This window comes from Aythya ferina, assembly GCF_964211825.1.
Source record: "Aythya ferina genome assembly, chromosome: 9".
Classification (NCBI taxonomy): Eukaryota; Metazoa; Chordata; class Aves; order Anseriformes; family Anatidae; genus Aythya; species Aythya ferina.
Window position 1 is genome coordinate 25,195,035 of NC_140305.1, and position 144,179 is coordinate 25,339,213.

Here is a 144,179-nt window from a genome sequence, read left to right on the forward strand (position 1 = left end):
TTTCTTCATGTTTATTTGAATGATAAATTCCTTCCCCTCCACACAGGGATGCCTGCACTATGATTTGAAGGGAAGCTGTTGTTCAAGTAAGTGGAGATTGATCTGAAAGATATAAATGTAAACAGGAAAGCATCACAAAATAACAGTATGATAGGATGGGGCAGAATCTTTTCAAAAGAAGAAAAAGCATCATGGATACAGTGAGAATGGGAATAGAAGTATCTAAAGCAATAGCAAAACTGAAGACAGATTTGGGTCTATCAGACCGTAGGAGAGGAAACAGTAGGACTGAAAAGAATATTTCAAATAGAAATTACATAGAAAATACTTCAGCAGTGGTTGGCTGGTTGCAGTTCCAGCACTTCTTTCTCAAGAAGGAACCTGGTTCATCAACCAGATAATGATGCTCACAAGTGCTGTTCAGTCAATTCACATCCTGTTCTGCACCTGAAAAAGTTAAGAATTGAGGTGTAAAACTGAAATATGTTAAGAATTTTGTCAGATGGGGTGAGAGCTTGAAAACACAGAGTCCATGATGTCAGGTGTCCTGTCCCACCCAGCAGCTAATAGTTGCATAAGTTTATAACCTAAACAACTATGAGGTGTTAGGTGTCCTGTATTGTATATTGTAGCCCAGTGGTTGAGCCATGCCCTAGGCAAATGTTGGGCTCCGATTCAAAGGATCCCTCCACCAAAGGAGGTTTAAGTTTAACCCCCAAATCCCAAAACATCCACAGCAACTAAATCCTATCCACACGCCACCTCACAGGCCCCCAGCCCCAGGACACCGTGGTTTTGGCCTCAGCAGCCTGATGGTGCTTTTTGAGCCACTTCCATGGGAGAACTGCCAGCAAATGACATCCACTGCCACCAGGTAATGGAAGACTGTCTTGGTCCTGCAGTGAGTTTATGCAGGTTTATGCGACAAGCTGCGTATACTGGAGTTGTTTTACCAGGCATAGAATCATAATTCTGGGTTCCTAGAAAACATAAAAAAGTGACACAGCAAATAAACAGTTTCTGTAAATAAGTGGTAACCAATGCATTTTGGGGTTAGCAACTTTTGATTTGAACTTCAATTCCATCTCAGCTCAGTTTTTCATATTGACTGGAATTACACTGGATTTTGTTTCACAGAATATGCATTGAGCCATTGAAGAATAGCATTCTGAAGATAAAAAACAGAAATATTGAGATTAACATCACCATAAAGAGAAGAGTTTCATGTGCTCTCTGCTTTGCCTTAATGGTCGGTGGATTAGAAGGCTACCCTTACGCTCAGAGCTGCTATCTTTGATGTGTATTTGCTCAATATGTATGAAACCAGACTGATCATTATGGAGCTCTGCTATTTCAGTCCAATTCATCCCCGTCTAGAAAAGTCTAAAAAATAACATGATATTGTGACTGTATTTCAGACACACACCCCCAGATATATAATTTGGAAGGAACTGAGGACAGCTAACTAGATTCCTGTATCAACCCTGCAAGTAAAACTATGAACTAAATTTTTGGCACTCCGTGAAGTTACAAAAATAATAAAGTAATCAGTTTGTATCTTATGTTTTATACTGCTATTTTAACATCGAAAATAGAATTTTATTATTCACTCACAGTGCACAAGAGTTACAAGGTTATATTTATGCCTGCACTTCTAAGCTTCAACAACAGTAAAACAGTAGTGAATTGTACTGTTGCACAAAGATAAAACCCCATGGTCACTTCGCTATATTAGCATTTTATTCTAAGGGTGGAATTAATTAATAGAGCATTAGAGATACACCAAACATATAAAAGGTTAAGTGGAAAGAATGGAGATTTCATTCAAAAATTCCAAAGCAGTTTAAAACCAGAGAAGTACAAAAGTGCATAAGCCCAGTGTTTTAACTGATACTGCACCACCGTGGGGCAATGACAGAAACACAGGACTGAGAGCCTGCAATTTTATTTTTCTTGCTTATTGTAGCTTTAATGGTAACATTCTTCAGATTTTTATAACACTGGCTATTTTTTATTTCCTGCGCAAAACACAGGTAGGCTTTAATCGTCATGATTATCCTGAAAAATGAATACTCACTCAAAGAAGAAAGCTATTATTACAGCTCGCTTGGTCAGCTGAGGTCACAGTGTGGGAGGATTCTGAGTCAAGGCAATTGCAAACGCTGCGAGCAGGGAGGGAGAGTCCACTGTGTATTGTGCAAGATTGAGTGCATCTGCCCTAAGCTTCTTGATCAACAATAGAATAAATAGAATAAGGGAATGAAATGTGGTCAACAGAACAAAAGTGGTCAATAGAACAATGTTGGGAAGTGTTATTCCAGAAATATCCAGGATCCTCCTTGGCTTTGAATTGTAAGGAAGCACTTTTACATTTCCAGAGCAAAAATAACTACTGAAATGTCAGAACTTCTGGTAGGACACAAAATCTAGATTTCGCTCTGATTGTTAAGGGTTATTTGTAGAAAAACTTTAGTTGTTGATGGGTAAGAAAACCCACACTAGTACTGACAGTGATACCAGTTTATACACATCTAGTCTCTTGCTAGTGGAGTCTATTAAAAATAGGTATGTTTTTTATTAGCTAAGAGATGATTAGTCTTTTTTTTTTTTTTTTTTTTTTTTAAGTCTTTCTATGTTGCTACTTTAAAATAACTACACAAATTTTTGTTAACAACACTTTGCACATATGGGATCATGTATTTACATAGCATAATGGCTGGTCACTGGAGCACAAGATCATTTCTTTATTTAGTTCATGCTCTATAGTACCGATTTCATTTTAATAAACAGTGTGTGTCCCTGAGCTACGATTAGTATGCGAATTTTCCAAGGTAAACTTTCCTATTTGAGGAGAATCACTTAATAGCTCTCTCCATTTTACTACACATTACCTTCTCTTTTTATGCCACTGCTCTCTCCTCTACCATGTGACATAAGCAATGGAAAAAAAAAAAAAAAGATTGCCATGGGATACCAAATGCACTTTGAAAGCTGTTAACTCTAAATGTGGATACTCACTCAAGTGACTTTGGGACTCAAGAACTTACATAGCCAAAATTTGGCTCTGTACATGCATTAAAAACCAAGTTATAAACACTTAGAAAGGCTATAAAGATTGCTATCTTAAAGTTTCAAAGTCATCAATACTGAGTCAGTGCAATACTGCCAAGAAGGGGATAGGAAATAAGCAAGTGGCATGAGTAGCAACTGGGTGAGGCAAACAAAATGCATATTGGAAGACATGGGGAGTTCAGTCTTTGATGTCAAAGGCAGTCATGTTCGAGGCACTTTATTCGTCTGCCAGATTATCTGACTGCCTGTATGTTGGGTGGTTTGAATACTTGAATGAAGCAGAGCTGACAAGCTATTTTGGTAGGTGTCTGGGGTTGTTACCACCACGAAGAAGTGCAGTATTATCACTGCTGAGTCTCTGATCAACTTGTTGCTTAAACTTTGAGTGATTTGTCATTTCTTTCTAGCATGGAGATGGAGACAATCTTCAAGAGAGTTAGCTGCTTGTCAAAACTGTGACTAATGAACAAAGGAGCCTGAAAAATGACTGAAAGAGGCTCTTCTCCTTGGCAGCTTTACTCCACATCGTGTGACGGTGGTGGCTGTGAGCTGCAGATGTGTCATGTTGTCTTCACTTCCTTTCTTTGCTGTGTAAAAATGAACAAGGACAGAACCAGGACAAAGTAAATGGGTGGGATACCCACATTAGGGTAGCACCACATAATCAAACTGCAGGGCCATTGGCTCTGTGTGTGTCTGGAAGCACTCAAGAAAAAGTATGCAAAGAAAAAGGAAAGAGAGACAATTCCACAGGCAGTACATTACCAGCTCACCCTTGAATATCCTGCCCAGGAACCTATGAGGATGTATGTGATCGAAAAGAAAGTTTCCAGTACAGAAGGTCAAAAGGCCCAGTAGTGATATGGTCACATGCATGGAGGTACCCCAGGCAGGCAGGAATGCAACTCTGTGCCACAGTGTAAATGGAAGAGCCTTCACTGGGGGCACAACAGCAGCATGATGGTTTGCTATTTCTCTAAAAATAAAACAAATTATTTCTGAACATAAATAGTTGTAGATTACTTTAGGGTAACTTCATAACAGAAGAAAACAAATATTTACATGACATTTATGGCATCATCCTAACTAAAAATTGCACCTTGAAGTACTGACTAGATGAGTGCTGTAAGGCAGATGGTTTTGATTTTGGGGCTAACAGTCCATATTCTCTAGACAAATATGGTGTAATAAGAATTGAATCTGACTAAAAAATCTTCTAGGAGAGAGATGGATAGAGTAGGTACAAAACCAATAAAAATTTTGGTACAAAGAATGAATGAATGAGCTCATTACACACAAAACCACAACAATGGAAAGAAAACTAAGCAAAATATACAGAAATCTTTCATTACTAGACAAATACGGTAGAAGTAACAACACAGATAAATTCACTGTATAGTAGACTACTCGTTATTCTGCTAAAAGCAGATTTACTCTGTTCATGAGATGATGAGTCAGTTTATTTTACAAAATTAATTGAAAATGCCAAGCAACTATTATTAAATACAGGCACTGTAAAATCAGAGTGGCAAAGTCCCGTTCCTTTGGTAAGTTTTAAACAAATGCAATTTATTATCACTATTCAATAACTAGCAAATTACTTGATTAGCAGAAGAAACATAGTGTTTTATCAATTTTTAAAGGGGATAAGCAGAACAACAAGGTAATTATACAATTATCATGATGATAGAGATTCCAGGTCAAATAAGGCAATGATTGATATAAAGCTTATCAAGCATAGAACTAAGAAAGCGTAGTTAATGCCAGTCAAACTCAAGTTTATAAAGAACTGATCATAGCCCAACTAACAAGGTCCTTCTTTGTAAGATTACAGGTTTATTAATAAAAGGTGAAAATAAAAGAAAAAGAAATATTTGGGGTCATAGTGCTTCATTTCAAGGAGGAAAGCTAGAAATGCACATTTCTAGCAAACAATGGAACGAGCTCTATTATCTATAAAAACTAGTGATTCCACATGGTCAGGCCGGAGATGATCATCCAGAGGTATGAAGTGTGTGGATCGCCACCACGTGGCAGTCAATTTGAACGAGCACATTGCACAATGCAACAGGAGCAGGAAGGGAACACACACACTGTGGTTATTGTGACCATGGTAGTGAGAGGTAATTTATTAAGCCACTATAAACTGACCATTTACATTGTTTGCCCATATTCATTAGCTCTCTATTTTTCCATCTCCCCTTCTCTTTCTAAGATCTGTATAGTTTATCTTTTACACCTGTCCCAGATCAATCATCTCCATTCAGTAAAGTTTTCCTATTTGTTCATTTCCAAATTGTTCATCCTTCAGTGCAGAACACTGCATTTCATGCTCTTAGGTTTTATACAGCCTCTACTATTTATTTGTCAAATGTCATCCACAAATTACCCTGTGATATTGCCACCCTCCTCTTTTTACAATATACATATATACATATATAATATATATATATATATATATTATTTTTTTTTCAGCCAATTTCATTAGCATACTTCCATTTTTCTCCAGAGGACTAGAGAAAACATCAAATAAGATCTGTTCTTGGATTGATTCTTCAGAAATTCTGTATTTGAGTCTCAGAGTTCCTTGCAGTGCAAATCAAAACAAACTTAAAAGCCTACCAGAAACTACATGGTGAACAAGATTGAAAATGTATTATTCAGGCCAGCAGACAGAGAAAAAATTCAATTCTTGGACACTGGTATATAAAAATATAGTTAAAAATAGAGATATTTTAAAAATAGTGACTAGAATTAACCATGATGCTTTACTGATTGTTTAAAGCTGAGAATTCTCTAATCCAGTCAATATTCCTAAATGTCATGAGTTAATTTAAACCAGGAAATTTAGTCATGGATGCTGGTCTAGATGATAACAGCATTTTTTCATGTTTTATTTAGAATCCCAGCTTGACTGAAGACAGGAGGAATTCCCAATGGACTGAGAATGCACCTACCCCTCCATATAATGCATGGAGCTCCACAAAGAAGCTCTTTTGCAGTCTGACCTTTAGTTGCCTCTATGTTTTCCATACAGTTACTTACAACTCACAGTAATTTTTTTATTTTAGATTTGCTTTCTAATATTCCCTCTGATGTTGCATGAAATGATCTAATGGTGTTAACTGCATATTGATCCACACCTATGGTCTTTTGGACTGTCCTAAGCAGAAACATCACTAATATATTAATATATTCTTTTTTCCTTTTTTTTTTTTTTTTTTTTTTTTTTTCTCTATGCAAGTTCTTTTTATACATCTGTGTAGAACCCAGTAAATTCTTTGCAGGAAAACTTTTGAAAAGGCTATGACTTCACTTCAGAGTTGTACATGAGCACCACCTTCAATAATTAAACCTTAGGATTTCTGCAGAACACATAATTCTCTGGTAAAATCAGCAACATTCATAAATCAGAACCTGAAGTGTGAAATTGTATGTAAAGTCTCTCATCTATCACCGTTTTACTCTACTTACTGTTTCATGATACAAAGTAATATTTTGTGAGAAATAATGCTTTGCTCTGGACAAGACATGTCATTAGCACACTTAGCTACCTGGTGCTGGGGATGTATCAGAGCCAGCACGTTTTCCCAAAGAACGGACCGTGCTGCAGGATGAAATACAAAGCAGAGACATACTGCAGAAAAAATAGCTCAGACACTGAGGAATTTGGATAAAGTAAGCTTTTGGCAGCTTTGCTCCACATTTGCTTTAAGGTGCCAAAAGCTCCCTCCAGACAGAGCCAGGTATTAGAGACAACTTGCAGACAACAAAGAGACAATTGCCAGAATCAAGTGCGAGATACGTATTTCATAAAGAAGTTCCTGTGATACTTCACATTTATTTTTCTGTTGAACTTTAAAATAGGATAAAAGGGGTTGTGGATACAGGTAGGCAATCCAGCACAGCGAGGACTGCAGCAGAAGACAGAATCCTCCTCGTTTTCTCTTTATTATGAAATAAAAATGGAGCTATGAATCACTGCAGCATAGACAAATCATCTGAGGCATCTTAAAACAGCCGCTTGACTGACTGCTGTAATATCACCTGTCATTCAATAAAAAGAACTGCAGCACATACTTACAAGTTGATAGAAATGTGCCTAAAGCCAAACTGAAACCCTTGGCTTCATAAAATGCCACGATTTTAGAAGCTCCTCAATTAAAGCACTTGAAGTCTCCTCAGAGCAGACACAGCAACCTCTGCGAAAGCCAGGTGGGCACCACCATGACTGACTGGGGCAGGCAGAGCAGACAGGGGCTGTGGCTAAACAACCACAAATGCATCTGGGAAGGAGCTGGAAAACAGACACAGATCTGCAAGGGCCCTGGGGCACCAGAGAAATTCTGTTCTGAACTGCTGCCAAGCTTAAAAAGTTCCAGTTGGAAACAAAATGGAAAAATAAAATTTTTTTGGCAACATCTGCTCCCCAGGCTTCCCAGCTCACACAGCCAGTGTGGACAAGGCATCAATACCACTCTGGAAGCCCACCTTGAATTTCTGGGCACTCCCTTTCTTGCTTGTACCACTGTCCCAGCAGGAGCAGCATCACTGTAAAGCCCTTCCCACAAATGTATCTCACCCTCTGAAAAAGCACAAATTGTGAGAAAAGTCAGGATACTCCAATGCAATCATACTCACTTTTTTTCCTGACGTCAATGTCTTTATCTTCAGAAAGTTGTCTATCTGCAAAAATACGCCTTTTGCCAGAGGAGAACGTGCTGCAAGAAGTTTAGATCACATTACTACCTCCTTCCTTCATGTTAGAGTTCTTACTCTGAAGACTAAAAATCCACAAAAGATTTTTTTTTTCCCTGTAAGGCTGCCAGTACACACCTCCCAGAGAAATTACACTTAATACAAAAAAAAAAAAAAAAAAACAAAAACAAGAAAACAAGAGATCTTGCCATCAATGTTAGCTCTACGTGTGGCACTTTCTGGGGTTTTGTGATGACAGAAGACAATTTCTATGACAACATTACAAAATATATATTTTTTTCGGTTCACTTAAGTAGGTACTCTTTGCCAAATTCAGCAGGTGATGCTTGCAACTGTGAAGCCCAATGCATATTGAAGTCAAATGGGATTTTAACTGTACTCAGATTTAGGATGAGATGCTTAAATGATTTTCAGGGTTGCAAGGAACGCTAGCCAAGAAATCTGTAACTCTCTCCTAGTTCATAACTTAGTCAAATATAAGAGATAAAAATACAGGATAGCATGAATTCTTTTGTATCCATAAAGACTTCTGGCATGTATTTGTGGATTAAGATACTAGACATGGCTCTTCTGTTTATTTCAAGGCTTTTACAAATATTCAATTGTGAATTTAGTTACAAATACTTTTGTGTAAAGGACCTTTCAGAGGAAGAATATCAGTCTAATCAAAATTGCTAAATAATTTTATCATCTTACACTGGTATTACATGTTTGTCATCATAGGTTTATCCTATGAGGCCCAACCCTTTTCTACAATGTGTGGCAGAGCCCTCAAGACTGTATGCAAATAACTGGTTCTTACAGGGAAGACACAATTACGGACCATAACTTGCAAAGCTGCAATATATCTTACAGTAATAGTCACCTTATTAGAAGTTTAAAAATTAAGCAAAAATTTTGGATTACATTTTTTAATAAATAAAATTATTGAATAAGTCTATTTTAAGTTTGAAAGACAAAAACTAAACAAAAGAACAGAGAATGAACCTATGAATCCCCAGTATTCAAGCACTTTACGTTAAAGTATTAAACATTTATACAAAAAACACCCTTTGACAGCAATTTCAAAAATGAGGTCACCATTACCCTAAAAAATGAATTTTTCTGCCCAGCATAGCCCAAACCTGAAATCTGCGAAGTTTGCCATCTGTTTCCCATTGAATCACGTGCTGAGTCTAACTTCCAAAGCCTTGGGAGTTTCTTTTGGCAGATGATGCACAGCAGTGGGGGAAAAGCCTTTCTGAATCATTGTCAACAATTACTTTGAATTATGTTCTTTTTCAAGGATAAGTCATATTTATAATATATGTGTTATGATATTTGCCATGAACTATTTATTAATGTTTCACTGAGAAAGATTTTGACAGAGCTATCACCTAAACTCCAGCTGAAGACAACATTTCAAAACAGCTATGAAAACTAAAGACCATGAATTATTTGCAGCAAAAGGAACTTTGCATTCTTCTACTCTCTGACAAGGCTTCTGACGGCAGAGCTGCCCACCAGTCCTCTGGAGCTGGACAAGCGCAGTGCTGGAGCACAGCGCACTTCTCACCAAGCCACAGGAGGAGTGAGGAGAGCATCGGGAATGCTCACAGCAGCACTGGAGTACCTCTGGCTGCCTGAACATCCCTTCCCTCCCAGACATCATATGGTGGAGCTGCCAGCTACAGTTCCTGCATGCAGAAGGCTGGAGCAGATGGAGGCTCCCCATGCTAGCTGCACAGTGCCCCAGTTTGACCTCAGGTCTCTGAGGATGGTTACACTTAAAGCAGCTTCTAGGACATGGTAACCACAGCTTCTTTTCTATTTTCAGCAACTCAGAGAAGTCACATAAGCCTTCCTCAATAAAATGGGAGGGCACCTTTCAGTGGCACCCAAGGATGCCCAGTCAATCCCAGAACCCCCCCAAAAATGGTTCCACCCAACCTCCATCACCTTCCTCATCCTGTTAAAAAACCTTCACCTCATTGTTGCATTTCCCTAACATTTTCAGCCAAAATGAGGCCCCTAGAACTACTGCTGGTAGAAGATGGTGCCTTTTTTTCATACAGCATCCATTGGCTTTATTCTCTCTTTTGTTCTTCATCTGCTTGTTTTTCTCACACTGCTGCTCTAGCTGTTTGAGTCTGTGCTAGTGCTGGGCAGAACCACAATTTCTGGAAGTTATAGTTAGCTGGGAGTACAGCCAATTTTTCCCCTTTCTATTTCTTTATTTCTTATGACTATTTGCCTTTGTAATAGAAAGAATTCACAGCGTGAAGGGCATGGTTGTTGATATGTTTCTAGCTTTGTAATTGCAGTGGAAACATGAACAAACTTTGCTTTTCAGGGTGACTGCATTGCCCTGAATGCTCAGCGCCTATGATGGGGGCCAGTTTTAATAGCCGAGCCCTCGCAGAGCCACTTCTCTTCTGCAAAGAAGGAATTTATAATATCTTGCCTGTAATCAGACTGAGTACAGGGCTGAGAAATGCAGTCTTTATATGCCACCTCTGCTTGTGTCAGTCAAAACCTATTAAGCTCACCTGTCACTTAGCATGTGATCTAATTCAGCTCTCGTAATTCCAGCACAGCCAGTTTCAGCATTGGCACAAGCTTTCAGTGTCAGATAATGATATTCTGAGACATTTAATTTCAACCCTTATAAAACCGCTTAACTGCACGTATCGTTCTCAGCTCTTGAGATACCTAAACGAACGCTCGTTTGAAACCCAGAAGAATTAAATTCCCTCAACCCAGAGCACTGCACCTAGAGCCTTCCACCTCATGGCTTCGCAGGGGCCCAGGACACCTGGACACATGCTAACACCGAGATCTTCTGCCCAAGTTGCCTGCTGCCGAGGGGTTTCAGTTCCTACTCTGCAAGAGCAGACACTGAGAGATGCCCATGCAGGTGGCCCCAGACCTTGCTAGCATGGGTTCAGCCATGGGGTGCTTTCACAGCATAATCAGAGCCCCTGGGGCAGAGTCAGATACTGAAACATGCTGGGAGGGAAGGGAAGGACAACATGAATTCTTCCTAAGAAGCATTGTTTATATATTTACACATTTTGTTACAAGATCTTCATTCTTCTGCCTCCGCTCGGGCTGCTGTGATTGATGGGGCTCGGGAGGCTGTTACAACCAGTCAGGGAGCATGCTATGTCTTCATTTAAACTTTAATAGCTTGAATGCCAAGGTCCTTATGCACATTCATTTTTTTTAAAGCCCACCACCTCAACAACAACCAACCAACACAATTTAATCAACAGAACAAGAAATGTGACAGATGTGAGACAGTAGGATAGATAGATATATACCCATCGCTCACCTTGCAAGACTTTCATGGAATGGGATGGCCTACACTGCTATATTTACCTGCCGGTGCCTATGTTCAGGGCACAAACATAAGATTCATTAAATTACTAGAATTATTTGATATATATAATATCCCTATATATTCATATATCTACCCATATGTGCAGTCAAAGTTTTAGAAAGGCACTCATTAGTACTGAGAGAGACTCTTTGCACCATCACTTCTGGCCTTAAAATGGATCAAGGGAGGAAAAAAAAAAAAAAAAAAAAAACAGTTTTATTTTGAAGTAAAAAGGTCTTGGAAGCTAGTATACAAAAGCTATCAAAATCCCTAATTAAAACCCCAGAGACCCCAGAGAACTCTAAAAAGCACTTATCTTCTCAGAAGGTAGATCTTTGTTCCCAGTATATCTGTGCTCATAAACTGAAAATAGGCGAATGCACTTTAGGCTGTATAAATTATTGTCTCAAATCCTATGCAACATGTACAGATATATTTCATTATAAAGGTATTTTTCCAAATGCAACAAACATTTCCTGACTTTATGTGGTATCTTCTTTACATGCCTAAATACTTTCTGGATGCAAGATGTTTAGTGGTTGCAAAATATATCAAAAATTTTTCACCTTTTCTTCTACACTTTCTTCAAAACCAAATGGGTTGCAAATTCAATAAGTTACAGGTATGAAGGCAAAGAAAAAAGAGAACTCCTTTAAATAAAAGGAAAAATCACAGCCTCTTATTTTCTGTGGAGATGCTAATACCCCTCTACATCATAAGGACTTTTGAACTACATTTCTATGGATGCTGGTGGGAAGTCAGTTTATTTCTCCCGTGTATTAAAGAGAATAATTTATCTTGCAGGAAAAAAAAAAAAAATGCATATGCAAATATCTTTTCCAAATAAAACATTCTATTAAAATTCATATTTGCGAATAAGGTAAATGTTGTGTAGCACTCGGTTGACAGCATTTATATAAGCAAAATGCAGAATAACATATTCCAAATGATCATTACATTAATTCCATTTTGCCTTTGCTAGATAGTGGCACACAGAAATTAGGTATTTTTCTCAAATACGTGTATTTTACCATTATTTCATGTACTGACACTTCAGGCAGTACCAATTTCACCATCTGTTTGTTTCTTCAGAATTTCAGAAACTAGATTTAATGAATTTACTTATGCAAAATCCTGCTCGTTTCCCTTTCACTAGATTCCTTCAAAGGCCACAGATGTTAGCTTGAATAGAAAGAGAAAATACAAATTAATTCAGACACTTGTGTTTCGGTTTCTGATTTTTAGGGGCTAGCTAATGTAGAAATTCAGCTTGGCAACTCATCTCCACCCTTGCAGTTCTCAAGATTTAACAAGACAAGGGCACAGCTGACCTGATCTGGTGGTGGTTGGAGCCGTGGTCAGGCGGTGGGATGGAGCAGCTGAGGGAGAGGTCTCTTTCAGTCAGCATCTCCATAAGCTACCTTAACTTTAAGATTTGTAATGTTTTATTTGTGATAAAATTGGTAATGCAAACCTTGAATTTCTACACTTCATACTGTAAAGTCTAGATTGGCATTTTTACAGCTGCACAATTAAAATGAAGAGCCAGTCCTTACTGACCACAATTCTGGGCATTCTGAGAGGGTTTTTGAAGTCAGATTTAATTAACAGCACATGACTTCAGAGCCCATGCCCACAACAAGCACTTACCATGTTAGTGAAGTCTAATTATTCCCTGGTGCCCCAGGCATGGGATGACCCATTCCTAAACTGGGCGGCTGTGTGGCAGCTGTGAGGCCAGAGTAATCCTTATCAGAGGGCCGCAGCTGGGCTGGGGGACTTCTGGGTTACAGGAAATTAGTTTGTTTAGAGTACAAAATTAGCATCAAAAAAAGTACAAAACCACAGTCATACGGCTGCCTAATGGCATGTTACTTTCCTAACTGGAGGCTGGCTACATTTATACTGCTGGACTGGAAAAAATGGTCAAGATATGTGTTGACTATATAATATTATATTAGCATTCCTCTTGATTGTATCTACTGGAAGTGTTCGTTCAGAGAGAAGCCACAACACATATACAAGAGCAGATCTGAGGTGAATACGCAATTGCTGATGTTTGTGAGGCAGAATTTTAAATGCTGGTGCAGGTGCATGTGGATGCAGTACTTGCTGTGCCGCACCTAAAGACACAAACTGCCAGTGGGACTGCACTCAAATAGGCCCCTGAGTGCGGGGCATTGAAGGAACCAAAGACGGAGACATTTAGGAGCTGAGGTGGTTTGTGTCATCTGATTCATGCCTACCTAAACAGCAATCCTTAATGCAAATTATGAAGGATATCAACACTAGCTGAAGTTCACAATATGTAGTCAAGATGTATTAAAAAGCCCAGAGTTAGGAAAGCAATGTTGAAGCCAAAAGACAAACTCAATTAAATACTGAAAATCCATCCAGTGCTACACATGTAATCATACGGGTATGAGATCTGCACATCTATGTACAGTAATATGCAACTTCTACAAACTGTAGACAGAGCCTGAATCTTCATTCTGTGAATTACTTTTTCACATAAAATTGGAAATAAAATTTCAAACAAATAATGACAGTCCATTTAAACTCCTAGTTTCAGTTGGATAACGCTACTCTTACTAATACGCTTTTGGTAAATTATTGTTTTTGTTACCATGGGAAATCATAATATTTACATCACTCAAAAAGTGAGACAGTTATCAGGATTATTAAGGATTTCCCTTCAGCCAAACTTAAGAATTGTCACTGAACTTTTATTTTCCATGAAATCTAAGTAACTAAAAGAACTGTGCACTTTCTAAGATGCTCAAAATCTAATTTTACACTTGTCTTAATCACTGCAAATCAGTTCATCACATGTACGAACTGCCATCTGCTCATCCATTTATCAAATTTCCAAACAAACTCATTTCGCTACTTATGCTCAGACGGAGTGCTGTGTGTAAGGGATTCACACACAACTCCACCAGTATGCAAGCCACTTCAAGATAAACCAGCCACTGCAGATGTACTGGGACATCACATGTATCACAAAAAAAAACCACAACTGTGACCTGTCCACAGTGACATCACAAACTACACAGACAGCAATGTCATACAACACCTTGGTTACCCCTTTTTTACCCTTTTTTTTTTTTTTTTAATCTATCACTCATCAGCCTCACAAAACAAGGCCACAGATTGAAATACCTGGCACTTAAATTTATACCAAGTTATCTTTTTCATATGTAGTCAGAAATATTCATGGAAAGGAATGAACTGATGCACTGAAAATTAGGCAAGATGTTCAGGGTGTAAGAAAGTATGTTGGGAGATCAGATAAGGGATGCATTTATGCTAATTCATCCAAAACTTATTTTATAAGCAACCAATTTCTAAGCATGGGAAAGTTCCATTAGAACTATCAGACAGTTGTTGAAATTTTAGCACAATTCCATTCATGAGACAGAAAATCTTAAAATATGACTTCTTAAATATATATATGTATATATTACTGTTGAAATGAGCCCCTTTACACACTTATCATCATAGTTCTTTAGCAGAGGAAAGAAAACAAAAGTAACGGGCTATTTTATCTCCTGTATCTGCTTTGTCACTAGATATTGAACCATCAGTGCCATTAATCATTTCATAATATCTGCCGTCATGTGTTGTCTTTGTGTATAAATCCAATTATCCTTGCCAGGTCAGTTTCTGGTTTAGGATTAAGAAACATTCTACTCTCATTGTAAAAGTCTGAAACAATTAAATAAAAAATTCATTTCATAACACTGTTAATTTTAAAATTATTTAAATTATATAAATTAAGCACTCACCATTAAAATTAAGAAGGAAAATAAGATTTCTTAATGAAGCATCTGCATAAAGTAATAGGATCATGCACATTTTTTTCTGTGTTTTAATTTCATAAAATAATTTTTCTACTATCAGTCTTGCTAATGGAATGAAGTGCTACCTGTGTGAGGACATACATCTTGGCACCCATGCTAATTTAGTTTCCTAAAATAATACTGTAATTAAGATTTTGTTTCTTTAAAAAAAAAAAATAAAAATATCCAAAATCTTCTTTGCATACTAGATACAAAATTAAAATGACTGACTAGAATGGGATGCTAGCTAAAAATAATCAGCTAATCCATATGTTAATATTATCAGTGTTACACTCATCCCAACTGCTGTATTTGTAGGAACAATATATTTTACATTACATTTGCTGTTTTAGTGTTACTCCTTGGCTCTTGACATATATGCTATTTTCAAAGATTTAAAAAATGGGAACTGTGAGGAAAAAAATTAATGATTATAGATGCTCACTAGCTGGAATAGAAGTATATTGGCATATGTGATTCAAATACTCTTACCTTAAGGAAGGATGAAGCTAAAAATACAGATCAGCCTTTACAAGCAGCTGCTGAAAGCCACTGTTGACTTCAATTTGCCTCAAACAGTAGTAACTAACTACAAGGTTCACAAATGCACAACAAATATCATGGGAGTTGAGTTGTGTGACCATACACTATGGCTCGTCAAGTCAGACAACCATATTACTACAGCAGTCTTCCCACTGACCTAGAAAATATATTGAAATTAAACCTTTTATCAAAAGAAAAAGGAGATACAGTAGGGGCAATATTGAATATTTCCACTTTTACTATTCCATTTAATATTATCAGCTTACAGCTGATAAATGAAAAAGGCAACAGGCTCATAATGCCATGGAATGTCTGTGTGATGACCTGTTTGGAAGAACCAGTACTTTGATCCGAAGTTATTTCTTTAAAATATTTAGAGAAGGCATTTTGTCAGGTGGCCTGACATGGACAACTGAGCTGCTCTGTCCTATGGTTCAGATCATTTTCAGAATGCATTTGTCAGAAGGAAAACTCTGTTGAGTTACCTGGATTTTAAATTTAGTAATAAGAAATTATAAAATAAATAAATACAGAAATAAATACAGAAATAAAAACTTGACCACCAAAAGAAAAACAACTGTCCGGATGATTTTCAGCCCAGTAACAAACTCAAAGCCAGAGATTCGCTCTCAGAGGAACCCCATTAAAACCCTGCTGAAACAAATCTGAATTTAATTCAACTCAGTGGGTAACAATGTTGTCTGCTTTCCTCTTTACTGCTACACTATAAAAAAACAGGAATGAGATTTAGGGCTAGCCACCTGCTTTCACAACAGACTGCCAAAAACGGAAAGTATTCTCTTTACTTTTTTTATTATCCTTTTTCAGGCTTATTATTGTTGTAGATATAATTTCATGAAACTTTGTTGCTTTGCTGATAGGCAAAGAATAGTAATAGGCAAAATACTACATGCATTTTTATTCAACCACATGAAAATCTCAGAGTTCTCCTCCTCCCATTTATCGGCCCCATGCCATTTAGCTGGTGAAGATGAAAGGCTGTAAGAATGAACAACGTATGTCCTGCATTATTAGTGAGATTAGCATGTAAGGAGGCAGTGGCAACTGGACTCAAAGAAATTTTGCAGGGTATTTGCATTTTCCCTACTTAGTCAGTGGGTTCCTACACCAGCTAGTGCTGTTTCATCTAAATCCCTGTGCTCTGCACTGCTCTCTGCTTGTGCCACGATCAGCTGCTAACCACACTGCCCCTAAAGCACACCTGAAGCAGGTGAAAGTCATTCCTTTTGCTGAGTGTAGCTTTTGCAAAAGCTGTAATTAGCTCTACCAAGACAATTTTAGCATAAAAGAAGGATGACAGATTAATGCACCAAATAATTCAGCTTTACAGCTCTTACCACCATTGTCATAGTAAATTTTCTTTGGAAACCTCCATGAGTCTAAAGCCCTCCTTTTATGCCTCTCTATTCATTACTATCACAAAATAATCATAAGTTTTGTAAAGCAATTTGATGATATTGAGATTAAAGACACTCTATAACATTTCAAATGTGGTAACAAAAAGCCACTGTGTGCCTGTTTACTGGTAATTGCAAAGCTTTTAACGACGCTGCAACTTGATGCCCCAAAGCATAACCTGTAATGGAAGTGCCCAGACACCTGGTGACTGCCCCTCTGTAGAGCTACAAAACTGCTAAAGAGCACAGTTGCTAGAAGGGAGAATGCTGACGATTTTCAGAGCAAATCAAATTTTAGAAGACATTTTACAACACAAATATATTCTCAAACACCAAAAGGACAGGAATACAAAATATAGAATGCTTTAAAAATAATTATCCTTCATTTTTAAAAACAACATTGAACAAACCTCACCCTAACCTCAGTTTCTGATCCTATTCAATTATGACATCATCCCAGAAAGGTGTGTATAAGGCCTGAGAGTGAACCATGATACAAACACTACTAAACACACATGAAAAAAATAGGGTCTGGTAAGCATCTAAAATGATGACCTAATGAATTACTGAATGTGCTTTAAGGAATTAAAATTAAAAATTATACAAAGGAATTAAAAAAAAAAAAAAAAAGAACCCCAAAGTCATAGCTCCATATGGGATCTGGTTATTTCAGAACTGTTCTGGTGAAGGGAGCTGGTTGTCGTCTTTGCCTGGCCACAAGTGCAGCTCAGTGGGCTCTCATTTCAGGAAATATTTTATTGCCTTCATATCTTCAGAGGGATACAAGGACAGGAACAGGAATGCCAACAATAACCTCCAAATCTAGCCTAACACAGATTTCTCTCCTCCTCAAATCTAAAGTATTTAGCAATTTTTGTCAGAGTATCTGCAGACTTTTTAAACAACCTTTTATAGAGGGAGATAAAGGTACTTTTCTTCTCTGGTAATTTTCTCTGCTGGTTATCCAGCAGATAACCACTGGCATTAGATGACCAGTTTCCACCCCCTCCCCCCCCCCCCCTCTAAATGAACAGCCTGTACTAAAGGAAGGCTGTTAAACTACAAAACAGCAAACAAATGGTTTGGTTTGGCTGTGAAACTCTTTCAACACTTTCTACTCAGATAAAAAGCTGCATTTCCATCATGGCTACCTCTACTCTGATTTGTATTGAACTAAAATTTGGCTCAGAATTGTGAGCAAGCCCTATTTGCAGGCAGGCAGGCAGAATTCATGCAAACAAATTTGAAATGATAATTGAGGGAGAGTTTTTGAATAAATGGTGTATTTGTCCTAGTCAATACCCCTCTGTGGTTCCAATCCTCCTTGTCAAAAGGAAGGATTATTTCCTGAACCTTTCGATTATGCTGAATGTGAATACTCACACACGCACATACACAGAGAATCCCTCACCAGGAATTGTTTCTCTTTATTACAGACTATGCAGAGTCAAAATGTGATTCTAAAAATGCTCGTCACGAGAACCCAGATTGTTTGTACAGGCCATGCAAAACTACTCGCAGTCAGCAGCAATACTGGCTCCCTCCAGACCACTTGCAGAGCCGCTCAAAGTGGGAAGGCACCAGCAGAGCTGCAGCAAAATTCCATGCCCTGACTCTACGCAGCACACGGGGATGCACAACCCCAGCCCATGCTCCCAGTGCATGACCAAAATGTAAATGTATGCAAAGTCTCTTTTTAAAGCATCCTGAATTGCAAATGACACTCCACGGTACATTTCTGTGAATTTACATTAGCAATGCTAGGGTGCAGTTTGTGGCTGGCATACAGGGGAACAGTACCTGTGTCGTCTCACCACAATGCAACAAAAGCAATGTTCATCCTTCCCTCCAAAAGAATGATGAGATGTGGATAGAAATCAGGTATGGATATAAAATTAGTCCACATAAATCTTAATGGTTCCAAAATTAAAGTGGATATCATGGGGTATCCGGTTCTGTTTCCTTATTTCACATCAACCAAAAGAGGTTTTACCTCTTTACCAAGCTCTGTGATTTTTTAAGAATTGGGGTCCATGTACAGCTGCTAAATGGAGCACTCCCAGTATCTACCAGCCCAGGTCTGACTCTTCTGGGTTTCAGTTTAGCAGTCCAGAGGAATGCAATGAAGTAAAACACAGTGCCAAAACACAATCATTGTCTTCCTTACATTGTCTGTTGCATTTCTGTGATGGAGAATTTAAAACAGTGTTGTCTATCATTAGCAAGGTGCCAGCAACCTCAGGAAAAATGAAATCAAAATAAAATGTAGCTGCCAAAATGGAGTCACTCTCTGAATCTGGTCTTGTATTGGTTTCAGTGCGTTTCTCTTTATGCTTGCAATGACTCATAATGGTAGAGGTACCTTCTGCTGCCAAAAGCTTCTGGCTCCCAAAGAGTTTGAGTATGTTCTTAGTTTGTTCCTAGTACATACTATAAAATAAGTTTAAATAAGTTTTAGCTGCCATTTAACACGAGGCAGGACAAGGAGGGAGGTGGCATTTCAATCTCTGCAAACCAAACCTAGAACAAACCATGCACAGATCTCTTTTCCATAAAGCTGGACAGAGCTGGACACAGGTAACAAGATGAGAGAGGAGCAAGGTCTCAGCACCAGGGACTCAAGGCGCACCAAGAGGTTTGAGCCTTCAGCACAGCTCAGCCTCGGCACCTGGGCTCATGCAGGCAGCTGGGAATGAGTGATTCTGTCATTTTTGCTGCATTGCCATTTTCTTCCATCCTTGTCATGCTCACAGCACTGCCTCTCTCCTCACGTCCTGCATGAAATAGTTTTTTTTTTTTTCTGCTGGGCTCATGCTGAAGGATGAAGGAATCTGGCACGCCTTCCTTCTCCAAGCAGAAGAACAAGCTGTGCTTACAGAGATGTCATTTTATATACAGAAACGTGCACACCTCCTCCCAAAGGTGAACTCAGCGCTCACACTTAGACTAGCATGAAGGTCAGTATTTTGAAAATGTACTTGATAGCAGGGTATGAAAATAAGTTTCTTAATGCTGTGGCCACTACCTTCTGTAGCCACCAACTGCAGCCATGAAAGGTGCTGTGGGATTCTTCTGAAGGAGTTTTGCAAGAGAAATAATCATCATGCAAAATCTCTGTATTACCTGACCTGTTACCTCTAACGTTGTTTAAATACAGTTACAGAATATTAGAGTTTTTTCTAGAAGTTTTCTTCATATTCTGGGCTTACAGGATTCTGTATCTGCAGAAGACAACTTTTTAATCTCAAAAAGCTGTACAACATATGCCAAGCCAGAAGTCCTGGAAGAGCCTCATGCAGTGCTGTCATACGTTGACATTAGCCCAAGTCCCAGGGATGTGCAGACGTGGGAAAAAGAAGCCCAGCAACAGAAATTGAACTTGTGAAGTCTCAAAATATTGATAGAGCTCTGAGCTGGTTCCTAAGGTATCTCAGTAACTTCATCCACACTACTTTGAAAGTTGGGGGATAAACTAAAAAATCATTCTTGCTTACAAGTCTCAGAGAGAAAGCAAGCTCCCACAAGACTGGGAATGTGCAAATCTCCAATTTCAGGTAGCAGGAGAGAGCGTATTGCTGAACACTTTTGGAAAGCTAAATTTTCCAGTCTAAAATAAATTAAAGACTAATCCTTTAGTCTCATCTTTAGGCTAAGAATTAAAGACCTAGTTTCACCTCAATATGCTTTCAGTGAGTAAACAGGGAAGCAAAATATATTCTGTCCTAAAGATTATCACGTGTATTTAGGCATTTAATGTCTCAACACTGCAAACATTTAAACAGGGAATCCACAAACTACAAGCAGCTCCTAATTTAACATACTCTATAGTCTCTGCAAGACTGGGACATTATTCAGGAAAATAATGGGGCCAGAAGTGTTAAATATGCATTAAAATATACAAGCAAGTTCATCTTTTTAGCTGTTTTTTAAGAGCAGCAGTGCTCCCGAAAACCATCAGACCCTTCTGTGATTAGATAAACAAATCACAGCAGGTCACTTGGAGGCATAAGAGATGTGCAATCACAATTAAACAAACCCAGTAAGAAATGGAGAGAGCCTGTTGACTAGGTAGCATCAAGCAATATAAAATACTTGAACACATAAGTTAATGCATCACCTTTTAAATCAAGGGAATACAGGGACAAGATGCAAGTGAAAATCCTGGGAAATCTCTCATGGAAAGCAATATCTGATCCATTTATCTTACAATCAAGGGTGGCAAAATCTTTTACTTCATTCTGAGACAAAAAGCGTTAGCTGAGGTTTGTAAGAGCTTCTTAGCTGGAAATCTGACCAGTCTTGAAGAGGCTGTTAAATGAAGATTACCGTAAACTGTGCTTCAAACTGTGTGAAATCATAGGAGGCAATCAAAGCACGGCTCGCAACAGAAAGTAATTCCACAGGGATGCTAACAGGGAGTGCAGGGAGAAGAAGCCAGATTTGTCCCATGGCCAGGAAGCAAAGCACTGATTCCCAAACAGCTGCTCCAACCCAAACACCCAGGCAGCAGGGCTCACCAAGGGCTTTTCTGTGGGTGTTTGGACCATCCAGCAGGGATTTTGGTGTTCTGAATAAGTAACCATGAGGGTGACATGCCCTCACATATATGAATACTGTAGATACAGTAATAACAATTTTTTTTTTGTTTTTTATGCAGGTGATTTTGAATGATTCCAAAATCATTAGCTTCTGATCCTGTCTCACTGTCGCTAAATGGATGTCACGCCCTGCACACAGCTGGACCCTGCTGAGTTTCTGCAGAGCAATGGTACCCCTCAGGGAGATCAAGTGGCATTTCTGTGCTGCAGAAGGTGGTGCAGGACAGCACTGTGCTGGGCGGTGGGGGCACAGAAATGAACATTGCTGACAGCAGCTGACATCACTCAGTACTTCCCATGCTAAAGCAAAACTGGATTAGCTGGGGAGTGAGGGGGCTAAGAGGGAAGAGAGAGAAAAAATCTGTTCCCACAATCTTCCAATGCCCTCCTGATATCATATCCAAAAGGTGACGTTATCATTTTCTCTATCACTGATACTACTTTTGTGAAATATTGGAATGATATTACCTGTCATTATGAATATAACGCACTCAGAACTAGTCCTAGTATTGGGAAAGAAATGTGCCTCTCAAGTTTATTCCTCTTACCACAGGATTCACAGGTATCTTTCCATTTACTCAAAAAAAAAAAAAAAATCAGAACAAACTTAGTATCTGTAATAGCAATCTCAAAAAAAATCTAACCAGGAGAATGAACACTGAAATTATAGAGCACAAAAATCTTTCAAGAGAAATTACAGTGCAGGAAAATAGCAGAATAATGTTATTGAACACAAGCTTTTATTTTAAACCGTAAATAACAATGTTTGTGTTGGGATTGTTTTTTAATTATAAGCCTAGTACAGTCGCATAATTTGTTATGTATTTAGCCTCCAGTATGAATTGTAGATAATTGCTAGATTGGACTAAATGAAAAACTCGGTAACACTCTGCACTACTGGGCAGTCCACTAGTCTTCAATCTCCAATAGCAAAATTCAAATGAAAAAGCTCTAATTATTCTATGATTAACACTGAAACATAACTTTTTGGCTCTTGGAGATAATCTTAATGCTGAAGTAGTTAATTAATTCAAGCTATATGCTAAATCAACTAGACCAAGCATTAAAATGGACAGTAAATGTAAGAACTGACATGAAACAACATGAAACACTCCACAAATGGACCCTCATGCTGTGTCACATAATGGAGTTGTAACTTGCCAGTTACAGCAAATACTCATGCATCTGCAATGAAATTTACGCCTTAACAGTTCTAATTTATTTTTATTATCTGGTAACAATAAATTCTGTCATTTAATGATAAGTTTTTCTATTTTTGAACTGGTAATAGAGAGCACTTTTTTTTTTTTTTTTTTTTTTTTCTTTCCCCCATATGCAGTAAGTGCTGTGAGTTTTCTTTCTGACATTTAACATGGTCTCTTTATCAGTTTGATGTCTTTTCTACTTGCTTTCGGCAATGCATGTTAGGCTCTTCACTGCAGGGCTTAGGATGATGTATAACATTTTACTTCAAGGAAACACAATATCTTTATATAAAGGCCAGGTTTTCAAATCGGTCTTTCATATTACACTATCTCAATTATATGCAGAATGTGAAGTTATTTCTATGTAAAAGATATGTTACCTATTCTTTCTGCCCTTGAGCCTCTTTGAGGGAACTCAGGTAAAATGTTTGCCACCTTAGGATTTTTCTAATACCCTCCTCCAAAATTTCTTATCAGATTTTGGAATAATTGCCTTGTGTCCATGCATAAAGATTGTTGCTACTTCATCTGAACTGAAATTTTGAAATTGAAATTTTTCCCACATATATATGATCACATATATCACAGGTTACCAATACAGATATAAATGGTTATTAATTTTTTCTGTTCCCATGCTGCTATCTTTTAATGCCGTACCTCATACAGAACTGTATGGAAAACAATAAACAAGGAACCTTCTTTAATAAAAATTCCTGACATCAAATGATAGCTTACCACTCTGAAATTTGATCTTGTATGAAAATTGCTTCTCACCCCAGTATTTGAAGTGGTTGAGCCTAAGGATATCAGCATCCTAACTAGTGTCTGAATGTCAACATATTGTAGAAAATAAATAAAATGTGAATCATCACTTAGTATGCATAGGCTATTTGACATACTTAGCATACTGATTTAAAAGTAATGGTGCCTCTCCAGTTTTTATTCTGCCCACCTCAGGCATAGATTTTCTGAGGGGAAAAAAAAGAAATTGAATATATTTCACGTGCACTAAATCAGGAGAACTGCAGTTGGAGCTACTTGTACGCCAAGAGAATGACGTTCTTTCCTACAAAAAGTTACACGATGCATTGCAAAGCATCATCTCTTTGCTAGCTTATATTTTTAGCATTAAGCAGAGACAAGCAGATTTGGCTATAGAAATTACATATTTCATGGGTCTTTTGGGGTCAGGGCTGGGGAATGATTATCAATTGGTGTACTTACACCAAAGACATCCTTCTGAATTCTCATGCAAATCATCTGGTTTTATTTTTACCCCCAGAGATAATCTTGCCCACTTGCTTCTCTCAGAACTGAGCTTCCAAGAGAAACGGCACTCTCCTGTACACCTCCTTTTGCTCCCCTTCCCAGCAAGCACTCACCTACATTTTCTTCTTCTTAAATCTAAGTATCTAAACCTATCAGACTATTCATATCCTAATTGCTCAAAATTAATCTTCTGCATCTCTTAAAAGATGCTGATAGCAGTCTGAATCTCTTTGGATTTCAAAGAAACTGGAGTAATTTCTATTGCATTTAATAACGTTTACATTCACTGACCTTCGCCTGCTCCTGGGGAAATTACCAGCAGGAGAATCAATCATTTCGCTGGTTTGGAAAAATGAAGGGCCTACCTGAGCTCCTGAGAATTACCTAGGAATTCCTAGCTGCATGTTCCCAGCACTCAGGAGCACCTTCCCACTCTGCTGCAGGCACCTGCTGCTGCTCCCACTGCTCGCTACCACCAGGAGAGGACCCCTAATGAGGGCAGGGGCAAAAGGAAAGAGCCTGACCTGAAGTGAAAGCTGCATGTACGAGCTGCCATTGTTGACAGTAAAAGCCCTCTTATCAGGCTCTACAAAACACTCCAATGTTTGTGCTCATCATGCAATCGATCTCTTATTTCCATCAAAATGATAGACAGAACAATCAAAATAAGAAGAATGTGCTGCATTGTACAGCGCTGTTTAATCATAAGGTTGGTTTCAGGCAACATGGAAAGCAAAGGAGAAAAGAAATGTTGAGATCTGGGGTTTTCTTCATAAAATACTTTGTGCTATGGCAGTTACATATGCACACCTTATCTTTACCCTTAAAATGAATTAGAAAGAATTAGAAAGACAAGTGTGCTGACACAGCATGTGAGGCACAAATCCTCAATTATCCTGCTTCACTTGCAAGAAGAATCTCCTCCAAGTATGAAAATGTTCACACTGCTTCCTTGGGATTAGTCAAAGCATTCAGGTGGCAGCTAATGAGTTTGATGAAAGAAATGATTTGGGTAAAAGTCTAATCCAGGTGCTCATGACACTTGAGAATTGAAAAGATCATGTTAGTTAGCCTCCAGGACTGAGGGGCTAGGGCTGCATCACTGTTCTAAGCTATAACTGCACACTTTAAAAGGAAATAATACAGACAGTGTAATAACTCCTGTTAAGAGCCAGACTAACTTACCTCTAGTTAGGCTTTTTGGAGGAGAAAAAAATAAATAAAGTACAAGCCTTCCTTTTACTGAAAAAATGGGTGCTTTAGCTGTTGACAGTGACAAAACCTTGAAGAATAATCCAGCAGAAAAAGAAAAGGGATGTGCTGATGTTGTGCCCATTCATATGCAAAGTACGTCTAGAACATCCTTTTCCTTTTGTGTATAGCACATTTAAAATTAAGAAATATGGAAAACAAATGCGTAGGTGGAGGAAATCCAACCCTGCACTCAGGTATGTGATAAAGAGTAAGAATAAAAATTATATATATATGCTCTCTTTGGTTTTCTCTGATATGGGGCAAGAAAGAGTTGAAAAGGACGGAAAACAGGACTACCCTGATACTCAGCCATGGATGGATTTGCCTTGTGAATTGGGAAGGAAATTAATAGTAGGAAAATTGTTTGAGTAATTATGGCACTGGTTGACCCACTTCCTCACAACAGGACAGGTTTTCAGAATCTCCCCTGACAGAGACTACCCAATCTCTCCTTGAACCTTGGTGTAAAAGTCCTGCCCCACACTGTTCATACTCCCAGGCAATTGCTTTCATCAAAAAGCGAGAACAGTAACAACTGCAAAGTACTTTAGCTAGTCCCATCTAGAGAGCAGATATGCTTACAATTTAGTACAAGAACAAGGGCTGCAGTCCCCTTCTGCTCCTCCTAGGGTGCATGGAGCGAGTCCTGGTGGCGTGGTGCATTTGGCCTGGGGGTGCTGGTTGACATGCGGCAAGCAAGGAGTGACCGTAACAACATGTCGCGGGCGGAAATCATTCAGAGAGCTGCCAAGGGGAAAGTGAAAAAGGAAAAAAAATTACCCAAATGGCACCAAGGTGGGAATGGAAAAGTAGCAGCATGCTTTTATTCCTACTTAATACTTCAGGATTATTAATGAAGGCTTCAGCCACATACAGCCTCCACCCTGCCTACCTTGTCAGCTTATTTAATGCAGCTTGGTGCAGGTTGCCCTGCCCGAGGCTATAGGTTAGGTGCTGCACCTTACTCAAGTTCTGATTATTTCTTTGGTTTTATTGCAAATGCCACTTTACAAGATGAAACATTGGTGGCAGTAATATATTTAATCAGGCTGCGACATAACTGTACAGTGAGGGAAAGGACAAAGGCGATGTTAGCTTACTGCGAGCCACCAATCGCACCATTTCCTTGGGTATGAAAGTCGTGGTCTGTCACTATTCTCAACTAAGGCTGCCTTTCCACTGTCAAATGCATGAACACCTCAGTCTACATACTAGAAACATATACAGCATCAGATTAGCAATAATGAACACCCCAAACTTCCTACTTCACACCCTAATACCATATCTCCCCAGCAAGAACATAACCGAAGCTTCCCAGTGCCTCTGCTGCTGCAGACACCTCCAACACTTCATTTCCCCAAGACTACCTGGCAGCTAACCAGACACAAGGTATCAGTACATCCTTCATCCTCCCCTCCACTTCTTTTATGTTTTTCTTCCCATCAAAATATGGTTTCCATATTTATGCCTAGAATTTTCCTTGACGTTTGTAACTGACTGAGGCTGAGGTGTGGCAGTGAGCACAGTGATGCACAAATAAAAGAGAAATCCTGCTGTGTGGATACAGGACCTAATTCTTCCCAAGCCATAGACTCCATATCTCTCCCTAAAAAGCTATTTTCATTAAAGAGTAATGCAGACCATGAACACTTTTGTTTGCTTGCCTTTTTTTTTTTTTTTTTTTTTTTAATGCATTAGCCATTTTCTTCACTTTTAAAATCCTATTTTGTATAGATAATATAATTTAAGTGCTGCTACAGTTCCGAGTCACATTCCCTTCACTATGCTTTTCTGCATTAGGAAGGAAGAGATAAATTTTTAATCTTTTATTTTTAATGAAGATTAAAGAACAAGTTCTGCTTGGCTTGCCTTGGCACACCATACATTTTAATGTATATTGATTTGTATAAATGTCTCATTTAGAACATATTTTTGTTAGTATTAATGGTTCTTGGACAGATAAGATGAGTCCTCCTGCAATAGTGCCAATCTCATTGGTCAAAGTTGAAGAACACATTACTTTGTTCTGAGATGAAAAAGGACGACAAAGAGACAGCTACTGAGACTGGAATATCAAAGGATCGATGTCCTCAGTAGGAACAGACAGCTATGGTCTGCAGGAGCCATTGCAAAACTCTTCCTTATATTGAGTAGAAGCGGGAACTTCATTCTTATTCTTATAAATCATTTTAGGGTTTGATCAGGAAAGAGATTTAAGAAACACTTTTGAAGGTGAACTGGAATCCATTAGAACTTCACTGCTAGCTAGATACCTGCATTTTTTTTTGTTTGTTTTGGTTATGTTGTACTATATGCATACATATATGCTTATGTATAGGAAGAAAACAGGAATTCTCATTTTCAAAGCCAGTTTTAAAAATACTTCTTAAACCACTCTCCTAATACAATAACAAAAATGCCACACATTTGATGAGCTTTTTTTGTTTGTTTGTAACCTACTGTGGGCCATTCAGACTTTAATGCTTGATAAAATCTCATATATAGAGTTCTAAACTATGTGGATATATAATCTGTCATGTCTTCCAAAAAATAATGCAGAAACTTGCTATAAGTAACACCATACACCTTCCCTACAGTTTAGTGACATGGTAAGAAAAGAAAAAAAATAAAAAGAAAAGAAAGAAAGAAAAAAAAAAAGAAAGAAATAACACCCAACAAACAAACAAAAAGAAAGAAAAAAAAAAACCTCTAACCCAGATATAACTTCCGCCCATCTGGCTACTCAGTAGATGCCATCTTAGACAAGTTCCTGCTTTCTTTTTCCTCTCTCGAGCCACCATCTTTTCACTTATGATATCAGATAAACACAACAATGGCTTAATAGTTACAAAATCCTGTCTGTCATGCATATAATACTCCAATAAATTGACAGTGTTGAAAAATGTGTTTACAGCTGCCATCAGAGCAGAAGGTTTTCCTTGCTGAGCATGAAGCATCTTGACTTTTCGTTTCTGACTGAAATCCTCAACATATGATGAGGTATCAGATGCTGAGGACTGGTGCAAATATCTTACAAACTATGTGAACACTACATAAATCCTGTTCCTTTCTCCAGTAGATGAAAAACAGGAGCTCTTCAGCTTCATCTGAACTCCTCTAAAGACATTGATACTTGCAAATGAAACCCATCAAACTCTACTTTCGAAAGCTGTCCTTCACACAGCCATCCTCTTCTACGATAAAAATTCTTATTTGAAAACATTAAAGTTGTAGCAAATACATCCTGAACCACTTAGTCCTATCCGTGCCTGTTACCACAGTGAAATTGTTTCAGGAACAAATTGGCTATTTGCAATATGATCCATGTCTTCTGTTTCATTTTCCACCCATACAATACAATTAGAAATCAATTTTTTTTTTTTTTTTTTGAACCTCACTCCTTTTAAAATGGATTTGCTATACTTAGTGACTCTTGAAAGGCACTATTCTTTCCTTTACAACAATAGATGCAGAGCAGGATCATGGGGTGTGGAACTACAAATGGAGGACAAGCTTTTAATACAATGTTCTGGAAAGAGGGAAAAGCAGGGATACTGAGGTATAGCAACACCACACTTTTCAAAGCAAAAGTCAGTATTAGAACCTCAGAACACCCCTGAGTTGGAAGGGACACACAAGGATCAAGGATCAAGTCCAACTCCTGGCTCCACACAGGACCACCCAAAAATTGGACCACATGCCTGAGAGCGTTGGTCAAGCACTCCTTGAGTGTTGCCAGGCTCTGACCATGTTCCTGGGAGCTGCAGGCCACCATGAGGCCTCCCCTTGGCCTGATCTGCTCTGGGCAGAACAAATCAAGGGACTCTCCTCATATGTCTTCCCCTCTAGACCCTTCACATTTTTTATTGTTCTCCTTTGGACACTCTCTAATGGTTTTATGTCCTGTTTATACTACCATGGCACCCCAGTGCTTGAGGTGATGCCGCACCAGCGCAGAGCAAGAAGGGGCAGTCCCTTCAGACAGTCAGGACAGGAATGATTCCCTTGACTGGCTAGCCATGCTGTGCCTGGGAGACCCCAGCTGGCCCTCCTGGCTGCCAGGGCAACAAAGATACACATATTGATGTAATCATAAATAGTTGAAAGAAATACCTTGACTTGTTTCATGAACTTGTCTCTTAACTCGATGTTTCTCTGGGTGTACAAGGACAATCCCCAATCCTTCCACCCTCCCTGCTGCACTGTACAGATCCAGCTATGCACCTGCACATGATGCCTCTTGGCATCAACATCCATAGTGAGTTGAAAACCTGAAGTCAATACCAACATTACATTTGGTAGGGTAATTTCCCCATGTTGGGAACAATAACTTTTATAGGGTAGCAATACCATGCACAGAAAAATAATTTACTTTTAGAAAAAGACATTTTTCAAAAACAGTTAAGTGCTTTGCAAAACGTAGCAGATTTTGTTTTACATCCTCACTGAAAGCTTCAAATTAAATCCTACACAATGATTTCAGTGGCATTGGGTATTTACTTTTGGGGAAGGACTTAGTATGAGTCTTTGTGAACACAGAGGAAACCTCTGCCCCAGAAGAAAAGCAGACACAGCCCTTATATCCTTCTTTTTGTGCCCAGCCCAATTCTCTGAAAGGGCTGTCTGTGTTCAGGAAACCTCGGGCCAGTGCTTTGCCATAGATAATACCTCTCACCATCAACATTTTGACATTTCTCTTTTTCACACTACATGGATACCCTCATTATTCTATGTTTTTATTCATGGCAAAATTCAACAGACAGGACAGGAATGATTCCAGTTTGTAGACACACTGGTCGTTCTGCCCAGAGAAGCATTGTCACTCAGTGAGCAGATGTCAGAGTAGGCACCATGTGGCCACCAGGCTGAGCTTCCAAGATACAAAAAGTAAAATTCACAATTATGGTGTTTTTTTTACACTTCGTTTTACATAGTATGATATAGTAAACCCATAGATTTTTCTACCAGATATGTGCCACTTTACCCTGGTGTTGGGTCATTGGTTTCCTCCAGCTCCACTGCTTCTGAATTTATCAGCTCCACACCAGCACAGCCATACTGCTGCAGGTTGTGAAGCCAGTTTATTTAGCTCTAGCTAAAGCAACAGCCTCCACAGTATTGTGCCATGAGACAAATAATTAAATGCCTGTCCTGCTCCAGTGCACTTCTCCAATGGGTTTCTGCCACCGACTTCTGCAGAAGCAGAACCCGCTGAAGGACTGAAAAATGTGTATTAAATTGACCACAGACTTCAGGCCTGCATTTTTAACCTATGATTCTAAAAGGCTTACTCCTGGTATCTTTTGAAATACTGTAAATCAAAAATCAGAAATTAAAATAATGTGAAGGAAAAAAATCTGGAGATGCAAAGACCAGCATGAAAAGAAGATAATGAGTGAGATTTTTCTGATGGATTATGGAAAAGGTACATCAATATTTTAATGTATTTAATACAAGGGAAAAAGGTTTAGAAAACTTTACCCTCTATCAACAGGCACTTATGATATACTGGCTTGTCTCTCAAGACTGATAATGCATAACTATAATGCATAGCTCATTAATTTGATTGCCACCTGGATAGTCTAAAGATGAAAGAGAAGCAAGGTTTTAGGAAAACTGTTCACTTAGTTACATTGTATGCTGTAACAAAGGACATGATCTCCTCCTTGAAATCTAGACATTTAATTTTGGGGTGAAATAAAGGAATTTCTTATTTTTAATCTCTTGTGATAAGAAACACAAGTTCACTGCTATAAACGACATACATAGAGGTCAGCTAGGGTTTGGGGAATAGTGGTTCAGTCGAGCAAAGCATTGGAACATATGCCTAATTCTAAGTATAATTGACTAAAGTGGTTAAAATTGAGCACCTGCTTAAGTGCTTTCGTGGCTTGATGCCTAATGAAATATTAATCACAAATGGCAGAGAGCCATTATACCAAGAAGGCCTTATTTATATTGAATTAAATTATATAATAATTAAGGTATATATAATCAGCCTTCATAGTAAGTCTGTCAGTGTTCTCAACTGAATCAGCACATTTTAAGAGTGCTAAACCTACAATTAAATATTCCTGTTTGTAATTAACCTTGCTAGCGGTTTTATTTTGAAAATAAACTTGCAAAGCACATGAATTGGTCACTGTGACTGCCACACAACAGCAGCAGCAGACTAGTGAGACTAATCCACCCCCTTCTCTCACAGTGCTACAGTGAATAATGGGCTGTAGGATAAGCAATATATTAATAAATGATAAATAGGTATAACTTAAAAAACTCGCAATGATAAAAATAGTAATTATGCTGTTCATGGGACTGATAGCAAACATACACATTATACCAGTTCCTTACCCTATTTCATCCTTCTAGTTCTTGATGAAATTCAGGAATTACAACAACAGTTTTCAAGTCTAATTTATACTGGTTCTCTAACCGCACTGAAATGATTTGTTAAATTGACAAGTGCCACGTTAGACTTCTTTTAATTCTGTTTGATCTTCCTATTACTCTGCTGAAGAGACAGAAGACAGAAGAATTTGTTTTTTAAATTTTGAGACTTCTCAAAATATAATTCATCCAAAAGGATGTGGATTCAGTTTTCTGAAAATTGTAAAGTTCTAGCTTTTCTTTATACCTCTTTTTCAAGGAAAAAGAGAAGAGTGGTATTTGGTCAAGACTTTGCCTGTACATATTTTTAAATGGTATATAAAACAACGTCAACGCATTAACTGCTTTCTTAAATACAAGTGAATTATCACAATGATGAGCAGTAGCAAAACAAAAATAACATTTTTATGAAAATATCAGTTTCACAAAATGAGGATATAGTTATTACTATTATTATTATTATTTTTTAAAATACTGAAATATATAACAATGAAAATTTTGAAGGAAATTATTTTGCTTGCATTTCCTGGAAACAATTTAAATACAGAAAATATCATAAAACCAAACAGATCAGAACAGCAAGTGGACTTGCATTTTTGTTTTAGTATTTTTTAAATTGGTATTATGGCAATTACTGCTCCAACAGATTCAGAATAAAATTGGGCCAATTACACAGGATTCTTGGTTTATCAGATCACAATTAAAGGAGTCTGATATTTTCCATGAGATTTTAATAAGTCCAAAATATTTTTAATTAGGTCTGAGCATCTTGCAAATAAAATATTGCACTACAATGAGATGAAAACAAATTAATGTTTGTCAAATGCCGTTTGGCATTTCCAACCAAATGGGGACAGTTTTGCTCCGTATGCTTTTAGATGCATGTAAGCACTGTCTGCCAAAGTAAAGACTGATGAGAACTTGTGCGTGTGTTGTATTTTGAATAATCTACTCATTCATCTCATTCTGACAGAGCATTTAAATTTAAAAAGATGAGAATTTGGTCAATACAAACTTATTATAATAAGCTTTCACTTCACTGTAATAGCAACAAAAAAAGTCTTGCATAAGGATAATTGTTGATGTTACCATTTTCAAATGTTGATCTTCTCAGAAAACAAAACAATTCAGGACTGGTACCTGCTTGTAATCACATTCCAAGAGTAAACAACAACTTAGGGCAGAAGTGGCTGCATTTACATAATGTGATACAGGTGCCCTGGGCGCTCTGTACAATAAATCCACCCTGCACAGACAACGATGTGAATCTGATGACCCAGCTGTCAAGCAATGACCATACTCAACCGTGACACTGGGGGTGGACTGGGTATGGTGGGACCAGGCACAGAATACCAATGTGCAAGGCACTGCCCAAATACTGAATGGAAAATCTCCAGTTGGACTCTATGGTGATTCATGACAGATGAGGCAAATCCAAGAAACACCTGTTAGCTTTGAGAAGAAGAAAAAAATTGGCACCATAATGCTTCACCAAATGAGTCATCAGAATGGAGAGGAAGAAACGGCATTAAAGGGAAAGAATGAATTTCACTTTCAGATCTGCAAGCTACATAAGAACATTTAATATTTCTTGCATCTTATCTAGTGGGACAGTGACTCATTTGGATCAGGATTCTTTCATAATTTGACTTCAAGTAAATTACAAAAGCAGCTCTCAAACAAAGAACACATAAAAGATAAGTTTAAAGAAGACAATGCTTTAAAGGCACACTCAGCTGTGCATGCTCCCTCAGACAATGTCAGTCTCTGTATAAATATAGCTTATAATGAGGTGTTACTGGTGCATTTTCATCAGCTGGAATTGAGAACGCCTCTGAGTTTAAAGGAGCCTCTTCCAGACATAGAAGTGGCTCCTCAACATGGACTACAAAGCCAGCAGAGCTTGCCCAGTAAAGCTCAGCAGACCCTGCTGAGGCAGGATGGTGACTGTTCCCACATTGGAGAAAGAGCAAGCAGCTGAGGAAGCAAGCAAGGACGCGAGGGTGAGGTGGAAAAGGTCCTCACAGTGGCTGTTGGACTGCTACGGGCTGCGAGTACGCCTGGAAGGAGTTTTTATTTAGTACATTTTCTTTATCCTGCCTATAATTATCACATTTCAAGCTCAGGGAAGGCTTGTAAGTTGAAGTACCTAGTGAATCTTATTTCTACCTACCCAAGCAATTTGAACCATAAATACTAATGCTGGTTAAACCCAAACAATCTTCAAAATCTGCAACAATTCAAAGCTGTGAGTCAGTCTTAGTTTCTGACGCAGAAATAATTTGTTACTCAAAGTTAAAATATTTGCTTTACAAATGGTGATAGCATCCAGACTTTGTGTTACTAGAAGAGTAACACAAATTACAGTTTAGACATGCAGCTGTGGGGAGGAAAAGCAGCTACTGAACTACCTTACATCATATCCATCATGTTTTAGAGCTTTCAAGTATCATCCGGAATGAAGCAGGTCATAAATACATGGTCTGGGAAACATTTAAGATTGCTGCAAAATCAATTGAGCATGAATGAGAAGCCTTTTGCAGCATCCCACAGTGCTGAGGTAGAATTCCTGCTTTGATTCAAAACAGTGATGATGAACCAGAAAACCTACTCGCACAAGCAGGTTCATGAAGACCATCAATGTAGGGGTCAAAACACCCTGTGCTCCTTTTGGCAGAGATCCTGAAAAGGTTAATGAACAAAACAGAAGTGGAAATCCACCTCTGACCTACCATATGTCTGCTACATTTCTGATCTTCTTCTGCAACATCTGTGTTTAGAGAGAACAAGTCCCCACGTGCACTGGTACATCACTTTGGAGAACCTAGTTTAGATAATGATATTAGCAGCAAAGGGGGAAACAGGCTTAATAATTATGTCATGTAGGTCATCAAATTGCCTTGGTCTTCTGAATATTGGCACAGATCCCTGACAAGAAAAGCTAACATGGATTATTTTAGGAACCCAATGAACTGTGGACAACTTATGTCTGTAGAAATTATGTTATTACAGGATTTAAAATGTTAGTGCCTCAGAAAAATTCGATACACTAAAACACTGGATGGGCAGAACAGCATGCACAGTAAGTCAATACCAGTAATACTGTCACCATACAGTTCCCATTGAACCACATCTCATCTGATGGTGAAAATTAATCTGGTTCTCAAAGATGAATTATATTTATTTATTACACGTTGCTGCAGGAATGCTGTGATAACAACTGTATATGATAACAACAGTCAGTTTGCTCTAAATTCATTTTCACCCAATCTTAAAACCTCTATTCTTTGGCTCAGTTGGGGTAAAATGAGTACAAAAATGCATGTAATTTTCACATCACCTCATCACAGTGTAATCTCCTTCAGGAGAAGATGAAACAACCATATTTACCCAAATGAAATGAAAAATTATTGAAGGGTTACTCCCTACCTCAGACATTTTCCTCCTCCCCGTGTTAGTTTGTGGTTTGCCGGTGCAGTTTGCCTTAGGTTTTATACACCTCATCTCACTGTCACTGTCTTCAGCAGGAGCTGCAGTCCCGCATTCCCTTTATACTCCTCACTCCATCCAATGCAACTACAGACGTTTCCATTATCCATATAAATGTCTAATCCTTTTCTGAACCCCACTAAGCTCTTGGCTTCACTGAACTCTTGTGGGAATTAATTCCACAGGTTAATTATGCATTTGTGTAAATACTTATTTTCTTTAATGGTTTTAATTTTGCTGCCTTTCAGTTTCATTATAAGTCCCCTGGTTCTTGTATTATAAGAAAGGATAAGTGAAAGCACCAGATTTACTTTCTGTATAGGCAATTCATTATTTGTATATCTCCATCATGTGCCCTCTTTATGTCCCCTCTCCACACTAAACCGTCCCAGAGTTTTAATTCTTTCCTCACACAGAAGCCATTCAAGCCATTTGCCATAATTAAAACAATTAATTTCAAGAAAAATCCAGACTGTTATACAGAGAATTAGGAGAGGAATGAGGAATAAAGTTGAAAGAATGACTAAGCTTTCTCCATCTACTGGGATTTTTGCAATCCTTATACAGCACACATTTTCATACAGAAGCCCTATGCTCTTAGGCTATCTAGCTAATAATATTTAATTGTTTTAATTTCACTATACCAGATTATTAATGTTTTTAATTTATTAGGCAGCAATGCTGGGTTTAAATTCACAATTACAAGAATTTCAGTTCATGATTGAAATTCAACGAGCACTAACTTTCTTCCTAAATTTATAAGCCTGCTTTCCTTCTGAGCAGAAAGTTGAGAAGAAGAAAGTAAAGTAAAAATAACAAAAAATTCCTTCTCCCCATAAAGCTTTGGGATACATACAGCACCAAAAAAGAACAAACAAACAAAAAAACATAGTTACTTATATTGATACTGAGAAACAGACTTTTTCTAATTGAATTTTAGCCTATTCATATTTTAAAAGCATCAACATCTAATTAAGATTTCAGTAGAGGTGACCTTTCGAAAAATTAGATATGGGTGTATATATATATATTTGGCAGATGATAAGATAGTAGGGATGGCATAGCTCCTTCTTTCTAGAGAGAGTTAACAAGAAGGAAAATTCTTATGCCTTGTGCTTTGGTGGGATGAGTCCCTTACTAGATTGCAAACCACTGAGGTAGGAAATACATTACATGTCAGTAAGCCCATTCTCTTCTTCTATCAAGGAAACTTTGGGAGTAAACTGAGTTTCTGCAAATGTATTTTACACCTGAATTTCCTCAATGCATTTGTTGCTATGTGTACATTATAACTCTGGATTCATCACAACCAGTTCAGTAAAGGCAAAGCTATTACACAGTCTGCTCTAGAAGTAGATGGGTCACCATGACTGATTATTTATGTTGCCCACTACAACAAGAAGTGGGAGTTACTGCAGCATTACCCACAAACTGAGGGTGATATCAGTCAGCAGGTCTAATAAATGTTGTTTTTAACAACACGGTACATGGTGTTTTAGGCATACTGGTATGGAAATGTATTGTATTTCAGTGGAATATAGCTTCCAGATGTACGCACGTGTTTGGACAGTTATCACCCTGTGAGAGGCTTGTAAAATATTCATTAACGTTTTGCCTCCTGTCGGCAAGGTGATTCACACCCCTCCAAACACACGCACACAACCAAACACAAGCTGAACATAGGCAGCCACCCACCTTGTTGAACACGTAAATGCACTCAAAACCAGACTGCATTGGTTATAAAGTACAAAGTCTTGTTTGCTGTAAGTGCTAAATGTAGATGCTTAGACCAAACTGGCATTCAGTATGTCACAGTCAGCCATAAACTGGAATGCTTGGCGTAGCTATCATGATAGCATCTACTGTCAAAGTCCATCATGTAAAATATGGCCCTTCTTGACAACCGACTCGTACAATTTTTCTTTTGATCTCAGAGGAAGCAAGGCGGGAGCACACACCATGGCTGCCCAGTTCTATGAGCAAGGAGCACTCCTGGCAGGTCAGTTATCAATCCTTTTCCTGCTATGAGGATGTCTTCCTCACTCTTTCTGTGTTCTTAAGAACAGACGTATTTCTGAAGATATGTTCATGTAACTATTTGTTTGTAAACTGTACGGAACAGTGTTTGGCAAGATTAGTGAAAATAAACAGCAGATTACTGGGGGGGGAGGGGGCGTAACAGAGGGGTGAGAGACTTTACATCCTCACACACAGATGGAGACAGACAACGCAAAGCAGAACATATGTAATTTACATCTCACTCAATTCAATAGGTAAAAAGCCCCAAAATAAAACAACAGAAAACCCTGTGCTGATCTTCCTTGATAAATACAAGCAGCAAAGTCTAAAGTCGTGATACAAAGAGTTCTACTCTGGTTAATTAGTCTGGCAGCCAGGGGAAATCCCCAGAAGAACCCTTTGATACCTTCCTTTTATTACACTGAAAGGAAAGCAGGATGTTATTCTGTAAGGGACATCTAAAGGATAAGTAATACATGTTTATCAGGCTCGGAGCCACCTACTACTGTGATACTGATGACTACCCTTATGATTCGTTTTATTGAACTAAACTCTTAACTAAAGTTCTGCAGAGGGGTCAGACATATCCTTCAAGTTCATGACAAGTCCTGAAGCTACTGAACAAAGATATTTTTCAGCTGAACAATATATTTATTTCTCTCACTGTGTGTATATATATATATATTATTTTTTTTCCGCCAAAGTCTTTGCCTTACCCCTTGTTTAGATCAACTATCCTTTACCATACCCTGAAAATAAATAAGGATCTTTCATGAACACATGTTCTGTTGCACAAGGGCAACAGAACTACACACTGACTTGACAAGCATCATCTTGAATTGTTTAACATTTAAAAAAAAAAAAAAGTGGCTGCGCTCCATTATTCACTTATTTTATGCCCAGCTGCACTAAATCATCACTGGGGAGAACTGTCTCTTTTGGTAGGCAGCAAGCAACAGTCTTAGGGAAGGCATTCAGAAGGTGTGAGCCAGTTCAAAGTGTTGAGTTTTATTGAATTTTCTTTAAAAGACACATTTTTGGTATAGAAAAAAAAAAAAAAAAAAGAAAAAAAAAAAAAGAAAAAAAAGTCTCCAAAGGGAAATCTGCATAATTTATGTGGTATCTAAGGTTTCTATCACTGAAGTCAAATAAGAAGTGAAGAGTCTACATTTCGTAAAAAGGATGTGATTTAATTGCATGCAGAATTCATGTTCCTTTCCCCCTTTTCCTGGCTTTTTTTTTTGTTTTGTTTTGTTTTTGTTTTTGTAGAATGCAGGAAAATTGAATGAAATATTTTATGTGACAGAGGAATAATTATATACCGTGTCTGCATTTTGTCTTGTCATTTCAGGCTCTATCCCAGTTGTGAGCATAAGTTTTTACCTTCACTTAAGGTGGGACTGGGAGCACCATCTCTGACAGGAAGCCAGCCTGAAAAATCCCACCAGGATGTCAGCATTTCGTCTTGTGATTTGCTAAACAGCAAACTTTTCTCCCCTATGTTTTGATGACAATTGTTGTTCAGTTGTCCAGCCTCTCAATTCAAGCTATAACAACCTTCTGGACAAAATGTTTAATACTGTTGCTCTTGCCAAAAATTTAATTGCATCCATTGATGCATCAGAAACAAAAGTGTTACCTAATGAATTTTTCCTTAACAGTGGCTTTATCTTTCCTTCTCCACTAATTTCTCAAGGTTATTGGACTATAAGATCCTTCTGCCTGCTATATCAGCACCTGGCTTTCAAGTAAGTAATGCCTTGGCTATTCTTTTTGAGTATCAGAGCTCCAGAGCTAGGCAGTAATACGATTCTCCCAGTTGGTTTCTAACTTTTTGGATGATTACAAAATGTTTGAGATGGTTGACACAAAGATGGATACCTGCCCAAGTGTCAGATGAACTGAAGAAAAGAAACCAGCCTACAGCTTCATAGCAAAGAGATCTACAGCAAGATAGGTATATGCTTTCTTGGAAGAGTAAAACCTAGGAATTGTAATAACGCTGATGGCAACTCTGGGGACTGATAAGCAAAGTACTTGGGCATCTGCCCAAACTTAACAAAGTCAGCCTGACTAAAGTTAGAATTGCACTTAACTATCTTGTTAAATTGCCTTTTTTTTTTTTTTTTTTTAATAACAAATTAAGTACCAGTGTGCTTTGTTGGTTTGCTGGCTCTTGTGAACATATCTCTAAATTTTTGTTGTACCAAATATATTCTTCCTGGTTTTCTTGCACAATTTAGGTTTCACAGTAAAATTTGGCACGTGTTTTTTTTTTGGTTTTTTTTTTTTTTTTTTTTTTGTTTTTTGTAACCTAGCTGGCCTGGCTCTCAGCAAAGCTTCCTCAGTTTGTCATTACTGATGAAGAAAAGAAAACTGATGGAAGTGCAAACCAGAGATTTCTAAGGAATTTAGGTGTGTTCATAAAGAAAAACAAATAATTAGCATGATAATTTAGTTGATGTACTTCACAATTAAGGTTTTGAGACCACAGTTACTTGTATGTGGCTATTTGAATCATGTTGAGCATCTGAGCTGTGAGACTGACTTCAAGCTTGCACTTTGTGAGGTCATACAAGAAATAGCTGAGAACCTGACCTTCCATGAACCAGCAAAGACTAAAGACACGGCTATGACATTTAAGTAGATGAAATATGTCTCTGCTGTAAGCAAGAATTTTCCATTTATCCAGCATATGCTGTCATAATTCTGAAGTGTCAAGGTCCGATCTGGATCATTCTCTGCCTGATGACAGATGAGCAACTCCCTGAGCAGCACGCAGTACATGGGCACTCTACAACTCATGCTTGGAACAGTCTGCTTGCCACTTACTTGAATAGGATAAAATCCATAGAGGCCAGCTGTGTGTAAAACAACGCGACATCTCCACAACAAACCTGAAAATAACATTGTCATTTCTACCTGCACCAAGAGTGGTGTCAGGCCACTGACCTTTTCTGAATATTACCTTGGAGCTCTCCAGTAGAGGACTACGGGACTACAATTTACAATGGCAGTTAAGAACTCTTCAGCAGCACAAGTCTACCTCTAACTCCCAATGACAACTATTTTTGTTTTTCAGCATAATACTTATATATATTTTTTTAATATCAGAGTAATTTCTGGACTCAGAACAATGTCACTAAGGAGAGCCTTTTCCTACTCACCTCCCTCTCTGATGAGCTCAGAATGAGCACAGGCAAAGTGCCTTCTGTTCCTGCCCACAAATCAATATTTACTGCAATAGGGGAGGGAAGGAAAAGAGGAACAGAGGATGAGATGAGGGACTGGAACACAGAAGGAAAAGAAAAAAAAGCTTCTAATGGCATTTCTCCTTCCTCACCCCTATTCTTTCAGGTGCTATTAAAAGCAAGTGAATAACCACCAATGTCTTCACTCTGTTGCCATAAGACCTTCAGCAAACTAAACATTGCTATTTGCTATTCAGTTCACCTATATAATCAGTCCCTCTGCTTTTCTACAATTCATGAGCATGGACTTGCAGAGATCTCAAACAACATTTCAGCCATACAGTATAATCAGTAGAGGAAGCATATTTATCATTGCTTTTATAATTGCTTTTTACTCCTTTACAGTAAATGTAAAGGAGTAAAATTCACCTCAGTTAGAAACTCACTTCTTCTTCCTGGAAAGATATTACATGAAAGTACATTCACTGGTCTAGATTCTAAGTTAAACGCGATGCTCAGAACTACATCGGTGTACTGGAGCTGAAATTGTAGTCCACAAAACATCCCTAAATGAAGCTGTAAGGCCTCAGGTCTGTCACCTGCTCTATCAATCAGGAGAGATTATGTTGTTCGTAGGATCTGGTCTGCACCTGGTTAATGGAAGCATTGATACTGGTGATAATGACCTTAACTAGAATAATTTTCCACTTTAGCAGTCTCAACAGTGGAATTTAAAATGATGATAAAGTTTTATTTATTGTGAATGGATGTCCCACTGTTTATGAGCACTGATTATTCAATTGAATTGTCTTGGAATTGAAGTTGTGTTGTCTTCTGAACCATCTTGTTATTCCTTCCTAGCACTTTTTCCTTTGGTCTTGATGGAAATTAATGGGATTTGTCCCATAAGTGTATAACCCACAGATGATTTTCAAGCCATGAAATCTCATTGCTACTCTATAAAAACATATCGCTGTAGTCAAGGCACTGGAACGTTTGTGGACATTGTCCATTTTATTTATTTTGCTGAACCTTTGCTATATGCTACTTAAATTCCCATATTCTTTGAAACAATTCAGCATATTCATCCTGAAACAGTAAATCCTATTTTCATATAAGAATCCAAAAGAAATACATATTTTCTCAGTTTAATAGACCACTCAGTCTACTCATTGGTTTTTAAATAATTAACCTTTTAAACCTTTTACTTTTTTTTTTTTTTTCCTGATTCAGACTAATAGAAATTCCCAGTCTCACTTTCTATAATCTGGATTATTTAAAATTGATGGTTGTTATTTTATATTTCTCAATATAATTATTCAAATGACCGTCTAACTCTCTTTATCTTCCACTGTTGTTCTAGAATCAGTCTTGTCAGCATTATCAGTGCCAGTAATAATTACATTAGTCTTTCAGAGAGTGCCCTTGAACCCAGACAAGCCAGACATGAACCCAGACATTAGAAACCACAGTAAGCCAGTTCTGAGTACCCCCCTTTTTCCTGTCCAGTTACTTAAAATACTGTTATCATCTCCGTTTTGTGCTTTAATAAATTGCAATCTATTTACACATTCCATTCACATGTTAGAAAAGCTTATCAGGAAAAAGCGATAAAATTTTGCCTTTTACATTTATGCCAATAACAGATACCTACTGGTTCAACTCCTGCACTACCCACTTTTTTTCTCTTATCACTGTTTCTAAGTTCTTCCTCACTAAACACCATAATCCCAAACACATGCATGCAGGCACATACACTCACGCAATGGGATGCAGGTAGAGAAGAATGCCATTACCATATTTTTCATATTTACCTATGTGTAGGCTCCTAGGCAGAATTTTACATTTAAGATCACAGACCTCCACCTTCATCTTTTGCATTTTCTACATAAAAGCACTATGATCTCAGCAATTTATGTTCTTTCAGCACATGCTTGTTTTATTCTGACACTGGCACTGGCAGGTTTAACTTCTGAGCACTAGCCAGTGCTCAGAGGGCAAAGGACCTTCATTACAAATGGAGAAAAGAAAAAAAATAAGACTCCTTAAAGCAAGAAAAAAAAAATTTGTAAGGATGTCTCAAGTATTAAGTGGTAATTCATATTCTGCATGAGGTAATTAGCTTGTCTAAAATATTTCATCCCTACCCAGAGAATCTCCTTCTTGGCCTTTCTAGAGCCTACCATGGCAGTACAGCGATTTAGTACAGCTTCAGGTCTCTTGTGACCTCCAGAACTGAGAAGTGTGGCTTCCTGCCCTTGCCGCCTAGCACTTGAAAGTCTTGCTAACCTCGTGGTTTCAAAATTGAGGATTAACCTTCATTACTCCTTTCTTCTTTCATTTCCATCTTTAACAAATATATCATGTAGCCAGTAAGTCAGTCAAAGCTGTACTCATAAAAGTGTACACACAGAAGGAGAAAACCAGTTTTTGCCTGCTCCTGCTTCCATCGCACCTGTCTCAGTTACATCACTGTTCCCACCTCTGCAGATTAGCAGGGAGATCTGAAATGCTGGTGTTTGTTTTTCCTTTTCTGGAAGATAAACAAACAAACCACACATTAATTTTAATGAGTACCTCTAGGTTCTTCTATAAAAGAACTCTCAAGAATATTTAATAGCTGAGATAAACACTCAATTAAAATAAGAAAGTTCTCACTATTTGGATTTCTTGAACTCTGTCCTTATGGGTATCATACTGATTATTAAAAAATGCAACACATGGAAAAGAAAGGAAATGAGTAGAACTGACAATGGAGACACTGGGGGGGGAAATGTAAGCATGCAGGGGCACTGAGGACAGGGCAGAGCTTTGTCCCAGGCACAAGAGGAAAATCCATCTTTTATTTGAGATGCTCCAGCTTACGTTGTTCCACATTGAAAATAAATAAATAAATAATAAGGGAACTGTAAGCAATTTTTTTAACTTGGTCTCTACAGGACTTAATAGAGCTGCTTCTTTGGTGTAATCAATTATTGCTGCCAAATCCATCAATGTTTCTGGCATTAATACAGTGGCTACACTAAGAAAATCTAACACTCAAGTCAACACATTAAATGAAGTTTTACAAATCTCAGAGATTTGTGCAATATTCAAGGCAGCCGGTGGTGCAGAAAAGCCCTCACTTCATGACCAGGACCTTCTTATCATACACAATGACACCACACACGGAGACTGCCATGACAGAAATAATCACCATCACTTTCCAGATCAAGGCTCTGACTCAGCAAAACATTTAAGTGGTTTAAGTGGTTGCTTCACTGTAAATACATGATCAGTCCCACCAGTTTCAGTGAGACTTCCACATATTTAAACGCTTTGAGGGGTTGGTCCCAAAACATGGCAGGGTTCGTTAACATGACCTAATGCACATGTACACTGCCTCCAGGTACCTTGTAACAAACCATCTGAGAAGTCTAAAGGAGCAAGAGTTTTTTCTGAAGACACAACAAATGCAATCAAACGTTCTCTAAGTTGACACCAAGCATGAACTATGACAGGATGAAGAGAACCTATGCTTTTTTCCCCTACCTTAAGTCTTAAATTGGTAACGTAAGTTAACTAACTGGCATAGAAGGCAACCATGTCCATACTAAACTGAATGAGATGTGTTGAGAAAAAAAGTATTTTTAGGCAACACATTCTTATCACAGTCCATTTAGGACAAGTGGCTTTAACAGAAGGAGAAAAAGCATAAGCCAAAATATTAATTTCATCAGGAATTCCAGAGAGAGTCCAACACTTTTGAACCAACTCTTAACTCTGTATCTTTACTTCTTTAGGTCAACTTTCACTTTGAAGGTTGTTCATTTTCCTACACAGGATAAACCATACATCATTAAAAGGAGTTTTAAAAGTTACGAACTTTCAGAAATGCCTCATTTTATATTATATGCAATGATGCAAAAGTGGGGCAAAATGCCAGAGCAAGAATGAAATAGAAATGGCCAACTGTTTAATCTACAGAGCCTTTTATCTACATTACCAGCTGAACCATCTGTTCTGCAGTTGTTTGGGTCTGCAAAAATAAAAGCCTATAAACTAAAACTTGTTCTGTCTTTTAAAGCTTAGACAATCTGCTGGGCAAAGGAGTTTCTTTCTATATTTAAAAGTAATAATCAATATTTGGCGTTCAGCAATGTAGCCAAAATAAGCCTGCAGTACGAACTGTAGATGAAGATAAAAGATCCTGAGACTAAATACAGCTTCAAAGAAAGTCTGGTCTTTCTTCAGCCCAGAACATGTTGCAGAAAGAACGTGCTATTTATCGTGGACTGTACACACAGCCATCTGCATGAGTCCCTTGCTGGGTCCTCACAGACACTGGCCCTTCCTGCACACATACCCCTTGCTGGAGAGGAAAAATAGAGCAGTGATTGCAGTGCTAATCTTGCGTTTTGAGATATTGTTTTTTTGCACTTCCCCAACAGAAACCTCCTAGGCTATCTTCAGGAAGCCATTTACTCCTTCTGTGCCTTGCTATCTACAGACAGAGAGAGATAAATGCGGTGCTGAGAGGATAAAACCACTGAAGACTGCAAGCACTCAGCCACAGTGCAGATGACAACCATAAAAGTACCTTTGATAGAGAGGCAGATGATCTCTGCTGGGACTACGCAGATGAGTAAAATGTTCACTAGGCTGAATAAAGCCACATTCACTCTCAAAATAATCCTTTTACTAGATCAATAGAACCACTTTACGGGCCTAGGTACTGTTCAGCCACGTGTCCCACCCAGCCATTAGTCGGTGCGGTGCCAGGGCAATGCGGAGACATAGCACTACGCATTCCAGGGCTAGGAATGGATTGTACCTGAACACAAAAAGCTACACATCTCAGCCTATGCTGTTGTTCATTGGACTTCATACAGATCCACTCGCATGAAGTTCTCGTGGGATTTTAAGCAGTGCAGCAGGACCAGCTGCCATGGTCTCCAGTGGAAGTAAAGCGTTTGTGTTTTGAAAAATTGCTTTGCATACTTACTGCTGCCCTTAGGCTTCTGAACACCAGGCCAAATCTGGCCCTCGAGATTTCCCATTCAACATTCCTGCTGACATCACTGGGACTTATTTACAAGAATGGACTATTCAATAAAAATATTTCAGTTTCGGCAAACCATCAAGACACGTTAGGCTTATTCTATACAGCATATCTGATAATGTTTTAAAATAACGTAAAATGGGTTAAGAAGTGTAACAGGTTTTAAGAAATGGGCTCAGTGACCTGAAACCAAGAGATTCTGTGACATAAAATACATCTAATTTATTTTCTTGACCTAACATTTGACATAGATTATAGTTCCAACAGCCTTGTTGAAGCTCTTGGGTTATGTACTCTACTGTTTCAAAGATGACATAAATAGGACATTTGTGCATGTTTGTTTCTGCTTTACGACTAAAGCCAAAGACACATCCCTAAACCACAGGGAAAATGCAAAAGCTTTTTTGGAACAAAAGAACAAATTAATGAAGGATGAAGCCCAACTGGTACAACACTTTACCCTTCAATTTTTTTAAATTAACTTCCATCATTTCTATTTTCCTGTATCTTGTCATAAAATAAAATAAAAATACTGCTGCCCACCCTGAACAGAATAAACAGTTGAGTTTTGCATCAATTTCACAAGCTAAGTGTTTGACAATGCTCACTCTTTTTCTTTCCCTTCTTTCCTCTTTTCAGCAGAATATGTCCTTGATCGCATAGGAAACAGTTGGTACAGGAACAACTGAACCCAGCATTTTCCATTTCTGACCTGCCCTCACTGAGACACAAGCAGTAACTTCCACTGAGACACAGCAGCTTTCAAACAGGACTTTGAGATTCTTGAAGATTCTTTGAGATTCTTGATATATTCATGAATATATCTATTCATGATATATGATTTCACTTTGTCCATTGATTATTCAGTGAGTCTGAAAAAGACAGCCACTCCCCAATTCCTAAAAATTATCTTTCTTGGGATTTCATTTAATACAAATAATATACATTAACAATGCATATTTTGCTTTTCTAGTGGGATGATGCTCCATAACTCATTCATTATTTATGTTATTTTAATATGCTGCAGACAGCTGCTGTGCATATACTAGCTTCACCACTCTAAAATCTCTTCAAAAGAAATGCTGAAACCTTTCATTTCCCTTTAAGGGATTTGGAGTAATATTAATAATACACATTAATAATTCAATTTTTTTCTTTTTGCCTGTTGGTGGATGAGCAGTTTTCACAGTAGCTGAACAGTTTTCACACAGTATTACTGATCTGCATTAATAATGCCTTTTTTTTTTTTTTTTTTTTTTTTTTGTCTTTCTAGCTGGTTGATGGGCAGATTGCTTATGAAGTAATGTACTTTGATAATAGCGAGTTTTGCTTTGCCATGAATCAAAAATAGGAGACACTCACAGGGTAAATATTCACTAAAGCTAACATCTATCAGCATGGACTTGTTAAGAGGAGCACTGGAGGTATACACCTCCTCAGTACTTCCTTCTCTGCTTCAGTACTGTTTGAAGAAACACTGGAAATGTTGATTCCCACTACTAAGCAGTGGTGGGAATTGCTACCTCCACCTGCTGGTAAGAATACAATTTTAAATCCTTTCACATTCATGAGAGAGAAAAGGAGAAAAGTGATTATTATCAGTGATAATCACTACATCACTCTTATTTAACATCTTGAGAGGATCTAAGGATATGTTATACAGACCAACAGGTCCTGGGGACCTAGTGGAGTAACTCCCATGGGAGTTACATTCAACTCAAGGACACTCCAAGCACTAAAATTCTTTCCTTGTAATTCCATGATAACCCATTTCCATCATTCTTCTGCCTGACCCCCTTTCTGGTTTACAAGAAACCTGGTTAAAAGCATTTCCTGTACTTAATGGTTTCCTGACTATTTTTTTCCAGCAGCATAGGGCAGCATATTGTTACAAAAGCATATCGTTATGTGATAGATTTAGGTATTGATTCTCGTTAAAGCTGGTTTATCAGATGGAAGACAGATTTTCATTTCCCAGTCACCTCAGGGCCAGGAGCTCTTTTAGTGCATTAACAATTATGAGTTCAAACCTGTCCACCTAAAGAAGATATCAATATATCATACTGTGTTTATAAAGTAAAATGAGTTTAAATGCCGCTTAATTGCATAATGTTTACAGTTGCTGGAAATGTTCAAAATATTTGAATGCAAAAATGTAGTCATTCCAAAAGGACAAAACAAGAATAAGCAAGAAAGAGAAAGTAGTTTTATCTGCCTCTACAGTTTAACTAGAATTTATTTTTAGTTAATGATAACAGACTCAAAAAAAAAAAAAATCCAAGCACTGAGCAATACCAGAAGTGTCATTTGGAACAGAGTTAAACACACTTTCGCTATCATTAATCATGGCAAAAGTGACAGAAGAAAAATGAGCTGGCTTGGTATATCTAATATATTAATTCTCCCTGCAGATTGGCTCAATGCATGAGCAAATAAAAACAGGTAAACCTTTGGAAAAAGAAGGGAATGTCAGTCTAAGATTTTCTGTTAATAAGAAATAGTATGATATTTTGATTTCTCCTTAAAGAAACTAGAAATGTTTGAAAAAAAAATCTGAAGACTCTGTTTTTCAAAATGGTTGAATAATTACAATAATAAAAACAAACAAACAAACAAAAAACAACTATGCTAGAGCAGCTTAACCACATTTTCACAGTGGCTGAGCACAGATTTTCCTTCCAAAGATCCTTGCAAAGGATCATTTCCTTTGCCAGACATTTGGATAACTTTCTCCCTTACAGCTATCCCAAAGTTGAGTTTCTTTTCCAAAATTATTTCATTTTATTTTTACTTCTTAATTACATTTATAAAAAGAAATTTCATCTGTTGTTTTTTCCCAGTTTCAGCAAAATTATGGCCATTCAAGATACTCTCTGTCTAATGGTGAAACACACACAAGGTAAGAGGAGGAAAGGATGGGTAAAGGAAACTTTTTTATTTCAGGCAAAATACAAAGGCTATGATTTTAGATCTGAATTTACTCTTTATTTTATTTTCTGATATGTTCTAGCAGTTATGCTGCACATATGGAGCCCTTTCTAAAAATACCAAATGGAGACCTACTTACAAAACTGGTGACTTTGTTGACATGATGAAGAAACACTACTGTGCAACTACAGGAATCCAAAAATAGTGAATTAAAATCTTTACCATTAAGTTCAAAGTTGATCCAAAGGCACAGGAAGAAAACCAAACCAAAAAAGTTATCACAGTCTACAGATTACATCCTGTCTGTTGGAAACAGAGAAAGCTCTTACTCACTTCATCAAAATTTCTATATACAGTTATTTTACTCTAACTGATCATCAAATGAGGAGCTCCTGGCAAAATGAGGAGCTGGAAAACTCCGTACAACTCACAGACTGTTCTGTCCCAAGTTATTCATGTAATCCATCTGCAGCTTGCTTCTTCCTTTCCTTGCCTGTTTTTTTGACTGAAAGTTATAGAAAGTATTTTACTGCTGCATAAAGAGCTAAAAATAGGGTGACAAAAGTAAGGGCAGTAATGTATTACAAATTGAAAAATAACAATAAAACACTAAATTTGGTAAAACCAAAAGTTAGGGAACAGCTCCAGTGGAATCTTCAGATTTTTTTGTCCTGGGTTATACTGGTACTGTCATCTTTTGGCATTATGAAATATGAGGCAATTTACTGATTTAGTTGGGATATCATCTGTTTGCAACTGAGGCATGGCAATGTGAACAATGCACTGGGGGCAAAAGGTAGGATCACAAGAACTTCAGATAAAGGTAGCAGGTAATGACTACATCCAGGCAGTGCAATGGAAGCAGTGACAGGAATGTACTGAGTGAAATAGTTCACAAAGAGCATAGGACCACATTTTCAGTTTCCAAGAAAGCAAAATTAAGTCACACTGAAATTACAAACAGTGACATGAAAAAATAACAATGAAATGACTGTAAAAACCAAAAGATGCATCATGGACTCCCTATGATTCCAGTCGCACCTTTCATTTTACAACCCAACGTGTTAAGAGACAGCTACTTTAAGGTTGATTTACAGCAAGCCTACAGCCCATCTGCTTTTGGGAGCCAAGACACTAGATATGATTTTAAAATTAAACAGAAAGATAAACATTGATCAAGGACAATTTTTTTTCTTTTAACCTGATGAAATTTTCTTTGCATCCCATCTGCTAAATGGTAGATGAAATAAAGAAAATTAAAAGAATTGCATAATTTAGTTCAAAAATTATGTAAGCTATCAATCGTTTTTATGAAGAAAAAATCAGTTTCACCAGAAGTAATTTCATTCAACTGGGGCAAACTATACAGTGGTTCTCCAGGTGAGAAAAGAACATGGCCCATTACATTAGCAGCTGCACTTTGGTTTTATGAGAAGACCTACAGCAGTGCTTAATTACCCTGTCCTCAGGGATATCTTCTTAAGAACCAGTATGCCTCAAAGACATCTCTCTGAGTCATAATTTTCTTTCTGTTCACCTGCAACTGGGGGAAAACATTAATAAATCTGGAGTCAGGATATTTTTTGTTTCTACAAATCATTTTAGTCTGAAAATGCTGATGCTACCAAGCCAAAACTTTCTGCAAGACAGACAGTTCTGACAAATTTCCCAGACTATTTCTGGAAAACATTTTAATTTGGGAATCACACTAATTATAGCAGCCATAAGATTGTTGAAAGTGAATGGCAGTGTTCTTTGTCAACTGAAGCAAGACACTCATATGACTTGAGAAGATTCATTTATTTTTCATTCTCCCTTTTTTTTTTTTTTTTTTTTTCCCCCTGAGATTTCAGGCTTTCATTCTGACTTGAGGAATTGTTTGAGTATACGTTCACTACTGAATTGTACGTCCCAGAGGAGATAATTGCAGGAAATTCAAGGAAAACATAACATAAGGAATGAGCAAAGGAGGTTTACTTAAAGCACACTCTTATTGCAAGGAGCTGGAGCATATTTTTCAGGCATATTTTTCTTTATTTCCTGTGTAATGGGAAGGACTGTGTCAGTTGCACAGGACATACATACAAACTGGTTTAAAGCTCAGGATTGTTTTCTGTGGTTAAACTACAAGTAAAAATTGACAGCAGCTTTTAAAGCCTAACCTTCAATTTAACCACAGAAACTTTTTCTTTCCTTTCTAATTCTTCTGGAATAAAAAAATTACCTGAAAATGCAGACTGACCTCACAAAAGTAGGTAAACTTGTATGTTTTTAATCAGCAGCAGAACCCAATTTATTTTAGATGTCACCTTTCTGGATAAAATATTAGTTATAAATCCTTAAAAATAGAAAAGATGCATAATTCTAAACCATTGTCCACTTCAATATGATTTTATAGGCAGATGGATCACTGTAATTTAGTTCTGGACCTGACCTTCCCTGTCTGTGAGAAGGCTGCTGTGTGAATCACGAACACTGGTTCAGGTTCATCTAGTGAAGAACTCACATATGAAAACTTGTTTGAACAAAATTACAGTTCTCTCTCCTAAATACCTGTAACATACCACCACAACGTCTAGTGACAGTAAAATAAATATGCATATACAGTTAATTATTTTTTTCTCTCTCTTATTTAATGTTATGTGGGTCAAAATATGGTGTGAAAGGTCATTTCATGCTTTTCAAACTGATGAGAGACCAAACTCTCAAACTCTATAGCATCTTTCCCAAATTATGAACCTTGATGGTTTGTATATCGCTGAATATGTGAACACGAAGGCAACTACTGGTGGTCTTGGAAAGGAGCCAGCTCCCAAAAGGAGCACTGCGCTGCAAAATGCTTAATAACAAGAAATACTTATAAATCTTCATTCACAGTTATCAAACCACTGTTGGCTTAAAAAATCCCAAAGAAATATTAATCTAACCTTTTGGCACTTCACAAATATTTATCTTCGTTGGTATTCCATGTTTCACCTCTTATTCACTAGCTATAACCCAACATAGAAAAAAAAAAAAAAGTATCTTTGCCAATTAATAATTGTATTTGAAAAACTGCTCACTGGAAAAGACTTCTTCCTAAAATGAGATTAGTCATGTACTAAGTTATTTATTTCCTTACATAACCACAGAGGAGTAATTATTTGATTGTCAGTCTTGTTTATATGGAAGAATGGAAGGAAAGCACTTTGTTTTAATAAGGTCATGATGCTTATTAAATAATTTGCATAGTGAAGGTTAAATTCTTATCTCTATACAGCAAAAAAGTATTTTTATCTATCCTTGAAAATTGGAAAAAAAATACGAAGGTTTCAAGAAAACAAACACATATTTTGCGTACTTTTTGACACCTGTAATTGTTCCCCCATACTGCACATTCTCACCCACTCAACATGAGGTAATGACTGCTTAAATTAAGCTCCATTTATCCTTTTCGATTTACTTCTAATAGACACATCTATAGGTATAGAAATTACCTAGATAAGGTAACAAAGCTGAGCCACAGTTTAAAATTGTAATCATCAGCACAGGATGTTAATTAGAGAGAGGGGGGACAGAAGATGACAGTGCATTAAGATTGATTCTATTCAAAAATCACTTAAATAGAAAACCAAGAGGATCACTAAGCAGTCTGATGCAGATTTCAAGCCTAATTCCTGCAAGGATTCTGCATGAAAGCCACCCAACACCCGAGATAGGCTGGCAAAACCTCATCTTTAGGCTTTGAGGGACCTCTCTCTGCCCTTTTCCCTAGCTAAGTAAAGATGGATCCTTTTTTCCCCTTCTTACCATTATTTCTTTTTGTATCTATTTATGTCAAAAACTTGTGACTTCACAAGGCACGTGGTATGCAGATTTTCACATACAGAAAGATGATAACATGAGAACAGGAGCTGTCAATATCTCTTCTATTTACAATGCATTTATGGGCAACTTTTAAAATAAGATTTTGGAGTTTGACTTTTCAAAATATTTTCCTACTAACAATTGTTATTGACTAATATATCAAAGAATACAGTTCCCCTAATGATGCATCAATGCGATACATCATTACAAACGCACTACCATCTTGATGATATATTACTCAATAACATAGTAGCAGCTGGCAAGAACTTCCATCAAATCTTATGATGCAAGTTTTATCATGTTTTTTTAATTTACACCAATAGAAGTAAAGAAGAAGAGATGCTGATAGACAAAAGAATGTTCACATGAATATATATATATATATATATAATTATATATATATATAAATTGCCTTAAAAGAATTTGACAACTGTGATATGTTTGTCTGGAAAGACAGATGCTACATTCCAACTTTCCAAGAGTTTCTAGAAAAACCCATGTATCATAGCTCCGTACCGTTCTTCTTTCTGATTTACTATTACAATTCAAGGAGTTCACAGGTATTTTAGCACCTCCAACACAGCTGCAAGGAGTAAGCAAGCTCCTGTGCTTCCCACTGCCATTTGCAACTCTCAGTCCAGACAGGGCCAGTGTGCCCAGTAACTCATTACTGGGAACTCATGGGTTTACCTATCCTAAACCTAATCCTTGGCTGCAGCTCCTTATCTCAGTACCACCAACTGCAACTGCTCTCCAGCACCTTCCTCTCCTGCCAGACCACAGTGCTTACCATACAAAAGAAAGGATAAAGCACAAAAAAATGTTGTTCTTGTCATTTGCATTTTTTGTTTGTCTTTTTCTTTTTACATAAGAGTAATTTCTCCTGGCATGAGAGACTTGATTAGTTTTGTTCAAAGACTTAGCAACACCGCTGTGCTGGGAGAAGCAGCGTGTCCTTTAAGTAGCTCGTACCACTCCACCAGCCTGCTGCTGGCTCTTCATTCATCTCTATTTCCTTTGCAAGGCCCAAGGTCTTTTAACAGTTTCTTTACTCTTTTGATCCTCATCTCAGCAAAGATTAAACCACCAACTTTACCCGGTGAGAGCCCAGCAAAGTCTTTCTGTTCAACAGCTTTTCCCATTCTGCCCTCATCCCTGCCAAGGCTTTCTGCTCTCCTGTTCCTCAGCTACATTTACCGTAGCGGCACTATTTGATTTAACTTCATGAAGTCAGCAAATGTAATATAAACTGAAAAATAAATCTTATTTTCACATAATGATTACTCTTCCTGTTAGTTTTGAGGAAAGTTTAGATAACTGGAATTAGTGTTTAATCTCAAGGCAAAGCAGCTCTGTCTGGATGCTGTGGTACGTTTTACAATTGGAAAAAAGGCATCTGCACAGCCACACACTGTTAGGTTCGATCACAATGTACCACTTGAATTATACTGTATTTTTGAAAAGAGAACTTGATTGCATCAGTTTCGAAACAAACAAAAAAAAAATAAATAAAATTAAAAAAAGAAAAAAGAAAAAAGAGAGAGAGAGAGAGGAGAAGCAAAGGAATAAAAGGCTGATAAATAAAGAGGTTGATAAAAAAGAGGTTTGTGGTTTAGGCAGAAGAGGAATTGTGAAAGGCTACTGAAATTTTCCAAGGAGTTTGCATGTTCATGGAGAAGGCTGAATATTAAACAAATATCAAAAGAGAATGGAGAGGATGGATAATTTGGAGAGACCATGGATGTTACAGTGAAACACCTTTATCAGTGATCAGCTGATAAAAACAGACATCAGAGACAGCTGAAGTTTCCAAATAAGAGCAGTGAAAAAATGATATAAAGATAGGTAAGATTTGAAGATTCTGAAAGACTTCTTATTGAGGCACTTAACAGGTAAAAGAGCTTCTGATAGCAACGGAGAAACAAAAGGTTAGGCACCATTACAACAGCTCTTTTCAAAGAGATTGTTTTGAAGTGATCCAGACATGACTACACAGGATGATGTTTATAGAAAAAATCCATTTGTAACAGCAATAGCTTCATGGTTGAATGAATGAAAAGGTATTTTCTGTACTAAATGAAACCGGGATGTAATACAATGTAACAGGGAAACTGAGTTCTGCAAATGCTTTTATAATAGAAAAAGAGAAGAAATAAAAGCAACACAAGGGGTAACCTTTGCCTGTAAGAGTCTTTTTGATTTCTGGATTTTCATTTTTGCTTACTGCTATGGAAAATAATTCTGTGCCAAATTTTATAGCTGTGGTATCCATGAATCAGAAATGTAGGCTTATTGGAAACTGTCAAATGCAGAACAGAAGACTTGGAGTTCATTCAAATAGCAATCTAATCACGGTGCTCAGATAAAAAGCCAAAAACATGAGATCAAAAAACAGGCATGTCCAATGATGAACACAAGTTATCTGGGTGTTTTGAATGAGCATAAAGACCTGTGACCATAATCTGGAGTTAGAAATGGAGTGGGCCAGAAATACTTCACAAACTATCCGCTCCACTCAGGAAAAATAAATAAATAAATAACAATCAACAAACAAACAAGAAAACAAACTGAAGTCAGTTAAGACATACCTCAAGCTGCATCTTGAGCACATCAACTTCAGATGGTGTGAAGTCCCACATCTTTGTATTCTGCTGAATGCACACTTGTTCAGAAGCCCATGCCACAACCTAAGATTGGAGACAGCATGACTACAGACTGTGAGCATGTCTCAGAGAGAAAAAAAGCTAAAACACAGATGCCTGGTGTCATCACACAACACTCTTCGTATTTCTGCTTGGTTGTTCCACCACTCTATGCTAATGAATCATACTAAACATGGTCAGAGTGGGACAGAAATACCAGCATCACAGTCCTGAAACAAGAGCTATGTCTCAGTGCTTTATTTCTGATGCTGAAAAAAGTTTGGTCTGCAAGCGTCTTATATCACAGGACCCCACGAGGCAACTGAAGCCTAGAAGTTTGCATTGCTCTTCCCTTATCCAGCCCCCACATTTCTTTTTAGTCTTTCCTTCCCACTTTCCTGTATGAATTAAAGTTCTTTCAAATTTTTAAGATATATTGGGGTACTAATTGAAACTGTATATCTATGAAATAAATCCCAAAATTCAATCTCAGGTTGAGAAACAAGCACTGGCCTTTAGTGAGGCTAAATCTATCTGTTGATGAAGGACAGTAATTCTGGGGGAATACTTTGAGCAGTGATTTATTCAAGTCATTGCAAATGCTCATGAAATAAAGACTGCAGTATAACAGAATGAGATTGGAGGCCCTTAGCACAAAACTAAGCATATAAAGTAAAGAAACAAACAGAAGATTTATTCAATTTCTTTGATTATTTTCAGTGATAGGGAGCTTGGATGGCAATTCTATACCTTTCTCAATTACTAGTCATTTCAAGTTTACATTTAAAACAACTTCTGGCCTTTCTATTGTTGAAAGAGTTTGATTTACAGGGGTTTCTTCTAGAAGACAAGATGATTGGTGGTTAACTGCTCTTCAAGCATAAGTCACTTCCACTCCACGCAGAAGACAACGGTACATGGAATGAGGTGACAGTGTTAATCAGATCTAGAAAATCTTTATTTGTGAGTATATGAGGACTTGTAAATACTGCTAGTAGATAATTTTCAGAGGACTTAGAGGACCAAGCAGGTTATAGATATGTTTATCTGATAAATCACAGAGACTGCAGGGGAGCTACTATCCTACTCAGTATGTGGGTCAGCATAGCTGCAAAAATAGTCTACCTGGGTACCAGAAAGAGCACGGTTACAATTTGCCCTGGCTAAAAATGTTTTGCAACTGAGGTATAACTAAATCACATTTAAACCATGTTACTTAATCATTCCTATTTTTATGTCTAAAATGTAACTTGACTTAGGGGCAGAGTTATAACACGGTACCATCGACGCTAATAGACTAAATCACATTATCCATTTCAAGTGATGATAATGCTCTAACTGGATTTTGTAGTACAGAAGAACCCCTAATATTGAGAAACTGGTATTAAAAGACAAATGTTCATGTGAACACAAATATAGAACCACGTCACCTGATGAACAGCACAGATTTACCAAAGAAAAAAAAATTTGTTCATCTGAACAGTATATTATTCTGATGGAAAATAGGGTGGTGGGTCAGATGAGTGTTATCTGTACCGTAAAAAAAGCCGTATATGCTTTGAGAGCATGAAGCAGAAAAATACGAATTTCCATGGATAAATTAAAATATTCTTCCATTTAGGCAAGGCCAGAGGTGCTGGCAAACAGCAAAATGTTAGAGAGAAAATAAGCATTGAAAGGAAAGCTGCTGGGTCAGCATGTTGGAATTAACTGGTATAAAAATGAGGCAGAGAAGTGTTCAGTTTCCAGAATGACTATGTTTAACGATAGCACAAAAATAGTAAAAAACCAGCAGAACAGCCAGATACACAGTGATTGAGTAGATTTGGTTTATGGGTGGATACAGACGGCCCAGTGCTGGCAAAAGCAAGGCAATAATCTGGGTACCAAAAATAAACATGGAAATCATTGCTGAATACAGAAATCAGAAGGGAGATCCTGTGGTGATTGCAAATAATAAAACCATCTGTCCAGTAGCAAGAAGCACTACACTGGGCAAACAAGAGAATGAAACATAAATGACGGAAAGGCACCCTGGCAATGGGAAAGATGCTCCTGAAGGCTCATCTGGAAAATCATGTGCAATTCTGATTACCACATAAAGACATTGCAGAAATCAAGCAGGTGCAGGCCAGAGCTATCAATTCCCACAGAATCTGGGGTAGTTTTAGCTAGGAAGACAGATTCACCAGACTTGGCCTCTCAGTCTTAGAATCTACGAGGAGTTTTTGGCTAACATTTATGAGATCTTGATACCAGCATGAATTTTAAAAGCAACAAATTAAACCTATGCATCCCAGGACAAGAACAGAAGGGAATAGCATTCACGGAAATTAATAGGTGTCCTTAGACAAAGGTTGATCTTACCCAGTATAGAGAGAGCTTTCTCTCTTTTTATTTAGGCTCCTGTTATGTTTCTAGCAGTATTCTCATACCACAAACATATGGGTCTATACGTAGAGATAGTCATATACTGAGGGGGATTACCAGAGACAAACAGCTTTCCATGGACCGAACCTCCTTTGATGTTTCTGTTTTGTGTTTTCTAAACACAGTTTATACAGACCAGATGCCACACACTCTTCCTGGTCTGGGTAACCTGCTCTGTGGCAGGGCCCACGTCCCCCAAACCCACCTTCTGACTGGCCAGTGGCAAGTAAAGATGGAAGCACAGTGACCAAGACCAGCATGCTTTCTGGTTTACTGAGCGGGCTAACAGATGATAGGAGCGAGCTGAGTTTTGACAGAGATAAGGTTTACAGCATCTGCATCCTGAACAGGATGTATTTTATATAAGATCTGCTCCAAATCTTCTTAAGCTTTAACAAAAAAGAAAAAAATAAACTAACATGAACATATTATTGCTGGAAGAGTATTCTCAGAGTTTCTGCAAGTTTAGGGTTTAATCACTGGTTTCCTTCAATTTATTGCTGCATTCTATTTCCAGCAAGGGTTGTGGTCTTGAAAGAGTTGGAGACCTTGGAACCCATTATCTCTGTAAGAACACTTAATCAATTTTACCCATCACATTTGAAATTTAGTTTCAGCCACATGTTTAGTGATGGCTTCACAGTTTCAATAATACATACAAAATAAGAAGTAGGATGAAAAACTTTATAAAGGAACCGCAAAATAAATTGGGTAAAAAGATAAGTAAAGCTGCCTATTCTTTCTTTTGTATTTATATTTGACTTAGATGATGGCAGTGACTACTGGGAATACGGAATGGCTGAAAGTATTTTACAGGAGCTAGCTGATAACGGAAAGAAAGATCCATCTTTTCATCCATCTTCTTTATTTCTGCTAGTCTTTTTTCTATTAACAATACTATCATCATAAAAGCACACAGATGATACTGACAGCACTAAAAAAAAATCTAATCATTGTGCTATGACAAATGTTTTTTTAAACCTGCATTTTTAAGTAGAATATGAAATAATAATATACATGTATAATCTTCTTATTATACCTAACCAAATTGCAATGTTTTGACAAAGAATAAATCTGTTGTCTCAGAAGTCAGTAACAGCTTCTCTGATGACTTTAAATGGAGCATGGGTAGGCCAATGTGGCTTTTGAAAACTAGTTTTTCTACTACAAACTGATATTATTAGGAGCTCAAAAGAACCTAAAAACATCTATCCTTCCATATGTAAATTTTTATCTTTGAAAGATAATGTATCAGTAGCAGTGTATTAAGTTAAACATAGAGTTTTGTTACACAAACCCTTAATGGCCATCTTTTGTCCTCTTTCCCTTGCAGTACGTCTTATAAGAAGTTACATTATCATCTTTAATATTGCTAGACTCAACCCAGCACTTAAATTTTGTACCTTTCTTTTTAAAAAGAGGTTGAATGCTTGAAAACTAATTCAGTATATAAGTACAAATGCATCAAATTTGCATTATAGAGAAAAAAAAAATCAAGAACTTGACTCCATAATCTTAACATAAGGAGTATGCACTAGTATGCACTAGCCACTAATGCTAGTAGATGTCATTTCCTATGTTCTCTCCTACAATGCTGCACATACACATATACCAATGTTTTTTTTCTTTTATCAAACTTTTTCTAACACAGTAAACATCAGTTTGCATAGGTTAATACCAAATAACAGTATTGAAAGATATGTTTCTAACTCAGGTCATGTCGTCTTGACTTTGAAAATTTTAGCACTAATATAGTTATTTTTTAATGATTCCAGATAATTCATACATTATTTAGGAAGTGAAATCACTTTTAAACTTCATTTAATCTGCAAACGGCTTCACTGTGCCTATTCATTTCACAGTGAAGTATGAAGCTTTGAAAGTTTCCATCTCGCCTGCATTTAAGTTTATGTGTGAACAATTCTGGGTAAGATTTACAAGTCTGTCAACTATCACAAAGAGCGACCTGGAAATTGGATCTTTCAGAGAAGTTCACAAGATTTATGCTCTGCAGGGAAAAAAAAAAAAAAAAAAAAAAAAAAAAGTGGGAATCAGCTTGCCTCACAGGCACAGCTTCAAAATACGAATACATCAGTGTTTAGAGAAAAGTTCATAACATAATCATGTTACTTTCAAGAAAAACATTTCTCGGTATTTCTTGATTATGAAGTACTAGAACCTCATGACAATCCCTCTCAGAATGACACACAAGAGTGACTGAATATTCCCAGAGTAGAGGGCATCAAGTAAATTCACTGCTTTGGAGTGCATGAGAAGATGAGAAGTGGGTAAAGTCTGTTTTGCTCGAGTTAGAAGAGGGTGTCTGTTCTCCAGGGATAGATATGAACTCCATGGGACACCTCTGTAGTCTAGCTGGTAGTAAGAGATGCATAACTGCTGATTACATTGTAGTATAAAAAAAAATGGTGAAAAAAAAGTAAGTAACCTACCTACTATTTTTCAACAGTAGGAAATACAGAACAACTATACCTCTTCTCCTTAAGAGAGTCATTTTCAATTTCAAAAGGGTACATAACTCCTTTGCTCTCATTCTGCAGTATTCTTCAAAACAGTTTGACTAAAGAAAATTTACATATTTCAGGGAAGTAAGCATCTAGACTTCAACAGTTTGCCAAAGTAAGCAAAAATCAAGTGAGAACACACTCTAAGCTACAAACTACAATCTGTAAAGTAACAGGAACCCATAAAGACGAAACCCCTTAAATGATGCACAGAGCCAAATTCAGAGTTCAAGCTGCATCCGCAGCCATATAATTTTTCAAAAATTATGAACTTTCATTCTCTGCACAAATTCAGCATACAGTGACTTTCTTATTTGTACTCACAAGGCAATGTCTTCAGAGCAGATGCTGTCTATCTGGGCAGAGTTATGTCAAAAAAATCTTGGCACACTAGGATTCTCATTACAGCCGAGTCTGTGGACTTACTGCAAGACAAAATAGTTGAAAATATACCAAAAATTTTAGAAATGGCTACTGACATTTCATATTACTTTAAAAGTTGCTTTAAAGGGAATCATACTGATGACAGGTGCAAAGTCAATGAAATAACACAACCGTGCCATAACAAGCTTGAGAATTTTACTCCACAGTTAGGTAACCTCAAACAGCAAATTATCAGTGAGACATACTGACATTTACAGTCTCTGTTAGGAAATGATGAGGGTAGATATAGAAGGAAAAAGAACAGACTGTTTTAGGGAGGCAAATATGTCAAAGAAAATGCTAGAATGTACTTGACCCAGACAACTCAGGCATCCTGAAGATGTTAAATCAGAGCTGCTAAAGAAAAGCTTGCAAATTTAGAAAATTTAGTGTATTGATACTAACGTACTACAGCATGAACATTGCAAGTGTAGTGTCAGCACTTATTTTTCATCTGCCTATTCTCCTTTTTCTTTGTAACGTCAGGAATGTTTCTAGGGATGGTCTTTCTGAGGGCACACTCCCCAAGCACTCCTAAATTCAGGATTTGTTTAGTACCTCTCCAATCCTCCATTTCTCTCCAAAGAACAAGGTGGACTTAACTGAGACAGCAAGATTGAAGAGAATGAAGATCTAAATCTGGTTCCTCATCAATCCTTTAAAATCATTAAAAAATAACAACTATGAAACCAAATGCTAACTTTGTACTGTATGACCTCTTCAGCTGTGCATGTTAGCCATAGCATAACCTTGCATTAATAATGAAATCAGACAGTTTCATACCTTTTTAATAATGTATGCCAAATATATTTGGGTTTAGGAAAGATAGTATTCATTTATTGATCACGATGCATTATCTCCACTCTGGAAACTTCTAAGAAGCTTTCATCTCCTGTGTGATTCTAAATAATTCAGAATGTAATTTCAGTTGGGTTATTTTGTTTTTATTTTTTTCTTATTAAAATTGTATTTTTTAATCAAAAGAAAAGCTGACAGACCTATAGCAAAGGGTCAAATGTCCATCACAAATTACTCAAAAAGTGCCAGTGAAATCATCTTGAAAAGTCCCATAAGCAAGGGTATTCCAGTCTAATTTGTATCTTTTAGAACACCAACCTTTGCACTCACTGTATTTGTGTAGTTAGATCTATATTTAATAATGATTATAATCACAGTAGCAAATAACTTTGAGTTCTTGTTAAAAGGACACATTCACATTATAATTTCTTAAAAGTTATTTGTTCATTTTGCATTAAGATTGGAATGGTTCATCCCTGACAATTCTCAGCATGAAAACAGAGATTTCGTTAAGGTTTCTAAGTTGAAAAGTAAATTTAAATATGCAAGAAGTGATTACTAATTTGTACTGAAGATCTGCATTCACTCGAAAGGTGAATTATTTTGTAAGGAACTGACAAACTATCCGGCTTGGAGATTTACAGGCTTATCTAGGGAATATTTTAATATTAATGAATTTCCTGCAAGGTTAGATTTCTGTTTTCCCTATCTATAATTAGCAGGGCAGGGGGGAAAGGATGAGAACAAACAGATGCCACGGTGACAATGAAAAGTAAGAAAGAAAAAGACCAATGAAATAAACAGTGTCTCAGACAAGTTAATTAAGAGCGTTCTGTAATTCCTAAGGCCTTTGAATGGTCAGTTCAAGAGATAATATTATCATAAAGGGATTACTGTAGGATTCTACAGATCAGAGGTCAAGGATTACATCAGATTTTAGGGTGACAAGTTGCGCTACAAGAAACAAATTATGAAAAGTACATTTTCATCATTACAATCAGTGAAGGAACAGGGACAAATTCCAAAGTCATACATCAGCAGATGCAAATAAATCACTTTACAATAACTCCACAAATCCTTTATAACTTCTCAGATCATCAACTAAAGTGATATTTGGAGTGCAGTAAGAAAAAAAAAAAGTCAAAAAAAATAATCCAAGGAATTATCAGATTGTGACTCCTACCAGCAATCTGAAAGCCTCTACACGCTTCCATGGCTGCTGGGAGCATTGGACACCTTAGATCACCTTGAGAATAAGCTCTCAAGGCTCTGTGACTGGCCGTTGCATTTCTACGGTAAGAAAAAAAAAAAAAAAAAAAAAAAAAAAAAAAAAAAAAACCTACAAATATTCAACTGCTTCCCCAGGCATCCAAGTGAGCTGTAAACTCAGATACAAATGTATGGATATTCCAAAAAGAGAGTGTGACTCTCTGGAGAGGGATGATCTACGGTACAATTTAGCCTATCTCAGATAGGAGCCAAGAGACCGGCTAAAGCCAAGCTCTCTGATTTCTTTCTTAATAAAGACAAACCCCAAATGATCACATTTTGAATGTAATAACCTAGTTTTGTTGGGGAACTGCGTGAAGGCTCAAAATAAAAGGAAAAAGTGAAGACCCCTTGCTATTATCCACATTACCCCTGCACATACAGAAACTTGCAACTGCTTTGCAACAGTATTTTGAGAGGAATCAAAACTGTGCGATGGTTCAGTAGGAGTCTTGTTTGCCAGCTGTACACATCCACACAGCCCCAACTGCACTCAAATTTAATTGCTGCGTGTTGGGTTTCACAAGGTGGTACCTTAGTCATATGCTGTAAAGAAATTAGATAGAAACAGTTGAAAGCATTCTTGTTCTGTTCTTGATTGTGTCTGAAAGCTCCAGCACATCAGTGAAGGCATATTAACGCAGTTTCTATTCTGGAAATTCAATTTTCTGCCCTGCTTCCATGTTCTACAGGCAAAGCCTGTTTACAGGACATGTCAGAGCCAAGCAAATCTCTGCAGAGCCTAAACCACCCTTAACCTCCCAGCAGTGAAGCGCAGTGCCATGCCGAGGGCCCCAGTAACTCCCTGCTGACACCAAGGATGCAAGAGTGCTGCCTACAGCTTTGAGCTAGGCCCACAGAAGACCCCGCAGACAGAGCAGCATTTCCAGAACAATGCTTATGACACCATCCCCTTCCACTCCTCCTCTCTAAAACAATGCAACCTTCTCATTATTGCATGCATGGGAGATGCACATTGGTGGCACCAGCATCCCTCGGGATGGAGAAGCTGTGTACAATGCAAAGCCTTTCACGTACACAGTGGTGCAAGGAAAACTTCAGAGAAGTACCCATTTCATTTCATTTTATTTCATCATTATGGCAATGGACATCAATTTAGCCACACGCCATTCAAGTCCTGTTCCTGGGACTTACTGTCACTGGGCTTAATGCTTAGAGAATGGAAACAATGATGATCTCTGATTTTCTACCTGCAGTCTGCTTTTCCAGCAAGTATCAGAGGAAGTTTGATCCTACAAGACATAAATCTTGGCAGATAACATCCAGTTGTACTTTTAATGAAAACATTACTTATTGTCTTGAGTGACTCTACAAAACCATTGTTGCAATTTTTCTGGTTTCATAAGACAAGGAAGTAACTTATATTGCTTCCCCCCCACTATATAATGCTTGAGTAGGGTAATGCACAAGTCTTTCCTCAATATGATGTAGCACTCACATAAATAAGGTGAAATATTAGCTCTGAACACTGCACAGTGGGTTTAAATTTCCTCTCCAGAATTGATTTTGCATGGTTTTATTATGTTTAAATGAGCAAAGCCAAACTCAGAACCCTGCTTTAGGTTAAACAACATTTAATAATGTAAAATCTACGTGCAAAAATTTGTGCAAGAACTTTTCACAATTGCATTGATTTCAGAAGGTACTTCTGAAGGCAGAGAACTTAAAGTCAGGTGCACTGCAACACGTTTGCTGTCTCAGAAAATAATACATGTATCAAAATTCAGAATGGCTACACCTGATGAAAAGAGAAGAAATGGCGAGCAAAGAAATGGAGGTGTGAGCTATGAAACAAACAGATTTATCATGGCACAGATAAATAAGTAGTAGACAAAACTAGTGAATAATAACATTAATGCATGTTCAGTCAATGTAAGACCTTTTCCCAGGACAAGAAGAAACCGGTGGGACATGGCAGGAGTATGTCAATGCCCAGGGCCAGGAACCACCCTTGCAACTGTCTTTGGATTTTTCTTGTGGATATGGTTGATGGCTTCCTTACCCACAAATATTTGAAGTTTGTCTGGATTTTTGCAACTTCAGTTTCCCCCTGATTCTCTGTTCTTTGCCTTCAAACAACAGAGAAGATGGGAAAGAAAGCTGTGCAGTTCTTTTGGGGGGAGTGCAGGGTGCAGAGGAGGAAAATAAAAGGAAAAGAAAAATGCTGGGGTATGAAGTCTGGCAGGTGTAAGTACACAGTAGATTTCAGTGACTATTTTGCAACAGTACAACACAAAAGAAAGCAATCATAATGTGCAATGCTGCTGCATAATAAAATACAATAATCAGGAAGACTTGCTTTAATAGAAAGGCATGGTGATTTGCGATATACTGAACTAAGCAGAACATCCTCAGATGTAATCATCTTTTAAGACGTTATTTCTTCAGAAGAAACTATGCAATTATTTACAAAGAATCATAAGCACACAATAAAAGTCAGACTTTAAACTGCCCAAGCATATGCCATCTGTCAAAATAATTTTTCAAAACAAGTCAAAGTTTGTAAATTTATTTCACCACTGATAGCATATGCGAGAAGGCTGGGATCAGCGTGGTGAAGCCCTGTATACATAAACACATTCAAATCCAATTTCTCCATCAGTGCCTGACCCTCACAGACTAAATATAAATGAAGTAATCTTCCTTAAAGAGCTCTGCTTTCTAAAAGAAAATAATTTAAAGAACCCAAAGTAGCAGTTACAACAATTAAAATATCCTATCCTATTGTCTCACTATGAAAAATGCTGGTATCCCTGGTTGACACACATTCCAAAGGACCAATAACGCACGGGGCCTCCATCTTGAGAACAGTACTCACTGTACGTTAGGCTGTCATTTTGATATTAAGATGGACAAACTAATACTAATTCTCTTGGGATATTTACTATCCATGAAGCTGGCTGTAACACAGCCCAGCAGAGCCCTCTTCTGACAGGGCTGTGGGACAGGTAAGGAGATTATGTGCATGCTACCAAGGCAGAAAATTATAATAGCAAAAGGTATTTAGCAATGGGAATGCCAGTGTTCTTCTGTCTCTCATCCTAACTGTATCTGCAAGAAACTGTCTTTCATCTCCATGGAGTTTCATCACTACTAAAAGTTATTTTCATTTTTCCATGCCTCGGCTAATATACACTGAAATTCACACAGGTGATGACAATCCCCAAACAAGCAAACGTAACAGCCAAAAATGCATAAAGGAATGTTCCAGTAGGACCCACGGATGCTGAAACATCCTCCATTAAAGTCATAAATGGGCACAATAACCTGTAAGATATATTGCTCCACTCATTATTAAAAGCTGCAAAGTAAAGCAACTGGGAATTTCTTCCTCACCAGTAACACGGAGTGGCTCTGCTTTGCATTCAAACATGCAAGGTACCATGGCAAGGCTGATGATGCTACCTGTGGAGATGCTACTTGAATTTGGCCTTTAATGCCCACCATGAAAATACATAGTCAAAATGCAATTAAAATACAGAATTTCAGCCTGTTTGAAGTTCCCTCTCTAGGTCATAAATCAGTTTAGCTGCTGCATTGAGAAGTACTATTTTCATTGCTGGTATGTCAGAACAGGCTTTCAGCTAGCTTTAAAAGACCCAATGCCAGACTTTTTTTTTAAATTAAAAATGTATGAATTTAAAAGAGTACTGAAATAGGATCAAGCAGGAGGTGCGGTTATTTCTATGAACTGATTATGACACTAATTTCTCTTGTGAATTTCATTCCAAACTTTCTGTTAATTAATAGAAACAGGTCACTACATACAAAAATACAACTCAGGCATGGATGACAAATTAGAGAGAGCACTGAACAATGAACAATTAGGAGCAAAATCTCAGACCATTTCATGCCAATGGAAATTTTGTTCCTGAACTCAAAGCAACAGCACCCACGTGTAGCAACTGCAGGTTGCACTCTTAGGTGCACCTTGCTTAGCTTCAATGAAAAGAGGAAAGAAAGGGAACTGCCAAAAATATAAACATTCATTTGCTATTTTCCCATGTGAGCAGAGGAGAGCATTAAAAAAAAGCATCTGTCACAGGTCACTTGAAAGGCAGCTCTGTGCAATCATGCAATCAGAGAGCAGAAAGCCCACATTTTGTTCTTGACAAAGTGATATTTAAGTTCCTTAGAGTCCTCATTCATCTCTTAAATAAATTATTTTTTGTAACCAGATGAAAACACACCTAACTCCAGAATCAAGCCCTTTAATTCAGATTATAAGATTTTAATTCAGATTAAAATTCAGGTCACAAGAGAACACTGCAGAATCTGTATATATTTCTAATCAAAAGAAACTACAAAAATTCTTTTCCAAACATTTAACAGACCCATGTTCTCAAATGAGAAGCGTGCCGATGGCTTGTACAGTGCATCCATCAGCACCCAGCACCCTGTAGGTTTGGGTGCTGTACTCCAGGTACCGCTCAGTGGGTCTGGGAGCTTTGTCTCTGCAGCTGTGCGGGAGAGGAGGCATAAAGCTGCCGCTCACCTGCAGCACAGTGCCAGCCTACTTTATGGGCTGATGTTATGCTATTCTAGAAGCAGTATATATAATTTTTCTTTATATATTCACTCTGTGTTTCTCTGAAGGTTTCATTAGAAATTCCATTGCGTTTAAAATATATATATTTTTCCAAACTATTTGAATAAGTAATGAATAAAAGAAAATTCATCTATCTTTATTAATGAGGTCATAAATCAGGAGATTAAGTTAAGAAGAGCTTGTACTTATTGATGATGTTGCATTACAGGCATGGTGGAAACTACTAAGCAGTTTCCTCCTCCTGCCAATAATCTAAATAATTCAGAAAGTAATCTCAGGTTAACTTTTCATCTAGGCATCTCCCCTTTTAAATATATATATTTATATAATTTTATCATTGTAAAATTAGCAAATCTATGCAGGAGTTTTCTCATATTATCAGCTCATATTCCCAAATCATTGAAGGAAAATTTTATTATGATTTGGGAAAGTTTTGGTATGCTGTACCCCTTAAAATATATGTTAAACAGGGGCATCTCAGTTACATTGGGAACTATAACTTTCCTCTGTGACACCTTTATGATTCTCCTCCCCATAACTCTCCTTTGGTGAGGGTTAAGGAGACATTTCTTGTTCTTGATGAACAACTTTATAGTTGAACTTTTAACTTATAGTTCTTGAAGTTTTCCCTTAATGATTTTTTTTTTTTTTGTGCCCACTGCAGATGATGTGTAGAGAAGAACTTAACCCTGCCTCACTTCAGCTGCTCTCAATCTCCATAACAGCAATTTCCTCACCAACATAAACCCAGCACAGACATGTTCTTGAAATGCTAAACAGATAGTCAGGTAATGCAAAATTTTACATACAAAATTTGTTAGGACTTGGTTAGATTTGTTTAAACATATGGACAAGAACAAACTAGGTGGGGATTTTTTTGATATTAAAGTAGAAGCATTGCTCTGGAGACAGAAAACACAAAGATCCTTGCAATAATTAAACATCACTGTTCAGTATAATTATTTATTAATGAAGACAAAGTGTGCTATCGCCAGGACCTTGAAAATCTGTTTTATGATTATGACCTAGCTGATCTCTCCTTGTACCAGCTAAAGGTGATCTGTCTCCTTCAGCTCCGAGCAACATTTACCACCCTCCCCCAGAAAACACCAACAGGAACCCTGCAGCCCAGAGCGCTGGTTTCACCACGACTCCTTCCCCGTTTGCCACTAACATCAGAAAGGATGAGGGTAAAGGAGCTAGACCTGTAAATGCAGACTGAGCTGAGGAACAGCAGAAGCGATTCAGCAGCACTTCAGGAACATGGGGATGCACACAACTCTGCTGGAGCAGCCGGGTATGGAGTGAGCCACGGGCTGTGCCAGCAGAGCGGGTCTCGGCACTTCAGAAGAGAGTGGATTAAGGTTAATTCCCTACTGCTCAGGGTTTGGAGACTAATTAAAGTGCAGGGAGATCATCCAAAACCTCCAGCACACAACCTGCAGAAAACGTTGCCCGGCTTTGCTGAGGAAGAGAGAAACTTGCTCCTGGGGGATGGCAGTGCTTACCGCAAAGTGGGAAATGCTACAGGCGAACGGGCTCCATGAGCGCTTTGCATTTCCGACCTGTTTTCTTTGATGTTTGATGTATTTCAGTGCCAGAAATGATACGGATCTGTTCCTTATTTCTACACAACGCTAGTACAACACTAATGGATGCTTAATGGAATTATTTACAGAAATACATTATTTTTACATTTCAGGCTTTACTTACTAGTTAGACAGTATTATATCTGCTCATGTTTTCATTATTTAATGTTAATTGTAAGGGAATCCATATGTATACACTACCTAACAGTAAATTAAACACATTCATTTTCAAATCTCAAACGTTTTATAACACCCAAATACGTTAAAATATTTTCTGGCAGATTTTTTCAGTTCATATTTCTTGTTAATTAGAATCAGTTTGTTCTTTTTTTTTTTTTTTTCAAGAGAGATAATCATTATGAGCTGAGCAGAACTGATGCATACACTCCAGTTAAGTGTATTAGCAGAAATATATAATAATACTTTTAAGTATTTCTTTTGTGGGTAATTTTTAGCTTTAATTGCCAAATATTTCCCCATGATATAATGAACCAATATTCTCTTCTTGGGGCAAGGGAATGGAGATCCCTTTGATCTTTGTGACTGATGGTGTTCAGCACATGCCCAGCTCCAATGAACAGTGTTCAGCTCCCTGATTGAGGACACCAGAGGCACCCATGGCTCTTGCTGTCTGCTCCTGAAAGCCAACTGTCACACTGGACATTGTCTTTGGAAGACACACAGCTATGGCTGCTGTGAGTCTCTCCCTACATCTCAACTGCCTGAAGGGGTAGTTTCAACATGGCCATTTTACAACCCACTGATCTGCCCAGTTTCAACGTTTTGAAAAATGTGACTTAACATCTCTATCCACTTATAGTTGATTAAGATGTTCAAGATGAGCCAAAGGATAGCCTCAAAGACCGGGCTGAAATTAGAAGGAAACAAGTCCAGGAGTAAAGAATTCTCTGAATAACCCGCTAGACCTTGCCTTACGTTCCCTGTCCCATGATCATTGTGCAAGCACCAGAATGGGGAGAACCAGGAACGAAATCTTTTGCAACTGGAACTCCACACCACAGTCACCCATCAAGCGTCACTGCACACGGCAGTGCTCCCCGCACCCCTTATCATGTCTTCATTTGGGGAAAAAAACATTTTGGTTACACACCTGACCTTGGGCTATTTTATGTTCTTAGTGCAAAAGCAGTTAACATCCATGGTGCTTTACAATGCCTGCTGTCACTAAATCATGCTACTCAACAGTAATACTTCTTCCATCCCTTCAGACATAGCACTCTTCTCTCAGGTTCACGTAGCGCACTTGGAAAAAGAGACATCTTTCTTTGGGTTATATTATCTGGACCTGACAGCAACAGCAGTAAAGTGACATAGCTTCTCCCTGCTGATTTCCATGGGGACAAGATTGAGATTTCTAACTTGCCCATACTACTCAGAGAAATCATTTATTACATTTTGGTAAACACTATTCCTATTTCCTTCAGAGTATAAGCCTAACACATACCTTTCCTTCATAAAAGCTTGTTGCCTCTAATTTTATTTTATGCTTTTATGGAAACTCTAGGCTTCCTATTAAATGGAAGTTACTCTTCAGCGTTGTTTTGAAAAGTACTGCAACATCAGTTATTAGCAAACAGCTAAATGCACTACTGACATCTGTTTGATATCTCTGTCTCTGAGGAAAACATGAGTCTATAGACAAAAAGCCTGCTGCTCAGCTTTGCTGTCAACTTATCATCAAAGAGTTGTCACTTACCACATAATGACTATATAGTAGGTATTATCTATAAATTGTAAAATACAGCACTGCATCCCTGCCTGAAATGAGGAAATGCAGAAGTAACTAAGATTCAAAACACCTCTGTGGCACAAACTCTCTATTTACCTGCGCATGCATCAAATGGGTGCTGAATAGCCATTAATGAAATCACAGCCTTTTAATGAAACTGGCAGACCTTTTTCTGTAGTTTGGAACTATTGAAATGAGCCCTCTGAGTCTTCCCATCTATTGTATATTCTCTTATTTTTAGCACAGACAATTAGTTGTATGCTTATTTGTGACTAAGCACTTACGCTCGCTTCCAAACTTGCACTAGCACTGAAACCTGCATATTTTAAACTCTCCAGCATGGTAAAACATAGCCTCTGGGAATACACAACACAGACAGTAGGAAATCAAGCAAACGTAGCTGTGTAAGCAGTATCAATAATTTTCTCTGAGTCACTGGCTCATTTTATGCAGACGAGATCCAGAAAACACAGGTTCATTCCAGTACATTGGAGACATCCCAATAGCTTTAGGTGAACAGAAATAGGCAGCTGCATATGCCTTGGAATTCTCCAGCATCCTATATCGCATATGAATGAGCTTAAACAAAACAAAAAAAGTTTTTGCCTGATCCCCTGTGACAAACAGTAATTTTGAAATGCCTGCTGCGTTGCATTAAGCTAGCCTAAAAGTCCACTGAGAAAGACAGTTTTACTTTTTAAATGATGGCATCAAAGCTGGTTATAGTCACAACTATTAAAAGTTGATCTTTACAAATCTCAGCAACAAGCATGTCTTATTGGTTCCCATCTCAGAACCCTCATTTCATCCTGGATTTTATAATATCAGTTGAAAGGTTTAGGACCTAGCATAAAGAAAAGAAATGCAAGAGACCAAAGATGAATTATACATGGAAAAGTTAGAGATCAGCCTGAAATTTTTATGAAAGTTTCCAGTGTGACCTTCTCGGGAAATGGATTAGTAGCCCTAATAAATCTGAGATAATTCTTCTCCCTTTCTCTCAGGGATTCACCAGATTGACTTCCTTATATAAAATGTTGTGTATACTAAACACCAAAGGCTCAGTGGTTTGTGTTGTGGTTTTCTTGCAAACTCTCTTGAAACTGTTTAACATGACCCACATAGAACAATGCATCCCAGTATTATTTTACTTGAGAAATTAAAGTCATCCAATTATTTCACTTCTAGTCACTTAAACGTTAATTTTTTTTTTCCTACAGACATTCGTAAGAATCTATATTTTATTACAAATGCTACAGTAAATGATATCATCAGATCTACTGGCTTTAAAAAATATAGAAATAGCAATAGTAACGTGGATTTCATTGCTGTCTTAACTCCTGCTTCTTTATTGTTTGTGCATGATGTACATTTTCAGATATTTGCCAGCCATAAAAAGTGATTTACTGAACCAAGGGAAAGAAAAAAGGAAAAGACAATCGTTCAAGAACTTAAGCTTGTTTCATCTAGTTACTTTTCTAGGAGCTTTCACTTACAGCTTTCAGCTTGTTCATCTGCAATTTTTAAAAAGTGTATATTTAGTCCTAGTATATAAAGTGAAATTTTGCAAACAAATCTTTTATTTAAGTTTTTCTAAGTCAATTATATTAATTATTAGAAAAATCTGGAGCAAAGCAGTCATTCATAACAAACAAACAAACAAACCCTACTACTTCAGGACTTCAACAGGAGATTTTTTTAAATGTATTTTTTTTTGCAGTTGTTAACAGACATTTTTATAGAATTGGCTGAGAAAAATAAAGCCTCCATGCCCAAAGTGCACAAAGCAATGGCTGACCAGGCATTAATTTAACATTTGGGATTCATGCTGATATCTACAGATACAGTCCAAATTTGGTGGGGAAAGTGTGTGTGTATAAACTTTAAATCACTTTAACTGAAAAATTTGTTGAGAAGAGAAAGGAGCTGATTTTTTTTATTTTTTTATTTTTTAAAGTTTATTTAATACATCAGAGATTTAATATCTTCATTTCAGGCAAGCACCTGTGAGCTCAGAGTTTTTGCATATGATAGAATTGCATCAAAAATTATCAAATCAGATATATATAGCAGATTTGCTATTTATTTTGGTAAATTAATAAATGATGCATCTGTTACTCTAAAGGGGAAGAATAATTTAAGTACGTCCTACAAAATAAGTATAAAAGCACCATTTTAAAGTAAACTGAATGGTACTTGAACACTTTTGCATGGCAGAAAAAAAAATAATAATTTGAAAGGCTTGGTAAGTGAACTATGGGAGAAACTTAAACCCACGTGATTGACTTAGAAGCTGGCATACTAATCTCTTATTATTTAAAAGGAGAAACAACCCGGTACAGAAGATAATCTACTTGTCTTATATTCTACATCTCCTGCAATAATTTTCTTGCTGCTCATGCATAGATAGGGTCTTATCTAGTCCTTACTGAAGTCAATAGCAGGTTGCTTGTTTGTTTTTTAAATAGCAGCTGCATTGGGTATCTACAGGGAATGAAAAAGTGAAAGGATTACAATTTTGACCTGTTAAAATTGATCTATAAGAGGGATTTTTTTCTCCTCTTATGTCCAAGTGATAAATTGGTCTTTCAGTTAAGGCTGTGTGAAAAACTGATTTGTCGATTGTAGTCTGAACAAAAAATTGGAAAATTACCCACTTCATTTAAAATATGCCATGATTTTGGTGGTTTGTCCTTTCTTCGTTGACTTGAAAAAGATGTTTTCCTGGAATGTCTACTGATGGGAAGCAATGGAATGGGAAGACTGAAGGTGGCGGAGAGGACCTCCAGGGTCCTGGATGGCACCAGTGGCCTCGCAGCACTGCTGAAATCAGTGTGGTGTCACACCTCTTCTGCTTTCCATCTCCTGCTGAAATACTTCACTAAAGGAAAGCAGTAACTAACATCACCGTGGACACTGAATTGGGTGGGCATTCACACCTATTATGGCAGGAACTTGAAGCCAAAACCAAACAGGCCTAACCTTCGTGAGAAGTAGAAGGAGCCAAAAGCCAAGAACTGATGCCTGCATCTCAAAATATATATTAAAATAAATAACTTGTTGCCAACAGCAGTACTTCCCCACAATTCTATAACCCTGGAAGATCACAGAAGTTTCAGGAAGCAATGAAGCACTCAAAATTTAAGATGCTGAAAGACAGGATTTGAGAGAATATTTTCTGAGATCCAGAGCTACTGATCAACGTGTCTCTCAAAGGTCCTGTTGCTCAAAGAAAACAAATTACATAGTCAGATCAGGTAGTGTTTACATGCACTGGTAATGAGAATTCAACGGGCAAACATGTTAACATTTCATACAAATTCAAACTTCAGCTGAAGCCCTTGGATCCAGCTGCGGCCTTGCAGCTAGGCCAGGCAAGCTTAAAGCAGGCATTAACCTCCTCCACTGGAAATTCGGCCTACTGCTTCAGCTGAAGCTTGCAGTACCCTATTTCCTAGGGTCCTTTTTCTTTCTATTGTGGGTTAGAGGAACGGTTTTGCTCCCCGTCAGAGGTCAGAAAACCTGTAAGAATCAGGTCATGGTCTAGAAGGAGCCCCAGGATGCACAAGAACCCAGCAAATGGCTAGTGACGGGCCTGTGTGCTGTGAGTGCCACACTGTCAGGGGCACACATCTACCTAGGCACATTCCTTCTGAAAGACCAGTGTGTAAGTGCAATACAATGATAATAGCAAATCAAACAACCTCCTTTAAAGAGCTAGAACTTATTTAACAGCTGAACAGCTCAGAATACCCCTTTACTTTAGCTAAGAATATCACCCTGTGAGATTCGTATCTATGCAGTCTGCTAATAGGAAGTCACTTGAAGTATTCCCACCCAACCCTCTCAACCCTTTCCAACCCATGATGAGCTGTCACCAGTGAGACATGCCTGCAAATGGCTCCTGTGTCCAGGGGACCACGAAATCCTAGCACTCCCTCCCCCCTCCCCACCCTCCCCCCTTGGGCTTGTTAGCAAATACCCGTTGCTTGTAACAAGCCAAATAATGGTCTTGCTTTCTCTAAATGATGAATAATAAGAAATGTGAGGACAAACAAAGATTATGTGGTAACAGCTCTTATATCATACCAAAAATAATAAAAATAAAAATAAATAAAAATAAAAATAAAAATAAATAAAAATAAAAATAAAAATAAAAATAAAAATAAAAATAAAAATAAAAATAAAAAAGCACTGTCTGGTGTCCTGCCCAGCTCCACACACCAGCCAGCCCCAGCCTTGCCACCACCAGCTCTGCACCAGGGGCAGCAAAGGGCCGGCCACTTGCTCCACGCTGATAAACCCTCTGAAACCACTTCAGCCTTCTGTGCAGCTTTGAGTTCATTAAAAGTGGGATCTCAGTCACTGTATTTTCCTTTTTCTTCTGATGTATTTCATTTCAATAAATATGAATAATCTGAAATTAGTTCTCTCATCTTTAACAACAACAACTACTTAGAGGCGCGCTGAGAGGATTAATTCTGAAGTACTCTGAAAATGTCAAGTGCTTATTAATTATAAGTTAATTGGAGTAAGAATTACAGTTTGGTAAATAATAATAAATTAACATAGCTGATGGGCAAGAAGGAAGAAGCAGAGTGAACAGTATTGTTAGGGTTTACGTTTTTAACAAGCCTTTTGAAGAAAAATTCTGACTGATGATGTCCAGTAAATTGACTTCTACAGATAATTTTAATATATGCGGAGAATTTAAAGTTATTTCTTTTAAGTTGTCACCTCTGATTCACTGTTGGTTTCCTCTGATCTGTGGCATGGAGTAAAAGGCCTCCATGACTTTTAGAAGTACATGCTTTAGCATCCATTTATCTCAGCTGAGAGGCGTTTAAAGATGGCCAGATTGCTCATGGAGTATAAAGTAGATATGGGCACTGCCTATATCCTGTGATGGGAGCAATAATAGCTTTAGCATCTGTGAGGGTAGATGGGTGTATAATCCAATGTAGTGGTCAGAGGTAACTGGCATTGAAAGAGAGGAGTTGAAATTTTTCCTCTGCAACCAAATTCCTGTCTTGAACTTCGTCTACTTAAAGGCTTCAGTAAGGAGAGTCAGCTACTTGCTCAAAATAACATGCAATTAATGAGTTTGTACTGAGGCTCTTCCAGGAGTTTTATCACCGAAGAGGGGCTAAAATCCTGGGCCAAGGTAGCTACCTGTCTGCCAAAGAAACCCAGAGGTTCTCCATACTGGGGGAACCTCCAGCTCTTCCAGCCCCAGCTTAGCTCCTGAGGGTGCTGAGATATTTCCCTGACCTGAGCCTTAACATTACTTCAGGGAAATTCTATTGAGAGATTAAATAATTTCAATTCTACCTTGCCATTTTAGCTCGAGCTTTAAGCATGTAGACGTATTAGAGATCCATTCTTCCCTTAATATGCTAACATAATTGGCAATAATAAGACTCAAATCATGTACTTTCATGTCAACGCTGGAATAAGAAACCTTTATGATTTTACTACATTTTTTTTTCTCCCCAAAAATGATAGCACAAAGTGTTAGGTTTCACATCTATCACAAATTGGGATTTGACTGTTTTACAATTCCATGTAGATGTCAAGAAGGATTATACATTTATCATTTGCTGGTAATGCAGACTGAGTTTATTTTTCCTACTAAGTGAGCTCATGGGAAATTATTTCAGACAATGGGCTACCATCATTCTGGAGAAACTGACTTTTTAAGTCCCTTCTGGCTTTTAAAATCATACAAGACTTTTTATATAGCCTTTGTTACCAGAAGTTTTTATCTTAAGAGGCTTAATTACTGGTATGTTTAACAGAAATAATAATAAAAACTTTTAAATTTAAAGGTTTTTAGCATTAATATTCTAAAATCACATTTTAGACCACATGAACTTTTTAAGTAAATGTGCTGATTTAGCCCAATAACAAATTTAAATACAATATTAAGGAAAGATATACTGTTCCTATATGTTATAAACTGCTACTGTTTTGTAAAGATATTCTGAATGAGGCCTTAAGTGACTTAAAATTTCTTTTTTTTTTTTTTAATAGAATGTTACCAATAATACTTAATGATTTTATTTACCTTTTGTTTAATTTATGACTGCAAAAGAAAGAGCTTTTCATTCTAATTCTTTCAGTCGCTGAATTGATCCCTTTATTTCTAAAACATCACCAGCTGAATCCTCAGTGCTCTGCCAAGGGCCAAGCAGTCCTAACTCAAAAGGGATCGACAGGATCTGTCCACAGGATCAGAGCCATAGCCCTCACTCCCCAGGTCCTCCTGCCAGCCATGTGCTTTTCCCTAGAGATTTTCGTGGTTTCTGCCATGTATGCACCGTACTTCCACTGCTACAGCTCTAAAGGCCTATGGTCAAAGCTTTAAATTATAGTTTCCTCAGTGCTGAAGAAAACAAAGTAATCTCTCAACAGTTAACACTGATTTCCTTGATAAAGATCTGCTTTCTTTTCTAGGCATCCAGTTTAAAATCCGTGCCTGCTTGGTGTAATTCATGATCTTATCAGAGAAGTAACATAACACAAAAGCCTATTTCCTTTGTGCCATATATAAATTGTCTTGTGATTTTGCAAAATATAAATGCAATGGTTTACCAAAGCATGAGCGACATCGTAGATTAATGCGTCACTACTAATGCATGATGCCTTCACCCCAGTAGTGTGAAATCAAATGCAACTCAACAGAAATTACCAAAAGCTATTTAATGTGAAGGCTCTAGGTATTGTCTTCTAAAACAATGGATATATTAAAACTTAATAATGTTCTTTGAAAAGCATACTCTGTAACCTGAGAGAAAATGTACCGACTCTTCATAGCAGAGACAAGTAGTTCCAGGCTACTTTAAAAAAAATCTGAACATCAGAGCACCCTCAGAGTACACAAGCTTTTTAGGTTTTTGCCTTGTGGGATTACACTCCACCTGCAGCTTGCATTTCCCAGCTGGGTATACAACCAAGAGCAAACCTGAAACAAATACTAACACATGCACCACTGAACCAAAAGGAAATTTTTAGAAGCAGAAGAGCCAACAAAGCCAGTAAAATGAGAAGTCGTTCTAAAACAGAATCACTGAAGATTTTGTTTAAGATGCTGAAATCCATGCATGAAGACATTGTTCTGGAAGTTAAATCTTAATAAAGTAGCAAAGCTTTAGTTCTGGATACCAAGTCCTCCAAACTCAGACATGACTGACATTTTTGAAGTGTTCTGTGACACAGACTGAGCTTGGCTTTCACCCATTAGAGGTTAACCAGTATCTGATCACTACCTTCTGTAAGATAAATCACAAAAGGAGGAATTTTAAGGAAAAGATGTATTTTAAGTAGATAGGTCTCATCCTTTTGATTAAAAAACTTCTCAAAGAAAAAACGCGATGTTCCAAAAGAGACAACAGGAAATCCCCTGTGGCCCCTATTTGGCCACGTACTTACAGTACTGACTACATTCAGATGCAGCTGAGGTGTAACTGCTGATTTGGGATGCAGACAGTTTCACAGATTGGTCTTCCACTTGGAATTGTACTACTGAAGCTCTACAGGTTCAGAAAGCATGTGGAAAAATTAGACATCTAAATTCATTTTGGAAATTATTTGGGGAATATCGTACTTCCAGTTTAAAGTAGCACAAAATTTGGCCACGTGCTATAATACTTTGTAGTTTTCTAAGGCTACAGAATGTAAAAGCAAAGTTCAGCAAAGTTCTAAGCACAGGAAAGTTCACCAGCTTGTCTTTGTACTTAGACTCAAACTTAACACACATTTTTGTAAGGCAGTAAGAATCACTTTTTCCCCCGTTGTGTTAAAGAAAAATTACAAAAAACACAACTGTTCTTACAGTTTTGAGACATAAGAAACTGAAGGCGTAAGTCCTAGTCTAGATATATTTTTTCCTATTTTTAACCAGACTTCACTAGGCTTGGAAAACTCTCTCCATCTTCACAGGCATTCTACAAAAAAATTAGTATCACACCAGCTCCCAAATCTTAAAAGCAGCAACAAAAATCAATACTACTCAACCAAACCCTCTCAGTAAAACAACTCTGCAACACTCCTGAAACACCACAGAAATGTTATTAAACTCAACAAGAGCCTCACTCCACAAAACGAAGGCAATGGGGAGCAGCAGCATCCTGGGGTCAGCAGGCAGGGCTCGGCTGTTGGATGTCCAAGTTTCTAGGAATGAGGTTGTTCTGCCATTTAGAAAGGGGAAGAGTACGAGGATGCTTTGGTTCAGATTATACAGCAGAAATTGATGAAGGATAGGTAGGTGGAATAAGAAAGCCTAAAGGAAAATACATCATTCAGAGGAAGAAATTCATTTTGAAGAATACAGATTATGCTGAACTCTCAGACTCCATAAGAAGTAGAAAATATAGTCTGTTACAAAATCAGTCTGATGTCTTTGGAATGAGCAAAGAGAAAAAAAGACAAAAACAAAACAAAACAAACAAACAAACAAAACAAAAAAAAAACCCCACACATATGGACCCAGGAGATCCTGTCTCTCTCTGACATACTGTGAGAACACCAGGATCCCCTCAGCATTACTGCAATCACCGTTTCTTTTCAGTGTTCTCTCAAGCAAAATTACAGCATTGGTTTGTTCTTCCTGAGCTGACACCACTGAATTCTACAACTGGTGGGGTTACATTCATGCCTGTGAAAAAATGCTTCACTCATTAGTGCTTTTTGTTTTAAGTGACGAATCCTATTCATCCTTCCCATCTGCCTGAGGATTTATATGAGCACAGGAACAAGCGAGTACATCACACTGCCTGAGTGGTCAGAGGTTTGATAGCAGGGCTGCAGGAACTTCTCATGTGCCCTTTGAAGGGAGGGGTAAGAGCCATTGCAAGGTAGTCCCGTATAACTCTGGGCTTTAACAAACCTTAGAAAGCAGCAACATCTCAGCATCACAGTTGAAACTTCTGCAGGTTGTAGAATTATGTGGTGAAACAAGGATGTTCTTCCAAAATCTATTTGCCAGTTACACCATGGAAATAAACATCTGTAGGGTACAACTCCCTGTACAAACTGATCATGGGGCCAGAAAAGCACTTAAAACCAAACAAACCTTCCATTTAAAATTCCATATTTTTAATCCAGATACCCAAAACTATTCTTACAATAATATTCCATTATGCCACCTCAATAAATAAATAAATAAATTTCCAATACCTATTTGCTTCCAGAACCATAAAGCCTCAAATATTCTTTACATTTCTTTACACATTTATGTCCCAAAACAGTCTTATGGTTACCTGAACAGCACAATCAGTGCCTACTTTTGTCTTTTTAACTCCTTCTTGAATCAATTGCAACTTTTAACAAACCCTAACGACTTGTTCCATATATATTTATTTGTAGCATCGCAGCAGTTGCATGGAATTAGAAAATAATAACTAGTAGGGAAGATGATATAGCCTTTTAGATTAACAGGAAAAAAATGCTGGTTTTGTTGTTGTTGTTTTTTGTTTGTTTTATACTGGCAGAAAAAGTTTCTTGAGGTCATTGCATCACAATTGCCATTTCTAATGGCAAAGTATCTCCATCCCCAGAGCTTATCTGCTTGGGACATGGAGCTTGAGAAAGGGTTTTGTTTCCTTTTTTTTTTTTTCTTTTTTTTTTTTTTTTTTTTGAGAATTAAATGCACTTCACTGTTATATTTTTCAGTTAAAAATAGCTTCAATACTCCACTCCAGCACACCACATTGCTGCACGGAGCTAAAAGCTCTGCGTGGTTTTGTTTCTTCTGCCCCCTGCTCCTCCCTGCAGCACTGCCCTCTGCTTTCCCACCGCTCTCCTCCTCCACAACTGCAGTTCATCACAGTGGGAAGGAAGAGGAGGAGAGCAGAAAGCAAACAGCATGCGAACCCTCACCTGCTGTCCACCTCACCACACCTTTCAGTTAAGGAAAAAGAATTGAAAACAACAAAGCATTTGCATCAACTTTTCTTAAATAAAAAGTAAAATTTGGTGGTGAATAGGATATTAATGGAATTCATTTCTATGCATTCTTTTCACTTCTGTTCTGTGCCTCAACACATACCACATAATGAAATAATAGTTTTGTTACTGGTAAAGCAACATTTTACAGTCCCCATTTCAACATTCTCCAGTTGTTTTTGGAGTTCTGGGTTGTGCTGTTTCAAGCCTCTCTCTGTAACTGCAGCACCTGTTAAGCCTGAGTGGATTTACCAACTTCAGCCGAAGTACTCATCTGTTCAGGTTTGAGGATGTGCCTCAGTCTTCCTTTGAACTGGAGTCTCATTATATTTTAGGTTTGACAAACATGCTTTTTACTCTCTTTCGAAATCTACTAAAAAGATAGCTTCAGGACTTCTCAGTACTACCTGAACATTTTTATTGTGACTAAGTTACTGAAGAACTTTAAGGTGTTTGCTAAAAGTAATTTCTTGTGACTACCGAGTAGTTCCCTTGATGAGTATAACAACTTTCATGGTAAAGTATTTATCCAAACAGAGGAGATTTGCTTTGCTTCTCTCTGCATATTTGAGATTTGAATCTCTGCAGATTTGAGAGAGCACTGATTCTGCAGTTCCTCTGAACTGTGGATAGCTCTCAAACAGCATTTAAGATACCACACCATGGGATAGTCTAGAAGATGCTGGAAGAGCCCAGAAGGCTCAGCTGCACAGAATGCCTGGTTTCATTCAAATGGTAGTGAAGGCAGAACAATTTTCTTCCTCGGGTAAGAACAGGACTAAAATTATGGAATAGTACAAAGAAAATGAGTTCAAGCATTTTGTTTTATATTTAGGAATGGCAAGAAAAATAGTAAGCAAAAGATCCCATACAAAACTTGTTCCTACATGGTGTGACAGGCACATTTACAAATCATTAATAATCCCCTGTCAGAAAGAAACCTAGAGACATGATGAGATACTAGCATCAGGCACGCTACAAGATGCATACAAGTGATCCTAGGCACAAACACGCTGGTGACTGTCAGCATGCAGGTGAAAAGTTGTGAGTGAATGACAGTAAATATGAGCAAAATTAATTTTGATTAAATAAAATAAAATCCTGCATTGAGTTTTGCTGTTCAAATTTCCTTTAGTAGGATTCACCAATAAATTAGCCTAAGAGGGGAAAAAAAGAAAAAAAAAAAAAAGAGAGATTTTTTATCATTTGACCCTAGAACACACTTGATAGAAGGTAAAACCCAACTTACAGTTCACAAAATGCTGGAGGTGTGCCAGGTGACCTGCCAATTTCCAAATGCCTCTTTCTTGACACCAGGCCTTTGCCACATGGAGAATGATTTACACATTAAGTGGGCAAGTCCTCTAAATTTCCCCGATTCTCTTCCTTTCTAAAATCACTTCTATAAACAAGGTGAAATATGTCCAACAGTGTCTGGGGAGGACAAAATAGTGGGGTTTGGGATGTTTAGAAACAGTCAAGGAGAGTGATCTTCAAGTGAAGTGCTCACATCAGGATGAGCAGTTGAGTGAACATTTATGTATTCAGTGATCTGAAACCTGCATCAAGGCATGGGGAAAAAAAATAGATTGAGGTGCAATTCAGAGGCATGAGTTTAATACTCTGGTGATTTAAGCACTTATCCACACACACCTTTGCCCCAGCGTGCAATGATCTTCAGTCAGGGCACTGGCAGTGACCCCATCACTGCCAAACTTCCACTTGTTACTGGGAAACTAGGGAATTTAGCCATGGCTTCTGCATTTGGGGGACAGCTTCTCCATCCCACTTGAATAATTCAAATTGTTTCTGAAATAGCAGCTAAGAAAGTTGCGTGTGGAAGTCTGAGTAAATGGGATTTATCTATTCAACAGGAAAACCTGCTTTTCCAGCTATACAAATTTAGCAGAAGACATTGAGTTCATTTGGCTAATATGAATAAAAGAAAGCAATATCTGAAAAGAGACAGGAATTTCAGGGAGCTGGGGGTTTGGAATATGAAGGTCAAACTGAAAATAGGCAACTGCTCTACATACACAGTCCTTAAAGTCAATAAAAAAATCTGGATGGGGGGACAAATTACCTAAAATGCTACTAAAATAGCTATAAAAAATAAAATAAAATCAAATCAAACAAACTTACTTTAGCTATATTCAATTATGATGCAGAAAAATACAGCTCAAAGGATTATATAAACCAGAGATACCCTAAAACAATATCCAGTGGAGCAGGCAAAAAGCACATATCTACAGCTTGTTGGAACTCAAAATGAAAAGGTCTAAACTGAATAACCAATAAAACGTTCTTGGTTTATTTAACTCACAAGATGAGGTTGTTAATGCCAGACTGCTGCACAATTTATTTTGCGCTCATGACATCAGCTTTGGAAATATGAGTTGAGGTCAAAAACCACGACACATTCTGGATGATATTTAAAACAGCATTTGGTATTGACTGAAGTACATTATACAACAAGGAACGCAGAAAAAAAGAAATATAGTTTAATATATCTTCTCTCTGGTACTTATCTGGACTATTTTTTATACGTATTCAAAATTTATCACCCTGTGGTTTTGTTTGCAATAGGAAGCAAATGGTAGCAGAATTTGGATTATATTTTTAATACAAGAATTTAGTAATCGAATCTGGTTTGTACTTTCTTCATAATCTCTACACAGAACTGGAGGGCAAAATGTTAGCTGGTTGTTAATGATTATTTTAACATTGAACTCTGTACATATAATAATTTACAGTACCTTAGTGCCCTACAGAACCCTTAGTTGTTCTTATCTTTGTGAGGTGGATAGAAGTAGGGATACAGATACTGGGTCCTCTCAGAAAATCCATATTTGATTGATAGGTGAGAACTGAAGTTCAATAACAACTTAATTTAATACCCCAAATCAAAAGTATTCACCTATGAGACATAGGATATAGGTACAGCAACAGATCCCTGTGCTATATTGCTTCGCCAAGCAAAATGCAAATGCCTCAGTTGGTCACGGTCACCCAGCAGTAAGAAACACATGATCATGAAACACAAGATCATGAATAAATCATGCATATTTAAAGCTACACATTTCAGTAGTTACAACCAAATTCCCTCCCCTGAGGGAAATGAAAGCGTGCTGCAAATCAACAAATTCACATACATGTCTTCCTTCCTAACAGTGTAAGTCACTACATACATACAAGTAACAGCAAACAGTGTCTCATGCTATGATTCATGATTACTGCAGTGCAAGAGTCACTAAAGGTTTTCCTTGGTTTTGTCACCAATATGACATAGATGGAGACAGCAGGAGACAATGATGAACAAATGATGGGCTTTGAACTTTTGAAAATACTTCCTTTTCCCTCTTGTGAATTACGATTTCCTATTCGCACTGTCATAATACCTTCAAGTCCTGGCCTATTATGCTATACTTGCATGATAACAAGATACTTTTATATTTAATTTGTCAGCAAAACGAATGTTCCCTCAGTTATTTCATATGCATATAGTCATTAACAGCAAGTCACCTTTACAGGATCAGAACCAAGCCAAAGAACAGGACTAAATAATTCCAACCAGAGGCTACTGTTAAGTTGCTAAGAGTATGGAAAAGCAAAGAAATAAAAGATGGCATACAAATATTTAGAACATTTTAAGAATACTTAGAAATTAAAAAATAGATTGGGAATCCTTCATACATAATCATGTCTCCCATGAAAGTCAATGGAAATTCCTGAAAGGTGACCCAGAACCATGCTCTGAGCAGCTACCTGGAACAGAGCGATTGTTGAAATCTATCATAGTAATGGTACCATTGCCTTGCAATATTTTAAACCTGTTCTTGTTACCAGACAGACCTTCTCTGCTAGCTGCTTTGTGCGTTTATTAATACATGGACTTCACCAATGCACTAATGTCTGGCTTGATAAAGCATCACAACACTAAAATGATATCCTAAAAATCCCTTTTAAAGGCTGATATTCCAAAACAAACAAGGCTGAGTTACTCTTCATTTGGCTGTAAATGTAAAACACTTGCAATTCTATATGAAAAGCTACATAAATATTTTCATTATAAATGGCAAAACTGGGGGCTCCTTCCAAATGACCTGACAACTTGCATTCTGCTTTCAGAGACACTGGCTTACTTAAACCACACTGATAAAGGATCGCTTTCTTGCTTGGGCCCTGGTACAAGTTCTTCACTTTATGCATGTACGTACTTGACAGGTTTCATACCAACCCTCATACCTGGGGGCCCAAACCCGTGCCTTCTCATTACACCAATGCACTTCAGCAGTCACCACTGCCTAGAAAACACATCAGAAATACCTCAAACCAGAATAATTTGACCATTCTAGAAAAAAAAAAAAAAAAAAAAAAAAAAAAAAAAAAAGCCTCTGGCATTTCCCAACTATTTAACAACATTGCCAAGTCCCAAACGCTTGATTTAAGTATAAAGATATCTTCCAGTTTAATACATCTTGTTTACACTTTAAGAGAATGAAAAGCCACCCTTATACAGTGTATTTTCCTCCTTTAACATAATTAATTTTATATTTGCAGTAGAAATAGAAAAACATTCATGCATCACTTGATCAACAATGGGAAGTGAGAGTATCAACACCCACTTGAAACATTTTTGCTAGGCTTAAGAGTCCCCCCCGACTCTGTCATAATCCATTTATTCAGATTTCTTTAATTCAGTGCTTCAGTAAACACTGTGAAATCTAGATTTTCTATTAACCATAGAAATCTGCCCAGAGCTATGGCTCACATGTCTCGTCTTCTACATTTTAGCAGCTAGCAAATGTGAGAAAGTCAAGCCAAATTCAGTGTCTCCCCCAGAACAACATCCTAGGAGCCTTTTCAGTGGAGGTTTCAAAGGGTCACCAATGAAGCAATCTCCTTCTTAAAGTACAGACAATTAGTTACTCTACAGAGGGGTCTGTAACACCTCAGGAGAAGACTTCCAAAGCTTTCTCTACGTAGCCTGCTCGGGTGAGATGAAAGACTACAAGTATTCACAAGGATTTCTGTCCATTGCAGCAGGAAAACAAATGCAGATAAATTAAAATAGGCATGCCTGCACAAGTAAGCCGACGCCCTCTTTTCGTTTTCTCATGCATTTCTTTATCTTGCCAGTGGAGGGAAAGCCTCAAAATGTTTCAGCAATAGGACACTTGGGAAAGTTTTACACGTTGCTAATTGTTACCATGACATTGACTTTTAAATCACTCAGTACATCCAATTAATTTGCTGTCTTAGAAGTGAAACTTGAAAAAAGCGCAAGTGGAAGGAGAATAATTCACAGTTTTATTATTATTTTCTATAAGCATATAAATAGTCAGATAATCTAACGAAGGCAGGGAGTTCCACCGTAGGAACATCAAAGGAGAGTAAATCCCCATACAGAGAGATTACAACAGCTTTGATGTTCCTGAAAGAATCTGTATTTTTCCTACAAGTTTAAAAGAATGTTTTAGTGAAAAGGAAACCTTTGACAAATAGCAATCTTCAATTGTTTTTTGATAGTATCTGTATTTGTTATGTAAATTATATATTAATAATGTAGCAGTTAAAACATGACTATTATTGCTCATGACAGATAAGCAAAAATGATATTTATAACAGAAACTCACACAGAGACTGAACTTATAAATATTCCATTTAATTGGTACAAGTTATGTTTTGTGACCACTCACCTCTGATTTTCAAATCAGTTCCAGTTGGGTACAGCCTAACAATTATGGTAAAGAAAAAAAAAAATGCTAATGGAAATGCCCAACAATAAAGTAGAGCCTTACAAACCTGACAGCATACAAACTTGCATTATTTGCTTATATTTTCTACCAATCTGTCACTCAGTATATTTTACTTTTTAGAGAGAAAAACTTGTAGAAGTTTCTACCCTATCAAACTGCCTGTTTTGATGGATTTTTATTTTTATTTTTTTTTTCATTTATCACATCAGAAATCCCTGTGGACTTCCAGAACTGCACTGAAGACAAGAGGTATTACCAGACACTATTAACCACAGCAGGGTGGGGATGTTTGCATTAAAATACTGCCTTTTTCCCCCTTTTTTTTTTTTTCAGGTCAGTGCTCCTAAGAGTTGATCCATGAAACAGTTTCAAATAGATACTTTACAGGCTGTGCTAAAAGGAAAAGCAGGTTGCAACATTAGGCAAGGTGAGCCTTTACTGCTGAACAACTGAAACACAAAAGTTTTCATGACAGCCACCTCTTGCTGCACTGCAAGCACAGCCATTTTATAACTACCATCAGACTGTTACATGGAAAGAAAAGCTAGGTACGTAGCTCAGAAATTAAAAGAAATTTTGAAAGTACAAAAATAGTGCTGAGGGTGCTGCAGCATTAAATGTATCATATTTAATTATTTTAAATAAATACTTCAGAAGTACTCATAGCAGACGTGACAACATTGTAATGTGAGGGGGAGGAGGAGCTGACAAGATCAACACATTTTTTCAAGCCGCTCTAAGCCAGAGATATTATTGTTATTATTATGGAATATCCTCAAACTCAATAACTGTATTTTAAACCAATGAATTTCCTATAATGTGTCATTAATAAAGCATTACTTTAACAAAACATGATCCAACTTTTTTTTTTTTTCTTTTATTCTTCTATTACAAGCTTGAATAACAACTCCAGTAATTCTTGAATATCCAGAGCTAGTCAATGAAATGCCATGGATTTTCTTATAAAGAAAATGGCTTTGTTGGGCTGAGCCATGTGTGCACACAGGTGACAACCAAAGCTCTGCATGCACTGGAGGAGTGATGCCAATAAACCTTTCTGGTTCACACCATGGAACAACAGCAGTAATTCAGCTACACTTTCATGTTAGATCTCCAAATAACTCAAATATTTTTCTTTCGGTACTGAAGTGTTTTCTGCTGCTGGCCTAACAGTTCACACATTCACCCTGGGATACCTGGGCTCAAAGGTATCCTTCTGAAGGGTCTCGTATCTACATCATCTTTTCTCAGTGAGAAGTTGCCCTCATCTTCCAGCATGGGGATGCTCAGAAAACCCTGCTCTCAGCATTTGAAACCACAACATGAGGCAGAAACGAATTAAAATGCAGTGAATCTGAGAAAAGGAGCACCAGAGGAAAAATATCCTCATCTTTAACAGCCATATTTAAATTAGGAGCCATTATATCTTATTATCCTAAATCTTCAGGACAAAGTTATTAAGAGAATCTATCTAATGACCCACTGCTGGGTTGCTGGAAACTTACTGACTTCCCACAGCGTGTTATAAATGACCCACCGAGACAACCCACGGCCTCCAAACTTGGGCATCAGATTTTGATCTCTCGCTCTGTCTCTGAGCTGAGCTGAGCACATTTCCAAACAAGAAATATCACTGGTGGTGCAAAACTCAATATGGGTAAACTTACAGCTCTTGCAAAATGATATCCAAGCGTGCCTCAGGCTCCTAACTATTCTTACAGTCCTCAAGATCCTCAAGCAGGAGGGAGCAAGCTGCAGCTGTGTCTTGTGTACACCTGTGTAGGGCAGCCCAGGTGCTGCGTCCCTTTTGACGGCAGCACTTGTGCCAGCCAGCCAGCACAAAACTCAGCCAGGCTCCTCTTCCCAACCCTTTCTTGTTGCTCTGAGAGTAGAACCCAGATCTAGGTCCCTTTGCAAAACAAATTATTTGTTGAGATGTGTCAGCACCCCAACTGTTCTACCTCAACAAAGGGCCACCAGAAGAGTGAGCACAGTGAGAGCCCATGACTGTGGTCACTGCGCTGCTGCTGAGACAGGCTGTGGAGCTCACAACTAGCCCAGGAAGCTTCAGCCTTTGTTTCAGGTTATTCTCTCTTTAAAATGCCATTTTTACCTTTTTTATTCTTATTTGAATGCCTGAACTGCAGTTATTTAATGCTCATTTTCTTCTTCTTCTTTTATTTTTTTTTTTAATATAAAATATATACACACCTGCCTTTTATTCACCCTATTAAGGAGTTAACTTTCTACTGATTTGCCTAAAAACTAAAATTGGTTATACATCTGATAATGCTGTGAACACTGCAGTGACAACCGCAGCCTCTTTCATTGACTTGCCCTAAGATGCTTCGCAAGTTCTTCCTCTTCCAATAAAATAAGTACAGGCCACTAATTATCTGTTCAAAACAAACCCCATAGAAACATCGAATTTCCTCATACAGGTTTGCATTCCTCAAATGAAGTTACAATATCAATTTTCCAATTTTATGGTCTGCTGCACCTCACAAAATATAATACGTGGGACTTCAGCAAGCCAATCCATGTAGACATGCAACTTTCCTCATCCCACTAACGCACTGATATAAAGCCTAAACCAAGTACTTTGACATCTTAGGGCTGCAGTACATTAAACCTTGAAACAAATGGTATTCCTCTCTTACAGCAAAAACACTTCAAGTGCTGTTCCTTCACTATAACATCTTAAGTCCCAGTAGGGTTTAAATCCTACAGGATCTGATCATTCCCAAAGAAGTTTAAATCTCATTCCAGATCGTTTAGTCCTTCAATAATTTTTACATTCAATTGTTTTTACGTTCACAATATGCAATCGTGCTCCTTCCTCCTATTCTATCACTGACTCTCACATTTTATCCTTTATCTCAAAGGAATTTCCTTTGAAGCCAATGCAGGGCCACCAAGCTGAGGGAGGGCCTGGAGCCCTTGGTTGTGGGGAGAGACTGCAGGAGCCATGGCCACTTGGCCTGGAGAGGAGGTGGCACATGGGGAGCTCTCCCAAGGACAGAGCAGAGGCCCTGGGCACAAACCAGAAGCTGGGAGGCTCCCTCTGGCCACCAGGAAGCACTTCTGGGCAGGTGCCAGAGCCAGACCCAGGTACCACAGGGTGCTGGGGTCTCCTTGGGGACCTCCAGAAGCCACTGGGATAAGGCCCTGGGCTGCCTTGCTGGGGAAGGCCTGGGGCAGAGGCACCCAGAGGTGCCTCCAGTCTCAACCATTCTGAGATGAGATAAACTGAACAGTGTGCAAGTCATAGTACATACCAAATTAACAGACCATTGCACAGTGCTCAGAAAAACCCATCAACTCCAGTCCATCACTATCTTGCTAATAAAAAACAATTTCTTTGTCTTCTCACCCTGCTCCCCAGCTGAGCATGATTGCAAGGACCTTATTTTCGCTTACATCCCCAGAGCCCCAGATGTCTCTCAAATATTTCATAGCACGTAAGCAGTGAAATTACTGCTCATTTCCTTCCCTTGTTTCCACCTCATGGTTCCCTGACATTTGCAATTCAGTCTCCTGTCCACTTCCTCCTCCTTTGTACTCAGTCCAAGATTGAGTGTCCTGACATCTTAGGAGCAATAAACATCTTTCTCAAACGCAAGAGGCTGTTATACAGAAGGCAATTACTTGTAGAACTTAATGTGGCTATCTACTTATTTTCTTTCCTCATGACATGCTTTCACTTGAAAATCTGTGTCTTTCATCCTAAAACTAATTATTTATCTAACCAAGAAGTTCTACTGCTTCCAGTATCAGCCATGCAGCTATTATGCGATCCTGTGTTAATTTTGAATCGTACAGGTAAAGTACATGAAGTACTTACCATCTGCCATGTCTCTGGTGTTTATTGTCAAGGGTTTGGCTCTGCTAGAAATGGCCAGTTTTGGATGGCTTACTGGATGGTTAGGTAACCACAGCTTGTGGACAACCCTGAGCCTCTCTGTGCTTGAACCTTCACAACACAGATGTCAAGATAAAAGTTTGTCATTCCTTGGAATGTCCTTAAGGGCTCCTCTGTCGTTTGCTGAATCAAGAACGTGCGTCTTCTTCAGACTCATCTCTTCCTTCAAAATATTGCAACATTTGGATGGATGCAAACATTTCAATGGCTTTGAGTTACTCCTATTTTTAGATGCCCCTTTCTATCATGATATAATTTCTGATTAATATTATTATTCATCATTGGAAATTCCCATTCAGTTGTGTCTTTTGATGCTTGTCTTTCTGAAGACAGACAAAATGTTTATTTTTATGTTTTATTTATTTATTTTTTAGCAACATCTGCCTTCTTTGAAGAAATGTCACTCTCTATTATTAAAGGCCGGAATGTTTCCTTTGCTGATTTGTTATGTACTTAAAATCCAATCTCTTTTAAATTCTCTTTGTTTATATACTGTAGCTTTATGTTTCCTGCCATCTGGCATACTAGTTATTCTCCACCCGTGCCATATTTCTACTTCTCTTCTGTACCTGGGTGATGTGTTTGGATTGAAAAACCACCATAAAATCTGTCAGCTGCATAAAAACAAATAGAAACAAGGATGGGGGAAAAGCCCTAGAAGGGTTTTGTTCTTTTTTTTTTCTTTTTTTTTTTTTTTTATTGTCTTCTAAAACAAAACAAAACAACAAGAAACTAAATCACGTTCACTTTCTTACCAACTGAGCCTGAACTCTTTTCTAAACAGCAGACAAGCATTTGGTGTTCATTCATGAACCTCTGAAAAACTCACTTTTTTTTTTTTTTTTAACTAAGGTACCATCGTGTCATCCTGCTGTATACTCCGAACTAAAACATGCTGCCAGTTTCGAGTGCTTTATGTTTGCAATCCAGAATCCACTCTGTGCCTCTAAAAGATAGGCAGAGGAAGGCACCAAGTCAAATATCTTGCTAGATGGCTAAAACTCCTGTTGCTATCTCTATGAACTTTCTGACTTCACAGTGAAATAATTAAAAGAACTAGATTGATCTCTTGCCATTTTCCAATTCTAACAAAATAATTGTCAGAGGAAACTAAACCTACCATGTTCAGGTTGTTACCTCTAGCTTCTTGCTAGGAATGGTAGGGCTGTTACTAGGACAGTGAAATACTAAAGACCAAAGCACTGAATAAAAGCCACTGCTGGTTTCTACATTTTCAACTCCCCAGCAAAAAATTAGCTTATATATATTAAATTAAGACTGCCAATTTCAGGTAAAATCTAAACTAATATATATATATATATAAAATAAAATAAAAATCTATATGTACAAAGGCAAACGGTGCTTAGTTTAACTGCATTATAATTTTAGGACTATAGCAAACTCTAATTTACTGTATTTAACCATTTAAAATATATTTCCTAGGAAGGCTTTGGTTACAGCCTGTAAAATTTTATATCCTATCATTAAGCAAAACCTCTCTTGTTCAAGGAAATCATTAGCTACAGAAAAAGTAACAAGCTAACCTGTCCCTGTTTCCAGAGACTACCCAAACCAACTCACGTACTGAAAGCAACAACAAATTTGACTTAAAGAGATTTCTGAAGGCATTTGGCTAGTACATCTTGACAATTTATCCTTGACACACAGCTTCTCTCTGTTCTGAGGTGTTACGTTACCTCTTCTTGGAAAGCAGTGACAATGCCAACTCTGCTCCTACCTACGAGAACTGAGTGTGCACAAGAGGGAAATAATCTGAGTGCAGTGTGGCAGGCAGAAAAAAGATAGCGTAAAGGAGATAAAATTAGGACCTGGGAGCCTGCAGTTCCCACAGTCTGAAAGGCTGATGGAAAGAGAAGGGTGATGACAGGAGCTCTCAAGGGTGATGGAAAAAAAAATGTCCCTGAGAAAGAGAGCATATGGAACTTGCTGCAGACCAATAAGCTTAAGAAAAAAATAAATATCTAATGCACTGTTTTAAAAGTTTCTACAAGCAACGGGTTTAATACTGGTCATACAAATAAACTACACACACAGTTGCATAAACTGTGCAAGGAGCCATTACAGAAGAGAAAATCCCTTCAGAGAACATTTGGCAGCACAGCTTTCCCCAAGAAGCCCCAGCAATACTGCTCACCTTCACATGGACAGTGCAGCTCCTCCCTATGCATGCTCCTAAATCATCATTCCATGATTTCATTTAAATTAGTAGGCCCCCATTTCAAACTGATTTTGAATGGTTCGAGATAAATTATAGTTAGCATCATGCTGACTTTGGATACAATTGGCTTATTCTGCTACTAGAACGAGAAAAAAAAAAAAAAAAAAAAAAAGAGAATCTGAAAAATTGCAAAGCTGATGAATGTCAAACTACAACTTCTGCATGCCAGCTGACTTGTTCTTGGGCCAATGAAGTTAGCAGTAAGATGCCTGACATCATCAAGATTGCTAGAAGGGACACTGAAAAGTATGAAGGCAATTAAACAAGACTTCCTGGCAGTGTGAAAATAGCACCACTATGACAGTCATATTGTGGTTTTGGCAGGGGGTTATTAATGTAACTGATCTGTAGTATTCTCTACAGAGAATATTCACCAGAATTATGCAAAATGAAGTTTCTGATAATCCTTCTTGGAAACTCAGTCTTCCGTTCTGTAATACAAGTCTTTCTGTATTTCTGCTCTGATCTATTTACCTGCAGTATTTCTCCTCTTAACGCTTTTAATTGTTACCCTTCCCTTCCAAGCACAGGGTCCCTTCTATTTTTCTTAAAGATACACTTCTGCTTTTGAAAAAAGGTGGAGAAAACCTAAAGACATAAGAGACAGTTTGGCAACTAAATGACTCCCCCACCTGCACAGCCTTCACCCTGCCCCTCCCACTCACTCATCCTCTTTGTGCTCAGCTGGAAATGTATCCCCCAGCAACATTCAAAGCAAGAACTGAAGAATTAGCATTGAAAATAGACTTGAATATTTTAGTATCCAGATTGTAGGAACAGATTTTTCCCCAGTGTGAACAATAAAGTCATGGAACTTTTTCGTATAAATCAGCGTTTGAGTGATGCTCATTTTACAGAGGTCAAAAACATGCCTGAGTCACATATCAATGAGGTTTCCCCAAACCTTTGAACAAATGATCACTTGTATTGCTCAAACAGAAGCAAACTCGTAAATCTTTCAAGGTTGGATTTGATAACCACCTTACTAGATCATGTAGGGAAAGGCATGCCATCAGTCAGGCCATAAACTGGAAGCAACAACAGACCTTGTCTTAGGGGATGGTTTTGTGTTTTTTTCAGACCCTTACATGATGTCATGGAAAAAAGATCTTTGTATGTACACCTCATCTCCTAACATGGGCTTTTTAATCACAGTTGTTAGAAACACAGTTCCAAAGCTCACATAGTGTCTTGCAAAGAGAGAATTTTGTTTCTCAAAGAGCAGTTAAATGCTGCCACTTACACATCATGCATTCTGCACATCCTGCAGGAGGGGCTCCAGCTGCAGGAGACACGAGGACAGCAGCAGTAGGGATGTCCTGTCTGCACTGAGCTGCATTCCCCCTGCTGTTTTGTGAATGTCATTTTATGGGGTTTATTATTATTATTCAATAATAATAATAATAATAAACAGAACAAAACTGAATCATCAGAGCCTGACCTTGACAAGAGGTTTTTCATCTTTCAAACTTTTCTGCCTGGAGGAGTTTATCCGCTAGCCATTGACTCTGACAAAGTCTCTGTGAGTGCCTGACCTCGGCAGATGAAGTTTCCTTCAAGCTGGCACCTGTGTGCCTGCAAATCTGAATGCCCCAGTCCCACCCAACAGAATTTTATTCTGCTACAGGAAAGCAGTGAAGACCCAGCACTGTCTGGAAACCTGTGATTCAGAAGGACAGAGCTGCAGAGGGGATCTCAGGACATGCTCACTGGCAGGGGAACCCAGGCCTTGGCCCACCTGGAGAGCAGCGGAGCAAGCAGCACGGTAATGGAGCTGCAGGAACAATCCCTGAAAAATATCTCCACCTTTAGGGAACAGAAACTGAAAATCGAAAACAGAGTAAGGCTCTGCAAGATCCCTTACCCTGCACAGATTTGTGCCATTATGGTACTGAAAGATTTTTCCACTGTGCACAGTATTTTTAAATCCATATTCCACAAGGGCTACAAACAGGGAAGAAAATGTTTTGACATATACCACTCAAGTGTGAAAGTAACCTTTAGCTTTAATAGTTTGTTCAGGAACTATCCTGGTGTTTTTAATTAGCTAATGCTTCACTAAGATCTGCAGTCCCCAAAAGAACATAATAGTTCCATGAAATGGCTCTGTTTTAATTTCTCTAGTTTTAATGTAGCACACAATCTCCCATCCTACATCCCAACTGTAATTAGCATGGCTAATTACCGAAACTGTATGAATCGTGGTTGGAGTTGCTACAGTAAGTACATTTAGGGTATTTCTATGTACATTACTGATATTGCTGTTTATTATCAACATACAGTAAGAAAAACAGGGTGCTAATGCCACTGAACACTCATGGGTCTGGCAGAGGGGGGAAAACAGTGATTCTTATGAAACTTGCAGAATTTCTTAATAAATTGGGTGAATTCCAGGGTTTCAAGTGCTTAAGGAATTGTTACATAAAAATTTGCTCATAAAAAAAAAAAAAAAAAAAAAAGATAAGAAAGAGCACATAAACAGCTGTTAAAGCACTAAAGCAATTGTCATGAAAGTGAAGAAAAATATTTTACAATCTGCAAACCACATCAACAGTATCATTTCCTGACAAAGAGACTACAAAGTCCAAAACCTATTAAAATAGTTCTCACAAGTTTGAGATTTGATAATAAATTCCAATGATGTGAAATCCTTTTTTAATAGACTTTGAATATTAGCAGTAATATTTCCCTATAGTAAGAAAGATTATAAACTGAATTTACAGATCTCAAACAATTTCAGAATGAGGCAAACAGGCAAATCTCTCCTCACCCAGATCTGTGCAAGTGCTGAAGACAGCTACCTATCAATTTACCTTTCATCAATAAATATTAATTCCTGTCACAGATCACTTAAATAATAGAATAGTTATTCACCTTATTTTCATCCTACCTTTGATGTAATACAAAAATATCCCAGAGAGAAATTAAAATATCTGGGTACACTTCATAGATTGAAAAAGAAAAATAGGAAGTTTATTTAACTGGTGACACTACAGTGTCTTAGACATCCTACCATGATATTCATCAGCACAGATACTGAGTTTCACAACTCTGAGCTTGTTTGGTTGGTTGGTTTTGTTTTGCCTTTTTTTTTTTTTTTTTTTTTCTCTCCTTAGAATATTAAGCAATTTAAAAATATGACCCTGGGAAAACATATGAGCTCACATATCACAGAATCACAGAATTTCTAGGTTGGAAGAGACCTCAAGATCATCGAGTCCAACCTCTGACCTAACACTAACAGTCCCCACTAAACCATATCCCTAAGCTATCGAACAGTGCTTCCGTGAACACAAGGAACCTCATCATGCCAGCATATTCAGCCTCAAGCCACCACTCTCAGACCATGCCAGCCTTCAAAGAGAATCAGTATTGTGGTGAAGGAGAATCTCTAAAGAAATTGTTAAGAAAATGCAAAATAATAATAAGAAAAATAATAAATAATAATAATAAAAAAAAGATTAATACTAGGTGGGCTGTCCAGCAACAAGCATGAGCTAAGTTTTTATTACGTACAGCGATCAAATAGTCTAAGGCAATTTTTCCAGCTCTGGAGACACAGCTGGTTTCTCAGTTCTCATTAAAGGGTCACAGAATCGCTGACCCTCCATCTCGTGGATGTTTCTGTGGGAAGGGAGGCAGCGCAGGGCCGCTGCTGCAAGCCCCCCGTGCAGAAGCGCATCACATGCTGAGCACGCTGCAGGGACCTCGTGCTGCAGGCTGTGCTTCCTACAGGCGCCGCTTCCTCCGCTTTCTTTTGTGCCCAACTAAGAAGTTGTTTTTCTCAGAAATTGCCTTGAGATTATTTCTTTGCACTTTAATTAATGCAGAGGCATTCATTACTGAGTGACTTCGATGACTACATTTTTAGGAGCCTAATAATCTTTCTTACAGTGCCTGATTTCTTACCCTCAGACTGGAGCAAGAAGGTTTTTACCACTACATGCCTTTGCTTGTCACACCTTTTACTGACAGCACTGTCCATCATGCTGTCTTGTCTTGACTGCTGCAGCTACACCACCTTTACATGCAGCCTGTGCTAAATGCATCTGGGATAAACGTGCAAGTTTCTGGCAACCTCTTCACTAAAGCTCAAGGCATCAACTCCAGCATTCCTCCTCAGCATTTTAGATGGTGAATGAAGACAAACTGAATAAAGATATTGTTCTGCAGTCACTGGCTTCATACATTTGGCATCTGCATAGCAACTTTACCAAAGTTATTTTTGCAAGCATTTAATATCACACTTTATTTCCTTAAGACCTTCTTTTGTATACTGGTAGCACAGCTAACATGAGATTTCCCTAGATTGTTCACATACACAGTTTTATAACACAGAATCATAAAACCCAATATATAATCATGTTTTCACCAAAACGCTACCTAACAAGCCTCAAAGATGCTATACACCTCAGAACTGTATTGTAGAAATGCACTGAATTACATAGAATACAGCGGTTTTCATTAGCATTTCCTTTAGGTTTTGATAATAAAATATTTCTTGGTAAATTATGCGTGCTGGAAAAAAAAATGTATTTGTTTTTTTTTTTTTTTTTTTTTTTTTTTTTAAATTTAAATAGTCACAGGGTGAAGAGAATCAGAAGAACTGTAAGCTTGGTACTTCATTCATCTTCCTAGCTAATAATTGGATGTGAAGAAAACCAGAGATTCTAACTCTCATAACTACATACCCCCTACCTACCCACTGAATGACTGACCTAACAACAAAGGCACGAGCATGTTAATATACATTTTTTTTTTAGGAAAAAAAAAGTCATGTATCTGAAATGAAAGATAGGCTTGCCATTGGGAACACTGCAGGATGTAATTACACCTCAAACTGGAAGCAGTAGAAATTTGAAGAGATTTGTACTGCATTTATAGTCACATAGCCCAAACAGTGACTCCTTAGAGCCTCTACTTTTCCATCAGATTGCATAGGTTCTTCCATGAATAACAATAAAAATGCCAAAGCGGCTTGTTTTAGCTAGTGTCTTGTTGAAAAGCCCCTCTACTATGGCAGCTGAGAAGCTCCTCTAATGAGCTGGTGGTCACTTAAACGTCACATATGAGAAGGGAGAATGACATTTTAGGAGTTGGCACCACTTGGTACAGATAAACTACAGGTTCATGAAAACGGAACGTGCTTTGCTTGGATATTTCCCGATGCTTACTCCCTGCTATATTTATCAAGCGTTACTGCTAAGACAATGCATGTTGGACATTTCTCAGTAACTTCTGTTTTAAAGCTTTATACATTTTCCTGAGATGTCATTTTTTTTTTCTCCTCCAGATAGTCACAATACTTATGTCTTCCTAGCACATCACAGGCTGTGATTTTTTTCCACTATGGTTTGAACAGTTCATCTTAGCACCCTGAGCTATGTGAAATCTGCTGAGCACTACTAACATTTTATTCTGGCATTTCTTTCTCTAGATTCAACCTGAATCTGCCTTCAGAAGGCTCAGCCACCAGCAGGGTAGGAGCTGGTCATCGACTCTGTGGGTCTTTCGCTGGGGTAACTGCAGCAGCGTGGTCATGGTGCATTGTGTGCTCAAAGAGTTCCTACCTCAGCACTGAAAATCCAGCCACACCTGCTCCATCCCCTCAGCTGCTCACCTGTCTCCAAACACAAAGCTCACATCAGCATAAATATTTCAAAAAATAAATAAATAAATGCAGCCTTATGATGATCCATTTGACGCAGCATGTTATTTCCTCTCATTTTCCCAGTGTCATTTTTTTCCCCAATCAGACAAGTCATACTGTTCCTGGTGGCATAAGAAAGCCTCACCTTTCTATGATTTTTAAAGTAAATAATGCTCTAACAAGCTGACACTGTAAATTTCGGTGACAGAAAAACAGCCAGCATTTAAAAAACACTATTCTTAAAATTATCCATTTGTTTTGTGGAAGCAACTGCAAGCAGATTTGCCAGCTGCGCAATTCCACACAGTCTTCATGTCTACTGTGCTTTTTGCAAATTGCTTTACTTATGAAACCCAGACTTGAATCTTGACAGATGAGATCCACAACCTGCCTAGGTGAAAGAGAATTTTACCAATGACATAAACAGGCAGTGGATTAGGCTCCATGTGAGACGTAAATTAACTGAGTCTGATTAAGAGCAACACTGCACTTGAACCTGATCTTGTGTGGGTGTTGGCACTGCCCAGGCAGCAGTTCTTCAGTGAGAAGAGCAGCTGTTGAAGAGGGCAAAAATCAAAGAGAAAACCAGTCAGAAAAAATCCTGGGAGAGATCAGCTTTCCGTGAATTCATTCAGTCTCCACTGCAACACAAACAGGAGGCTCTGAAGGAGAATATAAGCTCTGTATCTGCATGCCTTTACACAACTGTTTCTCCAAAACAGAATATTACTGTTTCATGGGAAATATGGGTATGTGTACCCCTGACTGGAAGGTAATTTCTCTAAGTTAATGCTATAAAATACCTTTTCACTTTAGAAACACAACTGACAGATTTGGAAAATAATTTAAGATGCCATAGTCTTTAACAGTAAATGTTAAAACCAGCACTGGAGAAGCTGTTCATCCCACCACACTGTCAGGCTCCAATCTGGCAGAGATAAATGTGCTTTTGTGCACCATGAGTAATTTCACTGACTCACAGGGGTGGCTCAGACAATATTGCTAAACAGATGCATGTTTATTGTTGATTCTGGGCTTCAAAATACACATCGCTCTGATTGCTCAAAGAGGGTCTGAACCTGGTCATATTTCAAGGCTTGAGTGTTCATAGTTGGCCTTAAAAATTGCAGCAGCCACTTGGCAAACAGCAGTGAATTGAGTGAGGAAAGATGTACCTGAGTCCCAGCAGGACAAGGGGTAAAAAGGCACAGAACTGGAGGAAGACTGCTACCCAGGAGGACCACCACATTCCCCTCCATTACAAGGAGAGCTCTTTCACAGTCCTACCCTGACTAACATCACTGGGACCTGGTAAAAATCACTCACAGGCTTTGTTATCCTGAAGAGATCAGTTTGATGTTCCTTTTCTAGCAGCAGGCCTTCCCTCTGCAGCTCAGCTTCAGTGGTTTGCTTCAAGCATAATGTCTCTATCAGACCTTCCCAGTCTCCCAAAGCCTTTCTCAGGTCAGAGCCCCCAAAACCTTTCACTGAAGGCACAACAATTACATAGAGGCAGCCAAAATATTTGAAACCCATCACATTTGTTGACAGGATTACAAGAGGAAGCCATTCATTTTCCACGGACTTCTCATGTTTGACATGCATTACGGGTGATGATATTTACTGTACTATTTCCACAACATGAGGGTTTCACCTCTTTTCTGTGCCTGTCCGAGACAGCAATTCTGTCCCTGGGGGACTGGGTTTTGCTGGGGACAAGCAGAGCTGCGGGGCACTGCTCTCCCTTCCCACTCTTGCCCTGATCCCCAGCTGACTGACTGTGCTCACAAAGGCCTGTGCCATCATCATGCAGGCCCGTGCCGCCATTATACAGGCCTGCTTCATTCCCTGGGCAGGTGACGCTCAGCTTCTCCTGCTCAATTCCACTTCATTCTTTCCTTCCCCATCTCCAACCTGGTATAACACTAGCATCTAGTCGTAAGGGTTCCCCGGACTCCTGCTAATAGTTATCCATGACATATTCATAAAACTATGAATTTAGTTAAGGTCATTTTGTGATTTTTTTTGTTGTTGTTTGTTTTGTTTGTTTGTTTGTTTGTTTTGCTTCTTTTATTACTTAATCTTTTAAACTACTTTTCTTCACATGGAGCTGATAGAGCAAATGTGTTCTGTAAAAAAATCCTTTAGTGCCAGAGTTTTTGTAACACTGCAAAGGTAGACACATGCAAATTTAGTCAACCTCAACCGGAGATAGCAACTATTTAAAAGAAAACACATTTCTGTATTATTTTGTTTAGTGCATTTTTTATAGTCATGAGGCGATCATAATTCTGGAATTGTTTATTTTTTTTGCTTTTCCTAAAATATTTAAGATTCAAGTTATTTGCAAAAGAAACCAAATAGACATGGTGACTGATTAACATAATCCTGTGAGGTAAGTAAACAATATAAAATACTCATCCCCATGCCTGTAGATTCAGATTTTTACTTCATTTGCCTCACTAAGAGGTTTTCTGTAATAAACAGCAAACAGCCAAGTTCACTTAGAGGCAGAATTTCAATATATGTGTTTGCTGAAGAGTGTAATCACATTAGAGTTTGAACTACATGAAAGAGAATATTTCTATGGGTCACAGACCATTCTGCAGCTGTGTTACTCCACATAAATTCATTCTATGAAATACCTTCTGTGGGGCTAAAACAGCAAGACTTCGACAAGGACTATGAATACACAGAGAGTCCATAACCCTGCAGGTATTTTGTACAAAACCTGCAGAGATATGTGAAGTTCTGATAAGCTGAGGAACTCCTCCGTGTTCAGCAGAGCCTTTATCTTTCTCTTTTTGATTGTACCTAGATATAACTACAAAATCTGTGCTGGATTTAAAAATAAAAAATAAAAAATAAAAAAAAATGAAAAATCCCATTCAAGGTGATCATCTTGATTTTTGTATTAGACATGCAAATACCCATTTAAATTGTTATTTTTACAGTTAATGAAAAAAGCTTGTTATAAAATATAATTAAGAGCCAAATAAAAGGCAATCAATCTGCATACTTCACAAAATGAATCCAAGTTATTTTGTCAAATTTTTGAAGTATCACACATCCTTTTTTAACATAACATTCATCAGTTTGGTATTTACATTCCAATTTTCACCTCCTCATTAATAGTAACATCTCTTTACTTTGGAAGAGAAGGGTTAAACCCACTGTACACGCACTGCAGAATTGGAAGGGAGCATCGCATTCTGCAGGGAGGTAAAAGAATGCACATAGTTCATTAAATAATGTGAGTAGTAATGAGGGTTTACACAAATCAAACAGTGTGTTAGGTAATTGTAATGTTGCTTTGTGGTAAACCACCTGTCAGGAAGCACTTCCAGCCGAAGTCTCAATCTGCTGCAGTGCCTCCAGATGATTTCTAATTAGTGTAAACTTCATCTGTGGCACTGAACCAACATATTAAAAGGTATCCATGTTTTTTTAATAGTTTCTATCACTCTCCTCTTCCTAGCACAGTGAAAATGGCTTTTTCATACGATCCTTTGAAGATAGCTCTTTTAAGAGCTAGGAGAAGCCTACCATGCTCACCTGAGGAAATCGACATTTTTTCATACAAAGAAGTGAAAAGAAAAAAAAAAAAAAAAAGAGAGAGACCTAAAAAGACTCAAGTTTGTCACCAGATATAATCCTTGACTTCTTTTGCACTCTTCAGTGTTTCCTTATAATAGTAATAAATAACAACAACAACAACAACAGGATTACCAATCAGACTTTAGAGGAAGAGATGTCCTAATGAAGCTTTTAGACAAAGTTGGGAAGCAGCAGCACTTTCAAGAAACTTGAGTAGGTCAAGTATGCTTTTTTTTTTTTTTTTTCCTTATTAAAAGGAGAATGTTAGCATGAATTTTAGTTTTTGCTCAGTTTAATCAGTGGGGTAAAAAAAAAATCTTTCTAGTCCAAGTTACCTGTTTGGACTAGCATCACTTTACAGAATGAAAATCAGATGCTGTCAGTGTTTACTGGGTTATTCAAGTAATGCCCAATTATAAAAAGGCCCAATTCCTTTCCTCTGCATAATCAACCTTGCTTTTAAGCATCCAAACACCTTAGCTAGCAGTAGGTAACTATCTGAGGCACAACAAAAGCTGTCTGAGATTTTCTTCATCCCTAGAAAGCAATCAAGATGTGTGTGCGTCTGTGTTGCGTTTCTCTGGAATGATTGGTTATATTCATTAACTCAAGCTGCACAGAGAGTATCTTTCACTCAGTTAATCTCCAAGTATGGGGATAGTACTTGTGAATCATCTTGCCACTTCTCATTGCTTGGTTAGCTATAATTTTGTGCTCCACTACTGCTGGCTGCTCAGAGAAGTTACAACAATGATGAATGGCAGCCACTCTCATTATGGCTACTTTGGCATTCTCGCGACAACCTACAATAGGGTCTTTCTAATTAAGGCTCAGGAGAGTGAAGCTTGTCTAGTAATAACAGATGTCTTACACACTAGCTAGTAGTTAGATTTCTTTAAATTGAGTTTGAAGTTACATTTTTAAGAGAAAAGATTGTTAAACTATTTGGATGCGTCAACATGTAAGTTCCCAAGTGCCCAGACACACAACTTTGAAAATCTGACTCGATTTTGATTTGGTACTTCTCCAACCCCCTAGGAAATAAAAAGTTAGTACCTGTGTTACACAAATGCAGCAGGAACAACAGCAAGCAGGAGATCTCTGTTCTTTAAGAACAAGAGCTGTGATCATGAATCAAACGAAAAACAGTCACTACTGCTAATGCTGTACAAGGCAGCAAAAGCCGTCAGAGACCACAATGTTGAAACTGTGTCAGTCACCATCCCCATGATAATTGACCATTTAACTTTAACATTTAACCACTTAACATCCCATGGTAACTAACCATAGTAAACATGGTACTTTTGGTAAAAATGGTACATGGTTAAAATGGTACTTTTCATTTATTCTCAGTTTTCTGACTGATAACATGATTATAGTTTTTGGGACAGGACATTTCTGAATTTCATTGGGGCCACTCCCAAGAAAATATCATGGTCCAGCTATGTGGGAATAGAAGAAGAAACATAAAAATAGAAGAACAGAAATAAAGAAGACAGTCACTAATATCTTCAAGAAAGCTTTTAAATTCACTTTTAAAAGAAGTTGGTCCTCCTGCCACATAAAAGAGCATAGGCTTCACTGTAAGTAGAGGCTGATGAATTTTAATCATTTTCAACCTGCGTAATTATTACAGAAAATGATTTACAAGCTCCACAAATTGAACAATCCAAACAGAAGCTTGCAAGTTCAACCTGTTCCTAAGCAATACCTGGATTTTTACCTAGGAGGACCAGAGAGCAGGTCTTTAAAATGATCTTGTAGGTGCAGGGCAGCTGTTCAACCCTCCAAGCCTGGAGGCACAGCACCTGGTTCTGTGGCACCTTCCTCCCCAGGCAGTTCCACAGAGCCCACCTGCAAGCAGCAGTCACTACAGTACCACAGTTCCTGGATGCTGCTACAAGCCCTGTGGGACTAGAGCCACAGCTTTCAGCTCTCCCAGCTCCACAGGGGCATTTCCTAGATGTAAGCGCGGTTTCCTCACTGCAGGAGGCAGCTTTGATCCTCAGCAGCAGATTATGAAAACTACGGGATCCTTGAAAAACATTTCTCAGAATTCCCAGTTAAGTAGGAATGAGCAAACCGCAGCACGACGACAGCTGGAAGTAAATGTTACAGTTTAAAAAACTGCAGCAGTAGCTCTCAAAGTGTTTTGCTAAGGATGGAAACAGATGTAGAGCCCAGCTCCTCACCTGGCACAAACCCGCAGGTTAAAATACCATTGATGTCAGCTACGTCTTTCACGTATTGCAGCACTTAAAAACACTCTAATATTAAGTTTAACTGGAAAAGAAAAAATAATTTTAATTTGCTATGGCTTGGGGTCATACCTCCCACATCTCTCTCTACTTCTGGTGATACCAAAGGAAGACGCCTCCTGGATGCTCAAGAATTGAGCAGATCATTGATTCCCAGGAAGCTACTGATGTCCTTACATATAAGCTGCCTCGCAGGGAAGATGAAGTGAAAGGAAAATAATGTGCAAAATAGGATGTTTATTACCAGGTGAAAAATCCTCCCAAAGTCCTTATGAAGTTAGAGGATGAATCTTCAGGAGGAAAATAAACTTGTTGCTCAACTGATTTTAAAAAATGAAAGAAGAAAGAAACCTTTCTGGGAACGATAAGCAGGCAAATCTTTTTTTTTTTTTTTTAACAAGCAAACAAAGATTTTGTTTCGTAACAGCTAGCAATTCCGTATTTACTGTCTACCTAAACTAAAAAGACAATCTTTACAGCAGGATTGGAGTGTATGTGGGTTTTGTGATGACATCCAGCACAGAACTGCAGGACTTAAACAGAAAGCTGTCGTTTCCAAAGTGACAACAATAAAGTCTGAGTTTAAGTCAGAACTATCATAACATCAGATTTGGGAAGGAATTATAACCAATACCAAATAATTTTCATACACTTCAGCAAACTTTTCCAGTCTTTATATGGCTGAGTGGTATAAATTCAGGTTGAAAATATCAAATCTGGAATTACCGATTACAATGCAACCATTTACTCCCTTATTTCCTAGTACATAAGCCCTCCCAGGCTTGCTTTGCCAATAAACATCATTTGTCTGTAACTTATCTAATTCTCAACGTGTCTATGGTTTGTTCAGTTTCTTTGTCTGTGATGTTGCTTTCCCATTTCCTGCTGTATGAACATAGTTCATCCTATTCAGTGGTCACAATTTATAAAAGCTCTGTAGCCCAATTATCACGCCAGGCTTTTGTTTTGCTAGGACTCTAACAGGAGCACATGCATCGTCTTAAATGGGCTTTAGATTGGAATTGAATGTATAATCCTATGTGCTTGGTAGCACAAAAATAAAGTGTCCAGTACTTCACAAAGTAACTGCAAAGCGAGTCATTCAGTTTTGACCATTTAGCTAAGTTGCTTACAATTCATCAGCCACAAAAGATTTTCACTTCTGATTTTAGATAATGACTTCCTCCATGAAATTTTCTAGCACAAAATTTTATTTGTTAATAAAACATTTCTGCAGAAGAAACCATCAAATGGCAAAACATGAATATAAGAATTATTTCTGGTTTATAAGATTTTTATTGTAGCACAATTCTTTATACATGACTGGGAATTTATGAAGTGCATAAACGAGAGAAGGAAAAGCTCCAAAGCTTCTTTTGTATTAAGATCCAACTAAATAAGTTGCCTCAGATTTTGGTTTCCAAGTGCTTTTTTTTTTTTTTTTTTTTTTTTTTCCTTTCTTTCAGTCATTGATGATGAGACCAGGTGCAAAACACTGTGCACTACAGGCATCTCCTTGCCTCATTTTGTTCAGCATTTAGAGGTCTCCACCACTCCTCTTTGTCACCTCACCTTGCAAGCAGCCTGGTGTTCCCCAAGCAGCCTGAATAGATTTTTGCTCCATCTTTTTTGGAGCATCTCTTCAAGCTCAACTGGAGTTTAGGACTCAAATTTCAGTCTGGCTTACTCCCGCTTACTCACATTCAGGATTTGATTTGATTAACCCATTTTGCTTACTTCTATGGAGCAAGAAATAGCCACAAGCATATTCCATTGGAAGGAAAGAGTGTCAGTGGGTTACAGCAAACAAGCAAGGGCTGTGGCACCTTGAAAAAATATTCCCTGTTCTGTGGCTATGTAATTACAGCCAACGTGTCCCCTGCTGCTATCAATAAAACAGTTTGTACCTCCATAAACTGCATGAGACAGCTCGGCATCAGTGCTCCCATTGTTCATGTTTATAAGCCTGTCTTCAGATTCAGATTTATTTTCTAGCCTCTGAGGAATACGGCTTATCTAGGCAGACACCCCAGTGTCTGAAGCACATTGGGGACCCCACCTCGGGGGTTCTTCAGCTGCTGCTTGTGCTACCCAGGTCATGCAGTTGTCTGTACCCTTTGGCAGTGGCCAGCAAGGCAAGGGCTCCAGCCAGCAGCGTTCCGGCCTCTTTTCCTAAATGGCATCTCACTCCCTTTGCCCTCCCTGCAGCACTGCATAAATCCAACAACTTCTGGAGAAGCAGGACATACCCAGCCTGAGTTCTCGGCAGATGAAGATCCATGAGTGTTGATACCAACTGAGAGCATTAAAAAGAAGTAAAATAAATTATTTTATACTTCAGTGATCTCCACTGAATTAAGGAAACCAGCATTTAAATGTCAACTTGTATAAAAATAATGAGACACGAGCAGGCTTTAGAGACAGCTCAGGAGTACAAGGAAATCATGGATTTTTCAGTGCTTGTTGTGGAGCTGGATCACTCCCCCCACAATACGCACACACACAAACATACATTGTGATAACTTCATTTTGTGGCAGATCTATTTTTTATCCAACACACTTCTCAAACCATACTAAACTGACAGTCTGTGGTTTGCAGCATTTCACAGCACTGAAAATTTTTCCTGACTTGTGCTGTGATGTGATTTATATAGGGTATTTATTCTTATCTACGGAGAATACCTTATAAATTATACACATCTCCGAACACACTTTGTCTTTACCCTGCCAGGGGAAGGTCATCTCATTCATTTATGTCAGAGAGAGCAGTCACAGTGGAGAAAAAGAGAAACGTGTGTTTACACACAGTCATAATCTCATTCATAAACATACATCCACTTAGACCACTTCTTATTCTTTTCCATTTTTATACACTTTGGAGAATAATAGGAGTCAGACTGAAAAATGTATATAATTTGATGTCCTTAGATATGCTAAAAAAAAATACACTATTTTGAGATAAATTAAGTAGCTTGCTACTGAGACACACTAGCACATTAGCAAAGCCATTACAGTGGAATTACAGTGGAAAGCACTGGAATAATCACCAAATCAACAGCGAAATTAAGAAGAACAAAATCTGGTCTGAACTTCCAATTAGCATAAATTGAGAGGGTACAGGGAGGGGGCACACAGCCTCCACTCTTTGGAAAAATCTTCCACAAAGTGATTGGTACGTAATTGTTCAGGCCATCCATAACTAACCAGCAAGTCTCAAAGCCCTGGAATATGACACCAGAGTTTCAGCATGTGACATACAACTTGGGATTTGGTCAGAATTGGAAGCTGAGGGTGACCAAGGAAGACCGCCCTGGACATGATCCACTTCAGACGGTCGATAGAATCTCCCCAGCTGAGGTCAGTGGGTCCTAGGTAAAGCCCACCCATGGCTCGGGCTCCAGCAGGAGCCCAGAAAAGACAAAGGCAGCAGCCTTTGTTAAACCAAATTAAATTTGCTCTGCAGATTTGCACACTCTTCCATGCTTACAGGTCCAACAAACCAACCTTTCTCAAATCACCACCAAAGCCATTCATCCTCTTCAAAACACAATATTCCTTACCAAACAGTCAAAAGCACATATTGTTGCTTACTATTACTCACTAATCCTCTCCACCAGCACTGCTACATATTGCAAATGCAAAACAAAATTTCTAATAAGCTCACTGCTTCCCATGCCAAGTAATTGACTGTATATCAGATGCAGCAGAGCTGCCTTGTCAGCACAATACAGCATGATCCGAGCTATCACAAAAGAAGGCTCAAGACTCTTTTAAGAGACAAGGGTGAATACAAACCTCAGTTTTTAAACTCACATTTTTAACTTTCAAACTGAGATTTACCAGAAACTACTAAAAAAAAAAAAAAAAAAAAAAAAAAAAAAGATTTGAAAAGTTTTCTTTCCTCTAGATCACTCCAACCTGGACATCTCACTTAAAACACATTACCCAAACCATAAAAGGAGAGGATATGCCATGTGTTTTATGGGCACCACAGCAAGGACAAACATGGCCTCACCCTGTAGATTAATTGCCTCATTAAATGAAGCAAGATGCACCAAAAACTGAAGGACACATGACAAAGTTTCTTAGCCCAGCCACAAATTTAGGAAGAACTTTACTGGAATAAATCAGCCAGAAAATCATACACCAAGCCAAGTTGTTTATGAATATTTGCACACCACTGAGGTAGAATACCTGTTCCTCACACAAACCATGCTCATTGTGCAGTGATCTGTGTTTACTCTAACATTTTTATCTTTGTATGATAAAGCTTTCATGAGTTATTAGTTGGTATTGAAATTCTCCTTACCCCACCAATAAACACAAAATTTTCCTACTAGCTGTATAACACTAGCGTTCGAATTAATCTTTTTCCAATTCTATCAATACTCATTTCTTTTTCATTGATCAAGAAGCAAACACCCGCAGGCTGAAACCTTACAAACCTTACAGCTTTGCTCACTATCATGTAAACTAACCGACTGCCTAAAGTCAACACAAGCTGCTTCACAAACTTCACTGGTCTTTGGAGCTAACTCTTGATTTCTTTACCACACCAGATGAGATCCTGTTGCTGGATCCCTGACACACATTTGAAATTCCTCTTAAAATTCATGAGGTTATTATTTCTGAAGGGCCACTTTGTTAGGACTGTGTTACGCAGCCACCTGTTGTGATGGTGAAAAGAAGAAATCCCACTTGTCTTATTAACAGGTTTCATCATATTACATTCAATTATAAACTAAGATGACTTATGAATATTTCCTTTTGAATTAAAATACCAGTTTCTCATGCGAAATGGACTTTATGATAATTAGAGCTCATCTTCACAGTGCAATGTTTTTATCCTTCTTTAAATAAATAGTCTGCATATTAAAACTGATAACTGTCCTTTGACCTATTCACGAACTTCATTGAGTATTCATTCATTCATTTGTTTTAATTACCTTCACCTGGTGTTTAATTGTTGGTATCCCTCAAAATTTCATACCAGATGGCGTAGAAATTTTAGAGGCATTTAACTGACAACAAAAATATTCCTCCTTTTCAATCAGAAAATGGAATAAAATTTAAAAAATAAAAGCAAACAATGCAGCAAACAGTGAAGGCTCAGATGTAAAGGTCTGAGAGTGCAAATATCCTTCCTATTTAAACACAGTAGTACAAGCACCTCTTTTGGCTGTTTTCATTGAAGCACCATCACCAAACCCGCTGCCCTCCTCAGCAGGCCAGCTACAGGAAACCATTTCTCTTCCTTCCAGTGCTGTGGGGTCAGGTCTCCATCTCTTTGTGAAGCAGCCTCTTGTTTCATACACACTTATCATATTTTCAATGCAAGTTCTCTACAGGTGGTTCAGCAAAGAAAAAGCAAACCATATTTTTTAAGAACTTTAATTTCCCTCATTCTTGCATTTTTCCTGGATCAAAAAGAAGTCGCTGCTGACTGAAATGAAAGTAGCAGGTACACCCTTTGTGCAAGAACAAAACTGCTTTCTCTTCACTCAAGTCTCATCCATCTGCCTCTTAATCTCCAGTAGCTCAGAGACCACGATTCCTTTTTTAATCTCCATAGGGATCATGCTGCTTCTTTGATAAAACAATTCTCTGCAACTATTTTCTGTTGCAGTAACGTCACAGCTAGACAAATCATGTCAGGTCTCCTTCCACAAAACGTTGCCATTCTACAATATTTCCAAGTGATCTTTTTTTCTTCTGCATGAAAATACTCAGCATTGTCTTTTCCATCAGGGCTGCAATCTCCATCGCTTCCCTTTCTCCCTCCAGATAAAAATATATCAGTAGCCACCAGAAGCTTCCTCTCTACTAGTTTTACCCTTGCTACTCCACATATATATAAAGCTAATATGAGGACTTAATAGCTCAATAATCCTCTCAGGCATCTTAATTACCTACTTAATGGTATTCAAAGCATTCTTATCACTACCATGTGGTCTCCTGGTTACTCAGCCAAAGGCCAAAGATAACAGTTCTGTCATTTTCTTCAGTTATCTGTTTTGATTTATCACTCAAATCAGGTAGGTGTTGACATATATTTACCCACATGAAGTAGAACAGAAATAGTAAAGGCCATCATCTTTTTTTTTTTTTTTTTTTTTCTTTTCTCTCTCCTGCACAACATCTGAAATAATACCTGCTCTTCTTAGGCAGCTGACAAGCATTTAAATAACATCTTGCGAGCAAATTGAAAAGCTAGGAGGATCAACATGTGTAGAGATTTGAGTAACTGAAACAATGAAAAGCTCTGCAGGAAAATGAATTTAATTAAAGTTACTCATGCAGCTTCTTTGCCTTATAAATCTATAAATCTGAAAAAAAATCATTTCCCTTTCAATTAAGTTTGTATTTGTCATTTCAGAGAGAGAAAAACAACTCCCTACTGACCAGGTTTTTCAATAGTGAGCAATTAGGAGGAATACATAACACAGGACTGCAAAATGCTTCACAAGAGGAAAAGAAGCCAGTGACGATTTATATTTCTCACAAGCCACACTTGCAAGTCCCACCACAGCCAAGTGATTCCGTTTTAAAATACAGATGTATCAACTGGAAATGTTTCAAGACAGAGTCTGCACTATGACTAATACCCTGAGGAGGATTCACATCACTTAACTTTCACTTACATAATCACTGGAAAAAAAGTTTATTTCCAAGGATTTTTTAGAACACCTGCATTAGATGCCTGATGTGAACTGCACTCTCATCCTACTTTCCCCATCGCTGTCCAGAGCGGGCAAACTCCCCTCTGGCCCTGCTGCCTCATCTCTCCTCCAGGATACAACACCATACAGCAAAGAACTGGAACCAGAGGAAATGCTGCCACTGGCTACAGTCTCACTTATTTCCACAAAGTTTTGGACAAGCACATTCAGCTACTTTCTGATCATTCCCACATGCCAGGAGATCATGAATCTTGGCAGTAGCCACAGAGATGTCTTCACTGCTACACGCTGGTGGGAGAGGCTCTTCTACAGGACGTGGATCCAAGTTAACTTTGCTAAGTCTAAACCGAGCTTCTGCTGGTTTCAGTATGCCACCATCCATTTTCCTAGATGTTTTATCTCTGCCTCCCACCCCACTGCTCCTGCAAGTTGTGCTGCAAGTTGTAACAAGCAAGGAGTTCAGCTGAACTCCCAAATTCCAATTGTTGCAGTCCAAATGCTTCCTCTTCGTGCTGTCAGTGATGGGAGATGCTCAGTATGTCAGTAACAGCTGCAATTAATAGTTTGTTGTTCTGTGTGTGCTCATGAAAACTGAATTAATTCTAGTGAGAGGAATCAAGGGCTTATACTCTTTACTGCTAAGATTTTTCAAAGCAGTTTCATGGTAATCATACACGGTAAAAACAGCCGTTAGCACTCACAGATGTGGTATTCACAGTATTCTGGTGGATCAGCTGTTTTTCCAAAAATGAGCTTGAATGAAATCAAAGTTAATGTGAAGGTTCTGTTTTTCCCATAGGCGAAACTCCTACTGAGCTTAGCAACAACTGAATCGGACTCATGAAGGGTTTAACATTGCTGGTTTTATTTGAAAGCAGGGATCCAATCCTACTATTTAACTGTGCACACACATACACAGAAACACAAAAACAGCCCGCACTCCACTTGACCTGGCAGAAACTTGTCCATTCTGAAGAAATACAACATTGTCTCCAAAAAAAAGCTTCAAGCAGTAGACAGGAATAAGTATTTCACCTCATTGACCTCTCCAACACAGGTAAGAGTATATAGGAGTAGTATGTTTGAAAGTTTCACTAAACCACAGAGAAAGCCAACCTTCCCTGCTCTGAAGGAAAATTTACACCTCACAACTTTTCAGTACTCACTCCATAAGTACACTCGTATGCACGGAGGGGTACTTTCTCCAAGCAACATAACCTCCTAGCTCTAAGAGAAAAAAGCAACAATATTCCTTCCCTGTCTCCTCCTCCAGCTTTCATGCAAATGAAACAGGACTTGGTTTTGGCATCCAAATGGCACAGTGAAGTTTTAGTTTGGATTATATGTCAAAATTTATCAGTGAAAAAATTATTCTAGTACTCATATATTTCAGATTTCCTTCCACCTGCATCTCATGATTTCATTAATATCATCTGCACTGTATCATGTCCTCTTTCTTCCCAGTTTTGATATATCTTCTCCTAAGATGATCATCACTGCTTGAAATTTCTGTATTCTTCTTCCTCTTCATTTTTACCCTCTCTCCTATTTCTTGACCAATGTCTTGTAGGTACATATACATATGCATTAGGGTAAAAAATTTATACTGAATAGCTGCAGAACATAATTTAAAGAAAACAATGAAAAGAAACCCCTAAAGTAAAAATGAGCATACACACACACAACAACTTTTTTTTTTTTTTTTTAATAAAATCTTACACCTGTGTGCTTAGACTGCACTACCATAAAATTTTAGATTTCACTTAATTTTCAGCTAGCACAAGAAAAAATCTTTATGTTATCTCATCTGAAGAATGCTAACACTTTGCACTTCAAAAATTAAAGAAATTAGAGAAGACATCATTTGGTGTTTGGATCATTTGCTTATTTCCACAGGGGGCAAAGCTCTTGTACAGCTGCTGTCAGCTTTGCAGGAAGATTCCCAAGCAAAGCAGGGAAGTTGGAACAGCAGGCAGTATATACTGCCAAAGGTCCCTAGAGGGGCACAAAAGGGCTCACCTTCTATTTGCAATTGGACTGGTCAACAAGACGAGATAGAAGGGACAAATTCAGTAGACAGAGGAATTACATACATGTTATGTACAGAATAACTACATTAAGCAGCATGGATTACTGGCCCAAACACAGGGACTGCCAGAGCAAGTGATTCATTGTCCTCTATTAGTGATCTGACGTACAACCTCAAGGCATTATATATGCTCCAAGTTATCTACCTGAAGATCTACCTGATTTGCTTGCCTCAGGAGGCTGCAGTGATGTTGTTACAATAATTCACTCATTCTAGTTTCCAGGGCCTGCTCTAGACAGAAGCACCACAATAGCCCCAGTCCACTCCCCTAACCTTCCACAAGCTAGCTTAACGTAAATACTCTAACAATTTAATACGTTCACATTCTTCTATCAGTGCCTGACCTGACGTCCCCATGATGGTCACACTGCTAAATAAGGCAATACAGTTTATCGAGGCATGTGCTCTTATTGAGAGTTGTTTATACACATGCAGACTTTGTGTAGACTGGTGGGTACAGTTCATTAGCAACTCAAGATGCCAACAATCCCTCCGTGCTCAGTGAGCTACACACATGTTGACAAACAATTAATCAGAACTCAGCACTGCATCTGGCTTGTATTTACAGCCAAAGAATGAATTGGGTTGAAAAAGCATCTGAAAGGATAATACTTCAACCTGATAACTTCGTAGTTGGTTTTTGTTTTCCTGGAAGGAATCCGCTAACATATCATGTTTGAGAGACCCAACAGACATTGAATTTATGAGCCTTTAGGTAAACAAAACATATGGTGCTTGCTATGTTCCATCTATCTGGTAATCAGTCATTTAGCAATAAATGCAAAATAAAATTTGGCCAGCTTCTCAAGACATGACATCTGAGGAGATCAATTACAGACTTAATTTAGACAAATATTTCATAGCAATCTTTTTCTTTGTATTACATTATCTTTCTTGTTCCATGAAGTTTTCATTAATTCCTGTGGAAAATGAGACCTGGACTCTTCAAATCATAATATGGATGTAAAATATCAGTGAGTTCAGGGCATGAAATGATGGATTAATCTGAGATGTCAACCAATAATAGCTCCAAGTTGTTCTGCTTGTAATTATATTGTCAACAATGCCTAAAAACTACACACTGAAGACTGTTGTTTTACTACTTCTCTAACTAAAGCTCCTGAAAAGAGTTCCCTTTTTCCCATACATCCGTCCTCAAGCAGTACGTGAAGTCACAGAAGGGAGGTGAGGATTGGTGCCAGCACCTGGGCTTGGACACCCTCCTGCCCATGGGGAGACATTTTTCAGCCCAGGCAAGCCTTCCTCCAATTTTGAATAGCAACCTGATTCTTTGGGGAACGAGGAAGGGAATGAAAATTTAAAAAAGGAGAACAAAAGAAGTCTGAAATTTGGCCTCGCTGCAGGCAAGCACTGAAATATCCCTTGCAGTAAGCACTAATTCCAGGCCTTCCATTTTCAGACAAGACTACAATGTCACGTCCTGGTTCTGTTGTGCAGAGACAATGACCAGTCAGTTTTTCCATACTGACAGTAAAACCTTCAGAAGGCCAAATACAAAGGTCTCTGATCCTGTGGCTCACCTGGGACCACAGAATAGCACACTGACAGCCACAGGCCCCCAAGGCCTCTGTAGAGGCCCAGCCCCTGGCCTCCTGGCCCACCCCGCCCCACAAGCCTTGACAGGCAGCTCTCAGAGGCAGAGCATGGCAGGAACCTGTCCAAAAGCCTTGAGGCAGGGCTTTAAAAAAGCTTTTGCCAGCTTTTTTTAATAGCATAAACACATTCAGGGTCAAGCAACCACTAGAGACAAGTTTGGATATGACTGAGATTATTACAGAAATCTCTGGAGATCCACATACCCAGCAGAAGGGTTCAGTAGGCCCTTTGTCTTCTGTGGGTCTATTCTTAAAGCTCCAAGGATTTATATGCCAAACTTTGGACAAGTCTGTTGAACGAGTTCTTCCACTCACACATTTCCTGCATGATTAAGTGCCTTACTGAATCAAGATAGCTAAATTTATTACGGAGATGCATTAAATAAGGGTGATGACTTGGCAGTCATGTAGAGTGGAGTGTGTATTAATAGGTTCAGAAAATATTCAGACCTTATACTAAGTAACTTGTCTCTGCTCCACAGTCGGCGCTCGTTCCTCAGCTTCCCTCCACATCCCTACAGGGCTGAAGTATGCACCCAGCTGTAGCACTCTCCCAGAGTTTACCTAAGGCCCAGGCAGCATTTTCCCAGCCAGTTTGCATTAGAAGTCCAACTGTAAAAACAGTTTAGCTGGCCTTACATGGCACAATACAGTTAATGCTTTTCTGCAAGAACTAGCAGCCAGCCATTGCTCATTGCTTTGTGTATACATTTCTGCTTCCCTTTTCAGTAAAAAAAAAAAAAAAAAAAAAAAAAAAAAAGGCTTAATGGGCTTAATGTAAGTCTCATTCATTACTATATTGTAGAACAGTGACAACAGTGAGAAATTATTAAAGACTTGAAGAACCAATTTAAGTATTTTGAGACCCAAATCTTCAGCTACTGCAATTTGTGCAACATGACAGAACTCCATAAAGTGAATTAGAGCAAATCATTTCTCTGTTCAGCTCAAATATGTTTAGAAGATGGCTTCTGTATTATATTACATCAAGGGAATTTAGCTTGAATACTTCAGTAACAAAAGCTGAGAACATAGGAGAAGTTGTGGTAAATTAGAGAAATGAAGATTTGACCCTGTTTTTATTGTAATAAACTTTCCTTAAAATAGTGTTTCACTAAATAATATATATATATATATATATTTACAAATAATGCATTTAATTTAATCTTCCATATGGTGTTTAGAAAGTTGGGAGTGTGGAGTTAGTATTAAATATTGCATTCAATGTACAAAGACTGCATACAAAAGAACTGTTTTTACATATTGTGGATGTTTTGTTTTCAAGCATTCATTGGTTCATTTACAGTCTCTTCCATCCCATACAGACAGATACTCACGTTTTTGAGAGCATTTTCAATGCTATAATACAGAAAACAATCTATATTTCAATATTTGCAGTCTGTGAGCTTGACATAAAAGGTAAGAAACAGGTGTTGGCCCAGATGAAGAACTGTGTCTATTGTGAAGTTTAAGGGAAGACTTGGCACAAAAATAATTGAAATCAATATGCAGAAAGAAAAACTGTCAGCAAATTGCAATGCTTGACTGAAGTGCAAATATATTCATTAAAAAAAAAAAAAAAAAAATGGAATTAAGTGAAGGCTACATGTGGTCTACCAGTTTAAATGGATTAGTACTACATTAGAAGTCTTCTACTTTACTTCAGCCAAAATACTAATGCCAAATATAAATGAAGAAAACACTGAAGTTGACTGATTTTGATTAGAGAAGCAGCGCTCAGCAAAGTGGCACAGAGCTGCATCATCACAAGCACACCAGTAAGAGCAGTGTGCTGTGGCCAGCCCCACACAACCCATTCCACAGCACTTCACATGTGTACCAGAATCACATCCCCAACAATGTGGGTCAAGGCAGTGATGAAGGGAAGAATGAGTTGTGCTTCATTAACGTTTCAGACAGCAACAAACACCTATGGCCTGAAAGAGTCCTTTCAAAGGAAAAAAAAAAAAAACAAAAACAAAAAACAAAAAAACAAAACAAAAAAAAAAAAAACAAAAAACAAAACAAAAAAAAAAAAACACAAAAAAAACATGTGCCATTAAATTCAAGACCCCAAAGTTTGATGCTCTCACTATGGCAGCGGAAACATCAATATCTTTTCATACACAAAGTAGTCTGCTTTTCCATGCTTCACATTCTGAATACCTTTCTCCCATTACCTCCGCCATACTCTAAGACTAAGTGCCTCAGATTCTGCTGCTTCCCAGTTCAGTTGATGGTAGCAGCCTACAGTGTAATATGAACTGAACAGTATGTATATTGTATATAATCATACAACGATTATTTTTTTTTTTTTTAGTTCTGTACATGTCAACATTTCTATAACATTAAACAAGTATTAGGAGAGGAAATCAGTTTGAAAAAAAAAAATACACAGAAAAGAACATCTTCAATATCATTACAGAAATATAGTAACCATCAGAGAAATAATCTTCAAAACATAAGGCAATTGGGCATTGGTTTTCCTGAGTCCAATACCTTCTTGAGTAAAACCAGAACAGATTAAAGTTGGAGGAAGATTTTCATTGGTGAAAGTAGAAACTGAGGTCTCTGAAGTAGTCAAATTCTAGGCAAAAGTTATACCAAAGAAGAAATACTGTATGTGCAATGTGTGACACTGTAGATAGAAAATACTGATTTTGATTACCTTATTTCTTTAGTTCTAACGCATGTCTAGGAAATAAACATTTACTTATCCTACAAGCACACCTCTATCCGTTCACTGCTTCTGTAATAAGTGAAACAGTCCAGAGAATTTTATGATTTTTTTTTTTTCTGAACTCATGGGCACTATAACTGCAGTTATTTCTATTTAACAAGTTTTAAGCACAGCCATGATGGATAAGCCTGGCTTCAGGCTCTACGAAAAAAACACTTTATGAAGGAAGTTACACTAGGACTGATGAATGCTCAGCATTTCAACACAGTGCTAGTGTGGAAGATTCAGACTGAAATTTTGATTTGAACTACATAGTATGACTAGGGCAGGAAAAAAAAAAGTCATACAAGAGAAGTAGGTACAAGAGCAACCAACCACCATTGCTGATGGATAAACATCTGGAAAGTAGCCACAACCATCCAACAGCAAGGTTTAGTGCCTGTGCTGCAGAAATTAAAAGCAAGACAAGAAAAGCTAACAGGGATGTAACAAAGACACTTTTGGAAGAAACTATGAAGTTTTACTCCACTAATACATGATGGATTGCACATTATTGAGTTCACCTTAAAATATGTTTGGGGAGGGGGGGAACACTTTCTGTGCAGCTTTTGTTAAACACCCATGAGATTGGCTCCAGATTTAAATAGCTCATTTAAACACCTCTTATTTAATAAATGAATGGGTCAGAAAAAAACAGGTTTGCATTTTCAAATTAATAGTTTTTTCTTCCTTTTTCCTTGGAAATAAGAGTTAGCCCTGACTGTTTCAGATGGCTTTTTTTTTTTTTTTTTTTTTGTAGTATCAGTTTAACTGCAATCCTCGATCATTCCCTGCTGCTTGAGGCAATTTCAAACAAGCTCACGCATTTTAGCACAATTCTAATTAGTTTGGTTCTTATGAGTGTTGAACTTGTTTCACTCCCATTACATACATGTTAATTGTTATCTTAAAGAATAATGAATTTGCAAAAGTAATGGTTGTTTGACATCTACTTAAAACATCCTTTAATCTTTACTCTGACCTAAAAATAATTGAAACAGGCTTGGCTTTAGAATTATTTTTAATTATTATTCATATGTTGTATTTATATTTAGATATTGCTACTCCTTTATGGCATTGTTTTCAATGTAATCACCTCAACAATGAACCTGGGGAGTTTTAGGGGAGGCAGGGAAGAGTTGTTTTGTTTTTGCCTTGTTAAGCACAATACTTCACTTTATTTTTTACCCATTACTTGTTTATCCTATGAAGATATATGTACAAATGAAAATTTCAAAACCTAGTAAAACTCTGAGAATTGTGCTTGACATTTTTCTGTCCCTGGGCCACCTTTACAAGTTTCATTGTTTGCTACAGCCACAACAGCACACAGAGCTCAGAAGGTCACCAACATAGCTCTTCAGGAGCTTGAGTAGCTTCCTGCATTGCAATTCACAGTGTACAGCCAAATCTGCAGCCTAAAAGGCTAGAAAAAAAAAATAAATAAAATCTACTATCAAAATTCTATGTACAGTAACAACATGGTACTAAAATACTACACTACAAGATAGTGACAGCTGGCCATAAATGCATATATGTCATTTTTTCCTCTCAGAGAAGAGGAACATGATTGTCTGTAGTCTTAAAGTTAATTTCCCATCTCATGGGGTTAAAAAAAAAAAAGTCCTAAAAATGTTGAAAACCTCAAAACTTTGGACATGAAGTTCAATACACAGAAACCCACATGTGCACAAGGGACTTTTAGTCAGCATCTCATTCAGTGAACTCCAACTTAATTGCTTCTTCAAGTGTCATCACTACTCCCTTCAAACACAATACAATTGTTCCTCTACACATTTATTTACATGGAAATAATTTACTTTCTGCATTCAGGAAGATACTGTACTTGTTATACAGCTCTTTGGGATTTTACTATACTCTAGGAAAGAATAGGAAAGGCAGCAATCACAAAGTCTCAATATTTTATACTACATTCAATAGGTGGGGTGTTAGTTCCAGTAGAAGTGTATATTTTAAGTGAAGAAAATAATTAAATATGAAACAATACAACAGCTGAAAAGTTCAGAGCCAAACCCTGCCTTACTACTAGCTTCTTTTTCTATAATTAGGCAAGCCCCAGGAAGCCCAAAAAGAACAATCATACTTGCTTGAACCAATTTGGATGGAACCTGACCTGATTTAAGCACAAAGGAAAAATAGCTGAATTTATGATACATTTCCTTCAAAACAATTATTCTTTCTACTTTAATTCTCTGCAAAGCCCTTGGTCTCAATACATTCAATAAACTATAGTTTTCACATTCAACATTCATGAGAATAACAATATAAAAGCCAATACTGTGTTAATTTATCTCAAATTTATCTTCAAAAGGTTGGAAAATTATTACTTACCTACTGATTGTGTAAAAATAAAAATGCTTGGTTACATGACTGAGTCACCTAACAAGTGTGAAGGCAAATATTGCCATTCTGAGTTGTTTGCTGTAAAAATAAGCTGAATTGGTAGGCTGAAACCATTCCATTTCTTATATAAATGTTGCTTATCTGGTAACACATCACATCCTAAAAGTTACAAACAATGCTCTAGAATATTTATTTTATTAGTGCCAATACTAATAAAGCTCCTCGTGCATCAACAATCCTGCATCAGTTGACAAACCACAACAGGAGTGAATCTTCTTTCCATCAGGAAGTTCTGAAACCATGAAGTTCATCCTCTTTTGCTCTTAGTCACAGAAACTAAGGAACAACTCTACATCGTGCTCAGAGAAGAGTTTCAGAGCACCACTAGTATATTTTTATTAAAATATTCAGTATTCAAATTATTTTTAGTTATTGACTGAACTGATGAAATGAAAATCTCTTCAAGATTTTCAACATTTTAAGGATCCTACCCAAACAAGCAGAGGAAATCCATTATAACCCTCTCAGCACCTTGAAGCAGGCTATCCTCACAACTGCAACTGAGGAAACTGGTAATAATTTATGATAAATCTCACCTCATCCTATCTACGTATTATCTGTAAACAGCGAAACATTACCTGAGTATTTTTTGCCACATCTTTACATCAACAAATACCACGTGACAAGCTACAAGTTAAAGACTGAGGCTGCTTTGATCACATCAGTTCTGGCACAGATGAATGCTCGAACTGGGGTCTGACCATGGGGAACATTTGTTGACCTCTTCTCTATAAGGATTTTTATGAATGCACATTTATTATATGAGCAAGAAAGCATCTGTATACGGCTTCAAATGAACTTTTTTTTTTCAGTGTTTTGCTTCTTGTGTTCATAAATCTCACAACAACAGTCAAACAACCTTTCTGTAAATAATAATAATTAAAAAAAAAAAGTACTTGATTTCTCTTGGCACTCAGCAGCTGAGGTGATCTGTCATCTGTAAAGCATAATGATAAAACGCCATGATCATACAGGTCTTCAAAACACAACTCCAAAAGCACTCTTCAGAGTGGACTTTGATCAAAATGTTTACAAGGCTCTCGCTTTACAAGAAGTTCATGAACATCAATCTTTATTAGTGTTATTCACCAACACTGAAGTATGAGGGTACATACCTATGTAGAAAAAAAAGTTTCAGGGAAAGCATGCGTAACTCACATGTACCTTTATTGGAAAAAAAAAAAAAAAAAAAAAAAAAAAGGAAAACTATTTAACACTGGGGAAACTAAGAATATACACAACATGCTTTAACATAACCACAGGCAATTGCTGCAGCAAACGTTGATTAGATCTGTCTTTCAGTGTTTGCAGCTCTGTTTTCTAATAGTGCAGAAGAGGCTAAAATTTTAGTACCAATAAATAAATAAATAAATAAATAAATAAACCCAGCAAAACAAAGCCTTAAAAAATCATTTTAATTTAAGTATGATTCAGCTGAAAGATGTGCCAAGATGCACAGCAGAGCACATCAACTAGTTAAGAGGAAACAACCCGGAATACAAACAATGAGTCAGATGAGAGACTTGACTGCAAAACCCTAGCTGTTCTTTAGGGAGGGTACCAATGAGGACTGATTTAAAAGCTGACCAAGGAGAAAGCTTTACAAGGTGCCTGTGCTGAAGATTATTATTTTCTGACTCTAGTGGCCATTACAGAACCATTCATCAACCATCAATATTCTGCAATTCATCTTGTGACAAGAAAATAAGGCAAGTAGAAGTGTGTTTCTACATAGAAACATTATATTCAGAAAACCTAAAACCAGGCAGGCCAACCTGCCTCCACACACTCCCTTTCTCCTAATTCAGGAGCAACTTCAGACTGCATTTTCCTTTCTCACTTACCAGAGGAGTTTTAGCAAACTTGCATCTACACAAAATGAGGGCAGAAAGGTTTTATTAAACAAAAATGCACACCAGCTCCATACATCAGGGTATATTTTATGTACGAATTTGTAGCAGATCAGCAAGACAGATACCAAAATTCAGTTCTGTCCTTACTCTATTTGCCTACTACAAATCTCTCTACTCCTTTTACCCTCATCGCAGGCTTAGTCTGACAGCCATCTCCCCTCGGTTCACATTGATTTAATGTAGCTGCAGCATATCTCCTCTCCATCGCTCCTGAAATCTTTTCTAGCTCCTTAACAACATCCAACTTCCTTATCGACTTCTTATTTAATTCCAACTTCATCACCTTTGGAAAGCATTTGGGGTACACATTGTACTAAATACTATTGCTGAGAAAATTGTGCCACAACAAGAGGAAAAGAGCATAATAGCTTTGCGTGCTACTGAGACGAAGCCACTAAAGGGAGAGTATTTTTATCTGCAAGTATTATGCATTAACAAAAGGAAATATTTTTAGTGTCTGTATTCCCCAGCCTATACTGAGAGGCTCTGTTCTCTGATAAAGAAATACAAAAGCACTTCTCACAATTTAAATTTGCTTACTTAGAGTAAGTTGTATCTTAACAGATTGCAGATTTCCCGTCCTTGCCTTGTTTCATTAAAGACCTCAGCACATACCAAGTGAGATCATTATGGGAAGAAAACAACAACAGTGGTCAGACTCCCCACAAGCTCTCCCCAAACTACCTCACTGCCAAGGTCACCATCAACTCAAATGTATGCCAGGTATGTATTTCAGATATGGAAAAACAACGGCAGTTTATTGAAGAGATGGGTGCAATTTCACAGAAATAACAAAGTCATTTGGTTATTTATCTGAGCAGTGGAGTAATTTGGAGTGCAGAAAAAAAAAAAAAAAAAAAAAAAAAAGAGGAAAAAAAAAAACACAGTGATACTGAAAACTGGATAAACTCTGGGGATATTTCAAGGCATTTGGTAACTAACTCATGCCACACTGTCACTGTCAGCCTCAGTAGATCACCTGGTGACAGATTAAGTAAAGGAACCAAAATCATATACTAGTCAAAAAAAAGTGGTAAATGCATCTTATTAAATACTTCTATTCAAGTCCAAAATAACATGCATTTGATACAGCAAACCCATGACGTCCATTTAGGGTGTTGTGCTTTTTTTGAATGATTTAAAGCTGAAAAGATCTAACATTTATACCAAGTTTCTTACAGCCTAAGGAAGTTCACTGCAGTTAACTACAACCTCTGGCTATTTTTCCAATACTAAGCAATTTAACATTTAACTTTTTTTTTGCTGTGATTTTAGACTTGAAGAATACAGTTTGTTGTCATCAGCGTTTTGCATACTGCATCCTGATTTATGTAACTAGACATTTTTGTGCTTCTCTGCATGCACAGATGCCTACTTGGTCATAAAGGTGCCAAACGGGGAGAAAAAGGATGTGCAACTGTCCAGTCACATTCTAGTTATTAAAAAAAAAAAAAAAAAAAAGTCATACAAAAAGGAACTGATTACAAACAAACTTACGGAGACAGATGCAGCCCTTCCATGGCATTATGGAATGAAGCAGAGTTTTAGTTTCATAATTTCTTTCCAGAGTCTGAATTTCTGCTGGATCCAGACCTACACTTAAACTGAGCCAACAAAGCTTAGGTATCATGACTTGCTTTTGTCTACCTGGTCCTCTTCCAGAAAGCAATGAACTTTTCTATTGTAAACTAAGTTCACGAGGACAAGACTGAATTGAGAAATCTATTCATGGCTTCCTACCAATAACACGCCATTTTTCCTCACAACGGTGCTGTTTTAACTTCCTGACCTTTTCTCCCAAATCAGTATAAGCTGCCATAAAGAAGCCTGCCCTTTTTCATAAGGACATTACGAAGGAGTAGAAAAGAGATACTAAAAGCAGAAAGTTCAAAAGATATTCATTTCAGAAGCGAAGATTTAGAGGTTAACAATACTTTTTTTTTTTTTTAACTTTTTTTTTTTTTTTTTTCCAACTTGGACTGATTCAAAACCTTTTAAATAATTGCCATTACACTGAGTTGAGAACAGTTCATCACCACTTGGAAAAAAAGCGTCCCTGATGCTTTCAGTCACACTTCTCAGACCTTGCACTTTTTCACCCTTGAAATCAAGAAAGAGAAAGACAATTTGTGTGGCAAAAAAAATATAAAAACAGTTTCTTCACTATGTGTTGCACTAAAGACCTTCAAACAATTTCAGAAAGCTAATGCTTTTCTAAGGATTTAAACAGATATATTTAGCAATTTTCAGGAAAACCTGAAAGGAATCCTAAATACAGCCCAAAAGATCTCACTCAGTTAATTGTAAGGTTCAGCTGCAAGTTGTGGTCTCTTACACATCAGTCCTACTGGCAGGAGCTTCCCAGACAGCTGAGTAACTCCAGGCTGCTGTCACAGAAATGCAGTTGCACAGAGGTAAAACCTCAGAGCAGAGTCAGATAAAACATATACGGACTCTAGAGGGAGTTCTAACTTTGCCATACTTTTCCGCTTTCCTTCCAAAGTTTTTAGCAGTAGTTTAAAACAAAACAAAAACAAAAAAAGTAAGCATGAAGCTTCTGGATGTCTGCTTCTTTCGCTTCCCATGTTGTTGGGCAGAGTGGGAACTGACTAGACAAGGTAAACATCTCCTTTCTGCTGACACTGACAATATTTCAGTTTTCCTTCCTAGCCTAGCATGATGTACAGGAACTTCGGTCATTTAGTTATTCCTAGGTGACTTTAGTGTACCTTCAGTCTGAATACTGCACTAGTCCATGCAGCATCAAAAAGACTTGCTATATTTAATGAGGCCGGACCACACTCAGCTGCTCCTTAAATATTTAACACAACCAACAATTTGTAAGGATATTTTTACTAATACAATTTAGCTCCTTCCTAACACAAGTAATGCTACCTGTGCATTCCTATTACCAATTCAGGGAGCATGAGTGCATGAAACACACACACTGGAATATTCCAGCACAAGAACAGCCAGACCAGAGATCCCCAGCACTCATCAATTCCTGATCAGCTTTACCAGGCCTCATGAAGCATGGGGATGTGCTTAGCATCATGCACTTGGCAAAGTTACCCCTGGGTTGTAGAAGGAGCTACTCCAGAGCAGCCAGGAACCCAGCCGTAGTACTCGCATCATTTGTCTTCATATAATGTTTACCCTTGCCTCCTAGGGTTGATACATACGTGCTTTATTTATGGCTCTGATTGAACTTTGCTATATTTCTGAGCTGCTAAACTGACTACTGGATATAAGGAATTCCAAGAAAAAAAGAAAAAAAAAGGACAAAAAAAAAAAAAAAAAAAAAAAAAAACAACAACCAGGACAATATACATCTTCGATATTTCTTCATATTGAAGGTAAGGCTAAGCAATTTAATATTGTAGTAGTTTTCTGCTTTAAGGCACAGCATCGTGTCAGTCTCATCATAGCTGAAGAAATTCCTAACAACTGCAATAAAGGATGGTAATCCTTTGTTACTGTACCTTCCTGTTAATCTAACATGTACTTTCACTGTTATTATTATTGTTTCAAAAATAGATTAAAACTTTCTCCTTCCACTTTTGGTAAAGACAATTTATAGTGAGTGAGAAAAAAAAACACACCTAAACACACATTCCTCATTGAAGTCTTCCATCTATCCAAAGTTTCATTAACAACAAGCTAAAGAGAGATACTTGCCTTACACATTTTTCTGTGGTGCTGGTAGAGTAGCACATGGCATGGATATAGCAGTAACCGAATAGTAGGAAATCTCAGATGACTTCTAACAAACTTCCATATGTTACAAGGGAAAGAGGGAGCACACTTAAGACACCTGTCTCACTCCTTGTCTCCCTCCATAGCTTCTACACTTTCACATTGCTACAGTGGCATCAGAATTTGAAAAATAAAAATATATTTTTTAAAAAGTGTATACAGCTATGAACCATAGCTGCCCCCAACCAATCACTTTCATTCTAATTCAAGAAGCAAAAGCCTTTAAAACATAGACTCTCAAAGTATTTATAAATAAATAAATAAATAAAGATAAAAATGAAGTAAACTGCATCTCAAGTGATTCTTGAAGGTGTGTGTGTGTGGGGGGGGGGGGGGGGGGAAGGGTGACCTTAGCCAGATACTCTTCTTTTAACGTACTCCCAAACTTGCTATCTCCCAAACTTGACCATGTTTCAAGTCAGTATTGCAAAAACCATCCATACTGAATTCGGAACATCTTCTCGGGCACCAGAAATGCTCTGCTTCTCGGTCATTTCTGCTTTTCTGCTGCCCTTTGCAATAAATCTCAGTGGATAATCAGGTAATGACCTCCAAGAAAAGCTTTAGAAGTGTTTCATTGGTGAATTTCCCCTCAAGTATACAACAGGCAGTACAACAGTCAGAAGGAGAAACTTCACAATCCTTTTACAATCTTTTTTTTTTTTTTTTTTTTTTTTTTTGTGTGTGTGCTCTTTCCATGTTTTCAAACCATCTCCTTGGACTCTGGAATTTAAGCATTTATACAAGGTATATTTATTTATTTCTTCCTCCTCAGTAATGATTTAGAACTATTTTTCATAATAGGCTCTGAATAGCAGGGACGAAAAGAAAACCTTTCTGACAAACATAAGAATAATGGGATAATGGACTGGCTGAGCCCATCCACGCTCTGCCTTCTACGGCTTGGACAAAGATGCTTACACTTAAGTGAGCCACGTGAAGTAAATTGCCTATTTGCGTAAATATGCCAAATGACTACTTATACACTTCACGGCTGGTCACAGGCTGAAACATTTATTATAACCCTAGATCACAAGTGTTTTATTGTTGCTGGTGCAGACTGTAACAGTGGGAAGGAGTTTTCAGGGTACTGCAATGCTGAGCAGTGCTCTACAGAAGGGAGCACGTCATCACTTTACAGAGGGATGGATTTCTGCCTGAGCAAGCATCAGAGAGCTGTTACGGACAGTAAGAATAGTTACAGCTAAGGGACCTTCACCACCAGTAATTCAGATTCCTAATCAATCAGTAAAGCAAACGTACAGTTTACTAGGATGTTGTATATTAAATGGGAAAGGCACTTTTCATACAAGGCATCATTTGTTAGTATTCTTGACTACATCCTTAGCACTTACAACTTTGCATGCAAAAACATCACTACACCTGACAGTACACAAGCACATGGTGATCATTACATGAACAACTCTGCCAAACAATCCATAACAACATTTGGACTTTTAAAAACAAGATTGGATTAATGCTTTAACTGTTTTGTTTGTTTGTTTTTCCCTGCACCCACATTTGTGGTATCTGTGACTTATCTGGCATACAGCAGGTCACCTTTGCTCTCAAGGAGCAACATCGCAGCCACACTCAAGCTACACCTCCAGCGGCAGTGCTAGCATGCTGTAATCCAGCTCCCTAGCTGTCTATGACCACACTGTGACATTTTGACATCTCTCACAAAGCCAAGAAAAAAGCAAGCTTTATTTTCCAATTTATTTTTACAATAATTTTGAAGTAAATTGTGCTTGTGTTTGAATTATTTTACAATTAAGCCTGTGTATTTCAGTGACCTCTGATGAATTCTTGCACTTTATCATTTGCTACGAGATCCTGATAGCTGCTCAATGTCCTAAGCATAACCTTGAGACAACAGAAGTCAATGGACTTTGGAATTACATTCTTCAAGTTCCACAGCTGACATACAGGAATTGTGAACTGTTCTTCCATTCAAAATAAACAAAAATATTTATTTGCTGTTCCTTCAACTGTTAACTACTGAACATTTTAATTGTTTCACTGTAAGGAACTCCACGACTTCCAGAAGAGCACTTCACCATTTCCTCCTCACTTTCACAAGGATACACAAGAGGCGGAGAAGTACAGAGCTACAGCTGAAGTAGAGAGACAGAGAGAATACTCAATATTCTGAAGACTCCTATGACTTGTAATCACATCATGATTACTATCCAGCATCGTTGAAATGGGGTAAATTAATTCAGCCTGTCATTGAATCAGACCAGAATGATATGCTTTATCAGCACCTCCCAGGAACAGCCTTCCCAAAACCCCGTCAGTTTAAACAGCTGTGATTTCAGAATATAGAGACCCTTCAAGATGTGTAAAATTTTTCCTATAAAAAACAACCAGTTGCTCATCACACAGATCTACTGAGGTCCTTACAAAAGTTTCATAAATAAATGGATAGCTGTGGCTCAGGCACCATAAAGCACAAGGCTCACCAGCTCCCTTCAGCTGGGAAGTGATGGACAGAAATACTCTGACTTGCATATGCACAGGCAACACTAAATCAGCAAGACTGCCTCTGACCTTCTCTTCCAAGCCTGCATTCAAACAGTACTTCATAAGCTGTCTATGATAAAACAGTATGCAAAAGTTTCTTAGCCCAAGAAGGGACCTGTAGAAGCCAAGCAGATTTATAAACTGAGCAGCCAGTTGTCAAAGGGAAAGTCAGTGTACTCATTAGTCTGTCTCCATTTCAGAGGGGAAAAGAAAGGAGGGAGGGGGAGAGAGAGAAGATACACACAAAAGACTTTCAATAAAACCCAAGTACATTAAGATTAAAGCTTACTTGCACACCATCTTAGCCTCTAAAATACATACTTTTATGTTTAGGGTGTCCTTTCATTCTGTTTCCCAAGCTTTATTTTTTTTTTTCCTCTTCAAATCAGCATTGCAAAATCCATCTATGTTGAACTTAAGAGGATTTCAGGGACATTAGAAATGCTCTGTGTGTTGGTATTAGACTACTACTAAACCCACTACAAGTGCTAGGGTTTTCTTCCCTACATTTCTGCTCCATATCAAAGTAAAGCTGAGGGAAATGGGTGGGTGCATTTAACACCTAACACTCAATGCTCTGTTAAACTTGGCATTAGCCCATTTCCAATAATAGAGATCTCAATATCTTTAAAAACACTGAAATCACTGAAATCCCTAGCAAAGGTAGCTGTTAAAAAAAAAAAAAAAAAAAAAAAAAAAAAAAAAAAAAGTCTAAGCAGCAGATCTGCATAGAGTCTAAGCAAGCAGTTTTGTGGTTTTTTTTGGTTTTTTTTTTTGGGGGGGGAGGGGGAGGGAAAAAAAAGAAGCCTGAAGACACTGGAAATTTGCTTTCAAAGAGATTCAAATAGAAGAGAGAGGAGTAAGAACGAAATGAGGAGCTGAAATTGTTCAAGGGAAACAAGTAACTCTGCTAAAGTAAAGAGGAGAATGGAATCATTTCCATGTCTTTCATAAGGCCACAGAAAACACTCAGAACTAAACAGGAACCAGACACAAGCAAAGCACCTAAGGTACAAACTGTTTTTTCTAGCTACCTCTGTTGCTTTACTAGGTGGACAGAGCACAGTTCATACAGATTTCTCCAAAAACACGGTTAAGGGAAAGGAAAGAAGGCGTCCATTCCAAGGAAGTCACCTTCCCAGCTGTCAGTGGGGCAACACAAAGCTTTGTCTCCATGCAAACACAGATAGATATTTGAAAAAAAATAATAATGATAATTAAAAAAAATAATAAAATGGCAAGAAGATGAGGTATTTGTGGCAAGCTACCGAGGAGAGCATGAGCCTGAGCAGGGACCACCAGCCTGGCAAGAGGAGCTGCACCAGAGTGAGGGGCCTGGACGTCTCTACATCCTCCTGTGTTACATAGCTTAAATATTTATTAAGCAGCATGCTAACGATAACTGTATTCTCCTGTTGATTACCTCTCCTGGGCAGCTAAATATTAACATGAGGTTGTTCTTCCTAGCTAATTTAGTAAGCATGAGCTAATTTAAATGAGCATATCCTTTAGGAGTAATCCGTGTGAATAACGATCCTAACTGTTTTCATACAGTAGTTGCAACTTATTTAGGCTTCCACAATACTTTAGGGTTTCTAAAAGAGGCACTATGCTAATTACCCTGCTTAGTAACAGCATGCTGGAGCAAGTTCCTCCTGTTTGTGTGTTCTTTATTGACTGTTTTACACCGCTTCACAAATACACACTCCTACATGTAGGAGGGAGTTCAGGCATACCAGATAATGTCTTATAACATCTTCCTACTCGAGCATCCTAAGAGATGTTTTCCCTTCATTTGTCCTTTTCAGATAAGCGCGTTGTGCTTTTTGCTTTCCAGTATCAAGACACTCAATGACGCAGGGACCGACGTGGTAACGGCACAGCATCTATGAAACAAATTCACACTTTTTTCCCCAGCCAGTATTTACTTACTTTTTTTTTTTTTTTTTTTTTTTTTCACATTTTGTAGGCCTCATCCTATTGGTGTTCAAAACCTGTGAACCATCCAATTCGCTCAGCAAACTTCACAATGAGGGAACACAACCCAGGCAGGGGATCCCAAAGGCCCTGTAAGCTGGCAGCCTGGCCAGGCCTACCTGGGTGCTTCAGTGCAGCTCCCCTTACAAAACATGACTTCATCACCCACTGAGGCCTGCTACCATAGGCTAGGCATCCGAGAAGGCAGCAGGAGCTGTTAATGAGCTCATTAACAGTGAAAGCTTATTTATTTATTTGTCTGTTTGTTAATTTTTTGCCTGGCCCTGCTGCTGAGAGCTCTCTCACCTCCTGTACCACTGCCAGGTACACATTCCCAAAGGGGCAGATTTTTTATTTTTTTTTCCCCCTTCTGTCAACACCATTTAAAGAAATTATGAGCCAAGTTTAATGACCCCTTTGTTACTGTTCTTCTGGCAGAAGCAAGAATCATCCCCTTCGCACAGGTACCAGCATGACATCAAGCATAAAACCCATTTTAAAGATGAAGGCTCTGATTCATTTCACCTGACATCTTTATCAGTTGTGTGGGGCCTAGCTGAAGCTTTGACAGCTGAGGACCTTACTCCTCACACTAGGATATTTCTTTCTCCTTCCAGTGACCACGGCACAAATTCTACCTAACAGGGAGCTATGCTGCCCCAAGGCTGACCTGGGATTGGGAGGCTGCAGGATTGGTTTCCAGGCTCCATCCTGGGCCTCACTCCTGGAAGTGGCTTCCATTGAAGGAGTAAAACCAAAGAATGAATTTTGCTTGTGTAACATTTCAGCCGGTCAGGAATATTCTATAAAAAACAGGGCTGGGAGGAGGGGGAGAAATATATATTATAGTTTTTCTGCAAGCTATATGAAGTATTGTGACCAAATGATTTCTGCTTCTCAAGTAATATGGAAAAGGGTCACTACCTGACATTTTGAAAGTACAGCAGTGATGACCACTTTACTTTATCTTCTTAGGGACTTCCAAGCAGATTGCTGTGCATTTCTGTTACCTTAGTAACATCAGATTGCATGTGGATTTGCAAATAGTTGTTATGTCAACTTGCCAATCTGCTGGTACACCTACCACAAATGCAGAACATGCAATCAATTACAGAGGTATTACTCAAACACATTATATTATATGTAAAGAAATAAAAATAAAGTTACCTATTTGCTTATGAAATTAAATTAATTCCAGTGGGAAACACCACATCTTTCAGGAAGAATTATTTTTCAGTGAAAAAAAAAAAAAAAATCCTAGAAAGAACTAGTTATTTATTACTTCTGTTCCTCCTGAAACCACTTTACATAAATGATATGACACAACCCCAAAACAATGCTGTCCTGATTTTTAATATTACAGAAACTTAATTTTCAGTTGGGAATTATATACTGCAGCAGTCTTTTTTTGAAATATTGGAAACTGGTGAACCTTACATATCTAAAGAAGGAAAATGCTGTTTTCATAGAACATCCTGAACTACAGATGTTGAAGAAAAACTAGTCTGGTATTCATTGTTCTGCAAGCAAATAAAATGCTCAATGAAGACTTTTAAAAAATATGTTTTCTAAGAAATAGGTATCTCTCCATCATAAATGTAGCAAGAAAGAAATTAATGGGAAATGTTGTCTGAAATGTGATACATATATCACATATATATGTGTATGTATGATACACACACACACACACAGACACACAAGACATACTCAAATTTTCTTTTTCACTTTCTAAATAGCAGAAAGAGACAAAATGCCTACAATTGTCAGCTGATGCATTACCGTGTGCTACGGTAGTACTGGAGATCTGAAGAGGATTGTGCTGTGATCATCCAGATATTTTTTTAATCCATTTGTCTTCCTCCACTATAGCAGACACCAGAAAACTGAACACACTTGTAGGCCTATTACCCAGCAGACCATCCAGCATGTTAGTTTAAAACATTAATAGTGCTGACCCCTTGCTAAAATACATCATTTGGGGAGGATGGTGATTTATGTTGGTCAATGTGCAATTAAGATGATTTGTGCCATCTCTCCAGCAGACAAGTACACTGGCAGCTGGGGTAAAAACATCTTAGATCACCATTCTTAAATGGATGAGATAGAGCACATTTGGTTTTGGGGTCATCTCTTTTTAAAAGGAAAGTATGTCTTGAAATGACTGGATTCTCTCCCACGTGAAAAATCTCCTGTCTTGAAAGTAAAGTTAAAAAAACCTTTATTTTTTAAAGTCGTTGTTTGGTTTTGTTTGTTTTTAGTACTGCCACTAGGACATCAGCACGTAATATAACCGTGCCACCACATATTCAGGTGTGGAGCTCATAATATGACAATTTTTCCATAAGTTTTCAGCACCCAAACTTAAACTACAACATTCTCAGATTTTTCAGGCAACATTGTGGAAAGCTTTAAAAGATTCTTCAGGAACTGTAGACTGGGGCCCAGAGTCAAAAAAGTGTTTAGGTGACTTAGGTTAATCAGCTAGGTAGATAATATTGACCAGACTGGATGCTGAACCCTTCCTGGAAATGTGGCCACAGTTGTAAAAGTAGGAGCTAAGGCTGAAGGTTTGTGTTTCATTCCTTAAAAGGAATGGAAGCAGCTGGATATTCATCTGGTAGCCCCATTACAATCCCAGTGAGGACAATACAATTATCCACCTGAGTGGCAAATTGCAAAAGTCAGACTGCTGTGCACAAGTGTGTGTATTTATTATACACAATATATGGATATGTATACTAAATTTGTGCCAAACAGCTGTTTATTTTAGAGGAGGCAGCTGTTATTGGGATTCAATTTCTGTTTTTTTTTTCAAATGCCACAGGAAGAAATATTGCATGTTAGCTCAGTTGCATAAACTTCTCACTAGAATTAATAAACTTTCTGAAAACCACATATAGAACTACATTATTGAGGCCTACTCCTTACCATTTCAATGTTTTGTGTTTTCACCTGGCAAAAATGTATCTAAAATGACACATTATATCACAATTTTTTTTTTCCATAATCTTGATTTTCATGCATAATTGTATGAAATGCATAAGTTTCAGTTAGCAATCAGATTAGTATTCATTTAATTTAAAATTATTTTTAATTCCAACATTAATTGTATAATATCAGGAATAAAAGTTTAGCAGGCATAAAAGCCCAATTTTACAAGGTGTTGTACAAACGCAAAGTGAGAGACAAATATAAAATTCAGACTCTGAAATGCTACGCTAGAATGAAGACAAGTAACACTCCTCTTGTTCCTGCAAATGGAAAGAAGGATACGTATCCAAATTTCAGAAATAAAAGTATTTTCCAATTCTCAATGAAAAAGTAGTAAATGCATTTGAAAGCACAGTGATAAAACTTTGCCAAACCAGTCTGAGCTTTTTATAAAATATGTTAAAATATGGGCTGTAAATCATTTTAGGTTTTCCCAGGTCAGAGGACATCCTTGGAAGATCAAGCAATTTAAATCCTTAGTCTTTTTTTTTTTTTCCCGTGTATCACAAATAAGCTTTTCTTTTCTGCCTGGTCCTCTTTTCATCTAGACAACAAAGGTTGAGTTTTGAAATTTTAAGTATTAACTGCATGATATACTGGAGCCATAATTTTAAACATAATATGGCTTAAAAATATTTAAATAGAACCGTGAGGGAATATATAATTTTATTGCCATTATGCCAGGCTTACCTTAAAAAATCTTTGTTTTAATAAAAAGTAATGACACGAGACTACACTTAAATAGCAGAGCAGCATATTCACAATTTGCCATAATTAGAGGGAACAAGGCTCATTATGAAGATTGAGTAAAATACAATAAGTATTTAATTTTTCATAATGAATAGTAGATCAGTTTGAAAGTAAATAGCACCATGAACTCTGAGAGCTCTCTGTTTGTTCAGTGTGCACTTTCTCCATTGTGTGCACTCAGAGTTTGGCTGCTCCCATGCAATGACACCAATCCACTACAGTGCAGCCTCACACAAACGTACCCAAATTAGACCCAGGGGAACAACCTGGCTACTGCAGGCATTGCAGCAGAGCCAACATTAACACTCATTGTGCTAATTAACCCTCCTGAAGAAAACTAAGATGAATTGACTTCCTCCAGAGTGTCTATGCCTTTCCATGCCACACTTGGGTATCTATCTCCATGGTGTCATGTAGACATTGAAGTTTAATTTGATGCTAAAAAGCCAATAACATAACTTCCTTACTATTGCCTATGCTGGGCTCACATCCCTTGTTTGCCAAAATGACAGTGGTTTGCCTGTGTTCCTCCAGCTTCACACAGATACCCACTTTTCACAAATCCTTCACCAAGGGAGAGCCATCAGCATGTATAGAAAATACAATCCAGATTATTAAAACCAATAACTACTCTAGGTTGGCTTGTGCAGCACAGAGCCCGGGCAGTGGGGTGGTCATTACTTTTTCACTTAGGGATGTAGGAGGCATCGCTTGCCCTCTTCCTCTGTTTGGTACAGCCTCCCTCCTCCTTGACTGCATGTATCAGTGCTGGCTGCAGGCACAGTGCCCCAGCTCCATGCTGTTTTCCTTCCCCAACTTCTGTGCTTCTGTCCCCATCCCCATTACTGTCAGGCATTTTGCCCACCCCTCCACCTGTCCTGGTCCAGCTCCTGCCCCCAGCTGTGTGCCTGCTCTTTGATCTCTGCTTTGGGCCAGGGATCACCACCTGGAGCCACACTGATAACATCGTGAGATTTGGGGGGAAATTTGGCCTCCTGCCTGAATGGGAATCTCAAAATAGCCATGAGAATAGGAAAGACAGACTACCTAGTCTGGGCAATCAACCGAACTTCATTTGATGAATAATGAAGTAAGTGAAAAGAATTACTTGAAAATAAATCACAGCATTTTTTTTAATTGCAGTTACACAGGACACATAATGTGTCCTGTAGCTGAAGCCCCCACACACTATATGGTCATCTAAATGTCAAATTCCTTCCCCTTGGGCCAGCAGTGGAAGCAGATTTTTTAAAAAAGACCTTGGAAGGAGTAGACAAAGCAGAGCCCAGATCTCCAAGGCACAGAGACAGGTCAAAGGTTGTATCGCACCTGCCAAGTACTGGCAGCAATTAAATCTGTGTTTGACACAGGTCTGACAGACATATGGATCTTAAGTTTTTTTCCTTGCTGCTTTCCACTGCCAACCTTCCCCAGTCCAGGGACCCCCATGGCTGCCAGAACTGCTGCTTACCGTACCCCACCTACACACTGCTGCAGATGACTGTGATATGGGGCTGGACAAGCCTGATTCAAGTAACTACTTGTAATGTAGCTATAGACCATTCTAAGTACCAAGCAAGGTTAAATACATAAATAAGTCCTTTTTTTGCACATATGATACATCTTGTGGGAATGAATCCTGCAATTTTTGTAATTGTGGTTACACTTTAGAATCAGAAACCTTGAAGATGTGTGTTATGCTCCATTTTCTCTAAATGAATGCATCAAATTATGTGAAATATATAATAACAGTTCTTAAAATGGCTGTTAAATGCCTTATATATCCCATTATCTCATACATTAAAATGAGATAATAGATCGAGCCTGTTCCTACAAACTATGAATTTATAGCACTTATACTTTTGGTTAGAGCTCCTTCCTTTAAAATAAAAAAATGATACATCTGTGATTTCTGCTCTTGGTCATAACTTAAACTTTGAAATAGCAAAAATACAAGCTGTGTAAATATCAACAGGGAATGCTTTCATCTCATTTGCACTTCATGGGTTAATGCTTAATTACTCTGAGCACTGAAGAACTCATACCAGCACAAAAAGGAAAAAAATCATTAATACCTGAACTTGGGGGCATTACAAGCATTATTTACTTAAAGTGATATAGCTCTAAAGGGTCACTTAAATGTAAACATATATAACGTATAGTTCAACATGGGACTGTAAAGTAGAAATGCTGGCAGAAGCCATGGCAGCTGCTTTAGTATGTGATACAGATAGATGTTCCTACGGGCCAACCTTTCAGCCTTCAGAATGCCAAATGTAGATCTGATCCTGGATGTGCACTTACTAATGGGATAAGTTTGAACCTAATTGCCTCTTTGCACTTTCAATTACCAGATGGAGCATGTGAGCCCAGGGTTTTATGCACACAGCAGTGTCTTGGTTAGGACCTCAGTGACCCTTGGGAACGACGTAGCTGTAAAAGAGCAGATGAAAAGACAGATTCACACACTGGTCTAGCCAATTGCTCCTTCTACTTTTCAATAATCTGATAAATTCAATCAAAAGCACTTGGTATTTCTTCCCCTAAAGTTTTAATCTCTTCATCCTTGATTTTCACAGCTCCTCAGCAAAGTTATTTTATAGCATCATTTTGTGACTGAGGCACTGAACTGAGAGGCAAATGAGTTCATTCAGCTCTCGCTTTTGTTCCAGACTGCTTGTGTCATGTCAGGCAAGTCATTTAACCTCATGGAATCTCAGGTCCCATCTGTATGGTGGAAAAAATACAACCTGCCTGAGAGAGATGCTGTGAGGATACATCTATACCTCAGGAGATTCTTAGATACACCAGTAATATGGCCTGAGTAAATACACAGTGAAATTGGTTTCCATCCCTCCTGCTCGTAATTCGTGGGTTGCTACTTTTTACCTTTAGCACTGAAGGACAACTTATACCAGCATGAAATGGAAATAAACATTAGTATCTTCATTCAGTAGCATTTTATACATGGTTTACTTTAAGATAGCATTGGACTAAAGACCCAAGCAAATGCTAAGTGAAAGGGAAGAAGATCCTTTGCTTTTAACTAATTCAACACAAGTGCTTAATTTCTAGCACTCCAGAAGGATGGTTTCCTCTTAAATCTACCATATTTATCTTTAAAACCTGGTAAAACATGAAAAGTGAATGTCTACTAGCATGTCTGTGCTACATTCACTGCTCTGACTCTTCAGTGGCGCAAGCATTTCTGAGGTACTTTTAACTTCCAAAACGTACTGCACACTGGAAAACTCCCCCAGGCCTGAGGGGTTAATCTCTGGTAACCCAGTCCTGCCTTGGCCATTTATCAAATGATTGATGTCCATGAGGCCCATTCAACAGTTGATTAATTAGAGGCATAGGTGGCTCAGGTGGCAAGGAGGCTTACACCCTGGGCCTGTCCTCAGAGCCTGAGGGATGCCATCGGGCGGTCCAATTAGACTGGAATATTATAGAGGTAAACAGGTAGTTTGCCTATTGTTAAGGCTTCTCTTGGCCATAGAGAGATCGAATTAAGCTGGATAGTGACAAGGAACAAGCAGAAAAGAGACACGGACATTTGTGAACCTTGCAAGGAAACTCTAACTCTAGGTATCAGCCAGGCCTACTTAAAAACTGGACAAACTCCCACGCATATGAAGAAGGCCATCTGCCCACAGGGCTCGTCTTTGTGGTGGAAGCTTCACAATGAACCTAGTTAAATGAGAACAGAGGAAGGATACATAGGGCACAAAGTTAAGGGCTGTCACTGCAGTTTGCCTCTTGCATTCATCACAAATGCTCATCAGAGAAGGGTTGCGTTTAAATCATTATCTCCAAGAAGAAGGCAAAAAAATATATTTGAAGATAACCAGCAAAAAATAAAATACAGCTAGTTTATAACTACAGCAGACAAGAATGGTAACCTAAACTGCCTGCTGTTCAGCACTATCCGTGAGCTCCTCAGGTATGCACTTGTCTGAGAGATGACACAGACTCAGTACTGACATATGTAGCTCCCACCACACACATTATAAAGCCAAGAGAAAAACAGTTCAGATAGAAAAGCAGCGTACCTGGCACAAAGACACTGTACGCACCGAAGTCCCATGGTCCACAAGATTTGGGGAGATCAGAGCTCCACCAAATCCATTTAGGCAGCATGCTGACTGCATGAGATGTTTTCCAGCAATAACCAATAAAGAAGTGAAGTTCTTCAGTGTCAAGACACACTGTAAATGCCTACAGTGCATCTCAACAATATATCTTTACAGCCAGTGATAGATATTCACTCTTCAGGATTTTTGTTTGTTTTCTTTGTTTGTTGTTCTGTCCCCCAAGGATGCACACCCATTTTATAGTAAACTAAAAACATATCTTCCATTTGTGAGTTTTCAAAGATAACAGACTAAGTGATACAAATTTAGCTTTAGCTACTTCCTTAAGTGCACTGTGTATGCAGTCTTAACCTACAGTGCAGCACCCTTTTCTTCTTATGTATCCATTCTAAGCTACACACAGAATTATATAACACGCAGTATTTCAGATTTATCCCTGTGATCACAAATTTCTGTGCCAAAGATTAAACCATGGTCTTAGTGCTTTCCAAGTTGCAAATTCCTCCTAGGCATTGAGGCAGCTCAACAGGCTGCTCATTACAGTCAAACTTTCCTCTGGTGATCCCTCTCCAGTTCTTATCCTCGTGAACAAAATGCCAGCACTTTGACCAGTTACATGAAATGGAGCATATTGTGTCTAGCCTTTGAATAAAACATATCTGTTACACTTTCCATCTTTTGTGATGTATCACGCTGGATTGTCATCCAGATGCTCAGGTGGTTTCTGGCTCTGTAGGGCCGAAGGACATGCATAGCTCTGTAGGATAACACTGTTATCAGCATGGTAATTAAGGTGACCTTCTCACAGGCTAGCCCTTAACACTAAGGGTATGAGGGTGCTCTGCTCAACGTGCCCGCCTGCTCCATCCAAGCCTAAACAGGAGCTGCTTCTCAAAGCCAAGAAATGTCAAGTGGGATGTGAGATTTATGGGGTGATGAGCTTTCTTCTTGAGCATGTATTAAAGAAATATTAATTAAGAACTTTTAATTAAATGTTTGTGGTCCACTTGTGAAAGCATTGTTCTCTGATGTTATGACATCAGCCTAAGATTAAATCTCCTACTAAAGATCAGATTATGAGGATATTTTCACATCCCTTTTTGCTGCTGCTGGTTACTGGTGTTTCTCTGCATTGGCAATAAGAATATCCTGCAATAACAGGATGGAGCACCTTTCCTGCATAAAGGTACCCAAAAGATAATTGTATACACTAAAGGAGGAATGCAATTACATATAGCAATGACAAGGAATGGACTTTTTAATAGATGTCTAACACCGTGGATATTTTAGCTAGTATTTGTATTGCCAACTATAAATACATATAGTCAACTGGGAGAAAAATCCTCCTTCCTCAGCTCCAAAAATCAGCCCATGAGTTACTTTTTTTTTTTTTTTTTTCCCTCTCTCTCTAGCATTTTGTTCTATTCTCTGGGCTCCCGAGAGGAGTAGAAGAAAACATCACCTCCATATATATCACAAACACTAGTGTGGTACCTGAGAGCACTAAATTATTTCCAGTCATAGTACCATCACTAACGATATAGGAATGAGGAGAAAGCAATGAAGCTAGGAGATCAGAAAAACAGCAAGGAGCAAAACAGACACATTAGAAATGTGAATGAGATTGAACTTCAAATGCTTCAGAATAACATATCTTTGGAAAAAAAAAAAATAATTGAAAAAGCATTAATGGGAAGGGAGAACATGTAAGTGTAGATGTGCTGGAGCAACGAGCAATGACTGATGGAATATTCCTTGGCTATGATGGCAAGCATGAGAACTCTATGACAGCTAAAGGAGATCAGCAGTCAGCTAAATGAGCTGAATACTAAAATGTTGGGCCACAGAAATAAAGTTTTCACAGCTATAACAGTATTTCAGAAATCTATGCTATCTGACCTGTCCTGCATTTACAGAATGGTTTATGACAGCAGTAAAAAAAGAATAAATGTAATTTTACTTGAAAACAATGATAGCAACTCTAAGGAATTCAATATTTCCATTTATAAATAGAGTATTAAAAGATGGAATCAAATGCATTTTTATACAAAGCATTTTCTCAAGATAAGCACTGCTCATAGTACAAAATATTATTTGCACAGTGATAAAACTGATTCTATGATTCTGCAAAAATCAGATGACCACAGTCTCTCTTTTTTTAATCCACCCCCAACCCCCGGTATACAGGAAGGAACAAGCACAGGCACAGAGAATACTTTTGGGGAACTACACATGGTTGGTCAGTTTCTCAAGAAGGAAAAATGTCATTATTAAAAGTACTATAATTATAAACATCAACTTATCTGCAAGCATCGAGAGATCTTAATAATCAAAACCATTTTTCAACAGAACTTTGAATATAGACTTAATGAATTGTTTTTAATTCCACAGAAAAGTCAACCCAGCTTTCCCAAAGGCTGGAGGGGAGCAGGGATAGGAACCAAAATAAGACCTCAAAGAAAATGGATATTCCCTAACTGCTATATGGGAAAAAAAACTCAGATTTATCAATTAAAATTATTGATAATATCCAAAAAGTCTAATAGAATATTTTTTTCTATTTTAAACTCATTCCTCCCAACAGCAGCTCGAAATAAAGTTTTCATGTGTATTTTCATGTCACAAGGTAATTGTTCAAAAGAATTTTAATTAAGATCATTTTGCCATTAACTATCTGAACGTTAATGAAGTGTGAAAAACATTGTTTCTGTAAAATGTCTTTTAGCATACAGGTGGCCTAATTACAACACATTGCCTGGCTGCTGCATCTACTACTTTAGCTTATTCAAGCTCAGAACAAAAAATATATTTAATTCTATCAAAGGACTCCTATCTGCTAGAAAAATACAAGGTAAGATGTGAGCTTATAAGGAACATTAACATTCAGTGCCAAAAGGTGACTTTAAATTTAGGTCTAGGCAAACATTTCTGCTTTAATATCAGAAGCTGCTTGCTTTTGCTTTCTGTTTTGCTAGTATTTCTCCAGGCTGCCCAAAATTACCTGTTAGAAACATTTGATTGCGCATTTGCCATTATTAAAATATTTTAGAAAGAAATGTACATGTAGTTAGATATGTGCATGGTTTAGAAATAAACAAAATAAAACACAACCTGATTATGACCAAATCAGTTTGGGAATACAGAAGCCATTTTCTGGCAAGAAACAAAAAATAATTGAACCTGCAAATTCCCATTTTCCTTTCTCTGCAGTCAGGTCTGCAGCATTGTTGATCTGGGCATGCTGTCCACCTTGCAAAAATTGCTTCATCGCAGCAATGACTTCTGAGGTCCCTGTGCTGCTGCTGCCGGCAGGCCCCGCCACCCACATTTCTAAATCGGAGTCAGAAAGTCAGTGGATGTGTAGGAATGGGCCTTTGTGGGAACATCTGTGTGACCTGTACAGAAATTATGGGATTCCATTTACCCTGCCTGTTATAGGATTGAGATACACGTAGTCTGGGTGCATAAAAATTCTTTGCAGAGATACTTTGGGAGCTAAACAGACAAGAAAAAGGATCTGCATGACAGACAGCAAATATGCTGTCCCTGAGCTAAAAAACCTGTCTCTGAAGTCCCAGCAAGTGGAAGAATGGAAAACCTCGCACAACGAAGTGCCCCAGAAAAGGGTGGGAGCCGACAGCAAGGACCTCTAAAAGACTGGCCCAGCAGACACAACAGCCCAGCAGACAGAACAGGCAACAAGGGGTTGATCTGAACATATTTTTTTTACTGCAAAAAATAGTACAGGAGCTTTCCTCATGCTCCAATTAAAACTCTGTATGTCACAGAGCTCTCAAGTGAAAGCAGTTAAGAATGCAGTATTGCTTTTTCATTTACCCTTTTAAAATGATCATCAATGGCCTAAATATACTCTCCAGACAAGTTTTTAATCCTGCTAGAGGTTTTATTTGTTTGTTTGCTTCTTTTTTTGCATATAGAACAGCCGATCCTTTCAGCTTAGTCCTTAGCGGATGGGATACCGTGTGCTCTTTGGGGTGGGACATTTGGAGACCTCATCAGCATCCTGAGCAGCCACAACCCACTTCGGCATGTAGTTTTTATTTCCTACAGAATGCTATTCAGTAGCTATTTTATTACTCTGGATATTAAATGCCTATGGCTCACAGAAAACAAAAACCTCCCTAAACAGTTAACTTAAACCAAGTTTTTACATCTAAACTATTTTCTTACTAACATGCATTAGCTGTAACAGATTTCTCTTCAAAGAAAAATACAAAGCTCAGTTTCAATATGCATTTAGCCAAATTATCAAGCCCATATTGTCCTGCATGTAACATTAATAAGTAAATTATACAAGAGACAGTAAAAATTAATCATTTTTACTTCCATCAGAATGCTAGATAATATGTGATAGATAGCTCCCTGTGGCGTATGGCTGAGAATGACATTATTTAATGACCTTTGCATCTGTAGAGTTAAGATCATGCAGGGTAATTTAAATTTATAATATGTTATGCTTCTTTCATTGTTCTAAAGTTATAAAAATTGATCTGCTGGGGATCGCACAGCTCATGCCTGCAACTGTCATTCCCGTTCCCAAAGATGTCCCTGTGTTTCACAGGCAGCCCCACCGCGAGAAGGCAGGAGCCATTGCTCTTGCTACACTGGGTACATCCAGGTCACCGTTGTGTTTAATATCAACCTTTCCAGCCCTTGGTATATTTCACTATAAAATAAAATTTATTTAGTATGTTATTAGCCATGATATATTGTCTTCCCATTATGGCCTCTTGGGATTTTTTCCACATCATTTTGATGTACCCTAAAGAAATTCTTTTTGATTGCACGTTACATACAATAATCCTGCTCATTATTTCCTGCCTCACTGTGCTGTTCCTAGTAGCAGAGGTACAAAACTACATTGGTCTGGAAGAGATGCCCACAAGCCCCAGGCCCATGGGCACCCCTCCCTCAGCCACCAGCTGCCTTCTTACAGTTTCACCACACTGGGATTCTCTCACATCTCCCTCCCAGTTTGATGCAAGAAAGGGACTGAATGTGAATTTAAAAAAACACGTCTAAGAGTCTCTCAGGATTTTTTATGAAAACACAGAAAGAAATAACATAGAAACAGGAGCGAACAGCTGGACCAGTTCAAACTGAACATGCACATAGTCCTGTGTCCTCCAACATTGCCCACAGACAATATTTAGAGAACAGAAGAACTGGGCAAGAACAGAATAATTCCCAGGATACCTTCCAGAATACCTTCCCAGCCTGCAGCTATTTGTGGTTCAAGAATTTCCTCAAACTGAGGAGGAATCTTTCTATGTGACAGATTTTTTTCCTCCGAGGATTTTCTTCAGTGTTTTTTTTTTTTTTTTTTCCCAGTCACTTTTTGAACCCATGCAGATTTTTAGCATATCTTACACCCTATAAGATGGACACAACACCTTACATTAACAAAACAGTGAAGGCACATCATATCATTAAAAGTTGAATGCGTAATTTTGTTTCCCAGGGCTTACAGAATCAATTTATATATATATATATATACACACACATATACACATACACATACTTATTACTAATAACTAAGTAATAACAGCTAGATTTCTCTATACTATCTTTTAAGAGACCTATTGTCTTTTTCACATATCCTTTGCTTGAATAACAAAGAACAAAAAGAACTCTGACTGGTGGAGCTTCTCTCTTTGGTTTCCAAACCGTCAGCAGTGATTTGGGTTAACGTACAGATTGTACATGTAAACACATCAGGAGAGAAAAATAACTAAAATTTGATCTGAAATTTGAAAAAAGTTGAAAGATAACTCAGTAAGTCACCATTACTCAGTGTTAATTATCTTAAAACAGAGATTCAGGAGAAATGTGGAGACAAATATATACTCTAATTATAAACACTTTTCAAGATTCATAGTACAGAAATCCTTTGCAGTTTACCTATCTCATTAATCTCTAAAAATATTTTAGCTAGGGTCAGCTTTTTTTTTTTTTTTTTTTCAAGTGCTATACCTTCTATATCTTAACTGTTTATTAAATAGCCTATAATTTATTTTTTTTTTTTAATTCCAAAACTAAAAAATGTGAAAAACATCACAGTTTCTACATGAGGACAGCAATCCTCCTCACACAACTACATCTTAGGCCTTGGAATCATTGCTGTAAAAACTGGTAAATTTGAATATATGTAGGAGAGCTATATATCAGGGTTCTTTTTATTCAGAGAAGAGCAAACTATGTTTTAGTCCAAACATAGTTGGACTATTATTCCCTATGTATTTGGAGCACAGACAACAGCTCGGATGGTGCCAGTTCTGATATTGTTCAGATAGGTGAGGCAGAGCTTGCGCTATATAGCTATTGGGAATTTAAACTTGTTTTCCTCTGTCAAGTGGAGAAGTTTGAGATATTCTTGAAGACAATAATTTTTCTAAAATGGCTCATTACATTCCTGAATGCTGACTGTCAGTTAATTATTCAGGAAGACAGCTGAAGTACATAAATCTAAAACAGCTTAATGTAGCCCCACGAAATTCTGCAAGAATTGTGCAACAACATAGATTTATATTTTATATACTTATGCTGAGCTTGTAAACAACTAAGATAGAGAACATGTTTTCCAGTTCTTCCATACACACACTCTGTAACCTGTCATGACATTTGCAAAGCTCTATAAAAATCCTTCCCCACACACAGAAGACTGCCAGCTTCATCCCTGCCTTCACACTTCCTCTGCAACACACCTTGTTCTTGACAATGCATCCGAAATTTGGGGAAAAGACATTACTGAGAATTTCCAATGTCAGTCTCCAAGCAAGTAACAAAGCATATGTTAAGGTCAAATCTCTCTCATTTTTAATATTTGCAATTTTTCATAAACATACCAGTAAGAAAACTGCATTCAGTGTGGAGGTGTAAAACTTATGTATAAAATAGTTCAACAAGGCAATAATTCAACAAGTTGTCATCTGAAACTGACAACTGGTACCAGATGTTGAGGAAACAAATAAAAAGTGTCAGTAGGTGATTTGCTCATGTTTTATGCTCTCTATATTTATATATATATATATATATGTATATATATATATATACACACATGTATATGCACACACAC

General features: G+C 37.9%; 1 protein-coding gene across 1 annotated transcript; it reads right to left on the reverse strand.

Annotated features, from left to right (window-relative positions):
* Positions 1–801: 801 nt before the first annotated feature.
* LOC311441323 (uncharacterized protein) lies at positions 802–87,649 on the reverse strand (the record flags this gene model as incomplete). The annotated part of the gene is made up of 6 exons (XM_084529278.1): positions 87,547–87,649; positions 60,101–60,201; positions 54,771–54,869; positions 25,864–26,025; positions 7,714–7,793; positions 802–980 (listed from the first exon to the last, which is right to left on the reverse strand). The coding sequence occupies exons 3-6, from the start codon at positions 54,791–54,793 to the stop codon at positions 802–804; spliced, it is 444 nt and encodes a 147-aa protein (XP_084385404.1). The 5' UTR covers positions 54,794–54,869; positions 60,101–60,201; positions 87,547–87,649.
* Positions 87,650–144,179: the final 56,530 nt, after the last annotated feature.